Raw genomic sequence first — 144,179 nt, 5'->3', positions numbered from 1 at the left:
TCTTCAGAAAGTCACTGGCCCACGGGTCTGGAGGCTGGAAGTCTGAGATCCAGGGGTCTGCAGGGCTGGCTCCTTCTGAGGGCTGTAAGCGCGACTGTCCCAGGCCTCTCTCCTGGCTTCTGGTGGGTTGCTGGCGACCTTTGGCATTCCTTGGCTTACGGGAGCTTCACCCCCTTCTCTGCCTTTATCTTCACACGGCGTTCTCCCCGTGTGCATGTCTGTCTTCCTGTCCAAATTTCCACTTTTTATAAAGACACCAGTCACATTGGATTAGGGCCACCCTAATGATGTCATTTTCACCTGATCACCTCTGTAAGGACTCTATGTCCAAATAAGGTCACATGCGGAGGTACTGGGGGCTAGGATTTCAGCATACCTTTTTGAGGGGACACAATTCAACCCATACCACCACCCTACTGGCCCCACCTCACCTCCATCACTGGTTTGGGGAGGCCAAGGAAAACGTTAAGTATATGTGGGACCGGGGCATCTCCTTGGTGACGTGGCCTGGATGGAAGACAGCAGACTGACATCTCACTTCTCCCGCCTCCTTCTTCCTCCCCTCAATCTATCCCTCACCACCACCGAAATCCAAGTCGGCAACAGGCAATTCTCATCACACACGGAGCCACGGGAGGCCTGACTCTTGCCTCCCACCCCTCCCACTCACTTGGCTATTGTCCTTCCCCTCTCTGGGCCTCAGTTTCCCCACTGTGAAATGAAAAGGTCGGATGAGAAACAGATTTGTGGCAATTAGGTATGTAACGTCACCAGTAATTAGGTGTCAATTAGGTATGACGTCGTGGAGTGACGTCACGGAGTAACATCACTAATCACCGATCTGAAGCTCATAAGTGATGGGCTGTTTTTCGTGAATCAGAACGGAGTGAACATTATTTCTAGAATGAGGCCGATCCCCGATCCTTGAATTCACATTGCCTTTCTGAGTAGGAAAGAAACGGATGGGGTTATGTGGAGTGCAGTGGGAATTCTGCATAAACTGAGGTCATCTTATCTGTGACCCATGGGAGCATGTGGACATCATGAGCCACATATAAACAAGGCAGAGAGCTGTCAGGCTGAGTGATGTCAAAACTTCTTCCCAATCTAACGTGCTGGCTCCCTGACCACTGGGTTGCTGACCTCATGATTCTACCACTGACCTCTAGGGCCTTGCCTGGGAGTCCTTCATTTCCCCCTCACCCTAACCTCAGCATGACCGTTGACATTTGCAGGAAGAGGTATCCATCACAGGACTGTTGGAACGTCTTTCTCCCCGTTACAGCCTCTCGCACTAGCCCTGGCTCTGACCCCAAGGGCCGCACGAGGCTCAACTCTTCTGTCCTTCCCATGCCAGCACTGCAGCCACATCCAGACAGCCACCAGGCCGGCCCTGAGCCTGCTCTTCTGCCATTCCTCCAGCTGACTCTGATTTCCAGAAGCCTCTGGCCAACCCGGAGTTCATCTCCTTTCCTTTTAACATGGGTCAACCTCCCCTGGGAGCTAGACGTGATACTCCTAGACACGATACTCCAGGGGATCAGAATCCAGATTATCACCTCTCTTCCTCAAAACTTCCACCTCCATTACAGCAACCTAGGATTACATTAACTTTTCTATTTTATTTTCTTTTCCATATACAGAAATTTTTTCTGGATTATAAAGTTCATGGATGATCATTGTAGGCAATGAGATCCCACTATCCCAGGGTAACAACTGTTGATATTCAAAAGTAATTCCTTCCAGCCTCTTCCATGCATATGTTTAAGTAAAATCTGAGTAAAGGTGTACCTATGATTTCATAGTCTGCTTTTTTCATTTTACATTATATCATAAGCCTTTTCCCCATGTCATCAAATATCTTTGGAAACATCACTTAATGGCTTTATCATAAGAGTTTATCATTATCTACTTAAACATGACCCTGATATTGAATTTTTAGATTGTTTGCAACTAATTATCCTCTGTTATAAATTGTACTGTGGTATAGATGCCTGTACATAAATATTTTCCAAATTGCCGATTGCCTTAAAAGAAAGACATTACAAGAAGTGAAGTTACTGGGTCAAAAGGTATGAAATGCTCAATTTTTAAAAAGTTAGGGGTTTTTTTTCTGATTGTGAAAGTTATTCACTGTGGATGATCTAGAAATGGAAAAAAGCAAAAGCAAATGACAAGAAGTGAAGGCACCAGCTGCCTCTGACAGTGAGAGAGAACGTGGAGCTGAAAACAGGAGAGCTGACCGGACGCCGTTGGCCACGGATCCCCTTCTCCATTCTGCGCAGCCAGGTGGCCACCCTTCCCCCACCCTGTGGACGGACGGAGCTTATTCTCTAGAGAGGATCCAACAGAGATGGATGGGGAAATGCCACACAGAGCAGACGGTGGGAGAACCAAAAAGAACACAGAGGAGTGGAGTGAAGTTCACATACTGAACAGCGACACCCTCAGCCTTCTCCCCCTAAGTGGCTCCCACAATGCTGGTTGATAGACGAGGCCACAAAAAGAAGATCTGATCTAGACTGTAGGCCGTGGAAGGTTGCCTTGAGGATGTGAACTTCGGCACCTGAAAACTGAGGAGGAATGCTCCAGGGAAGAGATGGAAGAGCATCCAGGCAGAAGGATCAGCATCCTCCAAGGCTTTGAAGAAGAAGGGAAGAGACTTAATGTATTCATTGCTCAGGGTTGCTCTTGATATGAACTACAAGTTGCTTTCCAGAAAAAATTACTCGTATGTTCAACAGCATTGTATGAAAGTGCCCATTTGAAGGCACTATTATACTCATAATACACTAGTATTATTAAACATTTTAAATTCCTCTGTTTATTAATTATTAAGCAGGCAAAAAATATGGTATCACCTTTCAAGGAATAAGCCTTGATTACTAATGAGGCTAGACATTTTAACATATACTTCCTCAGCACTTATGTTTCTTTTGTACTTTTCTTTTTGCCCATTTTTTCCTCAGGTTTTTGTGTTTTCTGATCAATTTGTATAAGCTCTTTATAGAGCTCTTTTATCTCTCTATAAAGATAAAACTCTTTAAATGGCCTATTTGTTATAAAAAAGAATTCTCAGGGTCTGGCCTGGTGCCATAGTGGTTAAGTTCGCGCACTCCACTTTGGTAGCCCAGGGTTCACAGGTTCGGATCCCAGGTGCAGACCTACACACCACTCATCAAGCCATGCTGTGGTGGCACCCCATGTACAAAAACTAGAGGAAGATTGGCACAGATGTTAGCTCAGAGACAATCTTACTCAAGCAAAAAATAAAGAAAGATTGGCAGCAGATGTTAGCTCACGGCCAATCTTCCTGACCAAAAAAAAAAAAGATTCTCAGTGTGTTATCTTGTCTTTTTTAATTTCTATGTACTCAAATTTGTCGATTTTTTCTTTTCCAATCATTTTATGCCTTTACTGTTTCTCCCTTTCTAAGATTATTTTTCATCTTATATATTCAATACTTTAATCTGTCTCAAACATAACAGGAGACAAATAATTGTGACTAAAGAAAAGAATGAGCAAATAAATTAATTTTAGTATATAATGTAAGGTGAAATGCTTTTTTCCCCAAAACTAATGATTCCACTTATTGAATAATCCTTCCTACACTAGTTCATGATATCAGCTTGACCATATACTACATTTTTACGCATAAAACAGTCTATTTTTGGGCTATCTAAAAGTCTATCCCATTGATCTACCGATTTATAGGATACCATCACTCTTCAGTAGTGTAGCTTTGTAACACATTTTACTATCCTGTGAATACATTCTCCCTTATTATTTTTACTTTTTTTGAGAATTCTGGAAGCCAGGTCTACATTTTCTAGGCAGGTGTTTGAAAGAGTCTTCTCAGTGGAATCTGACAGACCCAAAAGGAAATACCTAAAGATATGGGCACCAAGGGGCTCCCCAAGGACATAGACAGCGAGATGGCCACACACTGAAGACCAGTCAGGAGCCCCACCCACCCACTCAGAGCATAACAGCTTTTTAGGGACCCACTCTCACATATGAGCACACGGCCAAGGACCCCGGGCACTTGAGGAAAGTACCTTCTGTGAAAGAGCCTGAATCAAACAGACTAAAGCTTTCTAGAGGAAATAGAGGTTACATACGGAGAATAAAACATTTTTTAAAACTATTACTGCTTTCTTCAGAAAGATAAAAATGAGGATTGTATCTATGAAATAAAATGATGCTCTAAGAAAGAAATATGCAAAGAACAACAACAAAACCAAGGTCTTGGAAAAGAAAAACGTGATAGCAGAATTGAAAACTTCAATAAAAAGTTTGGAAATTAGCCCCTTGTCGGATACATGATTTGCAAATATTTTCGCCCAGTAGGTGGGTTGTCTTTTTGTTTTGTTGATGGTTTCCTTTGCCGTGCAGAAGCTTTTTGCTTACTCCCATTTGTTTATTTTTTCTTTTGTTTCCCTTGCCTGAGGAGACATGGTATTTTAAAAGATACTGCTAAGATGGATGTCAAAGAATGCACTGCCTCCGTTTTCTTCTAGGAGTTTTATGGTTTCAGGTCTTACCTTCAAGTCTTTAACCCATTTTGAGTTAATTTTTGTGTATGGTGTAAGGTAATGGATACCAGAGGGGCTAGGGGTAAGGGGAGAGTGAAAGAGGTGAAGGGGCATGTATGCATAGTGATGAATAAAAATTAGACTATTGGTGCCGGAAACAATGCAGACTATACAGCAGCTGAAATATGAGAACGTACACCTGAAATTTACACAATGTCGTAAACCAATGTGACCTCAATAAAATAATTAAAATATGAAAAAAAAAGTTTGGAAGATAGCTAGGCAACTGCCCTGAAAACAGAGTAAAAGACAAAAGTGTAGATATCAGAAAAAGGTTAAAAAAAAATTAGAGGACTGGTCCAAGAGGTCCAAGTAACAGGAGTTCTAGAAAAGGGAGGAGAAAGAACGGGAGTGGATATAGTCAGAAAAAATCCAGACTGAGAGGGCCACTGAGTGCCCGGCCCAACCGACAAATGTGGATTCAAACAACTGAAAGTTTTCAGAACACAGGAGACAAAGAGATGAGCCCACAAGTTTCCAGAGGGAGAACACAGCTCCATAGACGGTCTCAAGAATCAGAACAGCATCACGCTGTGCAGCAACAACACCGGGAGCTAAAGACACTGGAGCAACACCTTCAAAACTCCGAGCAAAGTGACTTTCAACCTGGAATTGTATACCCAGGCCGATGACCAATTAAAGTGGGAGGGTAGACTACACACTCTGCAATTGTTTTAAGAGCATGATTCCTTGAAGGTTTCAACAAACTTGCCTGTAAAGCCATCTAGACTCGGTGCCTTTTTTATGTCATTATTCAAAATCTTTTTCACTGTCTTCAGCAACGATTTGTCTACTCAAATTTTCTTCTTCACGAATCTTACTAAAAAAAATTGCCTATTTGAATTAAGTGTGGCAGCCTTACATGTCATCACACCGTATAGTCTCACTTTGCTTACACTTCAAAGAAAAGCCCTAAATTAAACTGCCCCTGGGCCTCTTTGTGTGCCATGTGGAGACGTTTTGTAAACAGAGTTACGCTCATTTGGTAAAAGCAATTGGAAAGCTTTGCAGCTAAAATCCCTGAGCCTTTTACATGTGGGCTGCAACTAAGCTATTACTAAGCATGAGCTTATGTAATTGGGAATTGGAGCAATAAAAGTGACAAATCTGACATCTGCACCAGTGAAATGCCATCATGTCCACTTTAGCCCATTGTTCCAACTGACAAGAACCATCCTCTTAAATCTGGATTCTGTCGTCCACAGTATTAGCACTGCTAGCTTCAATAAATTGGATTTATCCTTATCCGATAAATCTGAGTTTAATGCAATTAAATGGTCTTCCCTAGTGGAGACAATGTTTCTTTCCCAGTCTGCCTGTTCAGGGTCTTTGTTAAGTGCCAAACACTCTTTCTAAAGGCCATATGCCTTCTTCCACGCCACTCCACTGGAGGGGAGGCCGCAGAGCAAGTGTCACAGAGAACCTGAAGGTGTGAAGGGACCAGATTGCCTAGGCCATGCCCTGAGCTCAGGCAACCTCGTCAGTCCAGTTCAGCTGTGACCCAGAGGGATCTCTAAAACCAGAAACAGGAACTCGAGGGTGGAGAGGCGGGGGGTGGATTCCTGGAAAGGGATATGAGAGGCAGACACAGGAAGCCAAGCCCAGCACAGGGCCCAACAACTTCCCAAAATGAGGTGCGCATTCATTCGGTTAAGACAGTATGGGCACAAGCCAAGCTTTATCCATGGCAAGAACCATTCTTAGCCTTACAGTAGTCAGATCCTCCCGAGAACAGAACACGGTAAGCCAGGGAGCCTGGATGGCTTCCCAGGATTGGCTCTAGAGACACTGAGGAGAAAGACAGGGTGTATCAGAGCCGGACATACCTGGAGTAGAGAGAACGAAGGGACAGACCAAGACCAAGAATTCTACCAATCCAGCAGCAACATCAACGGAGTTTTGACACTATTTCCAAATGAGGTTACACATACAATTGTTTTTTGCACGTGTGTGTTTAAAAGCATCTAATATTCACATATTTGAAACATACCACAATTTTTGTAACTCTGTCTATACAATTCTTCATTATTTAATATAGCAAGAGCCTCAAAAAATGAAAGCAGCCCAAGCGTTTCAACATGTGAAAGGCTTGTAAAAGAGTCAGAAACCTGGACCAAGAATTTTGATATTGATAGTCTGGGTTTCTAGGTCTCCCCCACTAGACCACGAGTTCCTGAGGGCCTGGGCTGCACATCCCCAACACCCAGAACCGGGAAATCCTACAAAGGGCCACCATTTTCTGAACCAGAAAAATGCGTTCATTAAAGCTTGTAGAATTTAATTGACCTGAACTCAGAGATACTGACAGGGCTCAGCAGGGAATACTTGCAAAAGAGTAAAGTCCACGAGCTTATTTGCAGAATATGAAGAAGAGAGCCGGGGAGACTTACCCTGTCCAAAACCAATTTAGGAGAAGAGAATTCCAAAATATGGCATGGAAGACAGGTGAGTGTCACAGAAGGAAAGGAAACGAAGCTACGTCCCCGGAGCTCGAGGCAGGGGTGGGGCACATGGGGCACACAGAGACCCGGGCAGAGAAGAGAAGTCCCCTCTCTGGGGTTAGCAACTGTCTCTGAGCGGGCATCTGAACCCCTTCTCAGTGGGGAGGGGATCCTAAGATAAACTGAAGGCAGGGTCTACCTCCCATTATGGAAGCTGCAATAAGGAGATGGTACCTTTTCCCTGGAGCCCTGCAACCAGGCCTTGGGCCCATGGCTTAAGTTCAGCCAATCAGATGCTTCTACCCAGGACTCTCCAGGAAGTGCTGCCAAGACACAGGACAGTTAGAGATGAGCCCAGTGGTATGATGGTGTCTTAGCTCAGGCTGCTAGAACAAAAATACCATAAGCTGGGTGGCTTAAACAACAAACATTTATTTCTCACAGTTCTGGAGGCTGGAAGTTGGAGGTCAGAGTGCCAGCATAGTCGGATGCTGGTGAGAAGCCTCTTCCTGGCTTCTTCGCACGGCAGAGAGAGGGGGAGCAGGGGTAAGCAGGCTCTCTCCCATCTCTTCTTATAAGGGCACTAATCCCATGACGAGGGCTCTACTCTCACAACCTAATCACCTCCCAAGGCCCAATCTCTGAATATCATCATTTTAGGGATTAAGGTTTCAACTTATGAATTCTGGGGAGACATAGACATTCAGTCCTTAGCAGATGGTGTGTTCCCAAGGACCACAGAATTCAAGAACATGATAGGATGTGTCCACTGACAACATGCCCAGCCGGGAGGTCCTATCCATTTCCATGCTGGGATCTTGGCTAGGCTTTGCCTTTCTTAGTTCCCATTCAAGCCCAGTTCTCAGCCTCTGGGTCAAGTCTATGAGCTGTCTAATACCTTTCTCATTAAATTCCTTTTCTGTTTCAATTAACCAGAGTCTATTTCTGTTGCTTTCAACCAAGAGTCTTGACAAAGCCGGTATAATATTCTCTGACACACTCCATAGATGTCATCCTCCAATCACTGGTTAAGACATTGACCAGGACAGTCTAGGGCAGAGCCCTGACTGAAACCCTCCCTCATTCACATTCTCAGGCTTTGGGAAACCACACTTGGTTAACATTCTGGAAATTATTTTGACTAACGTAATATCACATGTACAACGTAAATGACCTAGGGTATTCCAAATACTGTGGCCATCCATTCAACAAATATTCATCCAGGGCCTGCTGTATTCTAACCGTTATACTAAGCTCTAGGATCAGTGAAAATAAAATAGATCTAGTTTCTGTCCACGGGGAACTTGCAGTCTAATGGAGAAGACAAATTAAATACAGAATATAGCAATAGGATTATAAGTTGTTGTAAATGCTATAAAGGAAAATAACTTTCTAGTAAGGAAGAATAACAAGGATACCTTATTTACTGGAGGTTTCAGAAGAAATGAACCCTGAGGGATAAAAGGGTATTAGCCAAAGGATTTGAGGAAGGGGGAAAGGAGGAATCCAGGAAAAGAGAAAAGCATGTACAAAATGGCAATATAGTTAATGCAAGGATCTGAAAGACGTCCCTCTACAAAACAGAATTTTTGTTTTTACAAACAACTTTTCAAGTGGATAGTTGATCTGAGAAGAGACAGCAAAATTAAAGAGGAAATGAAAAACCAAAGTGAGTATGTGGGTACCGATGCTTTTGGTTGTCCTGCTTTTGGTAACAGGAGATTGGCTTTTAATGATGGTATGGGAATAAGAGACAAGGCTTTGGGCCCACTTGCGGAAGAGAGTTTGAACTAGACTCCTGCAGAAAGCCAGTACTCTGTCTCTCAGCCCTGGTGCTGGTAGGAAAAAGAAAATGCCCCCCTTGAGATTTAGTAATCACAGACTTGTTCTCACATGAGTATGGGGCTTGAATTTCTGCTCCTTGCAATGTCCAGGTACCCTCAAGCTAAGAAATTAACGTAATAAGTAGTCCTTAGCTAACGTGAACCTTAGGGCACCTGAAAGAAACTGAAAGTCTGGGAGTCCCGCAGAAAAGGCCCCACCATATACGAACACACAATCCAAAATTACAAAACACATAAGGAAACGCACCATGAAAGAGAGTAAGCAAAACAAAACACAGAAGAATTTGACCTCAAAAAACTTCAAATCATTGAACCATTGGATAGGTTCAGTAGATTGAATTGTGATAGATTAACTTCCTGGACCACAAACCTTATCCTTCCTTGCATCCACTCCCTATGATGAGGCCACACCCATGGCCTCAGCACAGGCAGAGTGTACTTCACATCCCTTCACCTAGAGCGTGGCTAGATGCCTTGCACTGACCAGTGGCATGGGGAGGAAGTGACCATGGATTCGTTCCCAGACTAAGCCTTAAGAAGTCTCAAGTGCTTCTGTTTGCTCTTTTGTGTTTCTGCAGTCATCCTGAGAAGATCTTGAACCCTGACTGACTGCTGCCCTTTTGGCTGGGGATCTGAATGAACAGTCTAGAAGCAGAACTGTCCCAGCAGACCACAGATCTCCAGTGAGAAGTGGAGCCACACCAGCTGCCACAGTTTTAAACAGAGACTCCCAACTGAGCCTAACTTCGTTCCACAGAGCTGCCCCAGCCAATCAACTGATGCATAAGAGTAAGTGATTTTTGTATTAGGGCACTATATTTTGGGGTGATTTGCTACACAATATTATTATGGGACTAGTTAACCGATACGAAAAAGTATACTTAAAATGATTCAGAAAAAAAAAGCAAATCAAAGGTGAGAAAAAAATCTATTATTAAGAAATAAAGGTCCATGCACTTTAGAAAGAGAACTAAATAGAACTTCTAGAAATTTTTTAGAAGTTATTGACATTAAAAAAATAATGGAGAATTGTGCTTCTAGTCACAAAGGATTAACTGCTATGAAAAATTCCCTCCCATCATAAACAACAAGAAAAAATATATGAAACAACACCTTTTGGACATTGCATAATAGGCACTGAAGGACTATGATCCCTGAGAGAAGGGAAATAAACTAGGTGAGCACTACAATTGCCCCAGTTTACTGTGTGGAAACAGTTTCAAGTTTGCAGAGCAGGGAAGGAACCCAAACAGAGACCAGAAGTCTTGCTGAATTGAAGAGAAAGAGATCAGAATTCAAGGAGGCCAAGAAAACCAGTCTTTCTGGGGCAGAGTGCCACAGAAGATAGAACTGCACAGAGAAAAGGCTCCAGAGATCCTCAGAAGAGTCCCCTTCAGTCCACAGTGAAACTCCAGGAAGACATGGCAAGAATCATTGGAAAACTATAAACCAAAAAAATCCCAGAGCTCCAGAGGTCTGGGAATAGTTCACGTGCCCACCTGCCAGAGTGGAGAAACCACATAAGACATGGGCAGTGAATAAAGTCCTGACAACAGTATCATGTAGCGGTGAGGTTAAACTGGCCACACGCTACAGGATCCTCTGACTCACCCTAACAAAACTTGAAAGCTGGCCTCAAGAGGGCCCAACCAATCCCAAGTAATTTAGTTACATGCTAGAAGAATTCAAACATTTAGGAATACAACAAAATCCACCATCCAAAATGTACAACTCACAATGTCCAACACTCAGTAGAAATTACCAGGCACGCAAAGAAGCAGGAAAATGTAACCCATAACCAGGAGAAAATTTAACAAATAGAAACAGACCCCAAAATGATAGAGATGATGAAATTAGCAAAAAAGTAAGTTTAAAAAGTTATTTTATATATTAAAAAATTATGGTCAAAGATAAATGGAACTTACACAGAGAAAAATGCAATATCTGAAATTTAAAAATGCACTGGGTGAGATTTACATCAGATTAGACATTGTAGTAAAGATTATGAGTAAAGTTGAAGATATACCGAGAGAAACTATCCAAAACAAAGTGCAAAAAGAAAAACTGAAAAAAAAATGAGCAAAGCATCATTGACCTATGAAACAATATCAGATAGTCTAAGAAATGAATGGGAAAATATCAGAAGTAGTAAGATAAAAGAGAGGACAGAAAAAATATTTTAAAAAAGAAATGGCTGAAAAAATTTCAAATTTGATGAAAAACATCAACTCACAGAATCTCAATGATAAAGCTCAATGAAACTCAAGAAAAGTAAATATAATCACACCAAGGTACACATTAATCAAACAGTTGAAAAACAGAGATACAGAGAAAATCTTAATAGCATCCAGAATAAAAAGGAGCATTACAGGGGCCGCCCTGTGGCCAAGTGGTTAAGTTCACATGCTCCACTTCAGTAACCTGGGGTTCAGCAGTTCAGATCCTGGGCACAGACCTACGCACTGCTCATCAAGCCAGGCTGTGGCAGCATCCCATGTAGAAGAAGTAGAATAACTTACAACTAGGATATACAACTATGTACTGGGGCTTTGGAGAGGAAAAAAAAGAGGAAGATTGGCAACAGATGTTAGCTCAGTGCCAATCTTCCTTACCGAAAAAAAAAAAAAAGAAGAAGAAAAAGTATTACATATAGAGGAAGAAAGAAGGAGAGAAAACGTCTCATCAAAAACTAAGCAAGTGAGCGGCCAGCCCGGTGGTGCAGCAGTTAAGCGTGCACATTCCGCTATGGTGGCCCAGGGTTCGCCAGTTCAGATCCTGGGTGTGGACATGGCACCACTTGGCAAGCCATGCTGTGGCAGGCATCCCACATATAAAGTAGAGGAAGATGGGCATGGATGTTAGTTCAGGGCCAGTCTTCCTCAGCAAAAAAAGAGGAGGATTGGCAGCAGATGTTAGCTCAGGGCTAATCTTCCTCAAAAAAAAAAAAAAAAAACTAAGCAAGTGGAAACAAAATAGAGCAATATTTTTGATGTTTTCTAAACCCAGGGAAAATATATTTCAAAAATGAAAGTGAGACTTCCAGTTTCCAGTCTAGTGTGTAAGGACCTTAGGGTGCCACTCCATCCAAACAACAAGTAAAAACTGAACAAACTGAAAAACCAACTACTCTTCTTGGATCTGTAAGAGAAGTGAGGTCACAGAGCAAACCACGGCCCCCCAAAAACGAGAGACCAACAGGCGAGTATAGAAAATCACGACATACTGGACCCGTGAGCTGAAACCTCTGAGAGAACCAGTGCTGGGGTAGGAAAACCTAAACTGTAATTGGTGAACCCCTGGAGTCTCAGAAGGGGCAAGTCTGAGAGTTGAACACTCCAGGGGAATCCAGTCATAGGGAGGTCCTCACAGTTATGTGAGTTTTACCTTCAGGAGTTCAACTAGGTTCTCACAGTGAATATCAGAGGAAAATCCCCTCGTGCTTCCAGCAGGGGGAGGGGGAAAGTAGCCATTTTTAAATACATCTCAGCATTCTGACCTTCTTAGCAACGTCTGTCCTCAGGAGAAACTATTTAACCATAGCCTAACCTGCTAAAGTTTTATCAGAGCCTAACTGACCTGGGGGAAGGGAAATACTCAACTCCAGCCCACTATAGCCAACTTGTCCCACCTAAGTTGGGGAGGGGAGAAAAACCTGAAAAGCACTTGTGAAGCTCACAGTACAGAGACACAGGCTCATTAAAATGCTGAGACTAATCATAGGACTATCAAACATTTCCCTTGCCCCACACCTTACCACCACAAAACCAAAGACTTATTTACAGCAGGTCCTTTTACCTAGTACATCATGACCAGCTATCAAGAAAAAACTACAAGGCATACTACAGGACAAAAACACAGTCTGAAGAGACAGAGGAAACATCAGAACTAGACACAGATATGGCAGGGATGTTGGATTTAGCCTAGGAATTTAAATTGCTATGGGCTCTAATGGATAAAGTAGACAGGATGCAAGAATGGATGGGCAATGTAAGTAAAGAGACGGAAATTCTAAGAAAGAATCAAAAAGAAATATTAGAGATGAAAAACACTCTAATAGAAATGAAGAATGCCTTTCATGGGCTTATTAGTAGACTGGCCATAGCTGAAGAAAGAATCTCTGAACATGAAGATATTTCAACAGAAACTTCCAAAACTGAAAAGAAAAAAGAATGAGAAAAACCAGAACAGAATATACAAGAACTGGGGGACAACTATAAAAAGTATAACATACACGTACAGAAATACCAGAAGAGAGAGAGAAAGGAGCATAAGGAATATTTGAAGTAATAATGTCTCAGAATCTCCCCAAAATTAGTGTCAGACACCAAACCACAGATCTAGGAAGCTCAGAGAATTCCAAGCACAATAAATGCCAAAAAAAAAAACCTACACCTAAGCATATCATATTCAAATCACACAAAATAAAAAATAAAGAAAAAATCCTGAAAGAAGTCAGAGGTAAAAAACATCTTACCTGTAGCAGAACAAAGATAAGAATTACATCTAACTCCTCCTCAGAAACTATGCAAGCAAAAAGAGAGTAGAGTGAAATATTTAAAGTGTTGAGAGAAAAATGTCACCAACCTAGAAGTCTGTACCTACAAAAATTGTTCTTCAGAAGTGAAGGAGAAAAGAATTTTTCACACAAACAAAAATTGAGGAAATTTGTTGCCAGTAGACCTGCCTTGCAAGAAATGTTAAAAGAAGTTCTTCAGAGAGAAGGAAAATGATATATATCAGAAACTCAGACCTACACAAAGAAAGGACGAGAATCGGAGAAGGAATAAATGAAGACAAAATTAAAACCTTTACTTTTCTTATTCTTAGTTGATCTAACAGATAGTTCGTTCAAAAATAATAGCAAATATATATTTGAGTGTGTGTGAGTGTGTGCACTTATGTATAAGTGAAATGAGCGAAAGCAATGAAAGTGGATTTGTATTAGTTGTAAATGTATGTTGCAAACTCTAGAAAAACCACTAAAAATATTTTTAAGAAACATAACTGATATGCTAAGAAAGGGAAGAAAATGGAATCATACAAAATGTTCAGTTAAAACCACAAAAGGCAGAAAAATAGTGGAAGACAAAAATAAGGAAAAGAACAAGGGCAACAAATAGAAAAGAGCAACAAATATGGAAGATATTAACCTAACTATATCAATAATCACTTTAAACATCAATGGTGTAAATACATCAATTAGAGGACAGAGATTGTCTGAGTGGATAAAAAATGAGACCCAACTATATGTTGTCTATAAGAAACCCACTTTAAGTAAAAAGACACACATAGATTGAAAGTAAATGGATGGAGAAAGAAACACCATGCTAACACTAATCAAAACAAAGTAGGAGTAGCTATATTAATTTCATAGAGGGAAGACTTCAGAGCAAGGAAAGTTATGAGGAATAAAGAGAAGCATTACATGACAATAAAGGGGCCAATTCTCCAAGAAAACAACAATCCTCAACGTGTAAGCACCTAACAACAGAGAATCAAAATACACGAGGCAAAAACTGATAGAAGCGCAAAGAGAGAAAGACGAATCCATTATTACAGTTGGAAACTTCAACACCCCTCTCTCAGAAATGAACAGATCCAGGGACCAGCCCAGTGGCACAGCGGTGGGGTGCACACGTTCTGCTTTGGCGGCCCGGGGTTTGCCGGTTCGGATCCCGGGTGCAGACATGGCACCGCTTGGCACATCCTGCTGTGGTAGGCGTTCCACATATAAAGTAGAGGAAGATGGGCACGGATGTTAGCTCAGGATGAGTCTTCCTCAGAAAAAAGAGGAGGATTGGCAGCAGTTAGCTCAGGGCTAATCTTCCTCAAAAAAAAAAAAGAAAAGAAAAGAAAAAGAAATGAACAGATCCAGCAGGCAGAAAATCAGTAAAGACATAGTTGAACTCAACAACACCATCGATCAATTGGATATAACTGATATCTATAGACTACTTCATTCAACAACAGTAGATGAACAACACATTCTTCTCAAGTTCACATGGAACATTCATCAAGATAGATCACATTCTGGGCCATAAAATATAGCTCAACAAATTTAAAATAATAGAAATCATAAGATTTCTGCTCTCAGACACAATGGAGTTAAACTAGAAACCAACAATAGAAAGATAGCTGGAAAATCCCAAAATACCTGGAGATTAAACACACACTTCTAAATAATATATGAGTCAAAGAAATCTCAAGAGAAATGTAAGAATATCTTGAACTACACAAAAACACAACTTACCAAAATTTGTGGGATGTCACAAAAGCAGCACTTAGAGAGACATTTATAACATTGAGTGCCTTATTGGAAAAGAAGAAAGATCTAAAACCAATCACCTAAGCTTCCACATAAGGAAACTAGAAAAAGAAGAGCAATTTAAATCCAAAGTAAACGGAAGAAATGAGATAATAAAAAATTGGAGCAAAAAAAAAAAATCAATGAAATTGAAAACAAGACATCAAGAGAGAAAAATCAACAAAACAAAAACTGGTTCTTTGAAAAGTTAACTAAAATCAATAGGCCTCTAACCAGACTAAGAAAAAAAGAGAGAGAACACAAATTACTAATATCATAAATGAAAGACAGGACATCAATACAGATTACACAGACATTAAAAGGATAATAAAAGAATACTATGAACAAGTCTATGCCCATAAATTTGATAACCTAGATGAAATAAACCAATTCCTTGAAAGATACAATCTGCTAGAACTCACACAAGAAGAAATAGATGATCTGAACGGCCTATGTCTATAAAAGAAATTGAATCAACACAGAAAACACCAAACTTTCAAAACAGAAAACAGAAAACACCAGGCCCAGATGAGCTCACTGGTAAGTTATTCCAAACACTTAAGGAAGAAATTATACCAACTCTCTACAGTTTCCTTCAGAAGATAAAAACAGAGGAAATACTTGCTAACTCATTCTATGACGCCAGCGTTACCCTAAGACCAAAACCAGACAAGGACATTATATAAGAAAAGAAAATTACTGACCAAAATCTCTCATGAACATAAATGCAATAATCCTCAACATATATTAGCAGATTAAATCCAACAATGTATTAAAAAAAGTATACACCATGACCAAATGGAATTTATCCTAGGTGTATGCAAGGCTGGTTCAACATTCAAAAATCAATTAATATAATCCATCACATCAACAGGCTAAAGAAGAAAAATTACATGATCATATTAATAGACACAGAAAAATATTTGACAAAATCCAACACCCATTCATGATAAAAGTTCTCAGTAAACTCGAAACGGAGAGGAACTTCCTTAACTTGATAAAGAATGTCTGCAAAAACCCTACAGCTAATATCATACTTAGTGGTGAGAAACTAGAAGCTTTCCCATTAAGATTAAGAACAAGGCAAGGATGTCCCCTTACCACACCTTTTCAATGTCATACTCAAAGGAGTTGAAAATTATGTTCGCAAAAATTTGCACATAGATGTTTATTGCAGCTTTATTCATAATTTCCAAAACTTGGAGACAATTAAGATGTTCTTCAGTAGGTGAATGGATACATAAACTGTGGGACATCTAGACAATTGAATATGGCTCAGCACTAAAAAGAAATGAGCTATTAAGCCATGGAAAGGCCTGGAGGAACCTTAAATGCATATTACTTAGTAAATGAACTCAACCTTAAAAAGCTGCATACTGTATGATTCCAACTATATGATATTCTGGAAAAGGCAAAACTATGGCGACAATAAAAAAATCAGTGGTTGCCAGGAGTTAGAGAGGAGAGAGGGATGAAAAGGCAGAGTATAGATGATTTTAGGGCACTGAAACTATTCTGTATGATCTATAATGGTGGATACATGTCCTTATACAACTGTCAAAACCCACAGAATGTACAACACCAAGAATGAACCCCAATGCAAACCACTGGCTTTGGGTGATGACAATGTAGCAATGTAGGTTCATCGATTATAGCAAATGTACCTCTCCAGTACTGGATGTTGATAGTGGGAGCAGAGGAGGAGGCAGGGGGCATAGGGGAACTCTCTGTACTTTCTGCACAATTTTGCTTTGAACTTAAAACTGCTATAAAAAATAAAGTCTATATTTTTAAAAAGGATGGCAAAAATATACCATGCAAATACTAACAGAGAGTGACTGGCTAAATTAATATCAAACAAGATATACTTTAGAACAAGGAATATGACTAGGGATAAGAGGGGAATCTTATAATATAAAGGCACCAATTCAAGAAGATACATCAATCCTAAATGGGTATGCATGCACCTAGTAACAGAGTCAAAATACACGAAGCAAAAATTGATAGAATTGAAGGGTGTTAAAAACAAGACAACAGGCCCAAGATGGAGTAACTTAGGTTGAGCCCCACATCACCAAACTGAGACTTAACTTAATTAAAGTTTCAGTTCTTCCAGAAATGGAATCTTAAGCCAGTCGATCAGGAATCGCCTGATCAGCACTAGTTAGGTAATCTGCCTGGTAGACCCCTGTCATCCGCTAAAGAAAAGAAATCTTGCAATAAACAACCTGCTCTTTTGCCCGGTATAACTTCCTTGTTCCTGCTCCCTTCTGCTTATAAAAGTCTTTCATTTTGTACAGCTCCTCTGAGCTCCTTTTTATCTGCTAGACTGGATGCTGCCCAACTCATGAATTGTTAAATAAAGCCAATAAGATCTTTAAAATTTACTCAGTTGAAGGTTGTTTGTTAACAAGGGAGAATTAGATAAATCTGTAATTATAGCTGAAGATTTCAATCTTTCTCTTTCAGTAATTAACAGAATAGACCAAAAAATTAGTAAGCATATAAAAGCCTTTAACAATATATCTACCAGTTTGATCCAACTGACATTTATACAACTCTCCACCTAACAAGAGCAGGATACACACTCTAAGTGCACATGGAACATCACCAAGATAGACCATATATTGGACCATAAAACCAATCCTAATAAATTTTAAAGGATTGAAATCATACTAAATAAGTTATTTGACCACAATAGAATTGAGCTTGACAACAACAATAGAAAGATATCTGGAAAAACCCAAAATATTTGGAAAATAACACACTTATAAATAAGCCAAGGGTCAAAGAAGTCACAAGGAATTTTTTAAAATATTTTTAACTGAATGAAAATGAAAATGCAATATAAAATCTGTGTGGTGAAGCTTAAGCAATGTTTAGACAGAAATTTGTAGCTTTAAATGTTTCTTTTAGAAAAGAAAAAGTTCTAAAATCAATAATCTAAGCTTCCACTTTACGAAGCTGGAAACAGTCAGATTGCACCTAAATTAAAGAAAAGAAATAATAAAGATAAGATCAGAAGTCCATGAAATAGAAAATAGAGTAACAATAGAGAAAATCAATGAAATCAAACTGGTTCTTTGAAAGACATATAAAATTGATAAACCATCAGCCAGATTGATCAAGACAAAGAGGAAGACAGAAATTACCAATATGAAAGAGTGGCCCCCACCAGAGATCCTACAGACATTAAAAGAATGATAAGGGAATATTATGAACTAATTTGTGTCAACAAATTCAACAATTTAGATAAAATGGGCAGGTTCCTTGAAAGACACAAACAACCAAAACATACTCAAGAAGAAAGAGAGAACATGAACAGCCTTATATTTATTAAAGAAATAGAATTTGTAGTTTCAAACTTTCCCACAAAGAAAACTCCAGGCCCAGATGACATCACTGGTAAATTTTACCAAACACATAAGGAAAAAATATTAACAATTCTACACAAACATTCCAGAAAACAGAGAAGGAGAGAATATATCCCAGCTCAATTTATGAAGCAAAAATTACCCTGATAAAAATAATGGATAAAACCATTCAGGAAGGAAGGAAGGGAGGAAAGAAGGAAAGAAGAAAAGAAAGAAAGAAAGGCTAGACCAATACCCTTCATGAACATAGACACAAAAGTCCCTAACAAAAGTTTAGGAACATATAGAAAGAACAATATGCCTAAGTGGGCATTATCCCAGAAATCCAAGTTTGGTGTAACATTAGAAAATCAAAACCACGTGAACATTTAACAGACATAAGAAAAGCATTTAATAAAATTCAACATGTGGGGGCTGGCCCAGTAGCATGGTGGTTAAGTTCACGTGATCTGCTTCGTGCAGCCCAGGGTTTGCAGGTTCAGATCATGGGCATGGACCTAACACTGCTCATCGAGCTATGCTGTGGCAGCATCCCACATAAAGTAGAGGAAGATTGACACAGATGTTAGCTCAGTGATCATCTTCCTCAAGCCAAAAAAAAAAAAAGAGGAAGATTGGCAACAGATGTTGGCTCACAGCCAATCTTCCTCACCAAAAAAACAAAATTTAGTATGTAATCATAATTTAAAACTCTCAGTAATCTAAGAATAGAAGAGCACTTCTTCAATCTGATTAAGAGTGTCTACAAAAAATCTATAGGTGGGGCCAGCCCAGTGGCGCAGCGGTTAAGTTCTCACGTTCTGCTTCTTGGAGGCCCTGGGTTCACTGGTTCAGATCCCAGGTGCAGACATGACACTGCTTGGCAAAAGCCATGCTGTGGTAGGCATCCCACATATAAAGGAGAGGAAGATGGGCATATGGATGTTAGCTCAGGGCCAGTCTTCCTCAGCAAAAAGAGGAGGATTGGCAGTAGTTAGCTCAGGGCTAATCGTCCTCAAAAAAAAAAAAATCTACGGCTAACATCATACTTAATGGTGAATTAGGCAAGGATGTCTGATCTCACCACTTCTATTCAACATTTTATTGGCCAACGCGATGAGACAAGAAAGAAAAAGCAAAAGAGATACATGTTTGTCAATAAAGTCAGATTGTCTTTATTCTCAGATGACATGATTGTTTATAAAATCCTAAGGAATCTGCCCAAAGAGGAGATACTAGAACTAAAAAGTGAATTTAATGAGATCTCAGCTTACAAAGTCAATATACAATAATCAACTTTATTTTTAGATTCACAAAGCCTAATTGGAATTGGAATTTTTAAAGTACCATTTGCAATAGCATCAAAACTATGAAAAACTAGGGATCAATTGAACAAAATGTGCAAGATCTGTACCCTGAAAACGACCACATTTTGTGGAGAGAAATTCAAGAAGATCTAAGTAAACAAAAGGTATACCATGTTCACAGATAATGACTCATTGTTTGTAAGATGTCAATACCCCTGAAATTGATTTATAGATTAAATACAGCATAAGTTAAATATCATATAGATTAAATGTCATCACAATCAACATCCTGGCAGGCTTTTTGGGTAGAAATTGACTAGCTGATTCTAAACTAATATAAAAATGCAACATACCTAGAAAAAGAACTAGGTTGGAGACCATACACTACCTGTTTTTCAGACTGACTATAAAACTACTATAATCAAAAAGGTGTGGTATCAGTATAAGAATAGACACATTGCCCAACAGAACAGAACAGAAAGTCCAGAAAAACACCCCACATGTGTGGTCAGTTGATTTTTTACAAAGAGGCCAAGGTAAATAAGTGGGAAAAGGATAGTTTTTTCATCAAATGGTACTGAAACAATTGGATATGGAGGAAGAAAAAAGGAACCTGACCCCTTACCTCACACCATACACAAAAATTAACCCAAAATAGGTCAAAAACCTAAATGAGAGCTAATCATATAAATCTTCTAGAAGTAAAAAGAAGAGAAATTCTTGGGTTAGGGAAAGATTTGTGAATTTGGCTTAAGTAAAGATTTCTTAGATAGAACAAAAAATGCACAAACCATAGAAGAAAAAATTGATAAATGTGACTTCATCAAAAGTAATAACTGAAATACATGAAAATATCTCAACAATATTAGTAATTAAGGAAATGCAAATTAAAACCATAATGAAATACCACCATAAAACCCACTAGAAAAGCTAAATGAAAAACACGGCTCATACCAACAACCTGGGTGAATCTCAAAAACATGCTAAGTGGAAAATACCAAACATAAAATACACACTATATGATGCCATTTATGTGGAATTCTAGAAAAGACAAAACCTCAGTGACAGAAAGCACACTAATGCTTGCCTGTTTCCTGAGCTGTAAAGTGGGGAGTCATCTCTGTTAATACCTACCTCACAGGGCTGTTGCAAGGATTAAGTGAGAATTAAATGAGATAACCTCTACAGGGAACTAAGCATAATATCTTGCACATGGAAAGAGTTCAATAATTGTTAGCTATATTTTTTAAATTATCAACATTTTTGTAGCAGAGCCTGCTAGGGCTCACCCATATCATGTTGTCCTCTTCTTCTGGACACACTGCTAGACCCCATTTTTAGCTTCCTTGTATCTAGGTAGGACCATGCAGCTAGTTCTCACCAATAGCAAGTGGATGAAAGTGATATGAGTTACTTCTGGACAAGGCGGTTAAGAGTGGGTTGCCTTCTCCCTGCTCTCTCTGTTTGCTGGAGGATGGAGAGGATCCAGTGGAGGACTCTGAGACCTGAGAAGATGATGGAACCACAACCTGGAGGGAGCCCGGGTCCCTGAATGACTGCATAGAACAGAGCTCCCCCCTGGCCACTGGGCTGGACTATGAAATAAACAAAAAATAAACCTGTAGTGTACTAAGCCTTAGAGAGCTGGGTGGGTTTTGTCTGTCTGGTATTTTTTTAGAGATTTCCCTGAGCTAACATCTGTTGCCAATCTTTTTTTTTTTTCCTTCTCCCCATAGCCCTCCAGTACAAGGTTGTATTATATATTCTAGCTGTAGGTCCTTCTAGTGCTACTCCGTGGGACACCACCCCAGCATGGCTTTATAAGCGGTGCTAGGTCCGCGCCCAGGATCCAAACTGGCGAACCCCGGGCCGCTGAAGCAGACCACACGAACTTAAGCACTCGGCCACAGGGTGGGCCCCATGGGTGGTTTCCTGTTGTTGGTATTGTTGTTACTCTGAACACAGCCCACCAAGAGCCCTAGTTCATGCTGGGCTCAGCTCTTCCGTCTCCATCTCTAGCTCTATGCTCAAACCTCCACCCTGACTTCCAAAGTCACTGATAAACCAAATCTCACCAACAGTTCAAGGTTTTAACTAGCACATCTTTATTTCTAGGCAGTGAGGCACAACAGAATGAACACAATTGGCATTTCTACGACCTGGATCCAAACTTCTCTATAAATTACCAGCCACGTGACCTTGACCATGTGACTCTCTCTCTCTGAGCCTCAGTGCCCCCTTCTGTAAGATGGGGGTAATAATGTCTTCTTCACAGGGTTGTTGTGAAGATTAAACTAGGTGATGGATGGCAAGGGCCGGCATGGCCCGATACACAAGTCCCTCAGGAGACCCAAAACTGCTTTCCTTAGCCCGAGGGGCTACCACAGCTGACCAGGCTCCCAGGAGCCAACCCATAATGCAGAGGCTGTGAGTGGGGGGGGGGGGGGGGGGTGAGGCACTCCTGGAGGGATAGCATCTGCTCAGCCTCTCTTCCTGCACCCACGGAGGCGAAACTATAGACCTCTTACTACTAATCTTGTGACAACCTCCTCTAAATCACACATTGACAATAATACCAATGGCAACAATCTTGTATTAACATTAGTTACAATCTGTTGGGCTTATTATGTTGTATACTCCTCAGGAGAAAATCAAGATTCTAGATTTTCACAATTCTATGAGGTACTTTTTCTATAGATGAGGAAAGTAAGGTTCAGAGAGGTTAAGTAACCTGCTGAATGTCACATAGCCACCAGGTAGCAGAGCTAGAAATTGAACCTATTCATATGTTTGATCTTTCATTGACTTAGTCAACAAATCGCTTCTGCCATCTGCTCTGTCCCAGATCCTGTGCTGGGCCTGAAGACACAAAGACGCAAGGAGACAAAGTCCTCAAGGTGCTTACAGGGAAACAGACCCGTGACTCATTATCTACAGTACCAGGCAGAATGGATACTGTGCAATGCCAGCCCCTCTCTGGTTCCCTCCCCCAGCTCTGCTGCCTCCCAGAGCTGTGGAACCCCAGCAACAGCCCAGAGACATTTCCTGAGGCCGCTGTTTTCCTTGGCCCCATGGTGGGAGACAGTGTGCCGAGCAAGGTGGAAAACAAGACAGAAGGTGGGGGAGGCGGGGGGAGCAGACCTCCCAACAACCTGTCCCCATCTCTGGTGGGAGCAGGGAACAGAGGGGCTGCCCTTCCACCCAGCCACCAGCCCACCCAGGCTATTGTTCCCTTGTTGTGACAGGGGGTTTGGCTGGGGCCCGCAGACCGAGGTCTTCCTCCCCAGCCCGCAGTGCTTGGACAGCTGGAGGAAACGGGAGGCCAGGAGCCAGCTCGCCACTCCAACAACAACAGGCTGCCCGCTGGCTGGCGGCCTTGCTGGGGGGCCGGCCTAGAGCCAGAGAGGCCACCCCACTCCACCCCGCCACTGGCAAAACATGTTTTCTTGTTTTCTGAGGGAGAGGAGGAGGCCCGTACCCATCCTGAGCAAACACGGGAGCTGATAAGCATGGACAGGCCTGGCTGCCAGGCTGCCAGCTGGGGCTGCAGAGCAGGGGCAGGCCAGGCCCTCCCTGGCAGTCACTCAGTCCAGAATGCCAGGCTTAGAGGCAGAGGGGGGATAGCAAGGTCCTGGCCACTCCAGGAATAAAGTCCCCAACCCAAAGTCTGCCTTCTCTGAAAAGGGAAGACCCCGGGGGCTGCCAGGCCACGAGGACCATCGCTGACCTCAGAAGCACAGCAGGATAACCTTTGAGAGCAGGAGCGCACCCATCACTGGGTGCCTGCTTCTTGGCCAGCCTCGGTGCCTGTCCCTTGCCCGGCATCACCATTGTCAGTGCTCACACAGAATATGAGAAGGAAGGCTTGCGGCCCATCACCTTTTTCAGGTAAGAAGACTGAGGCTCAGAGAAGCAAAGTGACTTGTCCAAGGCCACACAGTGATGGGTGCACAGTTGGGATCTAAATCCATACGTGCCAGACCACAAAGTCCATGTTCTTTTCATCCTGTCCTGGCTAGCCCCACAGCCCGTGATATTTGTAGGGGTCTTTTTACAAAGCACTTACCAAGTTACTGTATTAGTTTCCTAGGGAGCCATTACCAGCCTGCCATAGCTACCCCTCATTTTTTATCAGGAAGCTCACAACAGACCCATTAGGTTAAAGTCTTAGTTTGGGTTCCCCCTAAAGCAGGCCCTGAGGTAAGGGTTTGAGTGCAAAGCAGTTCATTTGGGAGCTGATCCCAGGAAGCTCCCATAAGGGCAGAGAGAGGGAGAAGGCAGGAAACTAATACACGGGGCATCAGTGGGCAGGGACTGTGGGCAACTGGGGCTCAGTCCCGCAGGAGACCTCTGGGACACAGCACAGAACACCATCGTCCCCCAGACATGCAAGGAGGCTGAAACACTTATCCACTGTGCCCGCCCATCTGGGGTGAGGGCTACGCCTGGCACCTCAACTCTCCAAGCTTCCAGACTGCCCTGTGAGGGGGCTGAGCAGGCTGCTGCAGCCAGAGAAGGTTCAATGCAAGTTGACACGACAGCAGGTGCAGGAATAGTCGGGGCCAAGGGGACATGAGTGGGGCACTGATGGCCCCTGTTACCATTGGTAAATCAGGGGGCATCACCCCCATCTTGTAGATGGAACCTCTTGTCCCTCTAGTCCACATCACTCCCAAATCCTATGCATACTGGGACTCGGTCCCTGAGGCTGCTCTTCAGCTCTAAGTAAAAAGATGACCTCTCCCAAGGGTCACAGTCCCTGCAGCCAACCCACATGGTCTGAACCCCACCAAATGATTATGAGTCCCACCATCCTCACCAATTCTGCCTCTGTCCAGCGAGAGTCCTTGTCCTTCGATTCCTCCCACTTCCACCTCTGCCTCCCACCCCCATCCATGACCTCCTCCTCCTCCAAACAGTTGGTGCAGTATTTACTTCCTCTCTTTTTGGGGAGAAGATCTTAATATTACTGTCCAGGAGCCATATGGTCAATCCCCAAATACCCTTCGCCATTTCACCCACTGCACCCAGGGTCTCTTGTGCAAACAAGACCTCTGGTGGCCTCGCAATGCCAGAGAGCCAGTGCAGGCGGACAAGAGAGGGTGCACCAGGCACGTCCCTGCACAGATGAGGAAAGCGCCAAAAGTCAAGGGGTTTGTCCAGCTTGAACGCAGCGAGCTATCTTCTGATTCCAAGTCTTTGGAAAAGAGGGAGAATGAAAGAGGCAATAGAAGGGTGCGTTGTCTGCAGCAAATTTCAAAAGACTAAGAAAACTCACTAAAACTCAGCCTCCTTTTTATTATTACCATGCACTGGCAATTCTAGAGAACATTAGGGATAAAATAGGCCCCCACCAAGGTGGACTGCTCCCACCCCCACCCCTTAGTGCACCTGCACCGGGCTCCTCCTCTCCCATTCTCTACGACAGACATTATGAATTGGTCACGTCTCTCTTTTCCACTGAAGTGGGATGCTGCCTCTTACATCGCTCTGAGCAACGGTATTCTGTTCCACAGGCTGTTCTCTGCACTAGGGGTCTAGCTTGGACTCCACCCTCTCACACTTACCCCAACTCCCCACCCCCATCTCTCTGCTGTCACAATCCTCATTCATCTTCCCTCACTGTCCGCAGCTCTACCCTTGCTCTGCCCTTGTCTAACACACACCTGCTTCCTGGCCCCAGGGCACCTATAGCCCTAGCCTGAGAACTCAGTCCAAAAAGGTTTGGCCTCCTGCCAGTCTACCTCTGGGCCATGATCTCCGGCTGGTCACACAGCACAGACCCACAGGGAGCACTGCACAGTGACTTCTCCCCTGTGCCTTGTGTGATCAACCCAACCTTGAACCCTCAGGGAAATCCCCTATAGGGAGATCTGGCATCTAGTGCTTCTAATCTGAGGTTCTATTAGGGGTTTGCTTCTAGGTTTGGCATCTGTCTCAAGTTCTATTAGAGATTTGCTTCTAGGTTTGGCGTCTGTCTCCCTCCATCAGAAAGTAAATTTCGAAAGGGCAGAAAGCTGGTCCATCTTCTTCCCCGCTGTATCAGCAGTACCTAGAGCAGTGCCCGGGATGTGGCAGGCACTCAGTAGCCAGCAGTTGAAAGAGGAAGTAAATGAGTTTTCCTCCACCCAGATTTTGGTCCCCGAGGCCCAGACCCATCTGGGGTAGCCTCAACACTCAGAATGGCTTCCCCCAGGATCTCAAACTCAGAGCCCCCTTGGAGCACACTGCCCTTCACCCCACAGAGGACCTCCAGCTCTTCTGTCCCCGCAGCCTGTGTCCCTCAGCCCTGCTGTGCTCTCCTGCCTCCTCCCTGGGCTCTCACCTGTCCTCTGGTTCCCTGAGATCTGTGTCTTTCTCCAGTACCTGTTAAAAGAAAGCAGCAGCCCCAGGGGGCTGGCCCAGTGTGGTAGTGGTTAAGTTCATGCACTCCACTTCGGTGGCCTTGGGTTCAGATCCCAGGTGCAGACCTACACACCACTCATCAGACCATGTTGTGTGCTCATGGGGCCATGCTGTGGTGGCGTCCCACATACAAAATAGAGGAAGATTGGAAACAGATGTTAGTTCGGGGCCAATCTTCCTCACACACACACACACACACAAAATCAGCAGCCTCAGGGATGGACACACCGGAGGTGGAAGGGCAGAGTATTTGAGAGCTAGGACTCTGAAATCAGACAGGCTGATTACCCAACCTCTCTAAGGTTCGTTGTCTTTTCGTCAAGAAAATGGCAAAAGTAATAATACCCATCTCAAAGGTCCTTACAGGGATTAAACAGAGAGCTAAGATATACCAGATGTGTAGTGAGTACTCAATAATGTTTACTGTTAACAACACATTACTAATGCCAAGCTAAGAGCTTTTCTAATAGCCCAGAGGAGAAATTCCAACCCACTCAGCCTCTCCTAAGCCTTACAGGGATCATTGAGGAAAATGTTCAGAACTTTGGGTTGCAAAGAACTCAGATTGAGAAACACTGTTCTAACCACCCATTTGGTCTTGCATTAATGACCCTAATTCTTCACTCCTCCCTGGACCACAGCCTTTGTCACATAACCTTGGTTTTTCTCACTGAAGAGATAGAGTCTACTTCCCCACCCCTTGAATCAGGGCCAGCCTTGTGGCCTGCTTTGACCAGCAAAATGCCCCAGAGTGCCTGTGTGCCAGCTCTGAGCCTAGCCCCCAGAGGCCTTGCACATTTGCCTCTCCACCACAGCCAAGAGAACATGCCTAGACTAGCCTGTGGGAGGAGGAGAGATGTGTGGAGCAGAGCCCAGCCACACCAGTCACCCAAACCAAGGCAGTGTCTATCAGCTGACAGCCAAGCAACCCACACCCATGTGAATGAGCCCATCCAAGACCAGCAGAGCTGCCTAGGCAGCTCCCAGCTAACTCCAGACCTGTGAGCCCCAAATCCTTATTGTTGTGTACCATTGAGCTTTTATGATTGTAATGCAGAAAAGGCTGACTGATACACTACCCGACCAGCTATTGGCCCATGTACCGTAGCCTTCCTACCAATGGCTGACCAGCTGCTCCTCAGACAGCTCCATCAACAGAAACCTGATTGCCATCAAAGGCAGCCTATTCCCAAAATCTTTCCATATTTTGAGCTAAAATCTCTCTCCATGTCTTTCAACCCTTGGGACGAACTCCTAGATCTACACACAAGCAGCCAACCTCTCTCCTAGGCCCATGTGCACGTTCACGTGGGAGTCCTCCAACCACTTCAAAGTCAGCATGTCCAAACCAAAAGGCTTCTTTTTTCCCTCTCCGTCTTGCCCAGGACAAGAACCTCTCAGCTCTCTGGAGTCTCGCTCTTCCTCCTCCTCCCAACATTGAAGTAGTTGCCACGTTGTGAAGATTCTATTTCCTCAGAGTCACACATCACTCTCAGTGCTGACCTCATGTCCCTGGCCTGGATCCCTCCAACACTTGCCTCCCAAGAGTCTCACCCCTCCACTCCTTCCTCCACACTAGCTACAGTTCTCCATCCAGCCATCTTTCCTTCAAAGAATGCTACTCGCATCTGCTCTGTTCCAGGAACTGCTCTAAGGATAACGACACAACAGGCACAACCCCGACTCTCGGGGAGTTCATCCAGTGAAGGGGCTCATCCTTCTAGCACAGGGATCTGATGATGATGATGATATCATCCTTTATTGGGAGGCTGTTATAAAACAAGTACTTTGTACCACACAACATCTCAAATCCTCCCAACAATTCTACTGGGTTTTATCATATCCATTTTTATGGATGAGGAAACTGAGGCTCAGAGAGTCCAAGTGACCTGCTCAAGTCATAGCTCATCAGTGGCAACATCTGGCTATTGGTTCCAAAACCCAGGCTCTTCCTATGGCACTAAACTGCCTCTCAGGCTGCCACCATGTCCCTCCCTACTCAAAACATCAGCGACTCCCGTGGCTAACAGAATAGAAGCCAGTCTCTTTAGCATGGAATTGGGGCCTTGCCTTTTGCTATACTCACACCGGGTCTGCATGCTCCAGACTTGCCCGTCCCCTTGGCTTCTGCTGTTTCCTTAGCCTGGGACGTTCTCCCTCACATCCTGACGTACCCATTCCTCAAGACCCAGCACAGGCACACCTTCTCTGCAGTAGCAGGACTCTCCTGTGTTCCCAGAGTACTGTCAGGCCCTCTGTGCTGGCACAGGCCAGTCTCCCACGGCAGACTTGGGTGTCCTTGTAGCTACTGAGTGCTGTGGAACCAGACAAAATGAATTGGACTGGATTGCTGAAAATAGGAAAGTGGGCTCAATCGTGGGACGGAAATTGGTTGTGTAGAGTCATTCAACCAATATCTATTGGACACCTGCTAAGTGTGCAGTCAGGATTCTTGATGGTGACTAGTAGTAACAACTCTGGCTAACACATGTGGAAGAAATTACTAGAGGGATGTAGAGTGGCAATAGGAAGATTTAAAACAGAGGCTCAGAGAAGCACCGGGAACCAGGGAGGCTCGGCAGCAGGAGCTCCAGCTGAGGTGACACTGCGGCCAGAAAACTCAAGCAGCGCTGCCGCAGGAGCCCGTCCCTGTTCCTGCAGGCTTGGCCTCTCTGAATGAACCCTCTGTTGACCCTCATCTTTGGGCCGTTCTCTCTGGATTCAAAGTCTGAGCCCAGATCACGTGCCCCGACCCAAGGGGGAAGAGGAGGATATCTTGCAAAGGCAGACCTCTGTAGCAAGGGATGGAGCTCTGCTTCCTCCAAGACTCACATGAGATTCCCTCAAAACAAAGAGGGGGCTTGGGGCACAGGGAAGCCAAAAACATATGAAGAATGTCAGCAATAGACCTTGACCTCGAGGAGCTTAGTAGAGGTGAAGAGGGACCTGAGAGATTATCTCTTTAAACAAGACCCAACATGTTCTCAGTGGAACACCATGAGGACAGGAGTATGGGAAAGGTGAAATGAGAGACACTGGCTAACTCGGGTTTCTCCATTTTAGGACTTCTCAGAGCCGTCGATACACCAGTGGGCACTGCGAAAGTCCAGGGCTGGAAGTCCATGAATCTTCAGCTCTTCTCTTATTTGACCACGCAGCCCTTTTCTTGGAGAGTATTCTGTAGGACTAAGGTTCAGCAGACCACACTCAGGGAAACCCCACTCTAACTCAACCCTCATTTTCAGACAGGGAAACTGAGGGACTTTCCTGGCCTCGCTGGTTCCCTGGGCTCCTGACTGTCAGCCCAGGACTCAGGGAAAGGACCTGTTCCTAGGAAGAAGGGGCAAAGAGGCGGGGACCTGGGCCAAGGGAGCTGCTCTGCCCTCCTCAGCCTGGCGCTGCCCTCCCCACTCTGCCTGCTGACATGAGCTCACCCTCCAGGTGCAGCTGAACAATGCACACCCTCCAGGCCCTCGGGGCCCACTTCCACCCTCAGGAAACCCCTTCTAGGGGAGAACAGTCATGGGCAGAACCAGGCAGCCCGGGCCCAGCTCCCAGCTGCCTCAGCACCAGAGGAGAGTGGGCAGGACACCCAGAAAATTAGCAGGAGCTGAGGGCCTGGCTGAGGTGTGCTAACATCCAGCCCCAGCTCCACCACACAGCTGTTGGGCCTTGGGAAAGGTTAGTGAATTCTCTGAGCCTCGGTTTCTTCAGCTGAAAAAGAAAGATCAGGTGAGACATTACAAAGGAAAGGATTCTTTTAAAGTGTGAAGCATTCTTCAGATGTGAAGAGTTATTGTTACATTGGGGATCAGATATGAAACAAACTTTCCTAATGAGAGATGCTGCAAAAGACTTCTCAGGGAGGTCGCATTAATTCTGGGGTGACTTCCACAAAGGGAAGTGTCTCTTATTTGGTTATGTTTGGCAGGGCCAAGACCTGCCTGGAAACAGAGATAGGCCAGCATTAACACTGAAGGATTCATTCCAGAAACATTTCCTGAGTGCCACTAGTGTGCCAGGAACTGTGCTCATAGTTATTTTAACACACACACACGCACGCACACACCCCCCTCATGCTGGCTCGCATTGCGTCTCCATGCCCTTGCTCTGACAGCCCAGGCTGCCAGAATATGCTTCCCCTCTTCACCTGGTGAATTTCTATTCATCCTTCCAAATGCAGACGAGGCGTCACCTCCTCAGGGCTGCCCTCCCGGCCTCTCCTCTCTCCGGGCTAAGTTGGGTGCCTCCTCTGTGCTCCGTCTGTACAGATCCTCTCGCCCATCTTCCTACCCTAGAGTGATATTACCTGTCTGTACACTCGTCTCCTCCAGCAGACCGTGAACCTGGCACGTACAGGTTGAGGGAATGAACGTGTAACCCAGCTTTCAGCTTTTTCCGTTGTGGGAAGCCTGGGGTTTTTCCTCAAGTCAACCCTTGAAGCAAGAATCCACGTCTTCACATTGCGCCCAAAGAAAATAAATTCCACAAAGCATCTGGGTGCTGGAGATTTCGTAAGGAATACAGAGGACTTGCACAGCCCACAGCAAGATCCCCCAAATACTCATCAGATGTGTTTATTCCAGTCTCATTCTCACCGCCAGCAGTCCTCGGTGGTGGACAGAATAATGCCTCCCGCAAGATGTCCACGTCCTAATCCCAGATCCTGTGAATATGTTAGGTTACGTGACAAAGGAGAATTAAAGCTGCAGATGGAATCAAGGTCGCTAGTCAGCTGAGATTAAGATAGGGAGATTATCCTGGATTAGCAAGGGGTCGTTAAAAACTGGGAGAGGAAGGCAGAAGGGGAGGTCAGATGTCATGTGAGAAGGCCTCAAGCTGGCTTTAAAGATGGAGAAAGGAGAAAGGGGGCCATGTGCCTATGAAGGGAGGTGGCCTCTAGAAGCTGGAAAAGGCAAGGAAATAGATTCTTTCCTGGAGCAGGAACACAGGCTGACAACACCTCGCCTTTGGCCCAGCGAGACCCACTACAGACTTCTGACCTGCTGAACTGTAAGAACAGATTTGTGTTGCTTCAGGCCACTAGGTTTGTGATCATTTCTTTCAGCAGCAATTGGGACACTAATGCATCCTCTTACCCCTGCGCTTTACCAGGCCCGGACTCTCCTGTCTCAGGCAATTCCACTCTGGCCCCAGACGTACACAGCTCACTCAGCTAAACAAAAGCTCTGTGGTTGCCTAAACTCACCCTGCTTCAAAGGCAGTTTAGTAGCCATCTGTTATTATCCAAGGATACAGCCCTTGACAAGAGGGCCCACAGCCTAGCAAATAGTCAAAATAGTCCTTCCAAACAGATACAGTACTCTCCCTGAGGGAAGTACCAGTAAATCAGTTGTCTCCATCTTACCACGAGTGAAAATAGTAATATAGCTAACATTTGGGAGCACTCACCACGGGCCAGGCAAAATTCTTCCAGCTGTTAACTCATTTCACGTGTTATATCATTTCATCCTCCCCACAACCCAGTGAAGCAGGTACTAGTCTCAGCCCCATTTTACAGTTGTGGGAGCTGAGATACAAAGAGTTTAAGTAACTTGCCCAAGGTCACACAGCTGAGATTTTAATTAGGCAGTCTGACTCCGGAGTCTGGGCTCTTAACCACTGCAGTGTCCTATCTCCCAGAACACAAGTAAATGAATAAATGAGGCATGGACACAGACGCATGTGTAGATGTCTGTCTACACATGCAGATGCTGAGAAATAAAGTCATTAAGACAGAGAGTCCAGCCAGGAGGCAGAGACATGACCCATCCACACAGTCCAGTGCTCTGAGAGCATCCTGCTCAGAGCTCTGGGAGCAAAGGGGAAAGGAGTCCCGAGTGGATAGGAGGGGTCAGGGAAAGCTCTCTGGAAGAAGTGGCGCTAAGGTGAATTTTGAAGGGTATGCAGGCAATCATCAAGTGAAAGATGTCAAAAGGCATGGGATCAAAAAGACCCTGAGGCCTGAAAGAGAAATACAGAGACAGGACAGACACTGAGAGACAGAGAAACACTGCCTGTAAATTACAGAGGCAGAAAACAGCTGACTGTGTCGTGACTGGCTGTTCCTGGCCCAACCTCCCTCCAGCTCTGGGACAGAAAATAGCCTGGCTGACCCATAGTGTGCACAGCACTTCCTGTGCAGCCCTGGGGACCCCGAGCTGTACTTTCTCAGGGGTGGGGCTGGGGTGGTGCGGACAGTGAGGGCAGAGGGGGAGGGGATAAGAAGTCCTGGCCCTGGATGAATTCTCCAGGACAAGAGTGGCTGAAGATGGGAAGGAAGCGGCATGCACATGTCGGGGTCCGTGGATGTGCATGGGTGTGCGTGTGCATGAGGGTGCCCAGGGTGGGTGATGAGCCTCCAAGTGTGCACATGACTAATCCTGGGGTTCCATGTGTCTCTTCATGGAAAATGAAGCCTGGATGGACACACAGCAGGTCATGGTGGCCACCTCCCTATCTTAGGTCTGTGAGGGATTGGAATTGGCCACCCCAAGACACATCTCTTTGGCATGAGGATTATTTGGGGCTGGTTGCTTTAAAAAAAAACTACAGACATGAGAAAAACTCTGAAAAGTATAAGTTACCCTTTGTAAGAGACATTTACACTTGTCAGGAGAATCTCCATCTGTAAAGGTGTCTCCCTCTCTGTACCAGGAAGAAGGGGGGATGACCTTATCTCTAAAAACTCTTATCAATGAGGAAAGCAAGGACTTAAATCTGCATAATAGCCTTACTCTTGTTTACTGTACTTTTCTGCTAACCTCCCATAACTGACACCCCCCCACCTCCAACATGCTCCTTTGTCCTTAGCTGAAGATGGTATTTAAGATGAGTGCCTCCACCACTTGGGTGAGTTGCTCAGTTTTCCTGAGTCTCTCCCACGTATTCACGTTACAAAGCTTTGTTTAATTTTCTCCTGTTATTCTGTCTCATGTCAATTTAATTCGTAGCCCAGCCAGAAGGACCCAGAGTGGGTAAAGGAATTACCTTCCTCCCCTACAGTCCCAGGGGAAAGGGCAGCTCTGAGAGCCTTCTTGAGCACACAAGCCATCTTCTCTGGGAAGCCTCCAGTTTCAATGTTCCTGAAGCTGCTTCCAGGGGCCTCTTTATCCTGCATGGTCCCTAAGGACATCACCTCTGCATGCTCCCTTCACGGGTCAATGACCTGGTCCCAACTTTTGCTGGGGACTTAGTGATCCAGCCAGAACCTTCTCTGAGGGCCTTCCCCAGGGAACAGGGGGAGAGGTCGGGGCACAGCTAGGCCTGGCTCCCAGAACCCAGAACATCTCATTGGGAAGGATATCCTCCTCTTGAGGAGATCCCAAACTCCCCCGGCGATTTCTCCATGCCTCAGCCTAGCCCCTTCCCTCCGCTCCTCATTGAGTCCCCATCTCTACCACCCCCAAGGTTGTTTTTGAGACTGTCTGTATTCCAGCTCTCCCATCTTGTCTTTGTGCAGTTTATTATTTTACTCTCTCCGCCTGTTGGATTTTTATCATTCCAACACATGGAGAAGTCTTTGACTGGAGCACGTGTTTTTCTTATTAGATGGACCTGCGTTCCGAAACAGTCCAGCAGAGACTGCGTGGCCATCTGCCAGGCTGCCCCAGAAGGACTGCTGCAGAGGGGGTTCCTGCCCGGGAGGGAGGCTGGGCCTTCATTTTCAGCTGCGTAGACACACGCCTTGGCGGAGGCAGTCCAGGTGAAACAAGAGTTTTCTGGACATTCAAAATTACACTCCCTCGCTCTCCTCCTAAGTCTGAAGCCTCAGCCAGGATTACTTCTGCATGACCTTTTGGCTCAAACTCTGACACACCTAACAACCAGCCAGGATCTTTGATTCCACCACAGTGGGACCATGGAGCTCACCCCAAAAAGCCAGAGAAAAGCTGCTAGGCTGGAAGTACACTGGCTTCATCTGGCTGGGCATGCCAGGCCTTCCCGGCCCTCAGTGGGACTGCTCCCCTGGCTCCCAGGCAGCTAAACAAATAAAAGGTGATATTGTCCCAGTCTTCCCAAAAGGAACTCAATGAACTCCTGGATTAAGAAAAGGGAAGTGACATCTGTTGAGCACCTACCATGTATCTCCCTTAATCAATACAACCACCCTTAGAAAAGGAAATTGCTATTCTAGAGAAGAAGGGATTTCCAGATAAGGCTAAACCAGGATTCAGAGTTGGGTTGTTTGATACATTGGAAGGACAGCGCCCCCTCTTCCCGGCATCCCTGCACAAGGGGAGGGTCTGACGCAGAGGGAGTATACAGGAGGCAGGCTTCTGGAGAAAGAGAGGCCAGAGCAAGATGACCTTTCCCCGGCCCAGCTCCCAGCACTGGGGCGGAACCTTAGGGAGACCAAGGAGGAGCTACTGCCAGAGGCGGTTTCTTTCCAGGGGAATTCTATGAAAAAAGACTCACAAGACACACTGCTTTGGGGCCCAGAGACAAAGTATGATCTGGATCTTTCCCCCACTTTTTTATGGAACTCCAAGTAGGTCCAGTTCAGTGAGGACCGAGGGAAACATGAGGCCACCTGGAACCCGGTCTGTCTGCGGGTTTGAGGGCACTGGGATGGCACTGGGCATGGAATAAGGGCCCTTTCAGGAGCCCCGCAGCCCTTCTGTGGCCTGCAGGCCAGGCCAGTCATGACACACCAGGCTAAGAACACATGTGAGACATCCTGGGGACTCTCTGAGTAGGTAGAAGTCTGGGTCCTATAGTTGGGGAGCCATGAGGCAGGAAAAGTGGGGCATTAAGGTCAATGTGATTTCATCTGTAGCCACAGGTTGGTGAGGCCAGGGAAAGTCACATCACACACCCTTTAGAGCTGAGGACCCAGCTCAAAGAGGCCAAGTCACTTGTGGAGGTGGTGGAGCTAGTGCCCAGCCTGGGTCTTGGCCCCACAGCCATGCCCTCTCCGGTACACTAGTCTGCCTGAGCCACCTCTAACACCCATTTCAAAGCCCAGGTCCCGGGAAGCCTCTTCGTCATCCCCACCCCAGATCCATTTCTAAGGCCCAGGCACTTCCAGCGAGAAATCACCACAGCAGAGAGGGCTGAGTCCACATCGCAAACCCCTGGCCTGCCCTGCCCAAGAGGCACCATCACACCTGTTCCCCTCATAAAGCCACCTAAGAAACGGTCTGCCTTCTCTGGGAGTGGTAGCCCCATCCACAGGCCACTGCAGAAGTGGCCGTCTTCTCATCTAACGCTTCTTCCTCAGCCACAACCTATCAAGGGACAGGCACCCAGGCCGGCATGTCTCTTCTCTGGGCTTTTTAGATTTGGAAACCAAGGACTAAAGTCGGTCCTGTGACTGAGGCTGTATGAGATCAGACTTGGGAGCTCTCAGCAGCTCTGTTTTCCTCCACGTGGAAGGAACAGGTGTGCAGTGAGAGGCTGAAGCCACTGTGGAGAAAGACACAAAAGTGAGAGGCAGAGAGAGTACTGGTGACTCCTGTGTACCACCGAAGCTGCTCTGTGAAATGGTAAAGTCTTTTTTTTTTTTTTTTTTTTAGGAAGATTAGCCCTGAGCTAACTGCTGCCAATCCCCCTCTTTTTGCTGAGGAAGCCTGGCCCTGAGCTAACATCCGTGCCCTTCTTTCTCTACTTTACACGTGGGACGCCTGCCACAGCATGGTTTGCCAAGTGGTGCCACGTCCGCACGCCGGATCCGAACCGGCTAACCCCAGGCCGCTGAGAAGCGGAACATTCTCACTTAACTGCTGTGCCAGTGGGCCGGCCCCTAAGGTCTTCTTTTTTTTTTGCCCGAGAAGATGAAGTTGGATTTGGTCACTTGCCTAAGGCCCCGTCCAGCCCCCACAGGCTTCCATCCATCCCAGGATAGGCAGGACGAAGAGCAGCAGCGGCAGGGAAAAGAAAAGCCGGGTGGGGGGTCCCCAGGGGGGCTGTCCCTTGGGTCTCTCTCAACAATGACGAGGGTAGCACATTGTTTGTTCTAGGTTGAGATACCTCCCCGGATACCCCCTCCCCTGACTGGCAGTTGAGTGAGGCAGAGGCAGGAGTGGGTGGTAGGGGCAGTTGCTAGTGTCTTTGGAAACCTTCTGATGCCTGGGGACACCGCTCTGACCACAACTTCCCATAGGCAGGGAGGGAAAGAGGAGAGGTCAGATGGGGAACAAGAGAGCAACTTGTTCTGTGCTAGGAAGCAAGGCAGTGACCCCAGGCTGTGTGGAGAAAGGGGCTGGGAGACCTGTGACCAGTAGAAGCAAGAAGGATGCTTGATCCCTAGTCAGACCCCCATATGGCCTTTGAGTCAGCCATTTCTCTTTTCTTTCCCTTGGGGTCCCCAACTGTGGAACTAGCAATGGGAGCAGAACATACTCTGAGCCAGAGAACCCTGATTCTCCCAAGTTTGGGGACAACTTGTCCTCATATGTGATCCTAGGCCCACTCCTAACCTTATCATCTGCCAAGCTCCTCAGAACTCTAACTGCTGTGACCGTCTGTGTACCTGCTCAAGGTGGGCAAGCCTATGGGCCAACAGTAGTAGCCTCAGTTCCCAGACATTCTGGGACTTCACTGCTGGTGCAAGCTGATGGGAAAGGGCAGGAAGCTGGGCCTTGGGCAGGGAGAGTGAGCCACTCCAAAGGCAAGACCCAGCCCAACACTAATGTCTGTAGGCCAGTTTGATGTTCAGAGCAGACAGGTTTCAGAAGTGGAGTTTCAGGAGATGGGTGTGTTCAGGGCGGGATCCCAGTCCACAGCTTAAGAGCACAGAGACCTAGCCGAGCCCTTTTTTTGGGGGGTGGGGGGGACACTAACAAGATTAGTCAAGGCAGGGCTTACGAACTGAATAAACTGAGAAAGTACGGCTGGGATTAGGCAGCTAAGGTCCAGGGGTGCCCAGGACTCATACACACCAGGCTGCTGGCCACAAAGATCATTCCAGAGCCCAGCAGCCTGCCAAGACTCGGGGACCAGGCCAGGCTGAGTGGTGGCATAGGCACTTGTAGCTAAGTGTGGCGAGCGAGGAGAGACTGAGAGTCACACGCAGGAACTACAGTCTACACCTCGGAGGAGGTTGTGTCACCAACGTCAGGGCAAGGCCATGTGAATGGCGGTGGTTTCTACAGCGAGGATGGGACACAAAGGGGGAAGAGAGCCTAGAGCAGCAGGCTTTAGGACAGAGAGTCTTATGATGCTTGTGGCTCTCCCAGGCCTAAGCAGTGGTAATTCATACCTGCATGGGGGCTGTGGGACACAGGGCAAACTGAGTTCGCCTGTAAGGCCTGAAGATGACCCAACCCTGGAGCACAGGACCCACTTGGGCGGATGTCTCAGCCCAGCCTCAGAGGTCCCTGGTCTGTGAGTGTTGGCCCAAGTGTGTTCTGGATGAACTCCACTGACGGAGGAAGAGTGCTACACAGGAGTCCAGACCCCACAGGCGCTCCACGAAGCAGAGGGCCATTATTTGACGCGGCTCTCAGCTACCCACATCCTCTCTCCCCATTTGTGTCTTTCCGCTTAGATTCCGTGATACAGCACATCCTCCAGTTCGGCGCTGCCCAGCAGAACCTTCTGCAGTGATGGGAATGCTCTGTCTCCACGCTCCAGCACAGCAGCGCCCAGCCACAAGTGGCTGTTGGACATTTGAAATGAGGCTAGTGAGGAACCGAATTTTTAATTTTAGTTCATTTTACTTTTAATAGTTACATGTGGCTAGTGGGTATCATAGTGGACAGTGCAGTCCTGGCTCTTCCATGCAGTGGGGCAGAATGAGGTCCAACCACTTAACCATGTCTGTGTGACAGCAACGATCAGAAGGGTTCTCTCTTCAAAGTGGGGCTGAAATGACAGAGGCAAGAGGGAAAGGGAAAGAAAAGAAAAGAAAACATACCCAGGTGGTGGGCACATGCATTACCTTACTTCATCCTTCCAGAAACCCTGCAAAGTAAATACGGTCATCCCCACCTTACCATGAAGAGACTGAATCTCAAAAAAGTCTAACAACTCATCAAGGGCCACACACTTAGTTAAGGCCAGAGTCAAGGTTTGAACCCAAGTGTCTGACTCAGACTCTCAGCATCCGTGGTTTTCCATCTGATCACATAGCTGAAAAGAAAATTGGCCCTTCCGGGCACCGACAGGTTCGAGTCGGGCAGGGCAAAGTCACGGGGCTACCACACAGTTCTTGTGCTCGTCTCTTCCTGAGCTCTATGGGCCCTGTGACAGCTTCATTATTTGGCCCGAAGGGAATTTCTAGAACTCAGACACACCCAGATTCATACATAAAGCCAAAGGCACATGGCCAAAGAAAAATTATCTGCTCTGTGCCGTCCATTAGTGCAGATAATTAACCACTGATTTGATATTCTTGGCATAAAGGCAGGCAGAGGTCTGCTTTGTTTGGGCTGATATTAACATACTTCTTCGTCCTCCTGCACACGCTGAGTTGCTCACTCACTGGAGGCCCAGACACGGGGGTCAGCACTGAGCTGGGAGGGAAGGAGACGAGGGGGGAGAAAGAACTCACATTTCTTAGACAGCTAACATGTGCCAGGCACCAAGCTAAGAACTTCAGCAGGTTATCTCAAGGAATGACCATCTCTAAGAGGTGGCTCCGATGCTTGTTTCCCAGGAACAAAACTGAAGCTCAGAGAGGTGAGGTGACTTGCCCAAAGCCACACAGTTGATAGTGGCAGAGTATGACTCCAAGCCCATTTTATACCACACTGGCTCTTGCCAGAGATCCAGAAAGCCTTCCACTGCTGAGAAAGTGCCTGAACTCCTTTCCAGCTCTATCTGGCACCACGCCTGAAGCCAGGCTCCTGAGGCAGCCATCCTTTCTCCATTCCTTCTCCAGAAGTTCAGGTTCCCACGAGCAGGATTGGACCCCAGCCCCCAACCCATTGTACAATCAATGACAATGAGAGGCAGGCGCCCCCTTCTTACCCACCGCTTTCCTGCCCCCCATGGGGTGCTGCCAGGTCAGCACAATAGTGCATTCTGTGTCCAAGAGCCTCTACTGGTGGCCCCCAGCCTTTTGCAACCCCTCCAGACAATGGCAGAGCCCAAATCACCTGATAGCCAGTGACAAACTTATGTGACTGACCAGCTCAAGGAAGTGGCCTTCAATAGTCCGATAGCTTCCTGTATCCTGACATTGTGAAGGCCCACTTCCTGTGCTGTCTCCGAAAATACAGCAAGGCAGAGCTGGGGGCAGGGGCAGGGGCAGGGCTCCCCCATCCTCCCACTGGCCCTGGCAGTATTCAACTCGCTCCCCTAAGAGTGTCTCACCTGATTTCTGATTCTCGGGGAAATTCCCTGCTGGCCTCTGACCAGTCCCTTCACCTCTTGGCCAAACCCCACCCAAGCCCAGTTGGAACAAAACTATTTTCGTTTTTTTTAAAGATTTTGTAGCCTTCCTCAGCTCTCCCCACCACCACCCAGTTCCAGGATCTCAGGCTTCTGCTGGGAAGGGCTTTCCCACGTCTGCTTGCAAAGTCCTGGTGCACATGAAACACACTTCCCGGGGTCTGCTGCTCCCTCGGCTCTGAAGGATAACCTTCGATAGGCTTACAAAGGCTTATGTAGTCACCCCTCAATCTTATCTTCCCAGAGTGGCTAATCACAGTTCCTTCAGCTTCCTCCATGTTGCAAAAAGCAAAGCACAGCAAGACAGCGGGGACGCAGGGAGGCCCCTCTCTCTCTCCCGGGGCTCTGGCTGGACTCGGGAAAAGGCTTTCCCAGGTTTTGCCTCCCCACGCACCTTGCCTGCCAGCAGAAGCTGCTCAGAGATCAAGACCACCTCCCAACCAGCAGAGGTAGGGGCAAGAGGGGAGCTAATGTACTGCTTTCTGTGGAGTCAGGCTCTAGGCTAAGAGCTTTCCTTTCAATTACCTGGTGATGTAGGTAGTAAATCCTCCTATTTAAAACAAGGACACAGAGAAGTCGAGTCACTTGGCCAGGATCACCCAGCCAATGGGAAGCAGAGCCATACTACCCCCTGTCTTGCATGGCATTGGGAGACGGGTTTAGGTATAGGGGAAAGAGAAGGATATCATTTGCCCCCTCCTCCCACACCCCCTGTTAGGACCCCCACCTCATACCCCAAAGATTGAAGGTCTTCCCCCAACTTCCTGGCGCTGGAGAAGCAGCTCCACTGAGAGGCAGGGGGCTGCGCCCACCCTGCCCACAGCCTGCCCCTGCATTGTTCTCCACTTTCAATAAAGCGGGCGCTGAATCAGCTTCAGGCCATTGTGGTTGCCTGGGTGGGGGGGCTGGTGTGGGAGGCAGGGACAGGTCAAGAGGTAACAACCCATTCATTCCGGCCCAGCCTCGGGAGACCTGAGACCCAGGCTCAGCCAGTTAGGAGCCCCAGGGCCCGGTGTCCGGGAATCAGGGAGAACAAAGAGGTCTCTGGAGATGGAAGGAAGAAGGAGGGGAGGAAGCCCCCGCCAACTTTCCCACCCTCCACCGTCACAGGGGAAGAAAGGCAAAGGGCACAGTGAAATCCAGAGGGACAGCCAGCTTCCCTGGAGGTAGAAAAGAACTCCAAAGCCAGCAGACCTGGGCTTGACGCCCAGCACCTTCTTCACCTGTGACTTAGAGGTGACTCATCTCTGAGCCTCAGTTTCCTCATCTGTAACAATGGGGACAGCCATCCCTGCCTTGGGGATCTTGGGAGGATTAAGTGAGATGTCATGAAGCACCCAGGCCAACGCTTAGCCTGCAGGAGCTCAGTGAGCAGGCAGTTTCTCTCTCTTCTTTTCTGGGATTTGTCTGTTTCAGGTTCCTGAGACTGACAAGGTCAACAGCAGAAACAGGGTGGCTGGGGGCCTGCCCCATGGCCAAGCGGTTAGGTTCATGCACTCCGCTTCAGCAGCCCAGGGTTCGCCAGTTCAGATGCCAGGTGTGGACCTAGGCAGTGCTCATCAAGCCACGCTGCGGCGGCATCCCACCTGGAGGAACTAGAATGACCTGCAACTAGAACACACAGCTATGTACTAGGGCTTTGGGGAGAAGAAAAAAAAACAAGAGGGAGATTGGCAACAGATGTTAGCTCAGGGCCAATATTCCTCACAAAAAAAAAAAAAAAAAAAAAAGAGGGTGGCTGTCCTCTAGCCCTTTTTCAAGAAGCAGGGAACCTCTGCAATCCTGGGACATCTGGAACTGGCTGGGCAGGAGGAGGCTGGCAGCCTGACCTAAAGCATCCATTGTGCCTGTCTCCACTGCTGGCTCTGGACTCTGCAGGGAAACAGCAGCCACCTGAGACCCTGGGCTGCTGACCCCAGAGGGAGACACAGAGGGCTGGGACAGGGCAATGCACCATCGGAGTCCCCTGAGATGATCTCTAGTCCACCTAACGGGGCCGCATGAAAGTGACAGGGAGGTGGGCTCCAGGGTAAGGCAAGGTGCTCACTTGTTATCAGGCCAATTCTGAATCCCAGCAAACTTCTGAGCCACTTCCCCACCCTGCTCAGCTTTCGTCCAAAAACACATGAGCTCAGGGGAAAAAGTCTTTACTAGAATAACAGCTTGAACCAAGCCAATCAGGTAGGTAGATCTTCTGGAAAAAACAACAGAAGTGATGTTTGGATTCTCAGTACTATTTCTCCCACTCCCTACCTGGACGGGTGGAGAGTTGCAGAGCTCAGCTAAAACAAGGACGGGCTAAGTTATCTCCTTCAAAGCCAGTGTGCCCCCACTGGGAGAGCCTGGGGCCGCAGCCAGGGCCTGGAACGGCTGCCTGAAGGAGGAAGGGCGTCCAGGCTCTGATAAGACAGCGGAAGGACAGGACCTGAACCTGGGGCCCGCTGACTGTTCCTTCACCCCAGAGACCACAGGGATAATCAGCTCGCAGAGCCTTCCGGCCTCGGGCGTTTGGTTCCCTCCCTAAGGCCTCTTGGGGAGAGGAGGAGGAGGAGGAGCCAGCACCAGCCTCACCCCAGGACCAGGCCAGCAGCCAGGGACCCGCAGGCCCCTGCCTCAGGAGGCTGGACCCCTCGTCCAAGGCCTGGCTGCTGCCACTCTCCCCGTGGAGGTTTCCCCAGAGGTAGCCCTTTCCGGGCGGTTGCCCTGTCCTCCTGTTACAGACTGAACTGTGTTCCCCTAAAGTTCATATGTTGAAGCCTGACCCCCAGCACCTCAGAATGTGACCGTATCTGGGGACAAGGCCTTTAATGAGGTGACTAAGTTAAAATGAGACCGTTGGAGCGGGCCTTAATCCAATCTGTCTCGTATCTCTATAAGAAGAGATTTGGACACTGAGAGAGACATCAGGGGCTTACAGGTACACAGCAGCACAGCCACATGAGGAGACAGCAAGAGGGCAGCCGTCTGCAAGCCAAGGAGAGAGGCCTCGGGAGAAACCAACCCTGCTGGCACCTTGATCTTGGACCTCCAGCCTCCAGAACGGTGGGAAAATAAACTCCTGTTGTTTCAGCCGCCCAGTCTGTGGTATGTTGCTGCAGCAGCCCAAGCAGACTAAGACACCTCTCCCGCCTCAGCTGGGGGATCCCGAGGAAGGGTCTCCGCCCTGAGCATCACCATGGACTGGTGTCCGAGAGCCACAAAAACCCAGGCAGGGCCCCTTTAGCTCAGCCCCAGCCCTCAGCTGCCTCCTCCAGGAATCTCCATGTGCCTGCAGGCCCATCTGTGAGCCAATGGGGGCAGGGCCATGTGGGTGCTGGGGACCCAGCTGGAGCTGGGGGATGCTGCAAGAGTCCGAGGCAGTGCAGGAGGGACTGGGGCGTGGGGGAGGCAGTGAAACAGGGGGCAGAGAAGCACCAAGCGGCAGAGCCAAAGGGCCTCAGGGCTGGGGATCGGGCTCCCTCACCATTCCCCAGCCTTCAGCCACATTACTGTAGGCCTCAGTTTCCCCTCTATACTTGGGCACCCCCTCTTAGAGCCCAAGAGAGATGGGGGTCTTGAAGCAATAGTAAACGCACGGAATGGAAAAACTACCACTGATCCAAACAACCAAGTTTTCCTCCGTGCTAACTGTCTGTGAGTCTCCGATCCAAATGCCTTGTGTGTGTTTTCTTTTAATCCTCACTGACCCTATAAGTAATATATTATCCCCATCTGACACATGGGACTGAAGCACTGAGATGTTAAGTAACTCGGCAAAGGCCACACAGGTGCAAGTGGCAGTGCTGGGCTTTGAACCCAAGCCATCTAACTCCAGAGCAGAGTTTTGTGAAAGGGGGAGGAAAGATTTGGGATTTGAGCCCATCAAGGCCTCAGCGGACGTCAATGAGCCACACACAGGGCTTTAGGACAACAGCAGCTGAACAATCCACCTTGTCATCAATTGACTAGATAATAAGGACACAGACCCATCTGTGGGAAAGACTGTGACCTCCTACCCTCCTGCATGTGGGGAAAACACCATGGAGAGCATCAAAGGGGCAGAGCTAGCCCAAAGGTTTACCTCTGGTCTGTGCACTGGGGAAATGAAACCAGGAGGAGGGCAGGAAAAGCAGGCTGCAGCCTCCATCAGGGGTAAGTCATGCAAACTGCCAGCAGAGGGGCTGGGGCTGGCCTGCTCTGTGCCCCATGGCCAGGGGGCCCTCAAGGGTGTTTCCCTCAAGTCAACCCGTCTGCAGGCTGGCTGACCTTGGTCTGGTGTGACGACAAGATGCAAACTGGGAAGAGGAGGGGGTCACAGGGTGGCCACCAGCCCAGCTCTGCCAAGAACTCCCTGTGTTATCTTGGGTGAGCTATTTCCCGCTCTGGGCCTCAGATCCCCTTTGTTGGCAAGAGGAGGACCAGTGCTCTTCTCCCTTCTGTTTGAACTCCTTGGGGAGGAGGGACAAACGAAGAGGGCTTCATATAAATACGGAAGTTTACATGAGCTTTTTGATGAAATGAAGAAACCAAAGCCTGTCCCATCCATTTCCAAGGCTTCCACCTCACCTACCAGCACACCCTCCCCTCCCAGGCCTCGGCCAGAGGGAAGGCGCTAAGGGAAAATGGAGACAAAGCAGAGACACTCCAGAAGCAGTGGCTCCCTCAGGCTCCTGGGCATTCCCAGACCTCCCCAGGATTTCCGCCTCCCACAGGGTGGGCCCAGGGGTCTTCCAAGGCTGAGGACGAACTCTACCTGGTAAAGGCATTAAGTGGTTCCCTTGCCGGGTTCCTTGGAGTGTTCCCATCCATCCTGCTGACCCGCTGCAGAGCTTTGATCACTACTACATGAAGGGCTTCCTGAATGCTTTCCTGAGGACATTGTTCCCCACTCCAGAGTCATCAGGGTCAAATTCATCATGGGCTATGCCGCTCCAGGTCCTACCCAGTGGGGAAAGCCAGCCCTCTGCCTGAGCCCCACTTCCCCTGGGAAAAGTCAGCCAGCAGTTTCTTTAGTTTGGCTCATTACAGCCTCGGGGGAAGCGAAGCTGCAGTGAAACACCACAGCTGTTGGCTCAAGGCCGCCAGGCACCTCAAAGCACACACCTGGTAGCCATGCTCCCTGTCTGCTTGGGGCCGGTCTCCGCACCCCAGCATCTCCATACCCACACTCCAGCCCCACTACCAGCTCCAACCTAGCATCTCACTCAGGGGTCTCTTAATTCATTCAACATTTATTGAAAATGACTGCAAGGTCCTCTGTGAGGGGCAGAGAGGTAAGACTTTGTCCCTGCCCTCAAGGAACTCACAGTCTGCAGGGGACAGACACATGCCCATCACAGCGCCTTGTAATAAATGCTGCAGCAGGGAATGAACACAGGGCGCCAGAGAAGCACGGACAGAAGGACGACCTCTGCTTAGGGCAGTAGGTATGGACTCACATCTGCCAAGTCCTGCAGCATAACAGTTCACCGGAGAGGCACGAGGCAGAGTGCACACAGACGCATCAGGATCTGAACAAGCATCACGCACTCAGGAAACAGCGGAAGCTAGGTTCTGTCCTGGAGACAGATGGGAGGGAGGCTGGGGAAAGACGGCAAAAGATCTTGCATGACATGCAAGGGGCTTTGGTGACAAGAGCCATGGAGGTCTTAAAGGAGCGACCTCATCAACGACATGTTTTGGAAAGAAAATGTGGCAGAAATAGGGAGGATTTTCAGGAAGAGATCAAAAGTTTAGGCAAGAGATATTGAGGGCCTGAAGCAGGGAAGTGTGATGGAGAAGAGGATGAATTCCAGATGTAGAAGCAGTGGGTCTCACAGGTTAGGGGGAAGGGTTAAGAGCTGACTTGAGCCACAGGAAAGAGGAGACAGACTCTGTGTCAAATACCGTGCTGGGCATTTTACAAGCATTCTCTCAATCTTCACAAGAGTTATCCCCATTTTACAGATGATCCTTAGAGAAGTTACATGAATTTTCTAGTCATACCAACTAGATTACAGAGTTAAGCTTCAAACCCAGGTCAACACTTCGAACCATCAGACTATATGGGAACTCTAGACAGGGATGTATAGTAAGCTGTTTCAGACAATGATATGGAGTTTGGGGGAAATTTACCACTAGAGATAGACACTGGGGAGTCATCAAGGTGGATTCAGGTGGTGCTTGAAGCCAAAGATAAGGCTAAACCTGCCCAGTAAGAACAAAGCCAAGAATGAAGCTAGGAGAACACTCGCATTTACAACAGGAGGGAGTGGTGGCAGGGGAGAGAGCTGGAGGAGGAAACTGAGATGGTGGTGATGTTAAGAGAGAATGCCAGGAAGAGTGCCAAACATGGCAAAGAGCTATAGGATGGCTAGGGCCAAAATGAGGATACAAGACTGGCAATTACAAAGGCTTTTAGCCAAAACGGCTTCAGCACTGTAGCAGTCGAGGCAGAGAGCAAGCAGCAAAGGGCTGAGAGGAGTGCAGGGATGGGGCTGGGGGCTTGAGGAGCTTGGTGTAAAAGGAAAATCCCACGGAAGGGTGCCCCCAGAAGCCATCAGTGGAGAGCACCAGGCAACAGTGTCATGCAAATTTCTCCAGCTGCACTTGGCAGCTCAGGCCCAGAAGTGGACAGCGGAGCCAGGGTGGGCAGTGAAGGGATAGGGGCCGTGGAGAGAGGACAGAAGGGCACAAAGGACTTTGGACTCTTCTAGACAGAGAGCTGTCCTTGCTGGGAATCCAGTAAAGATTTTTTAAAATCTCAAATCTTTGGAGGACCCATTTGGAATTTTTAAACAAAAAACAAAGCCAGAGTTTACCTTTGCATTATGTAAAAAGGATGTGATAAACAGATTAATGTTAACAAATTTAACTCAAGAAGGATAAACTTTTTAAGTACATCGGAGGCACCACTGGAACAGGATGCAAACCAATATACTACTTACTAACCACTCCTCTTTACTCTTAAAGCTGACTCCCCAAAGACTTCTATTTAGCCAATCCTTTGGGAGACTGTACAGAAAAGGAATAAGAGGGCATTTATTTCTAGTTCATTCTTCAGACTGGCTGCCATCCCAGTTTGATGAAAGTGAGGTTTTCCCAGGACATAACACAGCCCTTGCACGTTTTCAAAGCACTCTCTAAACTGGTTTCTCACTTGTACACTATCAGCAGGGAACACATCAGTATTCCCATTTTGCAGGTGGGGAAACCAAGGCCAGGAGAGGAGAAGGGGCATGCCGCAGGCCACCCAGTTCTCTTGCCTCCAAGTCCAAGGCTCTTTCCTCTACCCATTCTCCTGATACATGACACTCTTGGGCATTCTGCAACACCTTGCTCCCCATGCCCCGTCTCCGACCTTGCAGACAGCACCGACAGAACCACTATGTAGCAACATGGGTCTGAAGCCCGCACTCCTCCCAGCTTGGTTCTCACGCAAGGCGGTCCTTTCTGTAAAATACTCCTAAGCAGCCCCCAACCACCAGGTCTATGAGGGTCTGTTATCACTTTTTGTGTGTGAGGAAGATTAGCCCTGAGCTAACTACTGCCAATCCTCCTCTTTTTGCTGAGGAAGACTGGCCCTGAGCCAACATCCATGCCCATCCTCCTCCACTTTATACGTGGGACGCCCACCACAGCATGGCTTTTGCCAAGCGGCGCCATGTCTGCACCCGAGATCCAAACCAGCGAACCCCGGACCGCCGAGAAGTGGAACGTGCAAACTTAACCGCTGCGCCACTGGGCCGGCCCCACTGTTATCACTCTTGCAGCAAGGTTGCTCTCTCCCTTGGATCCCCACATCCCCAGGGTCACAAGGATACATGCAACTATTACAGGAAATGGAAGCTTTTCCTGCAATAAAATTAAAGCGGCTAGTATTTATGGAGCACCTACTGGCTGCGACGGACTCTGCTAGGAACATTACATACATTACACTTTAGCCTTGCAACAGCCCAGCAAAAATAGGTATTCTTATCCCTGTTTTATAGATGAGTATATAGCCCAAGGTCATTCAGCTATTGTTGAGACAGTATTCACAACCCAATCTGTCAGAGTCCAGACTCCACTTGATTTATACTCCGCCACACAGGCTTACCACCCTACAACTGCCTAGAGAGCCACCCCAAAGTGGAGGAGGACATTTAGGCAAGGCAGGAGCTTCTTCATTTTCACCACCTGGCTCCGAGACTCCAGGGAGGCTGGTCCCACGGGGTCTCCCTCGGCTGACAGCCCCATCAGCCCGGGGCCCTGGAAAGCTGACAGGAGTCAAAGGGCTCCCTGGCAGGCTTGTCCTGGCCGCTGCCCAGCTGACTTGTGCTAACACAGCAACAGGCACAGGAAAGGCTCTGGCGAGAGTTGAAAAGCACCAGACAGTGGGCCGCTGAGGGCAGAGACGTGATCCCTGCCGTGCTCAGACAGGATACCCCTGCTCTCAAGCCACTGCCACTGGGCCGGGAAGAGACCCAAGGCGGGGGCAAGCCAAAAGCCCCAAGCACATCGACTTCCTAACGTGCTTCTCTGAATCGTGACTGCTGGGCCAGTCCAAAAGAGGGCCACCTACCTCTGAGGTGAATCAGCAAGCCTGGAAGAAAACCAGCCCAGGCCCTGGTTCATCCCACAACCCTGGCCTGCCTCTGCCCACAGCCACATACACCCTGCTTCTTCATGTCACCCGAGCAGAGGCAAGAAAGTGTGCACTGTCCTACAGCTCCAGGGCAGCAGCAGATCCCAGCCAGCTCGTGGGAAAGAAAGATCCAGCTGAGAATATTAATAGACTTGCTGGAGGCAGAAATGCACAGAGGGCAAGCCCTGGGAAATAAAATTATTTGAAAGGGGGCACAAAGTGAGGCTGGAAGAAGGCAGCAACTTGCATTTCCAAAGATAGGGCTTCCTCAGCCAGGCACTGGGAGGAGGTACCCCAGTGCTTATTCTAAAATATCTGGAAATCCAAAAATGTCTCAGTCTGTGGGAAAAATTTTTTGGTGTTGATTCTGTAGGTTTTCTGTCCTCTAATGTTTTGCTTAGGCTGATACTAAACTAAGGACGTGCTGGATGCCCAAGAGTGTTCTGAGGAAAACCAATCCTGGGATCTAATATTTGCCACAAGTGTTTAAACTGCTAAAAAAAACAAAGCATCCTTCTTGGATTTCATTAGAAGGAGCGGGGCACTTTGAGAGGTCGCCAATGGGTCAAGTTAATCCCATGGGTATGTTAGCATGCTTGGAACTTTTTTTAAATGAATTGTCAGCATTCAAAAATCAGTTTACACACACACACACAACAAAAAAAAAATATGCACAAAAATCTGAATTTCTAGCATCTTTTAGAAAAAACCTGAAAAATCTGATATCACCAGGCAAGCAACACAATTGGAAGGAGCTGCATAGCCACTGCCCCCTGTATGCAGGCCTGTGCTTTCTAGTTCCTGGCCCGGCCGGCTCATTTCAGCCACGTGGCTGACCCCTGCAGGCATCCCAGGCTGCTGCTACTGGTCCAGCCCCTTGATGGGATCCCAGGCTTGGTCGTGCTCAGGACTGCCACAGGGCGGCAGCACCGGGCTGTCAATGAGGCCTGCCCAGCAGCCAGAGTCTCTAACCAAGCTGAGCTTAGCATATCCTTTCAGCACCAGAAATCTCACCCTTACTTCAGTAGCAGACACTTCTTCCCCAGACTCCCCATCACGTTTGTTCCCTGAGAAGCAAGAGCAGCTCGTTTCAACATTCCCGTTAGGCCTCAAAGATGGAGGGGAAGCCACTGACTTGACCTCCTTCCTGCTCTCTCTGGCCACCACCTTCCACATCCTTGCAGCTCCTCCCACTCCACAGCCAGCATCTCTACCTGTTCAGGAATTCGACCCTCACCCACCTGTTGACACCACCAGGCCTCAGATCCTGAGATAAGCAACAGAGCAAACATTTTAAAGGCAGTTTGCTCTTCATCAAATGCTCGTTACTTGCCTTTGCTCACTTAGGTTAAACGTCAAACTTCACAAGGCACTAACTATGTTCTTAAGCCTCTTCCTGCCTCTGCTCTCACTCCCCTTCCAGCCTCACCAGCGACACCTTAAGTGGTAGCATGTAGTACAACCTCCCACAGCCCTCTGGGAAAGACATTTGGTATTATGCATGGAGACCCTTAAAACTGCTCATTCCATTTCATCCAAAATGCCATTTACTGTTCCTTCCATTGAGTCCCAAGTGCAGGGAAAGCCTTACATAAGATTGTCTTTGCAGCATTTATACTAGTGAACAACCAGAAACCCAAACATCCAGCAACAGGAAAATTATTAAAAACAAACTATGCTATATTACCACTTGATGGGCAATTATGCAGCTATTAAAAACAATTTGGAAAGGAAAAAAAAGGGGGGGGGGCAGCCCTGTGGCCGACTAGTTTAGTTTGCACGTTCCGCTTCAGCAGCCCAGGGTTTCACCACTTCGGATCCTGGGCGCGGACATGGCACCACTCATCGGGCCATGTTGAGACAGCGTCCCACATGCCACAACTAGAAGGACCCACAACTAAGATATACAACGATGTACCGGGGGGATTTGGGGAGAAAAAGCAGAAAAGGAGAAAAAATAAAGAAGATTGGCAACAGTCGTTAGCTCAGGTGCCAATCTTTAAAAAAAAAACCAATTAGGATTATGAAGATCACATGACAAGATGGGAAAATGATTATATGAAAAACTATGTGAAAAAATATAAAATTAAATGTACAGTAATGATCATCTAAAAACACTATGCCAAGAATTAGTGAAAGATAACAAAATGTGAACTTTTTAGCTGCACTAGAGCCCTGGGACTGTGGGAGCCCTTTTTTTAAAATCCCTACTGAATGTTCTCTAAGGGACATCTATTATCGTTAGAGGGGAACGTGTGTGTGAAACCGGCAATTTTGATAATAATCGTTAAGCCCCCAGGTCTCCTCTAATTCAGACTCTGAGAGGTGCTATAAGCCTCTCGCGATCATGATAAAAGTGCTCTTGGGATCCTGCGCCTCCAGGATTCAGTGCACCCACAGGACTGAAGCAAAGCCTCCAGGCCCCGGAGCCTGGAGGTGAAGGCGATGTCACCCCACCCTGAAACACCTGCTCCTGCACACCTCCTACGGAGACCCCAAACACCATGTGGAAGACAGCATTAGATCAACACGGTTCTCAGATGCCAGTTTAATCACGTTTTGCGCTACATAGTGATGGGGTGGCTGGAAGCTGGCGATTGTTTTCAAGCAAATTCACCTGCCCGGAGGTGAACAGCCTGGGCTTCCAAAAACAGAAAAATGCTTTCCCTCCCCAGGGAATCCCCCTCCTGAGCTGACAGGACAGGATTTCAGGAAGAATGAGCGCAAAGGACAGGAAAAACTAGTGAGGGAGCTAGGTCAACTTGTGAATTCTTCCCAGCGCAAACTGGCACAAGACACGTAGGTGTCCCTCCCAAAGGCAACACCCCAACCCCAGCCACTCCCACTTGAGGCCGAACCGCCTCCCCACGGAGACCGAGAGCGACACGTTCATTTCTTCACGCCGTTCGCAGCAGAGCAGTCACAAGTGCAGAAGCCCGAGCGGTTGTGGCCACCATCCAGCAGACGCAGTGTTGAGGCCAGAAGCCTCAAGGGTCCTCCTCTTCACGGGCCCTCAGCTGCCACTGTGCCTGCCTAAACACAGCACAGCGGCCAGTACGTGTGCGGCTGGGCGGCGGGTGCAGTAGGGGCCAGAATAAGCAACAGAGCAAATCAGATGTGGGTTCTGGGGCTGGGTTGACATGGTGGCAGGACTAGTCATGGCCCACGCAAGGACCCACAGGGCCCCGCGTCCTCCATTAATTCTTCTCAGGGCGGTTTCTGTTCAGGACGGCTTTAGGGGCAAATTCCAGCTTGTCCTTAAGGCTCACCACTTGGGTGTGGTCCTTGCCCAGCAGCTCATCCAGCTTGCGGTCCTCCCGGCGCTCTGAGATGCTCTTCTCCTCCTCCACAGGCTGGGGTTCCTTTCCCCTGATGAACCATTCCAGGTGGTAGCCCACGGCCCCGACCACAAAGGCAACAGGAAATGTGACATAAGGAGCATAGGTACGCACCACGGTCCAAAGCACAGGCCACATGACATCTGCAGAAGAGCACAGGCAGCATCAGAGAGAAACTAGCACCTCCTGCCCACCAAATACGGACAACCCGCTAGGGCTCTCCACTTCTCAGGTGGCCCGGCACAATTCACTGAGCATCCACCCTAAGGAGAGTAATGCAAGGGGGAACCTGGCTTCATGCAGCAGTTGGGTTCCTGAAACGATCTAGGAAATTGTGAAAGATTCAACTGTTAGGGCAGGGGGGAAGAATTGCTATTTTATGTACTAGACTCTTTGAAATTTATGCAAATTATGCAACCATGTATGGCAGCGTTCCCCACGAGGGCACCTCTGAGCCTTTCCTAAGAAAGCTTCAAGCTAATGGAGACCCCAGGCCCCCGTTCCTGTTTGCCAACATCTCAAGAACGGGAAAGAGCCTTTCTCCGTTCTACACAACTTCTCCATGAGCACAGCCAGCTGCTCTCTCCCCATCACAGACAATCCCATTATGAGTCTCCTGGCTGCAGGACAACGAGCAGTAGCTCCTCTGCCTCACATAAAGAATAAGGAGCACATTTAAGCAGCCAAAATCCTAATCCACTACCCAAGCATTCTGGATTTTAGATAAATAAATAGATAATAGTTCTTTCCTATTCTGAACTTGATTTTTCTAGCAGTGACACAAATCTATACTTTACAAATCTGCTGGCCAAACTCCTTTCAAAATACATACTCTTCAATTAAACCCGTATCCTCACGTTTGCATAATAAGCTCCTGAAAATGTCACCAACCCATTATGCATACTTTGGACATATGAGGACTTGGAAATTCTCCGTAAAAAAAAACCACTGTACTGGGGCCGGCCCAGTAGCATTGTGGTTAAGTTTGCATGCTTTGTTTCAGCAGCCCAGGGTTCCCGGGTTTGGATCCCAGGCACCGGCGTACACACTGCTCGTCAAGCCACGCTGTGGCAGCATCCCACATACAAAACAGAGGAAGATTAGCACAGATGTTAGCTGAGAGACAATCTGCCTCAAGCAAAACAGAGGAGAATTGGCAACAGATTTTAGCTCAGGGCCAATCTTCCTCACCAAAAACCAAAAAACCACTGTACAAGCCACGGCAGAAAAAAAAGAAGTGGAATGGCCCCAGGGCCTCCTGAAATGAAGTAAGACAACACCAAAGTAATGTAAAAACACACAAACTGGGTCACTCTAATGGCCATTTAGTCTCAAATGATTATTACCACTATTAACAATTATATCAAAGGTTATTCACAATGATCATAATAATGATAGCTACCATTTATTGAGTACTTATTATGTGCCAGACTTGGGGCTAAGCACTTTATAAACACTATCTCCTTTAATCCTCATGTCCACGCTATGAGGTAGATGGCATTATCAAAGGGTTAATTAAGTAGTTTGCCCAAAAGTCTCAACTAAAAGATCATTCCATTTGTGCCCTGGTAGGTATTTCTCCAACTTGGCTATGTCCGGTCTAACGTGAACAGTGGAAACCTTACCAAAGACTGAGATGACGCTCTCCGTCTCTTTGGTTCCAATTCTCTTCGGAGGAATCCCAGCGTTTTGTGGACCCAAGAAAGACTATAACGGACCATCATCAGGGAAAGTACTGTAGCAGCTCCAAGATTCCCCTCCCAGCCTTTCGTCTTAACACCAGGCACTACACTGGACAATTCATACACTAGTCATCAACTGATCTTCACAACATCTCTGGCCCAGATTTTTATCTGAGGCCACAAAGGCTCAGGGACACTGCGTCAACTTGCCCGAGATCACCAGAAGCGATGGAGTCACTGATTTTGAACCCAGGTTCTCCAACTTCAATGCCTGTGTTCTCTCTAGTGGAAAGAACACACTGCAGATAGGTGTATGGTTTCTGTCCAAATCCTGGACTTGGGGAGAGCTTCCTGCAATTTTTTTCCCCATCCACTTGGCATTTCACTACCTAGAAGAGCTTCCCTTTTAGCAAACTCTAAAATTATTTTCAGAGATTTATGAAATGATAAGATTTGGAAGTTGTTTAAAAGCACCCCCAAAGAATCACTAACCTACTACTTCTCCATTTTCTTTCCTTTTAGGCAAGTTCTCTCTTTATAAGCAAACACTTTCCCTAAACAGCAACTCTCCACTAAGATTTCCAGTTTGTCTTAAAACATTATCAAGCACGAGTCCACAACTACTATTATCTCTCATATGCAGCACAAGGTCTCTCTCTGTCGTCCTGCTCACATTCTAATCTTTCCCAAATAAGTCAATTCATTTAGTCAACACTTACAACCACTTTCTCTGTGTCAGCCATTGTGCTGGCCTACCCCACCAGTCTGCATTTCTCAAAACGCTTGAAGCTCCAAGAGGGCAAAGACCATGTTTATTCGGCCCCACTGTGCCCTATCCATCCCTCTCCTCCTCCACTCCACCTGGCAAAAAAATGCTCCAAAAAAGTTTGTTGAATGACTGACTGACAGCTCAAGCAACGTACTAGTGTAAAGCCACAGCAGTCATTCACCCAGCCGCCCTCAACAGGCGGCAGCAGGTGCCTTAGCTGATTACGAGAAGCCGGATAGTCTAACACGTCATCCGCGGGGCATCAAAAAGAAAGAGGCAAACGTGTCTGGCAAATACCGTGAGGCATATTTCCAGCCCGGCATGGAGGGGGCCTGAGAGTCCGGTAAAGGTCAACTGAGTTGCCGGGAAACCTGCCCTGGTACCGGGCCCTGGGGCCCAATGAGACCCGAAGCCGCAGCCCGAAACTGGCGAACAGGACAGAGGAGATCTGAGCCGGGGGAGAATTAACCCTGACCGTCACTCAGCCCGGGGCAGGGATGGGAGCGCACGTGAGGGCAGGGTCCAAGTACCTACCCTTCTGCCTCCTCGGGGCTCCCGCTCCCCCGCCCTATCCCACCACGCTCACGGGCTCGCCTGCGTCCGTCCTCACCCACGTGCCCGACGCCGAGAAGCCCTGGCCGCAGAGAGTCCCCGAGCTCCGGGAAGAGGGGGACCCGTCAGGCCAGGCCGGAGCGGACACTCGCGATGACCCCTCCCCCTACTCAGAGGTCACGGCCCGGAGCCGTCACCATGGCAATGGGCAGCTCCGGCAGCCGCCCGGGGCGAGGGAATGCCCGCCGGGACCGCGTGCTCACCTGCGCCGCAGCCAGCGGTCCTCGGTCCGGCCCCCGCCCTCCACCGCCGCCGGGAGCACCGATGTCGCCGCTCCCAGCGGCCCGCGGGCCTCGCCCCGGGGCCCCGCCCCCCGGCCGCCGGCTCCCTCGGAGCGCAGGGATTGGCTGAGCTCCAGCCAAAGGCCCGGAGGAAGCGAGGCGACCGCAGCCCAGCCCCGCCGCGCGGAGATGGTACAGCGCCCCCTAGTGGCCAGGAGGTTTACCAGTGACGTCACCCCGTGCCTTTTCTCACGGAGAGAGTGAAAGGTCGGTCAAGCATGGGTTTATTCAACTGACGTTTATTAGGCGTCTTCTAAGACCTAGGTCTGGGCGCGCAAAAACAAAAGACATGAGCCCTGACCTCAAGCAGCTCTCTTTAGCAGAATATAGTTTAGTGCTTAAGAACGCTTCAGATCTGGGCTAGCTTTCTAGCTGTGTGACCTTGGGAACATTATTCATCTGTCTGAGCCTCCTTTCCCTCTTATGTGTAAAGGTAGTAGCACCTGTTTCACAGGATGTTGTGAGGGTTAGAAGAGATGATGTATGTAAAGTGCTGTACCAGGCACATAGCAAGCAGGGAAAGAAATGGTACAATTGTTAGTCTACAAATAATAGAAATACAGTAAAACCTAAGTCTTACCTAGTGGGTAAGATTTGGCGCTCTAACCAGGGTGCCCCAGGTTGTTTCCCTGGTCAGGGAACCCCACCCCCCACATCCCCACTCCACCCCACCCAGTCTGTCAGTTCTCATACTGTGGTGGCTGTGTGTTGCTGTGATGCTGAAAGCTATGCCACCGGTATCTCAAACACCAGCAGGGTCACCCATGGTGGACAGGTTTCAGTGGAGCTTCCAGACAACACAGACTAGGAAGAAGGACCTGGCCACCACTTCCAAAAACATTGGCCATGAAAACCCTGTGAACAGACGGGGAGCACTGTCTGGCATAGTGCCTGATAGGTGAGAGGATGGCGCGAAAAGACCAGGCAGGGTTCCACTCTGCTGTACACAGGGTCACTGAGAGTTGGAGTCAACCCAACGGCACTAACAACAAAAGTCTTACCTGACCCCTCAGGCACAGATATCCACTCCCTCCTCTGTGTCCCCGCCGCGCCTTGTACATACGTCTGTTTTATCACAGATGGAAACAAACGCCAAAGCTCAAGCTCGGTAATGCCCCCTCCCAGCCCTGCCTTTCCACCCTCAGCCCTCTAGTCTCAGCCAGGCATATTTATTTATCTTTAGTAACACATGCTAAACCCCTCGTATTCCCCCGTGCCGACCAAACTGTTTCACACCTCGGTGCCTTTATTTATGTTGTTTCATCTACCTGAAAGTGCCCTTCCCACCTTTCTTTAGCCAAGGTCGCTCTGGCTCATTTTTCAAGCTGAAGGGACACCTCAGTAGGAAGCCTCCTAGACTGCATAATCAGGTTTATGGATACGCTTTTCCTCTACAATCTCGAGGAGCTCAATGCTAACCTCTGGCAGTGGAGATGGAGAGAAAGGAACAGTATAAAGAAATACGTGGAATAGCAGACCTTGTTCACTTACTGAATAGGTAGAGGAGAAGGGAACAGAACTGCCTGGAATAACTAGCATTCAGTAAGCCAATTAACATGTGATAGGCATTGGGGATGCAAAAATGACTGAGACCATCCCTGCCCGCAGGAGTTCTCTGGCTGACCAGGAAGAACACAGGTCTAAAAACATCAATAGAACAGGAGAAATGTATCAACAGAAGTATGCACAAGTGGCACAGAGAAGGAGCCCCAGGAAGAATCGGGGAAGGCTCCCTGGAGGAACTTGCCCTTGACCGGAGTCTCCAGTGATGGCTAGCAGTTCCATCAGGCAGAACCGAGTGGGGCTTGAGAGCCCAGACTTGGGAGTCAGACAGATCTGGGTTCAAATCCCGGCTCTGCTGCCTCCTAACTCAGAAAAGCTATTTACACTCTTCGTTTTAAAAAAGACAATAGTAGTACCCACCCCCTAGGGCTTTTCTGAGTACTAATTCACCAAATACCTAGAAAGTGCTTGGTTGGTACCTCCTAAGTGCTCAGTAAATGGTCACCGGTATGGTCAGTATCCTCCAGATTCCTTCCTCCTTCTGTAATATCCTATGTCCATTTATGGCATTACTTATTCACTAAGTTAAAAACCTGAGTGGCATCTTCAAGGCCTCTTCATCTTTGCCTCTTCCCCAGATCCAGCACATAGCACCTCTGCCTCCTGAATCTGATGCCTGAATCTCTCAGATTCATCATCATCATCTATGACCTGGACCACCTTCACAACTCCCTCAGTGGTCTTCTTGCCTTCCATTGCCCCCTCCAGTCCATTTCACTTCTCTTGGCCAAAGAGTCTTTCAAGAACTTAAATAAAACCATGAAATCTCCAGCTTAACCCCGCTCCCCATGGTTCCCTTTCGGCCACTCTTCTCTATGCCCTCTACCCCTCTGTCCTAGCCTGTCACCTCTCTCCAGTCTCTGCTCTTCCCATCCTTCTCCACACACATACCCTTCCATGCCTTTGCCCAAGCTGGTCCTGTTGCTTGAAATGAACATCTTCCCCTCTCTTTCTTGATTGCAAAACTCTATTTCATTCTGCAAGACCCAGTTCTCTGAGTCTGAAAGCTTTCCCAGACTCCCCAGCTGCTAGAGGCTCCCTCCCTGGTCTCTGCAGCCCCTCTGGGAGAGCAGGCTTCCCTTTGTACTGTACCTTTCTGTTTATGTGCCTGGCTATGCCAGACTGCGAGCAACTCAAGCACAGGGATGGGCTCTAATCCTTCACTTACCTATGGAGCCCAGCACAGCTACCCAGCCACAGCACCCCAAGGAGACTCCTCTCAACATCAGCCCACACAGGGAGATCTTAGACTTCATGTCTGCAGCAGGATGCCCACACAGTAGCAGGTACTGCCCTGGTCCTCCGTGCCCACTCCCATATATCTCACGGTCCCTGGGAAACCTGGCCCAGTTTCTGGGAAAAGACATAGACCCATAAAAAAACACATACTGTACTATGAGAGTTAAACCCAGACTCAGCCACTTCCCAGCTTTGTGATTTGGGGTAAGCTGTTTAACCTCTCCAAGCCTCAGTTTTCTCATCTGTAAAATGGTGCTGATAACAACAGGATTGCTCTGAGTATTGTCTAGTTCAAACCTCATCCATGTCCCAATTTCAGAGATGAGAAAACTGAATCTCAGAGAGGTAAAGTGACCCAGCCAGAGCCTCACTTGGCCAGTCTGGGGAAACAGACAAGTGAGCATTTCCAGTTGAAACCTTTAGACCGTCCTCCAATCTAAGTGTTCCCACACCTGGCTGCCCAGCAGAACCACCAGGTGCACTTGTTAAAAACTCATTTGAGGGCAGAGAGTCTCTTCACTAAATCCTGGACAGGGCTAGGGAATCTGTTTGGGATAAGCTCCAGGCTGATTCCTTTGTGGGAAGTGGGATCATATGGGAGTCCTCTCCACCTTCCGGTGGTCTCACAGGAGTGTGTGTATGATCTCTTGCTTTTCAGGTGGTCTCCCAGACCAGCCTGTAAAATATCTGTTCATGCCACTCACCTGTTCAAACTCCTTCTGTGGCTCCCCATGGCCCTCAGGGCCCAGACCCACCTTCCTCAAACTGACCCAAAAGCCCAGCATGATCAAGCCTCTGCGCTCCCAACGCCTCTTTCTCCTCCAGGCCTTTGCATGGCTGTTCTGTGATTGTGGATCATTCTTCCTAGCCCCAGCCGCCCTTCAGTGGCTAATACCCAGTCATCTTCCCAGCACTCACCTTTTATTGTAACTGCTTGTTTACTTGTCTGTTGTTCCCATAAGACCGTTAGAGCCATTGAAGTAGAAACTACACTTGTTTAGGGCTATCTCCCCGGTGCTGGACAGTGCCAATAGGAAATCTTGAGAAACGTTTGCTGAATGAATGAGAAGAATTGGCTAGTGTGGCCCATGCTGTGCGCCAGGCTCACATCCAGTGTGGCCCAGAAGAGCAGCCAACCCCTTGGAAGGCTTTTTCTCCTGTCTCAGGGGCATACATCAACCCCAGGGATTGGAAAGGTGGCTTTCTGGGTGAGGGCTGCCATCAAACTCTTTCTGGGCTCCGAAGGCTGTCGAGCTAAAAACTCATGGTTTAGCATTCGACAGACCCAGGCCCACCTCTCTTAGCCCCGCCTGTGACTTTGGACAAGTCACTTAAGCTCTCCTGAGCTTCTGCTGTCTCACCTGTCCTAAGGATGAGCCACATGCATGTGAAGCACTCACCCCCTGCCTAACCCACAATAAGCACCCCATAAATATTAGTCATCACCACTGCGTTTGGGTTGCCATTTAGCTTCCTAGGAAAGTTGTGTTCTCCTCCCCCTGTGCCCCCACCAAAGTGCCCACCCATAGGAGGCATCAGAAAACGTGATGCACTTAATTGAAGAGTTTTTCTACTGCTGATCAGGAATGACTGGAGCAGAGGGAACAGTGGGCCTTTAGGGGAAAGGAAACCAATTATTTGTCCATATCTGAGAATAACAGCACCCCCTGTTTATTGAGCACATGCTGTGTGCCAGGCACCGGGCTCTGGGCTTCCCTCTCTGCGGGAACCCTGGGAGGCAGAGAGAGAAATGGACTGAGCTAGGAGGAGTGGAGAGGTCGAAGTCCTCCTCTCTTCACCCCATCCGGATCCCTCCAGCACTGCTCAGGTCTTCTGTGGCCGCCAGGGGGCCGAATCCCCTTTTCCCTGGCTGGCCCAGGCAACCCCCGCTCTCCCGAAACCAAGAGCGTGGGCTCCCAGCCGCTCCTCCCTCCACCCACTGTTCCCCACGCACGGGGCAGAGGTGGCTTCTTCTGGAGAGAGCAGGTGGCTCGAGTGCAGTTCTGCCGTTTTATTTTTCCTGGGATACTCAAGGGGGTGTGGGAACAGCCACAGGTGTGGTGAGGGGAAGCCCCCATCTCCCCTCCCCAGCAGCTGGGAGAGGGGAGAGGCCCAGGCGCCCTGGTCCTGGGTTGGTCCAGCCACTGTGGTCCCTGGGCCCGGTGGGCTGAGGGCTGAGGGTGGAGCGGGCTCCTAGGCGGGGTTCGGGATTCTTCATAAAAAGCCACGAAGCTTGATTCCCCACGAAGCCCAGCCCCGCGGGGTGGGGGGGACGCAGAGCCCAGATGGGGGACCCGGCCCGGCCTGGCCCGTGGGGGGAAGTAATGGTAGAGATGGTGCCCATGGGGAGGAGGTGGGGACGAAGCGTCGGACCAGGAGGGAGGGGAGTCCAGCTGGGGGCGCAGGGCGGAGAGGCACGGCCCCCAGCCCAGCCCGGGCGCCTTCGCGTGGGGTCCGGAAGGTAAAAAACCCACGAGAGTGTGATGGGCAGGAGGGGCCGGGGCGTGCGGTGCCGGCGGGGCGGGCGCACGGGGCGGCCCGCGATCACAGTGACCTCGACGCTGGGTGTACAGTACGGGTAGAAAACCGCGGGCCCGGGCTGGGCGGGCCGGGCCGGTCACAGCCTGGTCTGGGCCTCGGGGATGTAGATCTCGATGCTGTCGGCGCTCTCGGTGGCCGAGCTGTGGCGGAAGGAGGCGGCGCGCTTGGCCGCCAGGAGCCGCTTGCGCGCTTCCTGCCGCTGCCGGTCCACCGAGTCCAGGGAGCGCTCCTTCACCGGCACGCCCCGGCCCCGCGACGGCTTCTTTGGTATCGGCGGAGGGACCTTCTTCTCCTCCTGCCGGCAGAGGGGGCGGCGGCTTAGTTCGGAGACGGGGTCCCACCCCGACTTCCCAGTTTACCCCCCACGGCCCGGAGGGATTAACATCTGTGGCTCCGCCACGTGGGTGCGGTTAGAATCCGCCAACACCTGAAGCCCCAGATGTACTTGTTCTGACAAGGTCAAACCCACATTTTTCATTAAAAAATAATTGATTTGATTCGAGCGCCCCCTGGTGGAGCCGTTCTGGAGCACTCCCTCGGGGAAGCGGATGTTTTCATCCCAGGTGGGGAGGAGGGCAGCTCCCCTGGGCAAGGCAATGGGGGTTCACATACGAGGCCTCTGGGCCCCATCACAGACAAGGTCTCACAAGGTGAGATGAGGGCTGAGGGGACCCTCAAGGTCGCCTCTGGGCCTCGGTTTGAGCTGCGGGCAGTCTGCCCTTCTGGAAGCTCTAGTTCTGCTTCCTCAAACTGCAGCTGGTCCAGGGTGGCTGCAGGCACCTCAGGGTTCTGGCAGCTCAGGCAGTGATGAAGCCAAGCAGACGGCAGTGACCAAGAGTGCGGTCATTGTGGAAGAAGAGGGTCCCCATCACCTGTCCAGGGCTGCCTTTGCTGCCCATGGGTCTCTTCTCCTGCCCCTTCCACCCCTCCACTTTGGGGAAGGGCATTTTCCCAGGTCTGGCCTCTTGGCTTGAAGGGACCTCCCCCCACCTTAGGTTCCAGGAGTTTCCAGCTGTTGGCCTTGAGTTGCTGTAGCTCCAGGAACTTGAGGGTCACATCCTCGATAGAGAGCTGCAGGAGGTCCCAGAAACCCGCCAGGTCCTGGAAGGTGGGCACAGGGAACGCAGTGGGGTCCTGCAGCAGAGAAAGACAGAAGAGGGACAGCCAGTCAGCGAGGTCTGTGCTCCAGCCAGGATCAGAGAAAGCCCCACCCACCCTTACTGTCGGGAAGCTCAACTTGGGAGAGTGGAGTAGGGCCTGGGAGACAGGGAGACAAGAAAGAGCCCAGACTTCTCTCTCGGGCACAAACACCTGGTCTCACCTCTAGGCATATACACACTTGGCCTCCTACAGGTACACACATCTGGTAGGCTCTCCACTCCTGGGCACTCACCATGCTTTGCTGACACAGCCGGAAAAACTGCTGAACCTTCTGGGACAGGAGAAGTTGTGTGCTGCCCACGGCACTGCGGATCTTCTCCAGGACTGGAGAACAGAAGGAGATTTAGGGAGAGGAATGATGCCTCTCCTTCCCCCACCTCCAGGAAGTCTGCCCTGAATGACTCTGACCCGTCCATTATCTGGCACTGTCTACCCATCAGTCTCCTCCAATCCCCTCCCCATCCCGTCCTCCAGTTCCTAACAAGCAGCTCGTATCCCATGTCACCAAGACGGGATCCTCAGACACTGATGTTTCTTCCTTCATATAACTGGCATTTCTTGAGTGCTTACCCGCCTGTGTCCTTCTTCCCTCCCACGTCACAGAACAGATGGAAGCCAGCTCCAGCCTAGCCCTATAGCCTCAGCCAAGCACTAGCTTAATAACTACCCACTGGCTGAACTTTGTCACTCATCAGTATATGATTCCTTGGCTCATTAAGAATTACTGAATAATTTCATGTGTGTGCCTCTTGTCTTCCCAGTCACCATCCCATCAACTTGGGGATTCCAGGGTGAGACTGTCTCCCCTCAGTCTGGACTTGCAGGGAACGGCCATGTCCTCCCTCAGGCCAGGGCCATGTCTCGGCTGAATCCCCTTCCCCTACGCCTCAGGCATGACCTGAAATTGTGCACTGCCTCCTCCTCTGCCTTGAAGTCCTGGTCCCAACACCTGGATCAGACCCAGATCCCCACACAAGCCCAGGTCGGAGCAGAATCCCCTTGACCCCCATGGACTTGGTGACTTGGACTGGCGGCCATCTCCTAGACGGCTCAGCCTTTTCTCCTCGTCACTTTCCCTGGTCCTAGCCCTGGCCTCTGAAGCTGCTCCCTACTTCCTTCCAAGAGCTCCCGGCATGCCCTGCTGCCAATGGGGACCCACCAAGGTTCGGGGCTAAAGAACCGAACAGCAAGGAAGGCACGCTCACACCCAACCAAAGTGCCCTCCCATTGTGCTGCTGGCCCGCTGCTCTCCAGTGAGCCAGGATCCCTCCACGCACACGAGGCCGGAGGCGCCCCCAGAGCATCCCACTCACTCTCCTCGGGCAGCTCATAGTCCTCCGCCTCGCGCTCCATCTGCTGGCACCAGTGCTCCAGCTTCTCCACCTCCGCCCTTAGCATCTTGATGAACCACTCGCCGTCCCGTGGGCAGGGGGACGTGCGGCCTGAGTCGGGGAGGCTACGTGAGCCCCGCTCCATCCAGGAGTCACGGCGGCCGGCCCCGGGGCCGGGGGTGGAGGCGGGGGCAGGGCCGGGCGACCCATCGGTGGCCGGCGGCTCATACGGCAGTGGGTAGCCCTCGCGGTAGGCCCACTGGCCTTGCGTGTGGACCGTGCGGAAGACTGAGTAGGTGGGGGCCCGGGGCCCGGGCTGGGGCTCAGAGGCGTGCCTCTGGAAAGAGCGTCCAAACTGCAGAGCCTTGTCTTCTGTGGCCACTGTGGCCAGGCCGGCCAGGCCCTCCAGCTCCAGGTCTGCCTGCACGCCGGCTGTCACACTGTTGGAGCGCTTGAACCTCGCCCGCCTGGTGAGAGAGGTGGCTGTCATCTCTGCCCCTGCCCAGTCTTATCCCAGCCCTCATCCCCTACTCAGGCCAAAAGGAAAAGGAAGGAGAAAGGAAACGTGCAAAATGATGAACATTAATCCACGAGCTTTAAATATATCAGTCCTTGCAACGGGTGGGTACCTAATATACTTCATAACGCCTCTGGACAGTGGTGATATTCAAAATATTTAACTATCTGTACTCCATGGGCAGAACAGATGCTGGCATACACCAACCACAACAGACACAGAGAAGTGCCAGGGCATCACCCTGCAGAAGCTGGATCATGGGGCAGACCAGAGGGGCCCAGGGAGGGTCTAGGGTGGTGGTTCTTTACCAATGAATACAGAAATACTTCAGCATTTTAACAAATGGTATGTCTTTGCTAGTTTACGCCAGCTGTGCGGGTATGTCCTCAGCCCTACAGAGAGATGAATGAAAGAAGGCCCAGAGAGGCCCATGGTCACCCAGAGAGCCAAGATTTGGACCCAGGGCTGCAGGCTGCACAGCAGAAGCACTTCCCACCACACAGGCTGCTAGAACATCAGGAAGAATTGCCTTGGAGCAGCTGCGGGGTGGGGGTGGCTGCAGCTGGGAGGACTTTTCCTCTGGGGACCCCCATGGCTCAGCCCAGAGCCTGGCCAGACACAGTCAGCCAGCCGGTGCCAGTGGAGTTGAATTAAGTTGTTGGCAGGAATAACACAGGGCCTGGAAATTTCTTGTCTTTGAGTTAATAATATGCAAATACTATGCAAAACAGAAAGTCAATTGGCCTTGTTCTTTATTTTACCCCCCTGAGTTCAGAGTTGGGGCTCTTTTCTGTGAAGAAGTCAGTGGCCCCCTGAGGTGCATGAGGCTGATCAGACAACACTTGATGAAGAGGGAGTCAGGAGATGCGGGGGTGGCAGGGGAGGTGAACAGAAGTTTGAGGTTTGGAAATTCAAGGACTATAAAAGAAAGACCCATGTGTCCTAAGCTACTGCCACCCCCATATGGTCAGAAGAGAGAAGGCCTTGGGGGGCCAACTCCAGGGGCCCCTCCAGCTTCCCAGGAGACTCCCCCAACCCCCACAACTTCAGCTTTCCTCCTGCTGCCCAGGCCGTCTCTCCCTGCCTGCCTTGCCTGCCTGCTTCCCTCCAGCTGGCGGGCTGCCTGCTGGGAGCCTGTTGCCATAGAAACCAGGCCCAGAAGGATGCTGCAGGACCCAGGAAAGAGAGATGCACTCATGTGCAGTCTCCAACGAGCCCTATGTCCCAACCCCCACCCAGAGGGAGAGAAAGCGAGAACACATCTGCATTGCTTCCCACATGGTCTTCACCTTGGCGTCTGCCCTCGTCAAGATTTGCATCGCCCTCTGCCTTGACTCAGACACCTCTGCCTCCACTCAGGACAGTGCAGAAGAGCACTGGACTAGGAGTCAGATCTGAGTTCTAATACTGGCCTTGCTGCTATATGCCTTTGGGAAGTCACTCACTCTCCATCTAGGTCATCTACTATATATGTGTATTTAAAATATATGATATATATGATTATATATTATATGTAAATACACACACACATATATACACACTATATAAAATGATAGGAATGGACCAGTAATTGCCAAGGTACCTCCTCTCTCTAAAATTATACCTTGCATATTTTAAGATCTGGGGCCCAACATTCCCTCACCCATCCATACTGGAGTAGTCTTCCTGAAGCTGACCTCTGCCAACTCATTCCCCTGCTCCATACTCTCCCATAGCTCCCCATCACTAATAAGATAAAGTTCGTGCTTCCAATGCTAGCATCTACCCCATGCTGGCATATTCTCTGGATGCGGTCCTCCTCTCCAGCCTCTTCCCCCCTCCATTCTCCTTGTTCCCCAAGTGGCTTATACTAGCTCTCACTCTGAGCCTTTGCACATGCTATTCCCCTGCCTGAAATGGCATTCCTCCTGCTCGCTCCCTGTCCATTCCCTGCTCAAGTCCCCTCTTCTTCTGCGAACCTCCTGACCGCCCCCAAGAACATCCTCAGTACCGCACCTCCCTCAGCAGTCTTCTTGCATTTGGAGGCAGCCCCACTGTTCGGTTAAATTGTTCTGTCTGGTGAGAGTCTTGTGTGTCTAACTGAATTATTAGGACACATTTTGCTTCCCTTTGAATATTTTTGTGCCTTTGAGCTCCAGTTAGCTTTGGGCTCCTTCAGAGATCCAGCAGTTGCAAACCACGCAGGGAAAGGTGGGGCTTGCCCCAAGAAACACATTATTGAAGACCTGCCTTCCCAGCCTGCTTTCCTGTTATCCCCACAGGGACCTGTCCTTTGGCATCACTGGGTTTGCTGCCTTTCACCTGTCCTCTGAGGGGTCCAGAGAGGGTCATGCTCTGTCTTGATGGAAATAGGACACACAGTCTGGAACAGAAGCATAAGTGCCCCAGGCTTCATGGTTCTCAAGTGAGCTCTCTCACTGTGTTTACTTCAAGGAAGGCCAAAGAAGTTGAGGAGCTTATGGGATTACAGGAAGCACCATCTCCACCAACACTCCCAGCTAGGGGCCAGAGATTTGCACAGCTCACGCAGGAGTCCGCCATCCTTGTGCAAGTGGCATTTAGAACCAGCAGTGTGATTTCCAAAAAAAGAACAATGCAACAAAGCTCTAAAGCCCTGGGAGACACAGACATTTCAGGGGTGGGTGGAGATAGTGTAGCCCACAGAGGGGTCTAGGCCAGACAGGAAGAGGAAGAAAACGAGCAGAAAGTCACCCAAAGGCAGATAGAGGACAGAGGGTCTCAAGAAGGAATGAGCAGCCAACAGGGAAAATGCAGCCAGTTAAGAATGAAAGGTGTCCACTGATCTGGCAATATGGAAGCCATTGGCAATCAAGGTGAGAGTAGGTTTGGTGGAGGATGGGGGCAGACGCAGGTGGCAGGGGGTTGTCAGGAGGTGGAGAAAACTAGGCAAGACAACGCTTTCAAAGAGCTGGGTTGAGAAGGGAGGAAGAGAGAAGACAGTGTACCTTTAAGGGAGGAATATTTTGGTTGTCAATTATATCTCAATAAAGCTGGGAAAATAAGGGAGGGGTATTTTGTTTAGGATTGTTCTCATGTGCCATATCCCAAGGGGAGAGAACCTGTAGGGTAGGTAGAATAATGGCTGCCCAAAGAGGTCCATGTCCTAATTCCTGGAACCTCTGGATTTGTTACCTCCATGGAAAGAGGGACTTTACAGATATGATTACATTGAGGATCTTGAGATGAGAAGAGCCTGGATTATCCAGGTGTGTCCAATTTAATCACAAGAGTCCTTATAAGTGAAAGAGGGAGGCAGGAGAGTAAGAACCAGGGAAGGAGATGGGACGACAGGATCAAGGTTGGAGCATGATGCAAGGTGAGGACTCGACTCGCCATTGGCGGCTTTGAAGACAGAAGCGGGCTACAAGCCAAGCAATGTGGGCAGTCTCTATAAACTGGAAAAGCTGACAAAATGGATTCTTCCCAGAGCCTCCAGAAGGGATCAGGACTGCCAACACCTTGATTCTAGCCCAGGAATCCCAGTTCAGACTTGTGACCTCCAGAAATGTAAGATAATAAACATGCATTATTGGATGTTGCGAAATTTGTGGCAGTTTATTACAGCAACAATAGGAAACGAATATAGCCTGTAAAGAGAAATTGATTAGAGATAGAGAAGAGAGAGACAGTTGTCCAAGGACTAGATATAAGGGGGGCAAATAATAATTAACACCCTCTGAGCACTTAGTATGTGCCAGGCTAAGCACTTTACATGAATCGACATGGTCAGCCCTCAGAAACAGTGCTATGATAAGGGTGTTAGTAACACCCCTACTTACAGATAAGAAAACTGAGGCTTAGAGAGGTTAAGTGACTTCCTAAGATCAGATGGTTACCAAATTAGTACAGTCTGGCTGCAGAGGGCAGCTCTTAGACCATTCCACTGCAGCGCCTCCCTAGGAATGAGCGAGAGGGGTGGCTCTCATCAGGAAGGCAGATGCTTCCACCTCCGAGGCAGGACTGGTGGAGGGAAGAGATGCAAGCAAGTTGGGGGTTGGTCGGGAAGTGGAGAGACGTCCCACCAGATGATCTCAGTGGTTACAGTGAAGTGAGCAGGGAGGTTGTCTGCTGGAGATTCGGGGGTGGGAGGGTGGAGGGAGGAAGGAGAATGAGCATCTTTCGGGAAGGCAGCCCAGCTCCATGGCTTGTGCCTCAGTTTCCTCATCTATCAATGAGAATGACAACACAACTGCTGGTAAGGTTGTTCTGAGATAACAGATGTAAAGAACTTAGAACAGCACCGGGCCTGCCCATTGTGAATGTAAGCTACTATATAGAGAGGCAGGAAGGGTTGTTGCTCTCACTGAAAAGAAAGGGACAAAGAAAATCATGGGAATGTAGCACTGAGAACCCAGCTAGGGCATTGTAGTTATTAATTATTATGATTGCTGTTGATCGTTTCCATCTGTTCTCCCACAGTACTCAATAAAACCTCTTTTATACTCCATAGCACATTGGATTGTAGTTATTTGCATATCTGTCTCCCTTACTGAATAGGGCAATTTCTCAAACAGACGCTGGGTGAGTGGCTGGTTGGTTGGTTGGAAGGATGGAAGAGACCACTAATCATCCCCCAGCATCCATCCTCCTTTTCTTCCTTAGTAATAGAATCCCACAATTTTATGCTGGACACAAGGCCACTTTGAATACAGATTCTTTTACCAATCTCCCTAGCAGCTAGCTGTAGCCATGTGGCTAAGTTCTAATTCATAGGATATAAGCAGAAGAGGTGTGTGCAACTTCCAGGAAATGTTCTTAAAAAGAGAAGGCATGACATTTTTTGTTCCTTCCTCCTCCCTGCTGACCAGAATGCAGACATGATGGCTGGATCTCAAGCAGCCATCTTGGAACATGAAATGGAAGCCAAATGAGAAGGATGGAGGAGCAATAAGATAGAAGGAGCCTGGGTCCTGTCATTGTGGAGCACCTACCAGCCCTCACCTGACTCTCTCTGGCCTTCCTCTAAGCAAAAGAGAAATAAATTCCTATCATATTTAAGTCACTATCATTTGAGGGTTTCCTGTAACTCACAGCCAAACCTAATCCTAACTATAACAGATGCATTTTCACGGTAGTGAAGTCCAGGGCTTATGTCCCTATTTGGTTCTGGATTTGGCAGTATTTGCCGTGGTCTTCACCCACAGCTGAAAACACAGGTTAGAAACCAGCTCCAGTTATGAATTATCACTAATTCGTAACAATGCCTTTTGTGATATTTTCTGCCCAAGCCTTTTAACAGGATTGAGGAGGCCTCCTCCGCTCGAGTTCTTCAAGGTGACAGGGATCCCATTGCTGACAATTCTGGAAGTTGTTATCATGGTTACTTCACGGAGACACTGCTACTGTGATTCTCTAAGGGATAGCACGAAAGGCTCCGGGAAGAAACTGGCTTATCCCAAGAGACACAATGTCCAAGGAAAGCTCAACATCCAGGAGTTGTCAAGAGGTTTTGCCAGGAGTATTTGGCAGCAGGCTGGTGGGGGTTGGAGGGGGAGTGGGCAGGGAGGAGGAAGAGCAGGGACGTTTCAGCAAGCTCAGCGCATGTGCTAGCTCCCTCTCTGAGAAAGCATCTAAGAGCTTAAACATATCATCAATCAGGGGTCCCCAAGTCCACCGCCCCAGCCTGGGGGCTGTGACAGTGATGCCGAGGTGGGGCTAGGGTGGGAGATTTAGGAAGAATCGTGATGGTCAGTCAGGAATCATCCTGGAGCTGATGGCTGAGGAATGGAGGTGGCATCCACTGCCAGGGCTTGTGGTCAGTCAGCAACTCATTGCTTTTGCAGAACTGTTCTCAACATATAGCTTCATGAGGATGCAAGCTTCCTTCTCAGGGCTCGAGGGCCTCTGTTCTTTCAGCTCGTGCCCTTCCCAAGGTCCCCAAGTCAGAAGTGACCATCATGCTAAGGAAGGGGTGGCGGGGGTCAGCCTTCCCATACAGAGTTCTCCAGGAGGCACTGGTTAGGCACAAGTGGGTATAAGCAGGTTTGTCAGATAGAACACAGGACTTCCAGTTAAATTTGAATTTCAGGCAAATATCAGATAATTTTTTGGTATAAGTGTGTCTCATACAATATTTGGAACCTATTTATCATAAATGTTATTCATTGTTTATCTGATAATCAAATTGAACTGGGAATTCTGGTATTTTTTGTTTATGTTATTTTGGTTTTTTTGCTAAATCTGGAATTTAAGGTAAGGTCTTAGTAGGAGGAATCTGGAGGTGGAAGATACAGGGGGATCCCCATGGTTAGAGAGAGTTAGAGGCAGAAATCGCATGGCTTCTAAGTTCTCCAAGGGCCCCAGGATCAGTCTTCTAACGTTCAGCAAGGACACTTGATACATTCTTTCATCATGGCCCAGAGTATGCTGGGTCTGTGAAGACAGGAGCTGTGGGATGCCCTAAGACAGAGCTGGTTACTGTTTCTTAAGTATGCTCCCTCCCACCACAGGGCCTTAGCACGAGCTCTTCCTTCTGCCTGGAACACTCTTATCTCCCATTTTCACTTCCTTAATTTTTGTTCATCCTTCAGATCTCTGCTCAATGTCACTTCCTCAGGGAAGCCATGCCTGACCCCTCTGACTGGGTCAAAGCCCCCTATGATCCACTCTCATAGGGCATATACCTCTCCTTTGTGGCACCTGTTACAGCTTTTCTTCTACATCATTTATGAGGTTCTTAGATTAACGTGACAGTAAGCTTCAGAGGCCAGTCAGGAGCTGTGTCTGGTTCTATTCACCTTTGTATCCTCAGTGCCCAGCACAGGACTTGACAAATAATAGGGATCCAATAAATATCTGTGCACAAATGAATCTTGGGTGTGGGCGCAGTGGAGAAGCAACTGAAGGGGCACCAACCCCTACTCTGCATATTTCTAAGCCAAGTCACCACTGATGATGAACAACTGGAAGGACCCACAGACAACTCCCAGGTATAAGGGGCAATAAATCTGAACTCCTCACCCAATAGGTTAGCGGGGAATGCCTGAAAGGCAGAAAAGGAGGCCTTTCCTCCCTGGCAATTTTTAAAACCAAAGTACAGAGAGAGAGAGAGAGAGACTGTGACCAGTGAGACAGGAGCAAGGACAAGAGAGTCCAAGAAAATGGGGTGGCAGCGGGTGGGGGGCAAGCCCTGGATGTCTGCCTAGAAAGGCTGCTGGTAGTCATGGCTTGCTTTTATGTACCAGTTGGGGCATGGTGTGTGGTAAGTCAGACTTAAAGTGCCAGGGACAAAAGGGACAGAAAGGACAGTACAGGTGTATAACTAAGGATGCCTTCAGCAGACAAGCAAGGGAGCCTAGCCAGAGAGATGCGCCAGATTTCTTCTCTCCCCACCTGTCACCCCCTCTGAATTCCCAGTGTGATCACCTGTCCCAAGCAATTCAGTTCCTCAGACATTTATCCAACACTGTCTCCCCCCGCCCAGCCTGCCCCATCAACACCTCCCCAAGCACCTACAGGAGAGCAAGGAAGACCTCATTCTCTGCCCGTCCCAGCCCTTCCCTGACTTCACTCCAAATGCTTCTCAGACTGGTCCACTACTCTCTGTATCTGCTGCTATCAGCCCAGTCCAGACGACTGATCAATACCATGGACGGAGCCAACTTAGGAAATCCCCCCCAATATATAGAAATGATGGATAAAACAAAATCACAAAAGTGTTTTTGCTACCATGCCAAACTTGAAAATAGGAAAGAGTAATCTTCAGGTACCAGAAACAAAAAGGCAATCCAAAATCTGAGTAGTGAGAGGGAATCTAAGCCAAGAGAGCCACAGGAAGATGGGGCCAGACATATGCTAGAGGCTAGATGGGAACACCCAGGGAGGACGAGAGGAGAACCCCCAAACCTGTGCGGCGTGGGGAGCTGGAAAGAGATCCCATGCATAAAGCCAGCAACCAAGGAGGTTCATTGCATTTACAAACTTGGACCAGAAAACTCATGTCTTGATTCAGGAATGTGGCCTGGAAGTAGGATGCTGAGAAATCAAAACATTAAGACTGCTTTGTGTGTGGGTGTGGGGTTCAAATGAGTATTACCAGTGAAATGCAGAAACCTCAAGCTGAGATATTAACTTGAAAACTGGTCCCAAGTTCAAGCAGTACTTCAGCATAAAGGAAATTGAAGCCATGAGGGACAAGTGGGCAGTAACAAGCAGTAGTGAACACATAAATTGTTAAAACATGTTTGTAAATCTGAACTATTAAACCATAAAAGACATAACAACAACTGATTTAGCAGGGTTTTTAAAAGAGGTATAATCAAAATACTAGACAAATATAACATGGAAGATAGGAGGAAGGAGTTAAGAAGGAAATGAAAGTGTTCCAAGGTCCTTGTTCTGTGCCTAAGAAGGATAGAAATATTAATTTTAGACTTTATTAGAAAAATATGAAATTAAGTAAATTTGTTAAAAATTTAAGGAAAATTACTATTAAAATGTAAACTTCCAAACCAGTGGAAGGAACAAGACAAATAAAGCCAAATTGATCAGTTTAACAGAAGGCAGAAAAGTAGAAAAGGGGAAAAGCAAAGAAAAAGCATGTCAAAGAAACACTTTAAAGAAATGATAGAAATAAGCCCAAATAAATCAGTAGTCAAGATATATATAAATGGATTAAAATGTCTATTAAACTCTAGCGCTATACTGCTTACAAACAGCACATCTAAAACATAAGGATATAAGACAGCTAAAAATAGAAAGAAGGAAAAAGATATACTGGAAAATTAATCAAAAGAAAGCAGTCATAGCAATAAACTCAGGTAAAATAGACTCCCAGGCAAAAACCATTAGTAAGGATGAAAAGCAGCCTATTTACTGACAAAAGAGCCAACCACCAAGAAGATATAACAATCATAAGCCTGAATACTTCTAAACAGCACACTGTCAAACTAAAGAAAAAATTAATAAAATTACCAGGGAAAACAACACATCCGCAATTATGGTGAGACGTTTTTAACACACCTTTCTCAGAACTGGTAGATCAAACATCCAAAAAAAAAATCAAAGATAAACATTTGAAAAATATAATTTCTAAGTCTGACCATATATGTAATATATATGTATATGATGGAGGAAGCCTCAACAAATCCTAAGGAATAAATATCATACAGAATGCATACTATGGCCACAATGTAGCAAATCTAGAAATCAATCGTGAAAAGGTAGACTCCACCCCCAAGAAATACATTTGGAAACTAAAAAAAATTCTTCTAAATAATTCACAGGTTTAAAAGGAAATTATGATGAAAGTTACAAACTATTTAGAACTGAACAATGGAAATACTGCATCTCAAAACTTATGAGATGCAGCTACAGCAGCATAGTTAGAGGGGAATTTATAGCCTTAAAAGCACGTTAGAAAATAAGAACTAGAGCTTGAGAGCCTGAACAAAAGACAAAGATGGTAGAAGAAAGAATATAATAACACAAAAGTAGTAGAAGAAAGGAAATATTAAAACTAAAAGAGAAAGAAACAATAGAGATGCTCACTAAAACCAAAAACTACTTTTTTTAAAGACTAATAAAATATAGTTTTTAAAATATACAAACCTTCAGCAAGATTGATCAAGAAAGAGCAGGAAGGCATAAATATACGGTATTAGGAATGAAAAGGGGGGGCATAACCTATGGATACTATAAAATTATAGTACTAAGGCAAAGAACATTTGTGCCCCAAATTTTGAAAACTGTCAATTTTTATTAAATGGTCCATTTTTTTGGAAAATATAAATCACTACAATAGACAAAAAAATAAAACCAGAATAGATCAATAACCACTAAAGAAACCGAAGCTGTAGTTCAAAAACTTTCTCCTATCCCCAAAAGGCATCAGGTTCCAATAGTTTTATGGGCAACCTTTACTAAACCTTTAAGGAATAGACAATTCCTACTTTACACAAATTGTTTCAAAGAACAGAAACACAGAAAATGCTACCAAACTCATTTTAGGAGTCTAGCATAACCTTAATACCTGAACTGAATAACAACAATAAAAACAAAATCATAGGCCAATGTCACTTATGAACACAGATATAAAAACCTTAAATAAAGTAATAACTATTAAAAAATCCAGCAACATATATAAAAATAACACAGCAAGACAAAAACTGCTGGAGGTCCATCTATCTCTTCTTTTTGTCTTTAGCCATAAGAACCCTGCTTTTCAGCCATGTGCTCTGCTCATTGCATGTTACTTCCCAGCTAAAAAACTATTCCAAAGCCCCCCTTGCAGCTAGATGCCACCATGTCATGAGGTTTCAGCCAATGTGATGTAGGTGAAAGTGTTGTAACTTTCAGGAAGTCTTCTTAAAAAAGAAGGACTGAATCCCTCCTCCTCTCTTCCTCCTTGGTACCACTCAGAATGCAGACAGGACAGCTGGAACCTGAACTTCAGCTCCTTGAGATGAGGTGATAAACAAAGGGTGGAAGAGCAGCAAGATAGAAGGAGTCTGCGGTCCTGACACTGCACTTCCACATCCAGGCTTTTTCTTTTCTTAACTGAGAGAGAAATACACTTAAGACACTATTGAGGCCCTGTTACTCACAGCCATACTTAATCCAAACTGGCAACAGTGTCAAGCAGGGTTTCTCCCAGGAATGAAACAATGGGTCAACGTGGAAAATCTATTAATATAGTTCACCACATTACAGATGAAAGGAGAAAGCATATGATCATCAAAGTCAATCCTGAAAAAGCACTCAATAAAATTCCACTCTCATTTTCTATTTAAATAAATAAATAAATAAAAACTCTTAGCCAACTAGGAATAGAAGGGAATTTCCTTAACCTGATAAATAGTATCCATCAAAATCGGTAGCAAATATCATCATACTTATGAGCGGGGCTTGAGAAGCATATCCACTGAAGTCGGGAATGGGACAAGAGTGCTCCATTCAACAGCGACCTGGAAGTCCTATCCAAAGCATTATCACAAGAAAAAGAAATGAAAAGAATATAGATTTAAAAGGAATATCTTCATTTGCAGAAAATATAACTGACTATATAAGAAAACCCATCAAGACTTTCAGATAAACTATGAGATCTCCTATGAGAGAACAGCAAGGTTGCTGACTACAAAATCAATATTCAAAGGTTAGTCCTGTTCCCATACACTAACACTGTCCATTTATAAAATACAATAGGAAAAAAGATCCCCCACCCAAGAGCCTCTATAGTGCAAAGGACTATCACCTTTCTTCTGGATCATGAAAAAGTCCTGCTTACTAGCCTCCCCATGCCCACTATTGCTTCCCTCGAATTCATTCTCCACTCAGCAGCTAGTGACCTTCTGTAAACATAAATTAGATCATGTCACACTTCTTCTTGAACCTTTTAATGGCTACTCATTAGTTATAACTACATTCTAGTTCTTCATCATGCCCATGCCTATTCTCCATTCCACTCCCTCACCACTCCCCCATCCCATTCCACACCAGCCACATGAACGTTCTTTCAGTGCTTGATGCATGTCAATCTTCTCCTGCCCCAGTACCCTCACATATGCTATTCTCTCTTCCCGGAACACTTCCCCCACATCATCTTCCGAGGGTTCCTAGTCAATCCTCAAGTCTCAGCTCAGATGTCACCTGCTTAACCTAAATAAGATCCCTTCCCTCTTAGCTCCTGCTTTTTTCTTTCATGTTCCCACCATAATGCATAGTAATATCCCATTACATATTATACCATAATGTGTAATTGCATTTTTATTCATAGATTATTTATGCATTACTTTGATTCCCTTCTAGACCATAACTTCTATGAGGGCAAGAGTCATATCTTTGACATTTCCCTGAGCATTTAACAGGAGCTGTCATATAACAGATGCTTAATAAGTATTTTCTGAACGAAGGAATCAATGACTGAATGACGGAGTTTGCTGATTTAGCTGAAGTCTCAGTAGAATGCCTGCTGCTCTCTAGGAGGGGGCCTCCAGGGTTCCACCTGGATGAGGAACCAAGAAACCTCATGAGGGAGCGAGTGGGCACACACGGGCTTGGTTTATGGTTCATGGGGTAGAATTAAGAGTTGGGGGCAAGATTCTGAACACAGAGCTGCATCCATCCACGACTTCAAACCCACCTCCCAAGAGCACATGTCATGGACTTGCGGAATTGAGTTTGCCCGAAGTGCTACTTTTCTGTGATTTTGGTGAAATATCAAGAATTTGGAGGACAGCAGCTTTCAGGAGGGATGGGGACAACAAGGGAGGCTTTTTGCCACCCTTGGTGGAGGCATTTACAGCCTCAGGAGCATATGGAACTGCAGGAGCTAAAGTAAGAGTAGAGAAAAATGGTGAACCCCACAGGAACCCCAAAAAGACTTGATCAGACACCCACACACAAGACACCCCCAGGGGTTCCCAGAAATAATTGGATGAACTTTAGGGGAGAGCTAAAGGTCCAAAACCACGGCAAGTGGGAACAGAGCTGTGAGGGACTGCCACGGAGACTCTAGCTTTATCCCTCCAATGGGTATGGCCTGAGACAGGCAACACAGATTACCATGAAACTCTTACAGCCAGCCCCAGGCAGGTGCCCAGACACCATACTTAGGGCCACTGGCCTGGTAGCATTGCAGCCCAGAGGGCCAATGGGCCACTGAGACATGGTCATTAGAGAAAGCATCTTCCCACAGGAACCCAACAACGGGGGGACTCCTCCCAGTATTCCCTCCAGAGCTTGCAGTGCTCATTTTTCAGTTGGAAATTAAGGAAGCAATGTTTCTGAGGCCACCTAATGCCAGAATAGTGGCTGCTGGTAATTCTACCATCTCGGGTACACCACAGACGCAGCCATATAATAGGTACCCCCGACTGGTTAAATGCTTGTGTGAGCCAAATGAGGAGGAGTGTTATATCTGCCAGGGGCCCCTGAGAGGCAATCTTCATGTTTATTTGTTTCTTTTTGAGCTCACATACTTGTACGCCACGGGAAGTAACGAGGGACTGGAAAAATCCTCTGTAAAGGACCATTGTTCGAGGCCTGCTCAGCACCCACCTGCTATCTCTCCCTACCAGCTCCTTCCCCCATCACTGTACATCTCCTGTCCACCTCAGGGCACCTGGGACAGGCATGGGCATAGGAAGAATTCACTTTAGATCCCATGACTGCCCTGGTGACATCTCTGTGAATAACCTCTGTGGCTGCTCTGACTCTTCCCTCAATAAAAGGGCGTGGTCTCACGTCCAGGAAGAGAGTGCAAGCAGGGAGACCCCGCCAGGGAGGTCCTTATGCAGCCCTCTCTCCGCTTCTCCCACAAGAAAGCCTGAGATGCCCCAACTCGGACCTACCTCTTGTCCTCTTCCACCTGTACGCCGATGGAGTGGAACTCTCTTCGACTCCTGTTCTCCGTGTCCGAGTCCGAGATAGTCTCCACCTGGTGGCAGGGTTGGGGAGTCAGTGGCCGGGGCCAGACCAGGGACGCAAGCCCTTCCCAGGGAGAAGGGACAGCAATGTCTGAGCCCCAAGCCAGCTGGCAGATTCTGCAAAGACAATCTGCCTGAACAAGATGAGAGACCCAGGTGGTCAGAGGCATCAAGGTGGCAACCTCTGGGCACCGCTCTCCACTCGCCAGTAGGGGTGATGGTGTCAGGATAAAGGACAGGGAGTGAGCTGGGGCTGGTTAGAGCAGCCCCGTCGATGACCAGGCACTGGGGACCACCTGCAGCTCAGAGCAAGCCAGGAAAAGGCCTATGTATCCAGAAGGCCCAGTGACATCCTCAACCCATCCCCGACCGCCCAGGGCCTGAGTTTTCGTCGGCGCCTCCTCCTTTCATACCTGCACCCCAATGGACGGCCGCCACTTCCGCTGCCGCGCCAGGCTCCGCAGCTCCTCCCTGCCAGGAATGGTCTTGATGATGAGTGTGGGGGGCTTGGGGCTGGCCCGGGGGGGCACCGGCGCCAACTCCAGGGTGCGCGCGCCCATGGCGGGGCCGTCCAGCCCGTCGGCGGAGCTGCAGCGCCGGGCGGGGCCCTCGGCCGCGGTGAAGCTCTCGTGGGCGGAGTCGGTGCTGCTCTGGGCGGTGATGGAGATGCGGGGCGGGGCCTGGCTTCCCGGTGGGATGGGGGGCGGGGCCTTTCTGAAGTTGAAGGCTGCGGCCAGCGAACGCAGAGACGCAGCGGGTGAGGAATGCGACCGGGTAGGTGCCTGTGGCCGACCACCCCACACACCTACGCGATGCCACAGGACCCAGCAGCCACAGGTACTCCACGTGCTGCTAACCCACAGAGCCAAGGATTGTTCTCCCCATCATCCGACCCAGAGAGGCAAGCAATCTGCCAAAGGTCACACAGCAAAGCTGTGGCGGGGGCCAGAACCAGAATCCAGGGCGCTCTCCAACCTAGAGCGGGGCCGAGGCAGAGAGGGCGTACTCACAGGAGCCGGGCCTCCCTGAGACAGAGGCAGGGGCAGCAAGGAGGGGCAGGCAGTCGTCGTCTTGAGAGCAGCCGGCCTGGATGGCCCGGAGGTAGCTGTGGCTCCGCATGCGGAAACAGCCGGGCAGGTCCAGGGCGTCCACAGCCTGGGACTCAAGCTCCCCAAACACGGACCCGCACACGGCCTCCAGCTGCTGGTTCAGCTCCTCGCTGAGCTGGGGGCAGGGCCCAGGAGGACAGTTACTGGGGTGCTGGCATGGGGTGGGCCCTCCCTGAGGCACTTTGCCTTAGTAATATATCTAGATCTGCAGACGCTTATCTCTGTGTCACTCTTCTGCACGGACTAAAAGAAACGCTCTCTCTGCAAAGAAAGGTGGAGGCACCCGTGCCCTGTGCTGCTTCCCAAAATGCAGTGGGGCCCACCTTGGGGTCCAGTCTTTCCTCTAAATACTCTTCCCTCCCCCCCATCTATGCTGTTCCCAGATGTCTGGCTGTGCCCCAGCCTCCAGATCACCAGTCTTCCTCTCCATCTAGTCCCGGCCCCTGATGTTTCTCACACCTGACCCCAAGGGAGAGGACTAGAGACCTGACACTCACCCTCCTGCCCAGTATGGCTGTACAGGATGGGTGCACATTTGACCCTGAGCTTCAGGGCAGCCAAAGCATCAAGGAACGTAGCCTGTGAGTTGCCAGCACAGGCTATGGAGTGAGACCCACCTGGACTCAAGCACTGGCTCTGCTACTTCCTAGCAGTTTGGCCTGGGAAAGTTACCTGAAGTTTTTGGGTCTCAGTTTACTCACCTGTCAAATGGGAGTGGTAATGGTACCATCTTCATAGGGCTATTTAGAAACACATGTGAGGCACTGGGTGCAGGTACTGGCACATAGTAAGCACTCAGTCAGTGGCATGTGAAGGTCTCAGGGCCTACCTGGTAAACACGGGTCACCACCCATGAGAACCTTGACTATTCATGTCACTGAGCCCAAGAGAAATTCTCCCATGGGTGATTATGTAGAGACCATTGGATGAAATGACAGACAAGGTCCTCAGTAGCATCCACATGGTGAATGTGACAGGAAATATCCCATGGCTGCATCTTGTGACATCTCCCAGGAAAGACTCATGGCATCATATTTATGTGTGATCAACAGAGGCCCAAAAGAATGGCTTGATCCGTGTGTAGAAGGCAACACAGCCTCCAAAACATAACATGATTTCACTAGATTCTACCTCAGACTGAGCAGGAATTTCCATCCCATTCTACCAATGGCAAACTAAAGCTCAGAGAGGGCAGATGAATTTTCCAAGGATGCCCAGCTTGTAAGTGGTAAAACCAGAGTTAAATGCCAGGTTTCCTGGCTCTCTGCCAGGCTGACTGAGCATCAGAATCTCCTGGGGAGCTTGTTAAACCTGCATTAACTCAGGCCCCACCCCAAGGATCTGAACCCAGGGCTCTCAAACTATATGCCTCTCTTTGCTTTGGCTGCTCTAAAGCTCACGGCCAAATTTGCTAGAGATTCAGATTCCGTGGTTCCAGCGTGGGCCCAGTAATTAAAAAGAAGGATGGTCTGGACTTCTTTCTGAAGCTTTTTTTAAAGGAACTTCATTACAAGAAATCATAGACCATGGAAAAATCAATCCAAGATCCTGTAGAAGTTCTCCCATATTTGACTGGCACAAACCATGCCCCTGTGGCAGCTGTGGCTTTCACCACGACTGCTTGAGTCCACCTCTCAGTTTCCTATCTCTGGACCTGTGAGGTACAAAGGACCAGCAAATACCTGGCTATTTCCTGAAGCTCAGGAGCTGATCTAATTCCTGCTAATTCTAGACCAGGCTCAGGAAACTCCCCAACTAGAACCAATACAGACCAGAGGGTCCTGCCCAGAGCACAGGAGAGCTGACCTAACCCCAGCAGAAAGTGTTCTGGTCTCAAGTCTGGACACCAGGAATGGAAGGACTCTCACTCTGTGGCTTATCTCTGTATCTCCATCCCTCTTTCGTGTGTAAAGAACTAGGCATAATATCTGGCATACAGCAGATGCTCAATAAGCATTAGCTACTATTATTAGTAGCAGGAGGTTCTGAAATCACAGTGACAATGCTTCTGAGACGCCTCTCTTTCCCAGGGGTTCTGAAGCTTTTGAGATCCCAGGACCAATGCCATTCAAGGCAGACAGAGGGAGGGTGAGAAACTCCCTGGGGCCACACACCTTCCATCTCTACAGGCCAAGAGGAGCTTCTAGAGTTCCAACAAGGAACCAGGACCCAAGGGAAATGTGGGCTTATACAGACTCTCAGAGGAATACTGCACCTGAGTTGATCTTGACTGTATCATGATTATAAAATTATAACATTGTACTGTGAATTCTCTCTTTACCCCTGCACTGCCTTCCACTCTGCCCCTCCCAACCCCCTGCTTTCAGGAGAGTCAAAGTCAAAGAATCCTCTTGGGAAATGAGAACCTTAGTCTTTCTCCAAACCAGCCTCAGAACCAGTAAATATTTCCACGGGTGTGGGACATTTAGAAGAACATATTTTTTGGGGACCTAATTGAAAATTGTTCATGCTAGAGTTGGTGGGTCCATCTGGGGGCTAGACAACATCCTGTATACTTATGTCATTTAGTTTAAATAACCTTGGAAAACCTTCTCATTTCAAAACACTCTAAAACACTGGATAAAATATAACAAATGTTTTATATGCATAGCTGAGCTCACAAGAAAGCCAGTGAAGTCCCAAGGGGACAAAAGCTAAGAAGAGACTGGAAAATCAGAATATTAACTGTGTGAGTCAATGCTGCAAACAGCCCAGTGGAGGTGGGAGGTGGGGCAGGGGTTCCTGGCCTCACTAACCAAAGGGTTTCTCTTTTAACACCCACATGGGTGCAGGAGTAAGGTTTTGGGCTCAGATGAAGCACGGAATTGGAAATGAGAACTTGCATAAAGGTAGGAAAGGAGATGCCTTTGATGCAAAGGTGGACGAAAAAAATCAATTATCAATACACACTGATGATAAAGAAGCTAGTCTGTGGTCCAGGCATTGGAAGGAAAGGAGGCCAATCTCCTATTCTGTATCTATTCAGGACTCGGTGTCTGCATGAGCCTGCATGGGCCAGACCCCCCAAATTAAAAATTAATACAAAATGGTCCCAGACCAAGAATAGTCTAATAGAAGCAATTGCAGAATATTTCCTGGCAGACCCACTCCTAACGCAGGCTGCTCAGGAATCTCACGGATAAAGCTCCATTGAAGATGAACTAATATTAGACTGTGATAATCCCTGCCATGGCCCCAAATCGTCTCTACCTCCTGATGTTCACACCCTTGTGTAGTCCCCTCGTCTTGAGTGTGAACTAGACTTCTAATTCTAATTGGCCCACTTCTAATAAATAGAATGTCACAAATACAAAGGGACGTCACTTCTGACATTAGATTACAAAAGACTGTGGCTTCCATCTTGGATACCTTCTCTCCCTCTCACTCTCAGAGCCTTTGTTCTGGGAGAAGCAAGATGTTATACTGTGAGTAGCCCTCTGGTGAGTCCGACATGTCAAGAACCTGATGTCTGTGGCCAATAGCCTACAAGGATCTGAGGCCTACTGACAGCCACGTGAGTGAGCATGGAAGCAGGTCTTTCTACAACCAAGCCTTGAGATGACTGCAGCCCTGGCCAACACCTTGAGTGAAGCCATGTGAGACACCTGATCCAGGTGGCACCCAGATAAACTGTGCTCAGTTTCCTGACCCATAAAAACTGAGATAATAAATATTTGTTGTTTCAAGACACTATGTTTGGGGGTAATTTATTATGCAGCAATAGATAACTAACACTAACAGTGACCTAAACAAGAACTAAACTTTCATTGAATTAAGCCATTGAGAATTCAAGGTTTATCTGTTACAGTAGCTAGTGTTACCTTAGCTAAAAGAGATTAGCTTTTAAATTATGTTTAAAATTTCTAAAACTCAAAAGATAAAATTAAAAACATAAAAAGAGAATAAAAGCTTTGATCTAAAAAAAAAAAAAAACTAGGAGAATTTGAAAAGGAACCAAATCAGATTTCTAGAAATGAAAAAAAAAAGCACTGAAATTAAAAACACAATTCATGAGTTAAATTGTAGATGAGATTTAACTGAAGAGAAAACTAGCAAACCAGAAGATATATCTGAGGAACTTGCCAGAAGGCAGCACAGAGAGGTAAAGAGACAGAAAATATGAAGGAGAGGTTAAGATACATGGAGGATATAAAAAGAAGGTCCCACATAAAACTAATAGGAATTCCAGAGAAGAGACTAGACAGAATGTGGAACAGGCAATACTTGAAGAAATCATGATAGTGGCTGAAAATTTTCTAGGCTTCTGACTTCAGGCATGACAGTGAGGGGGACACCAAATCCTATCTCCCAAGACAACTGTAAATCTGGACAAAAACTGTCAAAAACAATCATTTCATCACTCTGAAAATCAATAAAAGGTGTACAACAAAGAAACATTTACTCATGAAAATTACTGAACTTTGGATAAGAATAGCATAAGTCTATGGTGTCCTTGCCTGGGGCTGCTCCCATTACCCAAGCTCCCAGCTCAATCAGTTGCAACAGTTTAACAAGGGTGGGGCAGGCTGTGAAAACCAGTTGCCTCACTACCACTACCAACGGAACCTCACTTAATTTGGAGCATTGTCAGTTATAGTATCAAGAACAGCAATAGCCAACAGCACTGCTAGGCTGAGGTTTTGGCACTGTTTGGGGCAAACTATGGACTGGAAGACCAGCCAGGGACTTAACAGAGAGTTCCACGGGTTGAGACAGCCAGAGGGGGTTTGATAAGCTCTCCAAATAACCCAGGTTAACCAGAGGTTGGGTACATGTATACAGAGACCAGAGAGGCCCTGAGTCACCTGCACATCCTTGGCCAATGGAGCCTGTGCACATGTGCAGAGGCAACAGAAGAGAGCCCGGTGAAAAGTAAAAGCCAGGGCAGGCTTGAAAACTGTACTCCTGAAGTTTGTACTCCCTGCCCACACACAGAACCATATGCAGAGACAAGAAGCCTTACTGGCTTGAGGTTTTTGAGCGCAAACTCCAACCAATCTCTAGCTGAATACTGAGCTATGCAGACACAGGAGCAACTCCTAGAAAACCAGGCTTAAAAATAAAAACAAGAAAGAAAAAAGATAGTGGAACCATCAGAGGCCACATTTGGCAGAAAGATAGATTTCACAGATGCAGTCCAGAGATTAACAAACAAATAAACAAAGCAATAACAATCTTCAAGTGGTAAAGTAAGAATCCAGAGTTGCTACAATATATTATCTAAAAGGTTCAGCATTCAACAAAAAATGATGAGACATGCAAATAAACAAGAAAATGTGAATGTCTCTAAAGGTTTGATTTATCAGACAAAGCCTATAGAGCAGCTATTATAAATACATTCAAAGAATTAAAGGAAATCATGTTTAAAGATTTTTTTAAAAACATGACAATGATGACTTTATGAATAGAAAATCATAACAAAGAGAAATTATTTTTTAAAAAGAAAAAAGAACCAAATGGAAATTGTGGCACTGAAAAGTACAATAAATGAAATGAAAAATTCACTAGAAGGGCTCAGCATAAGAAATGACCAGTAGACTTGAAAATAGATCATTATAAATTATCCAGCCTGAAGAATGGAGAGGAGAAGAGATTGAATAGAAACGAACAGAGCCTCAGAGACCTATGGGACAACATCAAGTCTACCAGTATACAAGTAATGGGAATCCCAGAAGAAGAGAGAGAAAAACAAAAACTATTGGAAGAAATAATGGCCCCAAACTTTCCAAATTTGGTGAGAAACATTAATATACAGATCAAAGAAGCTCAATGAATCCAAAGTAGGTTCAACACAAAGAGATCCATACCCAAACACATTCTAGTCAAAATGTTGAAAGCTGAAGACAAAGAGAAAATCTTAATAGCAACAAGAGAAAAACAATTTATCACATAAAAGAAAACAATAATATGATTAATAACTGGCTTTTCATGAGAAACAATGAATACGAAAGGCAGTGGAATGATATATTCCACTATATGAGTGCTGAAAGAAAAACTCAACCAGGAATTCTATATCCAGCAAAACTATCCTTCAAAAATAAAGTAAAAATAAAGAGATTTCCAAATAAATATAAACTGAAGAATTTACTGCTAGCAGATCTATCTTACAAGAAATACTAATGGAAGTTCTTCAGGATAAAAGGAAGTGACACTCAATGGTAACTCAAATCCACAGAAAGAAATGATAAATATGAGTAAATATAAAAGACTCTATAAACATATTTTTCTCAGTTTTTATCTTAGCTTCTTTAAAAGACATAAGATTGTACAAAGCAATTACTATAATACCACCAATGGTTTATAATAATTCTTAGGTTTACGATGTATATATGGTGATATATATGACAATAATAGCACAAAGAGGGGAGAGAAAAAAGGATATTGATTCTAATAAATTAAGATATACATTGTAATTCCTAGCACAACCACTAATATTCAAATAATAAAGTAAAAAGGAATTAACAACAAAGAAGTTAAAATGGCATGCTAAAAATATTTAATTATTTAATACAAAAGAAGGTAGTAAAGAAAGAACAGAGGAACAAAAACAACGTGAAACAATCCAACCATATCAATAATCACATTAAATGTGAATGGACAAGACATCCCCAATCAAAAGGCAGAGATTTTCAGATTGGATAAAAAAGCAAGTAGGTTGAAAGTAAAAGGATGGACAAAGATGTACCAGCAAACAGTAATCATGAGAGAAGTTTCTAGATTTGATGAAAGACATGAATCCTCAGATTCAGGGAGCAGGCACGTGCACGCGCATGTACACACACACACATCATAGCGAAACCACAGAACACCAAAATCAAAGACAAGATCTTAACAGAAATCAGAGAGAAATGAAAATTACCTACAGAGACAATTAGATTGACAGTACACTCCTCAACAGCAATAACAGAAGACAAATGACAAAGGAATCTTCAAAACACTGAGAGAAAATAATGATTGACCTAGAATTCTATAATAAGGTAAATTATCTTAAATACTGAGGGTAAACTGCATTTTTTGTTAAAGGCAGAATTTGCTACTAACAGACACTCACTGAAAAAATTACTACAGAATTTACTTTAAAAGGAAGGAATGAAATGTAAGAAGGTACAGTGAGGGGAGAAAAGGTAAAGATGTGAGTATATATAACCAAGTACTAATAGCATAAAATGTAACAACAATAATAAAGACTAATTTGGAAAGACGAAAAGAAGATGGTACCAGGGACTGGCCTGATGGCATGGTGGTTAAGTTCATGCGCTCCACTTCAGCAGCCCGGGTTTGAGGGTTTGGATCTTGGGCACTTACCTACACACTGCTCATCAAGCCATGCTCTGGTGGCATCCCACAGACAAACTAGAGGGAGATTGGCATAGATGTTAGCTCGAGGCCAATCTTCCTCACCAAAAGAAAAAAGAAAAAAAGGTTGAACTAAAATACTGGGCAACAAGTACACATAAGAAAGGAAGAGGCGATCAAAGTTAAAGTGCCCTAAGGTCTTTGCATTGTCCAGGAGAAAGGCAGAAGAAATTGTCAACTTTAGACTTTGCTAAGTCAAATAGGCACACTAAAATTATAAGAGTAACCATAAAGAATGAAAATAGAATATATAACTGCTAAACTAGTTTGAGGAGAAAAATGAAGCAAACCCAACTGATCCAAAAGTAGGCAGCAAAGGAGTAGAAAGGCATCAACCAAAAGACAGGATAAATAGAAGGTACAAAGTAAGATGACAGAAACAAAATCCAAGCATATTGGTAATCACAATAAACATAAATGTGCCAAATTCTCAAACAATTGTCAGAATGGATATAAAATAAAATCTAGCTATAAACTATTTACAAAAAACATACCTAAAACATAAAGAGACAAAATGTTTTAAAGTAAAAGATGGAAAAAGATGTTCTGGGAAAACACTGAACAAAAAAATAGACTTAAAGGCAAAATGCATTATTATAGATAATAAGTTGACATCTCTCATGCATTAAACTTTCTTCCACTTCTGTAAAGCAAAGATTATAAGCCATGCCTCCCAGGAGAAATATGTATTATATACATGATGTTAGATAGTGTAAAGTGCTAAGAAGAAGAAAAGAAAAACAGAGAAAGGAAATAGGAAATGTTGGCGGGTGTAGTTAAAATTTAGATTTTAGAATATTTGGGGAAAGACCTGAAAGAAGTGAGGGAGTGATCCATGGGAGTGTCTGAGAAGGAGAGATCCGGACAGAGGCAGCAGCAAATGCAAAGACCCTGCGGCTGGAGCACACCTGTGGTGTCAGAGGAGCAGCAAGGGGACTAGTGTGGCTGGAGTGGTAAGGGAAGAGAACAATGTTAGGAGGGGAACTTAGAGGTAGCAAGGGCCAGATCATGCAGGGCCTTATAAGCCATAGTAAAGTCCTTGAATGTTCCTCTGAGTAAGCTTTTGAGTGAATGTAGTTCTATTTTTAAATGATCACTCTGGCTGTACTGAGAGAGAATGAAGTGGAGCAAGGGCAAATGCAGGAGACCAACTAGAAGGCAGTGCAACAGACCAGACAAAAGAACATGGCAACATGAACTGGAGTGGTGGCAGTGGAGTTGGAGAGGAGTTGAGGGATCCTGGTTATGCTTTGAAGGTGAGACCAACAGGATTTGCTGGAGGACTGGATGTGGGATATGACAGAGAGAAAGGAGTCAAGACTGACTTCAGGCTTCTAGACCAGAGCTCCTGGAAGGATAAAGTTGCCATTATCTGAAATGGAGAAGACAGTGGATGGGGCAGGGAATTTGTGGGGGAAAGGACACCAGCAGTTTAATTTTGGACATCTTAAGTTTGAGATGTTTACTAAACATCCAAGTGAGACTTCAATACACAGATATACACACCTGGCATTTATGGGAGGGTTTGGGCTGAAGACGACTTTGGGAGTCATCAGGCTCTTGATAATATTCAAAGCCATGAGGTTGGATGAGCTCACCCAAGGAGTGAGTGTAGAGAGAAGTCCAGGAACTAAGCCCTGAAAACTCCAATGTTCAGATCCTGGAGAGTTTGTAGGCACCAGTGACACAGACTGAGAATAAGTAGCCAGAGAGAGATCTAGGAAAACCTAAAAGGTGGGTTGTCCTCCAAGCTAACTGAGTGAGGTGTTTCAGGAAGGAGTCATCGACTGTGTTAGATGTTGCTGATGGGTCAAGTAAAATGAACACTGAGCACTAACTAGTGGGTTTAGCAACAGAGGCTGGTCTGATGTGAAAAGACGGCTGTGCCAGTCAGATTCCCTGATTCAGGAAATGTAGCAAAGAAATGCTGAGAGACTGAAGCAGCAAACAATAGGAGCCAATGTGGACAGTCTTTTGCACTGCTTTTTGCATTGCTTTTTTCCCCAGCAAATAGTAAAAATAGCTAACCCTTCTTGAGTGCTGGCTATGTGCCAAGAACACTATTATGATGCCTATTTTTAAATAGGGAAAGTGGGGCTCAAAAAAGTCAAGTAACTTGCCCCAGGTCACTCAGCTGGTAAGTTGGTAAGTCATTGAGCTGGAATTCAAACCCATCTCATGCACTTAATTACTAAACTGTGCTGCCTCCGTTTGGTTGAGGGGAAAGTCTACACTTAGGTATGAAACTCACATTTACAAAATAACAATTTGGGGCCAGGTACCTTGTGTTTGCAAACATTGTTTCACTGAACTGTCACAAAACCCCTGTGAGATAAATACAAGTACTGTCGTCATTTTAAAGATGAGAAGACAGAGGCGTTGAGAGGTGAAGTGTCTTGCTAGTGGTCCCACAGGGTGGAGGTGGTGAGGGGAGAACACAGCCCTGATCATCTCTGAGGCTGAAACTCTGCTCGTCCCCTCTCTGTACAGTCAATCCTACTGTTCCCGGGAGGGTGGGCTGAGAGCAATAAAGTCAGGCCAGGGCTGGGGAACCTGAGAGAAACGATGTTGCCCTCACAAGCTCATCACTTTGAGGACGCTTGGTGGTTTCTAAGGACGTGACTCTCTGAGATCTCCAGTCTGAGTCAGCTCCAGGAATCCCAAGTCGGGCTTCCCAGCTCCCCCAGAACCAGACCCGAGCTCTCTCCTTGGGCAGATCTCTGATTTTAAGGCCTAGGCTAACATGGGACTGACTCTCCCTTCCCGCCCGTTCCTTCGGGCATCCTGGGCCTCTCCCTACCTGTCCGGTAGTGAGGGAACGGGTGTAGCCAGGAATGGAGCTCCGTGGGTGGATCCGGGGTGGGACACAGCAGCTGGGAAAGGTCAAAATTCCAGATTCAAAACAGGAGTCTGCTAGGAGGCAGGGGAGGGGAATGATAGCATTGGGGCCCATGAGCAGCTTCTATCTGCCAGAAACCCCCAGGAGACTCCTGGGTAAAGGAACCAACCCAAAGAGGCACTCAGACATATGTTGTCACCCGGGACCCCCTCTTTATATGGGGACTACCCAGTTGAACCCTAAGCAGGGAACCCAACCGGTACCCACTTTACACACACCCCCTGCAGGTACCCAGCATCAGCTTCCCGCCTCCCAGCCCCCAGCATTCCCTGTCCTTACTTGATCCGTGCCTGGTCCACGCTGGAGGAGCGGCGGGAGGTGAAGCGCCGGGCGACAGCTTTGGGAGATGTCTTGGGGCTGCCATCTGAGTCTCCGCTCTCCTCGTCCCCCATGGCTTTGATGTAGCTGCCGCTGCGCATCCTGCGGCAGGGGATCTCCCCATCCTTGCCCCCAGTGGGGTAACCCCCCCAGTCATCTTGCGGCACCTGTGGGAACAGGGGCCTCTGTCTCTCAGACACGTCCCTACTAAAACTAGAGGCCAGGACCCTCTTTCCCCACTGCCAGTGGGAAATGCTCTGCCCTGGCTCCAGCAGGCCACACTCAGGAGCATGCAGACATGGAGTGGGAAGCGAGGTCTCAGGCTGTCCTCCCCCTTACAGGAGATGCCTCATCCTCCTCCATGGACCTTTTGCTACTTAACCGAAGGCCACCTAGAAAGTCCTGGGGCTGACAATGCCAGATGCCAAGAGGTCGAAGATCAGAGGTCAAAATGACCTGTGTCAATCCCACCCCCAGCAGTAAAGTATCACCTGACCTCAGTCACCTTTTGTCCCTCCTTCTCCTCCATCCTCTTCACCTGCTTAGCTCCCAAATCCTCTGACTCCCCCTCCTTCCTTCTGTGAGGAGCCACAGAGGGTTTTAAGCAAGGGAGTGACATCAGATTTGTGTTTCAGAAAGAGCTCTCTGACAGTCCAAAGAGAGGATGGACTGTGGAGGGCCAGGAGCAGGGCAGGGGCTCAAGTGGCAGGAGGGAGATCAATTAGGAGGCTGTTGCCGTTATCCAGGCAAGAGATGATGAGACCTAAATTAAGACAATGACAATGAGGAGGAAGAGGAGATGGAAATGAGAGGTGTTAAGGAGCATCAGTGAGCCTGATTAGATGTGGGGGGTGAGGGGGCGGGGAGAAGTTGAGGATGACTGGGAGGCTGCTGGCTGAGGACCTGGGGGATGGTGCTGTCGCTCACTGAGCCATAGAATCCCAGAGAAACAGATTTGGGGAAAAGGTGATGGGTTCAGGGTTGGGCATCTTGAGTTTGGCAGAGAACTGTTGAGCAGGTGCTTGGATATTTGGTTCTGGAGTTCAGTGGAGAGATCCGGGCTGGAGGCAGACGTGGGAATCATGGGCGCCTGCTGAATCCAGAGGCGTGAATGGAAGAGCCCAGGGGAAAGAAGAAAGAGAGCTGGGAGGGATCCACTGACATTTAAAAAGAGATTGCAAAGAAAGGAAGAGGAGCCTATGAAGTCACCTGAGAAGGAGTGGGCAGAGGGGTAGGAGGGAACTCAGGAGAATGCCATGTCATGGAAACAGGAGACATTTCCAGAATAAAAGGAATTGATAATGTCAAATGCCACAGTGCATTCAGAGGTTAGTAATTCAGGCTCGGGAGTCAGACAGATCCATGCTCAAATTCTGGCCCCAGCACTTGCTAGCTAGGTGAACTTGAGCGAAACTGATTAATCTCTATCAGTTTCCTCATCTGTGAATTGGTAATGATAATTATTCCTACATCACAGGGTTGGTGAGAAGGGTAAATGAGCCAATATAGAGTGCCCAGCACACAGTAAGTGCTGAATAAATGTCAACTATTATTATTATAAACATTGAAAAGTACCTTTCAAGGAGAGCTCTCAAGAGACCATTGGTGACCACGGCCAGAACATTTTAGAGGACAGAGGGTGTGGAAGTCAGACTGCAGTAAAGGGAAGAATGAAAGAAAGTGAAGAAGCGGAGTGTATGCTCTAAGAACTTGGATACGAAGGGAAGACACGACGGAAGGGGCTATGGGATTGAGGAAAGGATTTTTTGGATGAGAGACTTGGGCATATTTTCAGGATGAGGGAAAAAGCCAATAAAGATAAAGACAGTCTTTAAATGTGGGGAGGGAGGAGGGACAAACAGCTCAGGGATGGAGGGGGTCCTGGGGAGATGGGCTCAAGCCCTACTGAAGGGATCATCCTGGGATGGTGGTCCTGGCTTCTCCTCTGAGCCAAGAAATAAGGAGGTGGGGGTGGCTGGGAAGCTAAATGAGTCTACAGGTGAGCTGACAGGCAGGGGAGGGGGGTCCGTGATGGTCGACTGCACTACAAAGAATGAGTGTAAATGAAGGTGTGGGGGAGGGGGCTGGGGCAAGTAGGGAAGACTTAAAATACTTGTTGTAAAGAACAGGTTAAATGGGGTGGGGATTGGGGCTCAGAAAGGGATCAGGGATCAGGGCTCAGGGGAGGGACAGAGACGCTGGGAGTGATGCTAGGTGAGGGGACGGAGACCAGTGCGAGAACAGGGACCCAGGGATGGGATGGGGCCCGATGAAGGAGCCTACAGGGAGGAACAGGACTCAATGAAGGGTTGGGGCTCAATCAGAAGATGCGAACACAGGGAGGAAACGAGGCTCCATAAAGGAACAAGAACTCCAAGTGGCAAGAGGAGTTCCGGGAGAGGGTTGAGGGAGAGCTGGGGTCCAGTGCGAGAAACAGGGTCTTGACAAAAGGACTAAGGGTCCAACAAAGACACCTAGTTTGATGGGGCCGGTTTCCCCTGCTTTTGTGCCAGGGGAGCAGCAGGCTGTCTGGAGGGTCCCAGCAGCCCCTTGTTCTCCCCCAAATGGGTTGAGACTTCCCAGTCCTAAGATGCCCTGGAACCCTAGGCCCTGATGGGTCATTCACCTTCCCCATACTCTACAGAGAGAAGCCGCAGGCAGGCAGAGAAAGCCAGGCCAGATGATGGGCCAGCCAGGACACGCTTTGCCACACTGCAGGGTTCCCACTCCGTAGCCACTGCAGAGCTCCTCGCTCCTCTGCAGGACACTGTGAGGTGCATGTTAAAAAGGAAGCCCCCAGGGAGGCCAGGGCAGCCCTAGAGAAGTAGCAGGGAGCAGTGGGGTGGCAGTGAGGCTCCAGGGATGGCAAGGGCTCAGTTATGGGAGAAGGGTTGGTGTTCCCACCTTGGCCCTTCCTGCGGGACCCTTCAATTCCCAGCTTAGAGAACCTCTCTACGCAGGGAGGGGGCAATCCAAGGCCAATTCAGTAGTCCGGAAGTCTCCAACCTTCCCTTCTGTCTCCCACCCCTCTCTGCTTCCAATGTGGCCCTAACTGTTCCCTTGAGCTTCCGTAAGTTCCCCACCCAGGAGAGCCCTAACACGTGAACAACTTACCAGCAAGCCCAGTGACACCCAAAGACACATGCAACCTCGATTCTCCACACCTTTGGACATGTGTAGCCTCTTCCTGGAACACCCTTCATCCACTTCTGCACTAACCCAACTCCTCCACTGAGATTCAGCTCAGGGGACATTCCTCGTAGAAGCTGCTTTGAGCAATCCCTGGCCACCACCACCCCAGGTGGGTGCGGTGCTTCCTCTGTGCTCCCACGGTACCCAGCACTCTCTCCTACCACAGCCTCATCGCACTGGGTTCTATACGTTTCCTTGCCCACCTCACCTCTAAACAGTGAGCTCTTCACAACCTGCACCTGTGTCTTCATCTTTGCAGCCACAACACCCGGGAAATACTCACTGAATGAATGACTGTGGAATAACTATGTGAAATATTGGGCTTGGGGGATGACCGGAGGTCCGCTGGACTTCTAGAACTTGTATTGACTTTTTGTCCTAAACTATGGGAGGGCTCAAGAAAATATGTCAGGGGGTATGAGAAGAGACCCGAGGCAGAGAAGAGGAAGGTTGATGGTGAGAAGAGCCTCCGACCAAAGTTCAGTAAAAAGATGGAGAGTGGACAGTGTGGGATGGATGAAGGCTCCATAAGGAGTCAGAGCTCCCAGCATCACCTGCGGAGATCACAGAGCTGGTGAGACAGGATGGGGATATCATGCCCTCTATCACCTGCACCATCCTCTCCCAAGAAGCCCTGTCTTGGCGTTGCATCCGGGGTTCAGACCTCAGTGTGTCTCCAGTCTAGGAAAATCCACGGGACAGCCTCCCAGGGTTCTTCCACAGCTTCATGGGCTGTTCTACTGCAGGTACCCCAGAACGACAAACTCCAGCAGAGGCACATTCTGGAAATAACTGACCTTCATATTCAAACAATATCTGGACCACCCAGATTTGAGCAGAAAAGAGGTCTGGAGAAGGCCTGGGGCAGGAGAACCGCTTTCCAACTGCTGACCTCCAATCTACAGCCTAGAAGCTACAGCCAGGGAGTACCACACAGTCCTGTCCGCTGCCTACCTTAAACCTCATTCTGCCTCCAGCCTCATAAGACAGAGGCCAGCACAGCTGGTCCAAAACAGCAGGTCAAGGGGAAGTCTGCCTGACATGGATACAACATCAGAATAGGAGGGACCCTTCATTGCCCAAATGGGGAAACGGAGGTTCCAAAAGGGCCTCAAGGGGACACAGTGAGGCAGGGCAGAGCTACCCTGCCTCCAAGCTCTCCATCAGGGGCACAGCTGGCTCCCATCCAACCTTTTCCATAGCTCCCTGAGTGACAACACTGATGAGGGCCGAGGACCCAGTTCCCCACCCCCACCAAAGCCTCACCTGCAGATAATGATAAGTCCTGGCTTTGGTCTTGGTCTCTGGACCCAGGAGCCCCTTGCCTGGCCCAGCCCCTGGGTATCCATCCCGGCCTTGGCTGACCATCATGGTATGCCAGGCACTTCGCTTGACTGATTGTCCATCCAGTGACATGGACATGCCAGTGCAGGCAAGACAGCGGCCTTCTGACCCGCCCGAGCGCCCCTTGAAGCTCAAGTCCCGGTAGGACCCATCTGGAGCCTCCAGGCAGAAGGGACCACCAGGCTCCCCTGGGGGCCGCCCACCCGCCAGGAAGCCGCTATCACTGTCCAAGTTGTCGTCGGAGCTCCACCAGCCCGCGGCCTTGGCCTGGTGCCGCCCGTCCCCCTTGCGGTCCTTGCTCTTGCTCCTCTTGCCGTGCCGGGACTGGTGGTGGTGGTGGTGGTGGTGGTGATGGTGGTGGTGGGAGGTGTGAGGGCCTCCAGAGCCCGGGCCAGGGAAGCTGTCTCCCCCAGAGCCACCTCTTCCCTCGGCCTTGGGCCCATTATAGTCCCTCTTCCCTGGGGCCTCCAGAGAGTGGGACTTGGCAAAGAGCTTCTGCACAGAGTGAACCAGGTGCCGGATGCGGCTGGGGCTCTCACTGCGGGCCTCCGGGGCAGTGCCAGACCCCGGCCCTGGTCCTGGCCCGGCCCCTGCTGGACCTCGCTGGTATGGTAGCGTGTGGAAGCCATCCTGTTGAACTGGCAACTGCTTTTCAAACTGGTCCAGGAGTGTAGGAGGCAGGCGGGGGGCACCCTTGCCCTGTGGGTGGCCCACACAGTCTTCACAGGTGTCAAAAGGGCCCTGGCCAGGGTACATCCTGGGGAAGGTGCTGCTACCCCCCCCAACTCCGGCCCCCCCTGGCCCTCCCTCGGGGCCTACTGATGGCCCCTCACTCAGGCTCAGGGGCCCTTCGGGAGAAAGGTGTCCCAGGCCTGCTCTCGGGGCACAGAAGCGGGGCTCGGTGGAGAAGGCCTCCCCGGAGCCCAGCAGGTACGGGGCCCTGGCAGCTGGGCCCACATCCATATGCTGCTGGTCAGCAAAGCGGGCTGGGCGGGGATGGCTGCCTCGGTCGCCATGGTAACCCCTCATGGCCTCAGCAAGGGCTCTTCATAGTGTTGGGGGCCAGGCCCCAGGAACCTCCTGGGAAAATAGGGAGAAAAGGGATTCAAATTGAACAACAGGTCACTTCACCTAAAACTATCGTTTATGAGGTGTTCTTGTATTCTTTTTGGTAATGCATACCAATTTATTGTGATTAACTATACTATCTTTCCACAAATGGGCTTAAAATTCCTTAAAACAGTCGTACTAGCCAAAGACACTCACAAGGGCACAAAATAATACCGTCATTCATCAAATTCTGCAAATGTGATAAATATTCCCAAGAGGAAATGCCCTCAGCCAAATGAATTTTTTTAAATCCTTAGGTTGGCAAAAATAAAAGGATACCCAAACAGACACAAAAAAAATATTCAAAGAAACCAGTCATTAGGTGAACTTTTAACAAGCTGGCTTTAGGCAAATTGACCCAGGGCCTCACCTCTGCCCCATCCCTGCCCACTTCCACTGCTGCGAGGAGCCAGGTCTCAGGGTGACAGCTCCCAGCAGCAGTAATGAACAAGAGCACTGGACCCAAAACTACATCTCCAGCATGATTCTGCAGGAAAATCCCTCCACTTCCTTCCACACCCTGCTCCTTCCAACTGACTGCAGGCTCATTCTCCCTCCTTCCAGGACCGAGATAGGAAGGAATAACCTGAGATGACTCCTCCTTCCTCTTCCGGGTTCCAAATAGTCCCCAGTGGAATTTCTTCTCCTTTTGCCTTTTACCCACCCCCCGCCAACCCCATCCCACTGGAGGGAAGTCATAAAGGGAGGAGACACCATAAAGAGGGGGAATACTGGCTGTTCAAGGCAGCATCTGAATCCTAAACTGGGATGGGAACCCGAGAGTTCCTCCTCCTAGGAACAGTGGGCTGGCAGGGCAAGGAGGTGATGGAGAGAAAACGTTGGAATCAGTGTCCCTGGCCCCCATCCCAGGCTTGCCAAGGCTACAGGACAGAGAGGTCAGCTCTCAGCAAGAACTGCCTCCAATCAGGACTCCAGAGCTGCCAGGACAGGAGCTACAGCAGGAGGGGGTGTCAGCAGGAGGGACAGGGACCGATAGGCTGGCAGACGGCGCCCTCCCTCATCCCAGACCAGGCTCCTGGACCATCTGCTGACTAGGAGGGGATGACAGCCTCAAAGACTCCAGACAGCAGCACCTCTGCGACTCACCCTCCCTTCCACCCCGCCATCACCTCCCCATACCCACCGTATTTCAGGCTTCTTCCAGATCCTGCTCACAGCTCATCTCCTACTATTTCCCAAGCACTTGCTATGTATATGGTACTGTGCAGACCTAATGTTCTCTAATCCCACTGACATTCTGTGCATAGATATTATCCACATTTACCCATGAGAAAATTGAGTTCAAAATGGTGAGGTCACAAAGCCAATAAGTGGGTAAATCACTTTGAATCAAGATTCAAACCCAAGTTATTCTGATTTGAGAACCCCCAATCTAATCCCCATCTCTCAGACTCTCCTACCACTCACCATCCTGGGTGTCCCATCCTCGGTGTCAGGATCCCCACTGCCAGGCAGAATACTAACTTCAGAAGGCTCAGGACCACTGGCTCCTGATAGAAAAGAAGAGTGGTGAGTGAAGGGGACAGAGAGTTTCCCAGAGTCCTCAGAGGACCAGTCTCTGGCCTTGACAGTTTCCCTTCCCAACCCCCCAACCAGGAGTGATTGGATCCCCCACGATGCAGAGCCTTTGGACCCCCAGGGAAATGAAGTTGGCTTCATTATGCAAATACATGCAAATGAGCTTACAGGTTGGACTACCTCCAACTGCAGGTGTCTGTGTGATTGTGCTGAGCCACTGCATTTTCATTGCCCTCAAATATGATTCCATTCTACAAATATTTGTTGAGCAGATACCATAAGCAAGACTCTGAGTGAGAAGTGTTTAAGGTGATTTAAGTGTGGTCCCTTGTCATCAAGGGGCTTATAGTCTAAGAGAAGAACAATCTCTCACACGACAGGGTTATTTTAGGTCCCTGTTTTTTTGCATAAGCTGTTCCCTCTTCCCAGAATCTCTTTTCATCCACCCCCCAACCCTTTCCCCTGGCTAATACTACTCATATTAAGCCCTACCTTCCCTTGAAGACTTTCTGTACTTTTATTCTGGGTTATGCCTCTCTATTGGGTTTTTATAACACCCTGGGTTCCCCCATGAAAGCAGCTTTCACACTGCACTGAAATTATCTGTTTCAGTTTCTGTCTCTCCAATTAGAATGTGGTCTTCTGCAGGGTAGGAACCAAATTTTATTTATCTCTGGATCTCCAGCACCTAATTTAGGGCCTTGCCCAGAGCAGGTCCTTAATAAATGTTCATTAACTAGATGAATAAATGACAGGGCTGGAAAGAGGTACCAAAATGTTAGGCTAGTTCAGGTGAGGGCAAGACCAGATTCAATAGAGAGAAATTGAAGAAGACTTCCCAGAAAAGAGTGTGTTTGAGTTGGAGAACAAGATGGCTGTGTGTTCCATAGACAATGGTGATGGGGGAGAGAGAATTCCCAGTGGAGGAAACAGCAGGCACAAAGGCAAACGAGGTGGGAAAATTAGGAATTCTGAGGAGTGGGTTGGGAGAGTTCCAGCAGACATTTAGGGTTTGGAAAATACTGGGAAGCGGTGGGAGAGAGAGAGTCAGAAAGGAAGACAACTCTGAAGTTTGCAGCAGCCGTGACTGGAAGACTAATGATGCCATTATTAGACATGGGGATGTCAGGAAGAAGAGCTAGCTTTGCAGGCATGATTAATGGTAGTGGAAGAGACACAGTCAGACATCAGGAGGAACTTCCTGACCTCGAGGGATGTGAGACAATGAAGAAGATTGTGGAGTCTCCTGGGAATCTTCCACAGAGGAGAGGGTGAGACATGCGCAGCCCCCTGCCCACCCTGTGGCCTGGACTGGAGAAGCTGCTGGTTATCTCGCCTGGAGGGAAACTGGGGTGACCTCACAGATTTCAACTGCCTGGCTCTAGACGACAATTCTCCTCCATTGCTCTTCCCTGTGGAAGCAGAGGTGACTTCAGACCAAGATGGCCCCGAAAGCAGTTGTTGGAAAAGCACCTGGAAGCATCTCCATGCTTTGGAAAGAAGCTTCAATAGCCTGGTCCTTTGTCCATGGCATGGTCCTTCTTATCCTGCCCCAGGCAGCATCCACATCTGAGACTCAAAGCACGAAAGGCCACTTTGGCAGAAGCCCAGACCAGCCCATGGGCTTTGTTTGTGGTCAAATCAAGCTGCAGCCTCATGCTGAGCCTTCCCAATGGTGGCCATTCCCGGGCTCCCCCCTCCTCAACCCACACAGGTGCTGCTGCCAAGCCACTGAGCCCGCATCAAGATCTTCTCAAACTTCCATCTTTTAGCATCAATCCATATTCTCCTGGCTCTAGTCTCAGAGGTTATGGGCCCCTGTAATTGCTCCTCTCCGGACAAACCACCCCTGACTCCCTTACCAATGGCCTATGGAGCAGCACTGCCTAGTGGGAAAAGCGCAAGCCCTGAGATCAGAAGGTGTGTGACACTAGACAAGTGACCTACCCTCCCTGAGCCTAATGACACCTGCTCACCTATCTCCCAGGGCTGTAATGAATATCAAATGATACAATGTATACAAAACCAATTTATAACCTCTAAGATTCCATAGAGTCATCCTTCATGTGAAGCCTTTATTTTGGATTTCCAAAATCTCCAATGTCCAAAAGAGTAAATAATACAATCAAATCCAAATTACCGGGGGAAGAAGAAGGTCAACTTACGAATTTCCTAAAGAGAAGATTTAATTGATATAGATTTAACTATATAGGCTTCCTCCTATATATTATGCTTTATGATCACATTCCTCCTGCTGCCATCCCATTACTAAACATAATCAATAGGAAGGAAAAATGAGCAAGGAGGGGACTAAGAATGCAATCCATCACCAAGTCCTGTAGATTTTGCTTTCTAAGAATAGATCTGTCCACTTATTTCCATATCCACCAAATCATTGTTGGCTGACTAGCTAAAACAGGCCCAACTCTTTCCCCTTTCCCAGCCTCCCTTATAACTAGAGGCCACATGATTCACTTCTGGTTAATGACATAAACATAAAAATATGATGAGGGTTTCTGGGAAAGATTCTGCCTTTGTGATAAAAGGGATGGAGCTTGTTAGTACCAGCCTTCCTGCCTTTCTTCTCAGCTTGAATACAATCGTGATGCCTGGAGCTAGGGCAGCTGTCTTGCCACCATGAAAGAAAGGCCTAGAGAATCACTGAAATGCTAGTTCTGGAGTCATTGAGGCATGGAACATAAGCAGTTGCCTTCCTCCAGGCCTAAATGCAGTAAGGAATATACTCCTCTTTATTTAAACCACTGTCGGCCAGATTTTCTGTATTTGCAGCAGTAAGCATTGCTAACTAATCTGACTACCTCAGAACATCCTCTCCTGCATGGACATCAGCAAAAGCTCCTAACTGGTCTCTGTGCTTCTGTTCTTCCCCTGCTCCAATGCATAGGGTCATTTGGAAACACAAATCTGATCATGTCACTTCTCTGCTTAAAACTCTTTATTGGCTTATTGATGTTCTTAGGATAAAATGCCTTGACCCAGCCAATGAGACCTGCAGGGTCTGGCCCTTCCTACGTCTCGAACACCCTCTCACGACATGCTCCCCCTTACTTCCTCTGCTCCAGCCAGGCCAGTCTTTTTGCAGTCCCATGATCCCTCCCATCATGAGGCCTATTCCCCCTGTCCGGAAAGCTTTTCCCGCCCACCTCTGCCTTGCTAACTCCTCCACACCCTTCAGATCTCAGCCCAGTTGTTGCTTCCTCAGGGAAGCTTTCTCTGGCCTCCCTGACTAGGTCAGATCCCCCTGCTGTTTGCTCTCGAGGCACCGTGTCCCTGCATAGCTCTTACAGCATTACCATTTTCAATCTGCATGATTCAGAGGTTGTCTGTCTCTCCTACCAGAATGCAAGCTCCAGGTAGGTGCAAGAATTTCATCCATCTTATTCACTGCGTTATCTTCGACCCCTAGAACAATGCTTGGCATGTGGCAGGTGTTTGCTGAGTGAATGTGAGCCTACAAAGAACAAGATCCTTTCTCTTAGGACATTTTATCTAATTCTCACAACTGTTCCAAGGGATAGACATTACCCCTCCTCCCAACTGACAGAAGAAGAAACTGAGGCTTGGAGAGGCAAACTGACCTGCCCAAGGTCACAGAGTTGGTGGCAAACCCAGAAACAAAATCCAGTGTTGCCTCACTCCAATGCCTTATCTCTTCTCCTGCCTGTGCTTCAAGCCCAGAGAGGCCGAACTTATTAAACGTCAGTCTGAAGCAAACACAGTAATGAAAGTGGATTTGCTTTAAAAAAAAAAAAAAAAAGGAAACAAACAAATAAAATAACCTCACCCATACCACACACTCTAGACCTAACCAGAGTATGGTTTCGCCTTTCCCCCGTGTGGTGAGTACTGAGTTTGTTCTAAGTCCAATGTCAGATAAGTACTAAAGGAAGCTCCCTGAAGCCCTATAACAACTCTGGGTGCTGGTGTTATTTTCCCCATTTTACTGCACCCAGGCGTCTATCCACTATCCCAGGACACAGAGAGCTGCCCAGATGTGGAACCTCTGGGCCCAGAAAGGCAGCCGCTTTTGCAATTGCCTGTGGCTGGCTGGGAAGTGGGGAGTGAAGGAGTCTGGGAGGGTGCCGTGTGTGACAAATTCTCTGATGCAGCTCGAATCTATCTGGGAATGGAAGAAGTGGCACACATGCCGTCACCAAGAAATTACCCAATTTAGCACCAACTACACAATCCAGCAATTAGTTTCTTAAACCGGAACTTGCTGGGGGCTGCCAGGCTGGCGGGGTTGTTGTTACAAATCTCACTGGGAAACCAGCTGTGTAATTCGCCAGGAGGTTGTCACTGCCCCAAGCAATTACCTTCCAGAAAAAGAATGGAAAATGGAGGAAGGAAAGGAGCTGCAGAGGAAGGAGTCAGAGTGTTTTCTTCTGCTCTCCCCCAGGGCCCTGCCTGGCCAAATCAGTTGATTTTCCTTTCTTGAGACCAAGGCGACTCACAATCTCCCTGGATCAAAGCAGTCATCAGTGTAGACTCTGTTGTGAGTCTCTCTGGGTTCAAATCCCTTTCCACTCACTAGCTGTGTGTGCTTGGGCAGGTGATGCACCTCTCAGCTTATTTTCTTATCTGTAAAGTGGGGATAATATTGGAGCCATCAGGAAGGTATTAATGATGTGATGGTTAATGGGGCAAAGCACACAAATCCCTTAGTCTTGTACCTGGTGTCTGGTGGATACTCAGTAAAGGTCGCTATCATTATTTGTACCTTCATTTCTACAACTTTCTCCATTGTTTTACAGTGTGACCTTGGGTAGGTCACTTAATCTTTCTGGGACAGCCATATGAAACCAAAGATATTCTGCTGGGGAATAGCAGTTCTTACTCAAGACTGTCCAAACGTGGGCACCCAGGGCTCCAGGTGTGTTCGACAAAGGCCAGTGTCTTAGAGATTGACACAAAGTGATGCCTTGGGCAGTGGGGAAGATTTCAAAAAAGCAAATATTAACTGATTCATGTCTTCCCTATGAAGTTGTCTGGGAGAGCAACAAGCTAGGCACAACGGTCCAGATGGCAGGAAAGGGAGACAGTTGCTCTCTTGCTGGGGATCAGCCCCATCTAGTCCCCTCACACTGGAGCCTATGAGGTCATGCCATACCAGTTCCAACACAGCAGAACTTACAGCAAGTGAGGTCTGGAACTCATTTTGCACCTGTGTGTCTGGGATCCTCCATGCCTATGGGTGGAGCCATGTGGGCCCTTGGGAGCCCAAAGTTTCGGACTTTGCCTACCTGCCCCCTTTCCCTGTGTTGACTTAACCAGAATATCCAGGATTCTGCCTCAGTTCCCGTGTCCAGTCCTCCACCACCACCTGTCCTGACAGCAGTTTGCGGGGCTGGAGCTGGATGTCCACTGTGAAAGGGTTACCTACTGGGGAGCCTTAACACAGAGCCTCTGACGTGTAGCCCACACTCCTGTGCCCAGGGATAGGCACTCTGCCCTCAGCCTCCCGCCTCCTCCTGCATCCAGTTCTGCCAGAGCCCACTGACCATTTCAACACTGGCGTTGCCCAGCTGCCTTTGGCAGGATCTCTGCAGCTGGGCTGGTGCCCCCATCCCCATCTCTCAACCCCACTACCCAGTCCTGTCACTGAGGACTCAGCATGCCTTGTGCCCAACTGCAGCCCTTAGGACCCCAAAGAAAAACCTCCTTCTCCTACTCTCACTGCTCCAGAAAACAGAGAAGAAGGAAAGAAGAAGAGAATCGAAGAAGGGAGGTTTAGGGTCTTTTCATTCACCTTTACTACTTTATTTAATCAACTCTTCCTGGAGGATGGGGTAGGAAATTTACAGAAAACGGGCTGACTGTGCTCCAAAACACTGGAGACATTTAGGCAGAGCCAAGTCTAAATCCATCTCCTGACCCGTTGGACGGTGCTCAGCCTGTGAATAACCCACACTACCTGGAATCTCTTTGAAAATCCCACCTCAGGGGGCTTTTGTCTTGATGTTCTCTCTGCTGGAACACTCTGCCCCAGATATTCCCATGGCTTCCTCTGTCTCATCTTTTGGGTCTCAGCTCAGAGAGGCCTTCCCTGACCACCCACGAACTAAAGTCGAGCCCCATCCCCCAGGCACACTCTACATCATCCGTGTTTTATTGCCTTGATAGCACTTGTTGCTCTTTGAAATTATTTTCTTTATCTATTACATGTTTACAGTACATCTCCTCATAGCAGAACATAAGCCCCAGGGGGACAGGGACTACGTCTGTCAAATGCGTTGCAGTATTCTGAGTGTCTAGAACAATGCCTGGCACTACAGGTGCTCAAAAAATATCTATTGCATGAATGAGTCTTCACTTGCCACCCTCGTCCACTCTACAACTGCGCACAACAGTCCACAGAAAGGACCTCCACTCTTTTCCCTCTAAAGGCTGTGGAGAGCCCCTGAAGGATCTGGTATTAGAAATCGAGCCTCCAAACCCAGCCCTGCTCATCATTTATCTAGCCCCTCTCGACTAGCAGGTAAAGATGGTTCTTTTCCAGCCACATCTGGCTCTCTCCAGATATGCCCCTTTGCATAGTTCAAGGAAAGTAGTGGGGGGAAAGAGGAAGGAAGAGGGGGTAAAGTGACCCTCCCCACATTGCAGAGAAGAAGAATGAGAATGTGGGGAGGGTTCTCAGGGCTCGGGGTCCACCATCCAGCCCCAAGGAGGTGTCTTCCTTCAGACTCTCTGGGCCTCAGCTCCTCTCCCAGCTGGAGTCATGTGGCCAAGAGGCACCAGAAGTGAAGTTCAGGCTTATTCTCCCTTCTTCAGGACTACCAAAGGGCCTATGAGACACAACTCAGCCTAATCAGCCTCATGCCCCCACACTCCCTAATTGCAGCCACGGCCAAGTGCTTTTGGCCCATTCTTCCCTTTCTGTGAACAGAACCAATTCTCAGGCTGTTCTGCCTTGTCATGTCCATGCTCCCCCTCCTGAGGGTCTCCAGGAGCCTTCTTTGGGGAAGTCATCCCTATCTATTGCTGAAAGGCAGGACTCCCAGGACAAGACTCCTATAGGACCCTGGTCAGAGGCAGCTAGTGAGAGAGGCTGTGGGTTCTGAGCCTTGAGCTGAATTGTTTGGGTTCATGTCTCAGGTCTACCAATTATTAGACATGTGGCCTTAAGGAAGTCTCTTCATCTCTCTCAAGTTCACTTTTCTCAACTTTCAAATGGAGGCAAGAATAGTCCCCTTTGTGATTTCACAGGATTAAGACAGTACAAGTAAAATGCACAGCGCTGAGGGTGAGCTATTGATAACTCAGGAGAAACCACTAAAATCCACGAGGTATGGAAGCAGAGCCTCTGAGAAAGCTTCTCAGTCAGCCATGGGCCAAAGCTGGAGGCATCCCTGACTCAGGCTGGCTCAGAAATGGGTGCTCTGAAAACTCATTGTCTCACGTTTCATCCAGGACTGTCTGTTAGCCTGGGCTCCTTTTGAAGACCTCCCACACCCTGAGCATGCTGAAGACAGCACAGCAGCCCTGGCGAACAAAGATGGCAGCATCTGAGGAACCAGAGGCCCTTGCTTTGCAGACCGTCACCAACCCCTGCAGCCGGGGCAAGTGGTTTCTCTTCCAACTCCAGAGATCTGGAAGGAGAGGCCCAGCACCCTGACTGCTGGTTGTTGGGAAGCCAACCATCTACCTCCAACCATTATATTGCAGCCTACTGCGTGACCATGAACAACCTGTTTCATCTGTCTCAACCTCAGTGTTCTCTTCTGTAAAATAGGGATAACACTACCTACCTCCTAAGGTTGTGGCAATGAGGAAATAAGCTGACCTATCCAAGGTAACGGGCACATATGTCCTCATATGCTGGCTTCTCCCGACTTTAGCACCCTAGCACCTTCTTTCATTTGTATGTATTTGGCAAGTATTGGGATGGTGCTGCCCTGGCCTCCAGGATGTTGCCAGACCTGAGCCTGCCAGGGACATCAGAGAAGAACAGGTAGGATCCCAAGCCCACAACAAGGTCCACTGGGCAGCAGCTTCTCAGCCAGGTCAGGCCCATGGCCTTCCTACCCTCTGGCCCAGATGTCCGGTTCTGCCATGGAGTCCAGATCTTAGGACTGCCTCCTGGGTTAGCACACTGTCCTGTAAGCTCTCTATGTGAGCTGGAACAGGGCTGCCAGCACCAGGGCCCGTCTCCTCCTTCTATGCCTCTCCCATGGGGAGTCAAGCACAGGGCTGGGCCCCATGGAGATGGGTGCTTAGCTGACTGCCAGGCTCACGTGGTGGCACCTCTCACCCCTCAGCTCTGCCTGATCCTGCCCCAGCCTCCAGTGTATCTTAGCCTCTGCTCTCCTCTCTGGATTTCTGGGCTTAGCAGGAGCCAGGACCACAGTGGGAGAGAGCATGGGCAGCGCAGACTGTGAGATCCCTCCATATGGAAGGCCTGTCCTCCCAACTTTGCCCTCTGATACAGTCTAGGTATCTTCTCTTCCAAGAAACCATCCCTAAGAGTGCCTTCCCCATCAATCCCAGGGCACAGCTGTTGCTACCTACTCTTGGGTCTTCAACACAGTAGGGTAAATATTTGTTGGCAGGCTGTGAGCTCCTCGACAACCAGGATTCATCTGATCTGTATCTGCATGGACAAGATCTGGCATACAGTAGGTGCTCAATAACTTTAGGGTCAGTGATTGAGCCATCAAGAAGTAGTACCCCTCAGCTGGGGCATAGCGAGGGGGGAGAAACAGGAGAAGGCAGGAGGGAAATGAGTCTCTGCAGCTGCACCAGAACTCCCCAGAAGGCAGGGCTGGTCCAGTGTGAGGTGGGTTTCCTGAAGACCTGGGAGTGTCCTGTCCAGGGAAGCATGCAAGCAGAGGTGGGAGGGTCACTTCGCAGGATGGTATAAGCACGGATGGATTCGAGCACTGAACACATTTCAGGCCAGACAATCTCTGATGCCTTTCAACTCTGAAGTCTAAGGCTAAGCTCTTTGAATGCCTACAACTGAGCAGGCTTTACGTTAAATGCTTTAGATGCACTTCTTCGTCTAGTCCTCGCAACTATCCTTCGCAATAGGTAGCATTATTACCCCCATTTTACAGATGAGGAAAATGAGGCTTAGAAATGGAAAGAAAATTGCCCAAGGCCACACAGGTGCTGGAAGAGGGATTTGAATCTGGGTCCGAGTCCAGGCCCGACACTCTCAACCATTAGGAGACCAAGCCCTGGCAGGTCTAAAGTAGCACATTCTCTGACTAAACTGGTCTGATGAGGCCACCAGGTGGACACCCAGTGTGCCCTGACTCATCACTCAGCCTCAGGAAACCTCTACCCTTGCCATCCCTCCTTCGCACATGGGCACACGTGTTCCCGAAACTGCTTATTCACAGTGTAACCCATGTATTATCCAGAAGCAGATTACACAGCAAGGCAGAGTCATCCAACACAACTCACATGGCATCTGTCCTCACATATATTGTCATCATTGCGTAATGTGCACAGATACACACATCCTTGCTCCCACAAGGGTTCACATGCATGTGCATTTTCATCCAATGGACATTCATGCTCCTGTACACAGAAGCTGTACAGATACAAAACCTTACATACGTGTTCACATGTTTATCCCCATACAACAGACATACATGTTCATTTCGCCTCACTTAGGCACCCACGTCTTCTCAACGTCATACACCAAATCCTCCCCCAACAAGAACTTTATCCATTGTTCCCAGGTCCAATACTAGGCCCAGGTGAGCGATAATGCTCCCTCCCTCTGGGGTTGGCCAGGCAGCCCTGAGAGGGGGAGAAGGCTCAGCCTGCCTGTGATGGATGGAATTAATCTACTGAGCTGGAGAAACTAAATAATTAAATCCCTAATCACCCCCCAAGCCAACCCAGGCCAATATAGCTGAGGGAGGGAGGGGGCTCTGAGGCCCAGACCAATATCCTAGAGAGGGGGAGGGGTTTGGGAAGAGAGGCACAGACAGAACCCTCTAGGAGGGTTCTCTGAGAGCTCTGGCAGGCAGACAGACAGACAGACATGGTTCTCCAGTGCCACAGGCTCTCCCTTTCCCCGTGGAAATGGAGCAGCTTCAGAAGGCAGCCCACCAGCAGCCACTGATACAGAACGAGAGGAAGCATACAGTCCTCTCCTACCTTCCCCACAGCCTTTCTTGACCCTCCATGGGGTGTGTCCTGGGAGCATATGGGGAGGGCAGACAGGACACTCAAAGTACCCAGGACCATGGCCATCAGTGAGGTCCACCAAAAGTGGAGCTGACGAGGGATCAGTCGGGCCCTGGTCCAGCCTTGCCCCACTCAGAACAGGCCCTTTCCCAGCCTGGCGCAGAGGGCAGGGAAGGACCCCTCCACGCAGGTGCACCTGCTTCCCTCAGGAAGTGGGTCCAGCACGTGGCTAATAAGCTGAGGATGGGGCAGAGGCCTGGGCAGGGGGGCTCAGGGAATCAGCCGGGGAAGAGGCCCCAGTCCGATTGGCTGAAAAGTGGGTCATATTCCTTTTGAAAAATAGTGAGAAAATGGATAAGTAGGTCGGGCTCTCATCCCCTCAGCCCCAGGCACCATCCCCGACTTGCGGTGGGGAAAGAAGGAAAGGCCTGGACGTGCCAAAGCCCCATCTCCCCAGGACCCCCGGGGCCCCCAGCGCAGGAGGCCAAGGTCATCATCACTCAGGACACTCAAGGACATGCACACTCTGAGGCCAGGACTGGAGCACAAGCCCCACCCCGCCCTGGGCCCTGGAGTGAAAGGTGCTAGGGCCCAGCCAAGCTGAAGGGCTGGGGGTTCCAACACGCAGGTCCCTGAGGAGCCCCTTCCCATCCTCACGTCGGTCGTGATGTCTCCTCTCCTCTCTTCTCCTCCCTTTCCTCATCGTCCACGTGGGCAGAGTCGTTGCCATGACACCGCGGGCAGGTGGGCGGCTCTGGCGGCTGTTTCGGCCCAACCCCCATGCTCAGAGCCCAGGTGGGAGGGGATCGGCTGCAGCGCCCCCGCCCCTAGTCCGGATGAGCGAGGAGATTGGCAGAAGGCCCCCATACACCCCAGAAACTACAAGGGGCTCTAACACCGGCCTCGGGAAGGAGGCAACCCTGGCGCAGGCTTGGATGTCTGGGGGAGGAACTCTCAAAGAGGATTTCAGGCTTTAATGCCCCCACCACACCTAACAGAGGTCAGAGACTGGCATCCTGGCGGGACTGACCCACAACTCCCACTTCCTCCCCCTTTTCTCACCAGCACCCCTCCCAGATTTCCCCACAGAGTACTAAGTCTCAGTCCCTTCACCCTAGCAGCTGACTGGTCCTGCCTGAGGTCTAACCTCAGTTCCTCATTCAGCAACACAAGCTCAAGTCTCCATGCTCTCTTCAGAGGGGAAAACAGCCAAAGTTGCGAGTCTCAGAGAGATTCCTCCCCTACCACCAAACCCCCAGCCTGTCCTCTAGATATTGGGTCCCCTTTCCCTGGGTGTCCCCCATACCTGAATTCACATCACCGCCTGGGGGGACCACTCACTCCTAAGCCCATATTTGGCCAAGGTACCACCCCACAGGAGAGAGGAGGGGCAAAGGTGGGGGCTAGATGCTGTCTGAGGATGCTGCCCTGCCTCCCACCACATCTGGCCTCAGGAAGTCTGGGTCAGGCCCAAGCTCACGGCTCTGAGCCCTCCTCCCAGGGTCTACATGCCTCCCTGTGTGTGTCTCTAAGTCTCTGTGGCTCTCACTGCCTAAAAGCCTTCCCCCTGTTCAGGACTCTGCTCCCTATCCCTGTTCCCTAAGGCAGGAGTCCTGTATCACTGGCTAAATGGAACCAGAGGGACCCCTGCTTGGTAGCCCTCTGCAGCCTGGCGTATGTGGGGTGGTGGTGGCAAGATCCAAAACGAAGGGAGAATGGCAGCCAGGGTATCCAGCTTGTCATGGGGCATTCATGACATACATACCACATATACACATAAAGATACTTTTACTTTCTTCCTTAGCCTTCCCCTACTGACTAAGATAGTAGATCCGACTGGCTAAAATATATACGTGCACACGTGTGCTTGTGTGTTTGCATGCATGCATGTGTTTGCACATTGCATCTCCTTTTCTCCACCTCCACTGCCAGGGCTGCCCTCATCCTAAGTCCTCACCAAAGCTATTACAGCGGGTTGCTAACTGGTCTCCCTGCCTCGCATCTTGGTCCAGCTCAATCCATTCTCCTCACTGGCTGCCAGTGCGATCTATCGAAAATTGTCTATTCACCAACACGCGTTGAGGGCCTACTCTGAGCCAAGCACCCCTCTGGACACAGTGGGGGCAACAGTGAACCAGACAGATGAAGCTCCCGTTCTCATGAAATTTACATTCTAGTGGGAAAAGATAGAAGATAAACAATGACATGAAAGAGTGGAGGTGGTAAGTGCTGAAATTTTCTTTAAAAAGTGGGTGAGGGGCTAGGATGACAAGGGGCTATTTAAGACAGACTGTGGGGGAGGCCTCTCCAAAGAAGTGACTTTTGAGCAAAGACTTGGATAAAGTGAGGGAGCGAGTCACGTGGGTGTCTGGGGGAAGAGCATTTCAGGGTGAAGGAAAACCTAGTACCACAGCCTGGAGGTGAGACTGCGCTCAGCATCTCTGTGAAACTGAAAGGAAGCCCTTGTAGAGGGGGCACCTGACACCACGGAGGTCACTGGAGGCTATTGTACACACAGAATTTGTCACTCAGGCCCCAGGAAGCACTGTGGATTTAACTCTGAGTGAGATGGAAAGCCACTGGCAAAGCAAGACCTCATCCTTGTCTGGCTGCTTCTGGGGGAGAATCTATGGTGTGGGGCCTGGCAAAGGTGGAAGTAGGGAGACCAGTGGGGACATTTCCTGTTTCCTACAGCTGCCCACCTGGTGACCACCTGTTCAACCTTCCAGCCTCAGCTCAAAGGTCTGCTCTCCTATGAATCCTTTACCAAACCCCTCCCTTCCCCACTCCAGAAATGACCAAGCCCTCCATGGGTCCCCACTGCCCCCAGTGAACACGTATGTCTTCCTACCTTCCTTAACACTCTCCTCACTTGGTTCCAGGGCTTTTACCTTCTCTAGATTGTAAGTTACCTGAGGGCAAGGACCATCCACAGTATCTAGCACAGTATGTGGCACATCACAGGCATAAAATAAACATTGGTTGAATGAATAGGTGCATTGGGTGAAGCACATGTGATGGCAAAGGGACTATTTGCTGGCTGTTGTTAACCTGGGTGAGTGAGGTGCAGCTGTAAGTGGTCACGAGTTGCAAACAGGCCAATGTTAGCATGTGCCCACATATTTTTGCATACTCTGATCATATGGATCTGTGTGTACATGTTGACAAATCCCTATGTTGGTATATACAACCCTGTAGATTTGTTCATGTATGTACATGTTAGAAAGCATATTTATGTTGAGATATGTACATTAAGGCACAGACAAGTAATGTACACATGCACATGTACATACATATTGCCACATACCCTGTATGTGTGAGGGTTATGCACACATTTGGACTTCCATAATATCCCTGCCCCTTTCACCCACTAAGCCCAACTTGTTCTGCTTGATTCTTGAAATTTCTGGGATAATATTAACGTTCAAGTTCCCATACTCTTCCCCCACATTACACCCTTAAGAACCATAACATCTGATCAGCTTTGGGTTCAGTTCCTTACTCAGCTGTCCCAAAGGCCTGCACAGGTTTCTCCTCTGCAAACTCCCATCATATGGATGGTGGCAAGGAACAACTGGGTCCCTGTGACATGAGAATTTGAGAGATCTCAAGGAGCCTACTTTATGGAGAAGAGTCACAGGCATCAGGATGGATCAAGTTCAAGTTTGTGGGAAAACAACTTTTGGACAGTCCCAATGTTTAGTCAGAACCTCCCTCTCTCACGCTCGCTCTCTCATTTTTTCTCTCTGTCACATTTATTCACATGTATGACTCAACTTATGTACATATATTTGTATGTTGTTAAGTCATGTGTGCATATATGTGCCCCAAATACAAGCTCACATGCATACTCACACACATCTATGCATCATTGAGTGAGTACTCCACACATACACACACACAGATTTAAGTAATTACCTTCAAGTCACATATATACATGGATGCACACATAGAGTCATACACATATATACACATGTATATATGTGTCCACACTTATACACAAACTCATAAGTGTGCTTGTACACATTCACACAGCATACTCACACACATGCATGTACACAGTACATACATAGTCATATGCCCACTCCTAGGCAGAAGTACACATGCATGTGCACTGGAATCACAGAGATATCCAGCCCCTCCTCTGGCTTCTACCCTGTGCACAAAGCCAGGAGTCCATATTCTCTCCAAGTGACATCACAAGTTTGCATTTGCTCTTTCGTCTTGCCAATCTCCCACTTCGCCACGTGGAAAGTTATCCCTATCCTCAATAGGATATGCCCCACTCCTGGACTCACTCCATTCCCACCCCTCCTCAGAAAAAGAAAAAAAACAGTCCTTTTAATAAAGGGCTCTGTTATCCCCTTGTCCCATGCGTGGAATAACCAATATTTCCTCAGACAACTGCGGGGGGCGGGTAACAATGAAGTAGGTGCACCTCAGGGAGTAGATGCACCTTTTCCCACCCAAGAGGCAGCCCCCACCCCCAAACCCATATATATATATATAACTCTTTAATTCTAAAAGGGGAAATGAAGAGAAAATGTCAAGGCCAGAGTTCTTCCTCCCAGTACCTCTGACTATGGTCCACTGATCTCAGACTCCAAAACAGTTATTGGGGCAGAGGAAGGAAGAGTCAGAAAATTATCTCTGGGCCCTAAAACCTCGGAGGATGCCACTCTTTTTCCCTAGAAAGCAGCTTCATGATGTTCAGTGAACCCCTCTCATCGCAGCCCCAGGGCCCTGCCAAGGAAGCATAGACCTGGAGGCTTAAAAATGTAAATAGGGTGACCTAGGCTCAAGATAACAAAAAAAGCAAGTATTTAAATGCAAGAGCTGAGTAGGGAGCAGGGAGGCAAGCTGAAGACACTTCATAGCAGGAAAGCAGCTGCTGGAACACTGGACCATGAATGGCAGGACTCTCGAAGGGGCCAGGGAGAAGGGGGTGGACATCCAGCATTCCGTGTGGGGGTGGAGGGGTGATTGCTTCAGGCAGTAGCAGCAGCTCCAAAGTAAAGTCTTATCAAAGCTGTTATGTAACCAAGGGAGCTGAGTGGAGCACAAACACCTCCCCTCCCCAAACAGGCACCCACACCCACACCCACCACCTCCCAGCACCCACAGCATAGGAAAACTCAGCTCCTTCCAAGCAGCTAGAGAAGGGAGGAATCATCTTGATGAGTTACATCAAAAACATGATGGGTGAGGGGCTCCTTATTACCTGGAAATCACATCTGGGAAGAGATGAACTGGTTCAGTTTGGGGTCCCTAGATACCTCCCCCTTTTCTTGAACTCTCTGCCACACCCAATTTTTGCCCAGCATCATCTGGAAACCCTCTCCTTCCTCTCCCCTCAAGAAGGATTCCATTTGAATATTTGATTGTGCTCTTGGGGATGGGGAGGTGAAGCTGCCATCAACCCCTCCTGCCTGTTGTTCCCCCACAGTCTCATCTGCATGTCCTGACATTTGGCTCTCATCTCCCTGGGATGACAAGGGAAGAGACCTGGAGAAATAACTCCTTGCCCTATTCCCTTCAGAGTTACAAAGACAGAGCATAAGAACCCAGAAAATTGAGATGACCCTGACCCTAGGTTAGTGGGGAAAAGGTTTCCAAGGGAGTTGAGGATTGAAACCCAGACCCTATCCCCCAATTTAAATATTTTTTCTTCCCCTGATCTTCCTCTTTCCCCACTGTCCCATCTCCAGTAGCCTTCTCCTTCTCTGCTCATGGCATTGAACAACCCCACACATACACTCCTTAAATCCTTTGCTTGGAAATCTTCCTCCCTAACAAAAGTCTCTCCAAAATGCTGCTCTGAGCTGTGGCTGGAGTAGGCAGAGAATGAAACAGGCCTGCAAAACATTTCACTATCCTCTGTCCTATATTCCAAAGTGTGGTGGGCAGGGGGATGACATGTGGTCAATCAAATTATCCTGAACTTCTGAGCTCTATCCACCCCAGACCTAACCAGAAAAACCTAGCTCTCCTAATCCAGCACTGCCTTGAGCCTGAACTTCTGGGATCCAGTAGGAGAAAGGCTGGTGCCAGTACCCATAAGCTTGTTACACTAAAAACTATCTTTAAGAAGAGAGCTCACATCCACAACATCATTCTCCATCCCTACCCCTACACTAACAGTAGGGTAGTTTTGGAAAGGGGAGGGGGAACTGAAACAGGGAAAGAGGAGCTCCTTTCCCAAATACCACTAATAACTATGAGGCCTAAAGCCAGAGGGAGGACTCCCAAATCTATCTTTCCATCCAGGGACTCTGTCCTTGGAAAGTGGGTCATCTGGGAGGATTTTTCTAGTGAGCCCTCAGCACTCCCCAGCGGCCTTTCCATGATCGGGCCCCAACGCAGCCCCTTTCAGGACCCAGGACAGTTCCAAAGGAGCAAAACCACACGAGTCCCGTTCAGCACTCGGGACAGCTCCCACCGACTCTCTGGGCCCGGTTGCCCGAAACTCAGCCTGCCAGAAAGGAACAGGCTTACCCCACCACACACTTTCTTCAGAGCAGAAGCCCCTCGCCCCTGCCCCTCCCACACTCGCTCCAATTCACCGAGGGCACCTGGTCCCCTCCTTTCCCTCTATGTCCAAAGAGAGAAAAGAAACCGAGACATGAGGCTTCCCTGAAGGAGCCTAGAGAGAAGACCCCACCCACCTCCATTCAGCCCTGAGCCTCTCAACGCCACTCACAGCTGGTTCTAAAAACCACTTTCTTTCTTAACCACCATCCCAAAAATAAAAGAAATACTCACGTGGGGGCTCCCAGCCCTGTAGGCAGATGTGGTGGGGGGAGGCAGAGAGAGGTAGCTCCCCACACCCTGCTCGGAGCCCCCTTGCTGAAGGAGCCAGCTCCCATCTGGACTGGGGGGAGGAGAGACATGTGGAAGCACTGAGTGAGGGGAGGGGAGAAAAGAGAGGGGAGGAGGCAAGAGCGGGGTACTGCGGGGTGGGGGTGTCGGGATGGGGGCGAGGGAATCCTTTTTAATTTTGTTCTCTCCCCATGTCTACATCAGCCCTGCAGGCTCAGCTCTTTAATATTTACACACAGGAAGAGGAGAGGATGAGAAAGAATAGAGAGTGAGGGGGGCAGGGGATACCTGAGCTTAAAGGGCATAGAGGCAGGGGCCTTCGGGAGCTGGGAGCTTGGGGCCCCCACACCATCCCCAGCCCTCTCTCATTCCAAGCTCCTCACTGGAAGGAAGAAGGAACTCTGGGACCATTCTGTCCCTTTGTTAACAAGACACTTTGAAGCCGCATCAGAAAAAGATCAGATCCCCACCCACATACCTGGACACCCCCACAAACCCAGATTTCTTGGGTGCCTTATGTGCAGATGGTAGAGGCAGTATTCATGCACAAGCATGTTCTTATGCTTGGAGGCATGTTTGCATATGGGATGCTGTGTAAAAGCACATGAACATATCATGTAGCATGTACAGATTTATACAAGTATGTTCCGAGTGTATTCACATGTAACAGTCCATGCAATCATAGGCAAACTTATGTAATCATATGCGTAAGCCAGCCCCCAAGTGACCTCCCCGAGCTCTTCAGTTACAACCCCAAGGACAAGGCTACCCACCTCCCCAGACTCCTTTATTCACAGGCCCCTCCCTCACAGCCTCACTTTTTCTTTCTGTGACATGGGGAGAAGGGCTGGTGGGAAGGCAAGCTGCATTTAAGCCTAGGGACTTGACAAGTTATTAGCAACGATGAGCTGGCAGCTCGTTACCATAACGATTGTGCCACCACCTCACCCCAGCTCAAACCCAGACTCCCCAGACGGCAGGAGGCCCGCTGAGCCAGCAGCCTTCAGACGGGAGGGGGCGGGGTGGGTAAAGAGAATCGAGACATAATGCTTGTATAGTGGAGGGTACGCAGCTGTTCTTCCAAACCCCACTGAGAGACAAAGCTTTGAATCCACCAAGTGGGAATGAAACCAGACTCTGGAAAGGTTTCCTGACCATGGGGATGGTAAGACACTGGAAGGGGTCTGTTGAAGACCCTCTAGACAAAAGCTGCTGCTGTCATTTGCTCTCTTCATCCCCTCACTCCAAGAACCTCTTCTACTGATCTTCGCAGATTAAAAGAAAAAGCAACCAAATGGGAGTCCTCTCTCTGAATTGCAGTCTTCCCATCTGTAAAATGGGAACAATTATCTTTATGGTTTACCCGAGACTCCTGGAATGTTTGATTAGAAAGGGTTTAAGGGTAACTACACACTCTTCTAAAATCAGACAAGCCCCAGGAGTTTCTCTACCCAACAGGAACCCACGAAGTAAGGAACTGTCAGGCCAGCTGGAGGCAAAATGCATCAGAAACTGGGTAGGATGAAGGAAAATGGAGCTGAGCCAGCTCAAGCCCCAACATCAGCTAGAGAGAGATGATGTGAGGTGCCAGGCAGCAGCTGAAGGCAGGCACTTCCTCAGAAGAAAGTCTGGGAGTCTGGCCTGCAGCAGCTTCAATGCCTCACCAGCAGGAATCAAGAAAAGCCCACAACCTACCTCAGTGCTTGGTATGGCTAGGAATCCCCATCTCCAGGAATATCTGTAGCTTCCTCTCTTTTGAAAGGGGTCCCAGATTGAAGGATCTACAGCCTTAGGCTTATTGAGTCTCTGATCCTTCTCCCCAGATCCCCTCTGTTCAGCTCTGATGGCATGGGGATGGCCGTGGGGAGGGGAGGTTGGGGCGGCAGGAATGGAAAGCAACACGGAGGGTTGGAAAGTTCCTGGGCTAAGACTAGCCAAAAACCCACAAGTTTGCTGTGTGACCTTGGACAAGTCCCCTCCCTTCTCTGGGCTTCAGTATCCTCACTTTATAATTAAGAGGTTAGATCAAGTCAATTCTAAGGTTCCTCCCTTGGCCATCATTCGATAACTACATACAAGCTCACTCCTTGGACGTGAGCCCCCTGGCATAAAATGCAGTGGGCACTGCCTGCCAGATCAGTGGGGCAGTGGGGGTGGGGGATGCGGGGGTTGTATCAGAGGCTGTTCATCCTATGTTCATGTTCCTTTTAGAAGCACCTGCCACCCTAGCCCTCCCGCTCCCTTTTTAGACCCTGATTCACTGCCAACTCACGAAGCCTCTCCCTCCCCTCCCTCCCTTCTCCCCCTCTCTCTCCCTTTTAGGCCTTGGCAGCTGGGTGCAGCAGTAGCCCCAGGACTCAGGGACTGCTGGGCAAAGGTGGAGATCAGTGCCCCCAGGGTCACAGAGAGCACACCAGGGGCTACCACTCTCTTAACTTTGGCCCAGCCCAGCTCTTCGGGTTACCAAAGGACCAGGGATGGAGTCTTTCTGTACCACTAACTAGCAGTGTGGGATTATGGGAAATGCAATTCACCTCTCGAGCCTCAACACCTTCATCTGTAAATTGGCATTATAGTGGTATAGTAGGTTGAACTACATGAAATTGCTGCTTTTGCAGGTAAAAAACAAGAACAGTTGAATATTGGCAATTTCATATGGCTTAACCTGACCCACCTGCTTCCTGGGGGCTATTGGGGAGATAAGATGAAAGAGTTGAGAGGGGAGCATTTTTCAAAAGCCCTAAACTGATAAAAGGGCATTTATTATTATTATTATTATTATTATTATTATTATTTTATTACTTCACAGAGCACAGACCCACCTAGAGCCAGTGGGCTGAACCAATGACCCAGAACTTAGAAATTTAGGGCTTGGGAGTCTGGGAGACAGCCACCTGCTCTGATGACTAAGAACAGGGCAGAAGCTTCCACCTGGCCTCCTCAGCTCCAGGCTCTAAAGGGCTCTTGGTGAAACATTACTGGGTTGACACAAGTTCCCAGGCCCCAAGAGGAAGCACACACACTCCAGCTCACCCCAGGCCCCACCACCACCAGGTGCCCCAGCACGCAGCAAGGACACAACCAGCAGCATCACAGAGGGTACCCCCTGAGGTGGCTGAAGGTGGGGACCAAGGTGGGAAGTGCAACGCAGCTCTTGCCTGAGTCAGGGGTGAGGAGTCCCGGGGGAGGGGGATGATCTGACTCTGAAAAGTCTGATCTCCCTCTCCCATGCTCCCCGCCACCAAGAATCCCTGGGGGGAGTGGGGACAAAGACCAGGTGTGGATGATTCAGAGTGAACCCTGCTCAGACACATTCTCACACAGCCAACACACACACACACACACTCACACTCACACAGGCCACAGACACCTGAACCCACTCACAGAGACATAGTCACACCAGCACACACACACATCCATTCACATACACACTCACAGACACATATACAGGCACACGCGGTGACAACACACTCACTCATTCACACACATGTCCAGAGATACATACACAGTAACACCCTCCACACTCACACTGCATACACCCACTGACACGCGCACACACTCACTGCATACACTCAGGGGCACACAATCACCCACAGACTCACACGGTGACACACTCACACTCGTCACAGACACAGTGACACGCACTCACACTTACACACCAGCACAGGAAACTTCTCTCCGGATCTCCCCAACACCACCACTTCCCCCCGCAACCCCGCTGGCTACTCCCTCCCGAACCCAAGCCTCCAGACCGGCCAGAGCTGGGCCAGGGCTGGCCGGCCCCGGCGGCTCTACCCGGAGAGCCGGTCCTCGCTCCGCGTGGTCCCCTCGCCGGTCCCTCGGGTCAGGCCCGCGGGCCGCCAGGCCGGGGCGGGGCGGGGGCGGCGGAGGAGGCCCAGCCCTCCCCCGTTCCGGGGCCGGGAGCCGAGGCCGCCGGAGCCCGGGGCGTGGGCGGCGCCGGGGCCGCAGCCAGGCCGAGGCTGGGGGGCGCTGCAGAGGGCGCGGCGAGCGCGGCCCCGTCCCCACCCCTCCCCGCGGCTTACCTGGCCCGGCTCGGGCTCCGGCCGGGTTACATGGTGCCGGCGGCCCGGGCCGGGGGCGCTGCGGCGGCGGCGGGCGGGCGGGCGGGCAGGGACGGGGCCCGGCACTGCGGAGCCCCCAGCGGAGGGGCCGCGCCGGCTGCGGAGCCCCAGCGAGCGCCGAGCGGCAGCGGGCGCGGGAGCGGGAGGCGGCCAAGCCACGGAGGCTGGATTTCCCGGGGACCAGGAAGGGGAGGCGGGGGGATCCCGCCCGCGCGCTCCGCCCCCGCCCCCGCCCCCGCGCAGGGCTGCCGAGCCCGGAGCCCGCGAGAGGGAGGGGGAGCCCGAGCTCCCCGCCCCCGCACCGGACCCGGGAGGGCCGAGGTCGCAGCCGGCGGGCGGCCGCCGGGGTCTCGGAGGAGCGCCAGCCTCGTTGAGCGACAGCGCTGGGGAGGCCCACCCCGGGAGTGGGAATAAGCTCTCCTCCCCGGGGACCACTGGGTCAGTGTCGCCGGGGACCCTGAAACAGGCACACAGTGTCACCGCCACGCGCAGCCGACCTAGGCACAGGGAGCCGAGCCCAGAGGCGGGCGGCTGGGGAGACCGTCACACAGTCTCACGGACACGGTCTCGCGCCCCACCGAGGCACTGTCACACCCTGAATGTCACGGACGGCCCCCCAGGCACATCCCGTCAGGAGACTCTCCTTCGGGTTTTCCTGGTCAGCTACCTGACTTCAGCTCCTGGCCTCGGTTCAAAGAGCCCCCTTCCTCTGCCCCAGCCCCGGCCAGGGTGGGGCGCTGTGCCCGGCCTCAGAGCCTCCGACAGGCGTTCCCCACCCACAGTCCGCACGGCCGAGGCATCCCCGGTGTGGAGGGAGAACCCGGCTACACCTGCCGACTTTGCTGGGGCCCCCACCCGTGCCCACTGTGCCCGCCCACCTCTAGGCCCTGAGCCAGGGGTTATGCCATGGCGGGGGCGGGGCGGGTGAGGGAAAGGGGACTGTCCGAAGCACAGCCGGAGGCTGCAGAGCCAGGACACAGGCTGCAGGAGCCAGGAGAGGCGGAGGAGAGCTGACTGCAGCAGTCCCTTGGCTGGAATCCGTCTTGGCGCCCAGAACGATGCTGTAATCGGGGGGAGGGGGCCGCATTGGGGAAGCCGCAGGGGGAGGGGCTGAAGGTGTGGGGGAGGGGCTGGTCTGGATTCTGATTTCCCAGGGTGGGTGTGAGGGAACACTGCCTCAGGCGCTGAAAGTTGGGCTGAAGAGTGGTATGCATCCTCCAAGCCCTCTTCCCCTCTTCCCACCTCCACCTTTTCCGGTCTTGAAAGCTTTGGGGTAGTGATGTGTGGGCTCAGGCAGCTTGGGAGACCAACTGTCCACCTCTCTAGGAACAGACCTTGGAGTAGTTCCGATTAAACGCCCACCCAACAGCTCCCTTCTCCCTATACTGTCTCTCCTCCTTGTATAAAGGTGGAAACTGAGGCACAGAAAGTGGAAGTCACAGGCCCAAAACAGTTAGAGCTGGGAGCCAAGCCCTTCCTCTTTCCCCATGGCGATGTTTAAAGATGCCACATTACATAAATGACATAAAGGGCGTTGGCGGGCCCTTTCCCCAGGAAACCTAGAAGTCTGGTGGGAGGCTGGCAGACTGGTCACCTATCCTGCTGCCTGTAAGACCAGTTCACTCAAGACTTTTCAATCATGAGCCAAGGTTGCAGACAATCCCAGCCTGGGGATCAGCCAAGAGCGGATATCAGAGAAAATAAGACAGAAAGTTGTTCCCAGGAACTAGCTTTAGAACTGAAAGAGGCATTTCACTTTCTATGAAGCATAAAGAAGAACAGCCATCATGTAGGATGCTAAAAGGCCCCACCATGTTTTTTCAGTTCTAAGATGTACATTTTGTTAACTATACTGAAATTGGAAAGCATTTCACAATGGATAGGGACATTTAATATGGTTTTCTACTTTTTCTTAAAGCTGTTATCAAAAAGATGATGTGTTTTAGAATTGAGAACATAGTGTAGTTTTCATCTGTTCATTCAACAACCATTTATTGATTGCACCTCGCACCTTGCTAGCCTCTTGATTAAAGATTAATCAGACAGGCTTACCTTAGTCAGCATTGTCTCACACGCATCCGGTATATATAAGGGAGATGGAGATGTACACCAATAGTTACTCTCAGGGCCAGCTTCGTGGGAGTGTGAGCTGTACAGTCACACAGAGGCCCGCACTCAAAGGGGCCCCACTCTTGCTTTAATACTCTGCTGTCACCATCTTGAAATACTTAATAATTTTCGAATGAGGGGCTCTGCACGCCACAAATTATGATTGCTGTATTAGGAATTCCATGCCTTAATAGAGATGGGCACAAAATACTTTTAGAGTCTAAAGGCAACAGCCTACTCTGCCTAGGTGAAGAGGGGCAGTCAAAGAGGTAAAGAAGCATAAAGGAGGCTTTTGAGTAGAATCTCAAAGATTGGGAAAGAGAATTACAGGTAGACAGCCACATATGTGCAAAGACAGAAACTCATCAAAATGTCAATCAAGCAGTATGGCCGACCAGGTGCTTGGTTGATCCTTTGCTGAAAACGTCATAAATGATACATAAAATATTTTTTTAAATCTTCTTAAATGCATCAATGAGCTGGCAAGAAAATATGAATCAGTGCAGCCAAAATCTAAGTGAAGGCAGAACCGGAGAAGTAAGCAGAGCACGGAAGCCAACTTTAGCCTTGGGGGCTATGATACATTGGTTGCAAAAATGACACCAATTCTCCACCTGTCCCTGAATCCATGTCCTTTGCCCTGAGACTTTGCAACTCCCTGCATGAAGAGATGGACTCTATTTTCCTACCCCTTGAATCTGGACTTGTAACTTGCTTTGGCCAATAGAAAGTGGAAGAAGTCATGATGTGCCAGTTCTGAGCCCAAGGTTTAAGAGATTTGCATGCTTCTACTCTTTCTCTTGGTCTCCTGCCTCCACTGTAGAACAAGCCTGGAATAGCCTGTTGGAGGACGAGAGACAAGGTGCAAGAGAGCCGTGCTACCCCAGCCAAGACTATCATAGAACACCCTGTAGCCAGCAGACCCCCAGACACATGACAGAGCCCAGCCAAGATCAACATAGATATCTACCTGACCACAACTAGCTGCAGACACTCAAGTGAGACCAACCAAATGAGAAGAACCATCAAGCCAATTTGAGGACTCTTGAGCAATAATAAATGCTTATTAATTTAAGCCACTGAGTTCTGGAATGGTGTGTTATGCTACAATATTATGGCAATAAATAACCGATACAGAGATATTTGCTAATAGATGAAATTGAACTTCAGTTTTCATGATTTCTCAGGGCATGTGGATAAGAAGATAAAGTGCAGGGTCTGCCCAAGTTGAGCAAATACTCCCCTGCATAAACTTAAAAGCCCAAACGGCTCTACTCTAATGCACAAGTGAACTAGAAAAAACTCACCCCATTCCCACACCTAGGAAATTGCAAGGAAGATTATCTGTTTTAAACCTTGGCAATAGCAATGTGTGTAGGGAGAAAGAATCATCTTCTGAGAATCCATAACTACAGCTTAGACTTCACACCATATGCAATCAAATTCACTCCACCTAGGTGATCTGAAAACCTCAAACTATGAATTTAGTATAAAATGGTCCCAGATGGATAGTACCCCAGGTGCCTGGCAGAAGCAAATATAAATCTTTGTTAGAGGAACTCCCCTTTATCTCAGGCCTCAAATAATTTCCACAGATAAAGTTCCAAAGAAAATGAACAACACACAGTCAAATATCACTAAACACACACAAAAAAATGACACCAAGAACAAGAACCAATAAAAACAACAAACAGCTGAAACACATCTGCAAAGAACTCAACTGTTAGAGTTATAAGACACAGAATATAAAATAGTTATTTTTAATGTATTTAGAGAAATAAAATAATCCTATTGCTTTTGGCTTATTTTCCTTGTCTATTGTAGTGGCCAGGTCCTGAAGCACAATGATGGTGGATATGTTTCTCTTGTTTATAACTTTAGTGCTCTGATATTTTTTCTTTAGGATGATATTTATTGTAGGATTTTTGGAGACCTCTCTTGAGCCGAGAAAGGAAGCTCTAATTTGTGTCTAATTTACTAAGAGTTTTAATCACATGTATGTTAAATTTTATCAAGGGCTTTCTCCATCTTTTGACGTGATCGTATGGTTTTTCTCCCTTAATCTGTTAATGAGATCATTTACATTTAGAGATTTTCCTACTATTAAATTTTACTCTCCTGAGATAAACTCAACTTACTCAAGGAGCTTTATGATTTATTTTACATATATCATTGGATTTGATCTGCTAATTTTTTCTTGGATTTTTGTACCTATATTAATAAATAAAATGAGCCTAATATTTTCCTGTCTTTGTTATCTAGGATTTGATATCTAAGTTATTCTAGCCTCATAGAATGAGTTGGAGTGTTATGTTTTTTTCTTTCTCTGAAAAAGTCCATAAAAAAGTACATAAGATTGGAATGACCTGATATTTGTGAGTTTGTTGAAACATATCTGTAAAACCATCTGGGGGGCCGGCTCCATGGCCTAGTGGTGAAGTTCGCACGCTCCGCTGCAGAGCCCCAGGGTTCGGATCCTGGGCGCGGACATGGCACTGCTCGTCAGGCCACATTGAGGTGGTGTCCCACATCCCACAACTAGAAGGACCTGCAACTAAGATATACAACTGTGTGCGGGGCGGGGGGGCGGTTGGGGAGATAAAGCAGGAAAAAAAAAAAAAAGATTGGCAACAGTTGTTAGCCCAGGTGCCAATCCTTAAGAAAAAAGAAAAAGAAGGAAGATTGGCAACAGTTGTTAGCCTAGGTGCCAATCTTTAAAAAAAATAAAGTCTGTTTTTAAAAAAATAAATAAATAAATTTAAAAAATAAATAAATGAATAAAACCATCTGGAACTGGTGTTTTCTTTATGGGAAATTTTTTGGTTTGTTTTGTTTTACTATTGCTTCTGTTTCTTTAACAGGACTACTTCAAGGACTAATTCAGGCTTTCTATTTCTTTTTGAGTTAGTTCTAATACGTTATATTTTTCTAAGAATATGTCTATTTGTCTAAGTTTTCAAATGTATTGCCATAAAGTTGTTGATAAAATTATCATTTGAATCTCTGCTTCCTCTGTAATTGTGCCCCTCTTTATAATATTTATTTGTGCCTTCTCTCTTTCATTGCCAAAGATTTGTCCATATTTTAATCATTGTAAAGAATCAATTTCTTAGTTTTGTTGATCTTCTCTGTTGTATATTTTCTAATTTCTTGATTTCTGCTTATTTTTATTATCTATTTTCTTTAGATTTATTTATTCTTTAACTTACTGCTTAAATTGGAAACTTAGTTTCCTAATTTTCAGCTTTTCTTCTTTTTTATTATAAATATATAAGGCTATAAATTATCCTTGAAGAATTATTTTCACTGCATTTCACATGTTTTCATTATAATTTAGTTCTGAGTATTTTAACATTTCCATTATAATTTCTTCTTTGGCCTATGAATTATTTCAAAGTGTGTTTTTCATTTCCAAATGCCATTTAGTATATATTTTTGTTATTAACTTCTAACTTAATTGCATTATTATCAAGAAATCTTGCCTGTATGATGCTTATTCTTTGAAATTTATTGAATCTTGCTCTATGACTAGTATATAATCAATGTTTGTAAATGTTACATGTGTGCTTGTGGCTGTCAGTCTCCAATGTCACCCCCAATTAGTCTCATCTCAATTTATGGTATTGGTTAGTCCCAACCTACATTGAGTAATAGGGCTGATATGTATAACCAATAGAATGTTGCATAAATGACAGTATGTGACTTCTGAGGTTGTCATAAAACACTTGTAGCTTCTGTCTTGCTGTCTGAGGTTGCTCACTCTGAGGGAAGCCAGCTGCCATGTCACAAAAACACTCAAGGAGCCCTGTGGAAAGCCTCCATGGGGAAGAACTGAGGCTTCCTGCCAGTCACTAGTACCAGCTCACTAGTTATGTGGGTCGACCAGTTTGAAACAGATCCTCCAGCTCCAGTCAAGCCATCAGATGACCGCAGCCACTCACATCTCGGTGGATCTCATGAGAAATGTTGAGCCAAAACCACCCAGCCAAGCTGCTCCAGAATTCCTGGCTCACAGACACTGAGAGATTTAAAAAATGCTTATTTTTCTTTTACGCTACTGAGTTTGTGCAGCAATACATAACTAAGACAGTTCTGGAGAAGATTTTTTACTCTCTAATTGTAGGAAGCAGAATTACGCACATGTCAAGCCTTTGTTGTTCAATTTTATTGTTCATATCTTCAGTATATTTAGTGGATTTTTATCTGCTTGACTTATCAACAATTTAAGAAAATGTGTTGAAATCTCCCATTGTGATGGTAGATTTGTCTAGTTCATATCTATTGTAGCCTTATCAAATTTCCTTTTTATATTTTAAGGCTACTTTGCTAGGTGCAAAGTAGGATGTTAGGATTAAAGAGGAAACATAATTATCATTATGTTCAGATGACATAATTGCTCAGCTAGAAAACAGAAAAGAATCCAAAGACAAAGTGTTAGATGTAATTGTATTTAGCAAGTGTCTGGATATAATATCAATATACAAAAGTCACTTGCATGTTTTTACATTAGCACAAGTATAGGTAGCACACAATACATTACATTACAGTGTTTTTACATTAGTATACAATAGTAAAACATGTAACTTGTGAAAGTACATCATTTACAATAGCTACAATAATGTTAGACATTTAATAATAAATCTAAGAAACAATGCAGAAAAGTATAAATATTTACTGAAAGTCATTTAAAAAGACCTAATCAGTGATGAGAGATTTCACATTCATGCATTAGAAAATTATAATTTTGTAATGATGTCAGTTCTTCCCATCTTGATCCCTGGACTCAATGCAATTTCAATAAAAAACTATGTAATTTGATAAGCTGATTCTAAAATCAATATGGGAAAGCCAAGAATCAAGGATGATTGACACGTTTTAAAAAATTTTTATTATAAAAAATTTCAAACATACAAAAATATAGAAGAGAGAATAGTACAATACATCCCCATGTATCTATTACTGAAATTCAATGATTATAAATTTCTGGCTGATATTGTTTAATCTATATCTTTCACTCCCCTTCTCTTTGTATTATTTTGAAGCAAGCCCTGGAGATAATATTTCATTAATAAATATCTTAGTATATATCTCTAAAATACTAGAATTTTTTTGTTAAACATAATTAAAATATGGTGATCACATCTAAAACATTTAACAATAATCTTTTAATATCATCAAATATCTAGTGAAATGGCCAAATTTCTCTGATTCTTCTTATACATTGCAATTTATTGATATCACTTAAGTCATTTTTTAATCTATAAATTCTCTCTCTCACTTTTTTTCAGAAAATTTATTTGTTAAAGAAGCAAGATTGATTATCTTGAGAATTTCCTATAGTTTGGATTTTTTGCCTGCAGGATTATTTATCATATTTCTCTATATCCCATATTTTCTGAAAGTTAGTAATTAAATATAGAGTTTTAATCAGATGCAGATTTCAATTTTTGGGCAATAATTCTTCATAAGGAGAGTTGTATATTTCCATCAGTAGACATATCGTATCCAGTAATCTTTCTTTTTATGATGTCTCTCTTTTATGCAATAGAGGTTGTAAAACGGTGGTATATAAGTTTCATAATTCCCTCCTCAATTATTAGCTTGGGCACTTCCATAAAGAGAAACTTCTCTCCTCAATTATTTTATTACTCTAATGTATAGTTCATGCAGGAAAAGCAGGAAAACACTTGATGTGTTCCCTTTAGCTTTCAGTTTGAAAAACAATGAGCTGGATAAAAATGAACCTTGATCTCAAAAAGTAGGAACCTTGACTACAAAAAGCAATTCAAAATGGATTCTATACCTAAATGTGAACAGTAAAATATTAAAGCTTCTGGAAGAAAATATAGGAGCATATTTTTATGACCTTGGAGTGGGCAAATATTTCTTAAGCAAGATGCAGAAAGTGCCAACCATATAAGAAAATATTGACAAGAAGATTCTGGGAAGATGATAGAGTAGGAAGGACCAAGAATTTGTCTCCCCACCTAGACAACAATTGCATTGGTAGAATCTGTCTGATGTAACTATTTTGGAATTCTGGAGTCCATTGAAGGCATGCAACTTCCAAGGGAAGGTTTGGATGGAAAGTTGATGTTAATTTTGGTCAATTTAAGTTCTTAGCACAGTAGCATCTGCCCATCCCCCACCCCCAGCCACATGGCAGGCAGCTGTGCACATGTTCCTGCAGCAGCTTGCAGAAACCAGGGTACAAAAAGGACCCTGTTCTCTATATATCAGAGATCTATCTTCTGATCACTGAAAGCTATTTCTAATACAGAGGTGCAGACAAAGTGGAGGTAGCCATTGTTGTTGGACCTCCTTCCTTTGTTGCAAAGCCCTCCCCCTCTGGCTAAAGTGACTTCCAGGGCATATGAGGAGCTGAAGCCTTTTTTTTCTCCCTTAATTTTTCTCTTTTTCCCTTTGCGGGAGCCAGACATTAAAGACTAAGACATTCAAAAGCAGCTACATATACCGAAGAAATTAGAGTGTCATTGTGCGTGCCCCAAAAAAGGCACAGGCTCAGAGAACATCTGAGAAAATCTTAAGGTTACACCACAGGTGGATCCTTGGCATAGAACCAGCCTACAATAATTTATTTTTAAAAAATTAAAAACAGCAAACCCTGGGGATAGGGGAAAAATCTGACTTCCAGTGTTAACCCATTGTTAGACACAAAAGTCCAGTTTTCAACAAAAAAAAAAAATCAGAAAGCATACAAAGAAGCAGAAAAGTATGCTCCATTCAAAGGAAAATAATACATCAACAGAAACTGTCCCTGAAAAAGACTTAACGGTGGATCTACTAGACAAAGACTTTGAAACAACTGTCTTAAAGATACTCAAAGAACTAAAGGAAGACGTGGAGAAAGTCAAGAAAACAATGTATGAACACAATGGAAATATTGATAAAGAGATAGAAAACCTGAAAACTTATTCTGGAGATGAAAAGTACAATAACTGAAATAAAAAATTTATTAGAGGGATTTAAAAGCAGATTTGAACAGAAGAAAATATCAGTGAACTTGGAGACAAGACAATGGAAATTATTGAGGCTGAGGAACAGAAATAAAAAACATTGAAGAAAAAGGAACAGAGTCTAAGGGACCTGTAGGAGACCATCAAGGGACCAATACACATATTGTGGGAGTCCTAGAAGGAGATGAGAAAGAGAATGGGGTGGGGAGCTGGCTCCATGGCCAAGTGGTTAAGTTCACATGCTCCACTTCGGTGGCCTAGGGTTTTGCCAGTTGGGATCCTGGGTGTGGACATGGCACTGCTCATCAGGCCATGCTGAGGTGGCATCCCACATGCCACAACTAGGAGGACCCACAACTAAAAATATACAACTATGTACTCGGGGGCTTTGGGGAGAAAAAGGAAAAATAAAATCTTTAAAAAAAAAAGAGAGAGAGAGAGAAAAAGGGGCAGAGAGAATAGTTGAAGAAATAGTGGCTGAAAATGTCCCAAATTTGATGAAAGACATGAATATAAACATCCAAGAAACTCAACAAATCCAAGTAAGAGGAATTCAAAGAGACCCACACATTATAATCAAACTGTCAATAGAAAAAGACAAGGAGAGAATTTTGAAAGTGCAAGAGAGAAGCAACTGGTCACACACAAGAGATCATTAATAAGATCATAGCAGATTTCTCATTACAAACTTTGGATGTCAGAAGAGGGTGGCTGATATATTCAAAGTGTTAAAAGAAAAAACTGTCAAACAAAAATTCCATATTTAGCAAAATTATCCTTCAAAAGTGAAGGAGAAATTAAGACATTCCCAGATAAACAAAAGCTGAGGGAGTTCATTATGATTAGTTCTGCCCTGCAAGAAACACTCAAGGGAATCCTGCAGGTTGAAATAAAAGGACACTAGACAGTAACTGGAAGCTGTTGGAAATAAAGCTTCCATGGAGAAATAAAGATCTCAATAAAGGTAAATACATGGGCAATTATAAAAACTAGTATTATTGTAACAATGGTTTGTAACTGTATTTTTTGTTTAAGAGACTAAAACACAAAGAAAAAAACAATTATTAATGTAAAATCTAGTATTACTGTAATTTTGGTCTGTAACTCTAAATCTTGTTTTCTACATAATTTAAGACACTAATGCATTTCAAAAAAATTATTATTGGGGCTGTCCTGGTGGTGTAGTGGTTGGGTTCGTGCACTCTGCTTTGGTGGCCCAGGGTTTGAGGGGTCGGATCCTGGGCATGGACCTACATCCAGTTCATCAAGCCATGCTGGGGTGGCATCCCACATACAAAAATTGGAGGAGGATTGGCACAGATGTTAGCTCAGCAACAATCCTTCTCACTAAAAAATAAATAAATAAACAAAAATTATTAGTTTATGTTTTGGGACACTATTATAAAGATGTAATTTTGTGATATCAACAACTGAAAGGGGTGGGGACAGAGCTTTTTGTATGTTATTGAAGTTAAGCTGGTGTAAATTCAAACTAAAGTGTTGTAACTTTAGGATTTTAAATGAAATCTCCATGGTAACCACAAAGAAAATAGCTCTAGAATGTACACAAAAGGTAATGAGAAAGAAATTTAAGTGTTTCACTACAAAAACAACTAAACACAAGAGAAGACAGTAATGCAAGAACAAGAGTGGCTGTATTAATATCAGACAAAATAAACTTTAAATCAAAAAACATTACAAGAGAGAAAGAAGGACATTATGCTAAGTGAAATAAGCCAATCATAAAAAGACAAATACTGTATGATTCCACTTAAATGAGGTACTTAGAGTAGTCAAAATAATAGAGACAGAAAGTAGAATGGTGATAACCAGTGTCTAGGGGGGAGAAGGGAAGAGAGAGTAATTGTTTAATGGGTATAGAGTTTTGGTTTTGCAAGAAGAAAGAGTCCCAGATGTGGTTGGTAGTGATGGTTGTACAACAATAAGAATGTACTTAATACCACTGATTGCAACTTAAAAATGGTGAAGATGGCAAATTTTATATTATGTATATTACCACAATTTTTTTAAGTTGAAGAAAAAAATATTGGCAAATTGGATTTTGTTAAAATTAAACTTGCATTCATCAAAAGATACCATTAAGAGAATGAAAAGGCAAACCACAGACTGGGAAAAACTATTTGCAATACATGCATCCAATAAAGAATTCATATCCAGACTATATGAAGATTTCCTGCAAGTCAATATGAAACAAACGGAAAAAAGCCAAAAATTTTAATGGAGAAAAAAAAGTTGAGTAAGCACTTCTCAAAAGCAGAACTCCCACTGGCCAAAAAACCTCAACTGAATGCCACCACACACCCAACAGAATGGCTATATTTAAAAAGAACAATACCAAGTATTGGTGAAATGTGGAACAACCAGAACTTTGATACATTGCTGCTAAGGGTGTAATGGTACAACCATTTTGAAAAACTGTTTGACAATATATACTAAAGCTAAACACGTACCAACCCTATGACCCAGCAATTCTATTCCTAGGTAGGTACTCCTCCAAAATTGAGTGCCTATGTCCACCCAAAGACATGGACAAGAATGTTCACAGCAACTTAATTCATAATGGCCCCAAACTGGAAGCAACAAAAATGTCCATCAATGGTAAAATAAGTGAATAAATGTTGGAATATTAATACAATGGAAAATCATGCAGCAATAAAAAAAAAAAAAAGAACAAACTATTGTTACAGGCTACAACATGGAAGAATTTATATCCTTGTTTCTCAAGTGTGGTCCACAGACCAGCAATATCAGCATCACCTGACAGCTTGTTAAAAATGCAGAGCCCAAAGTCTCACAATAGACCCAGTGAACCAGAACCCACATTTTAGCAAATGCACCAGTTGATGCATCTCCATACTAAGATTTGAGAAGCACTATTCTACGTCTTCTTTTGAGTGATAGTTGCATAGATGTATACTAATGAAATTTTCATCAATCTATACATTTAAGCTTATACTTTAGATCATACATATTAAGATCTGTACATTTAGGATGAACTTTACTGTGTCTTTTTAAACTCAATACAAAATTAAGATAATCAAATAAAAGTAATGCTTTGGCTGACTTGCATATTCCAAAGATGAGAAATGAGGGGTTTTTTTAGTATCATTACAAACTCACGGATTTAAACATATTTGATGTATTTTAATCCATTGAAGTTATTGCGCTATTTATGCTCTATTTTTCCCACCTTGGACCAAAGAGAGCCTCTTTAGGTTGGCTGCTGGGTGCTTTGCAACCCCAGAAATATTGGTAATTTTGCTTTCTAATATAAGAAAATGTTTCAACTCATTTTGTACATTTTCTGTCTGGATCTGAAAAATAGTCGTTTTTCCAAGGATCCAGGGTCCTTTTAATTTGAAATGGTACTAACCAAAGTGGATAGTAACAGATTTCATTAATTATGTAAAACACTTCTGAAGAAGAGGATAAAGAGTGTGATTTGCCCCATCAGATATCGGGACTTATTAAGAAGGTACAGCATCAAGACCATGTGGTGCTGGCTCAGAGAGGCAAAATGATCAGTACAATAGACTAGAGAACTCAAAAACAGATTTACATATGGGACTTAGATGTGTAACAGTGGTGGCATGGCAGATAAGTAAAAGGAAAGGAATTAATTATCTATTTAGAAAAATAATTAATTGGATCCCTACTTCCCATAATATACAAAATTCAACTTCAGTCTTAACAGAAATGGTATTAGTCAGAGTTCTCCAGAGAAACAGAACCAATAGGAAATATATATATAAGGATTTATTATAAGGTGTATTTATGAAATTTATTAAATATATATTTATATATATTTAAATGTATAAATATATAAGTATATTTAATATATTTTAATATATAAATATATGTAAATGTTTATATTTATAATTTATATGTTTTTAATAAATGTAATTGCATGTAATTATATTTTTATAAATCTATAATTATATATTATATACAATATAATTATATATTTATTAAAGAGATATATATATACAAAGACTTATTATAAGGAATGGACTCATGTGATTATGGAGAATGAGAAGTTCCAAGATCTACGGCAGGCAAGCTGGATACCCAAGAGAACCAATGGTACAGTCCTGGTCCAAGTTCAAAGGCCTGAGAACCAGGAGAGGAAACAGTCTAAGTTCCAGTTGGAGTCCAAGTCTGATAGCAGGAGAAGACCAATATCAAAGCTCAAAGACAGTCAGGCAGAGAGAATTCTTTCCTATTCAGCTATTTTATTCTCATCAGGCCTCAATGGATTGGATGAGGTCCACTCACACCGGGGAGAGCGATCTGCTCTACTCAGAAGTCAAGCTCATCCAGAAACACCTTCAGAGACATACCCAGAAGTAACATTTAACTAAATATGTGGGTACTCCATGACCCACTCGTGTTGACACACAAAACTAACCATCACTGAAGTATAGGTAAACATCTTTCTGACCTTGGATTAGTAAGATTTTCTTGAACAAGATATACAAAAAGCACTATTTAGGAAAGAAAACATTAATACATTTGACTATATTAAAATAAAGAACTTCTATTCGTAAATCATCTTTTTTGATGTATTTTTTAATTTCATAAATCACCTTAAAGAAAGTGAAAAGCTACAAATGGTGAGGACACATCTGTAACGTACATAACCGACCAACAATTGGCATCAAAGATTTTCTAATTTCTTTATAAGAACTCCTTCAAATCAATAAGAAAAAGACAAGCAATCAAACAGAAAAATATATGATACATGAGAAAAATATATGACCAGGGAATTCTCAGAGGAAATGCATATGGCCAATATATGCTTGAAGAGAAGCTCAAACTTATTAGTAAACAGGAATGTAAATCAAGGCCAGAATGACATACTCGTTTATATCCATTCGATTGGCAAAAGTTAAGATATCCAACAATTCCAAATGTTGGATAGAATGTGGATCAACAGGATCTCTTATATATTTCCAGTGGAGGTATAAATTAGAATAACCACTTTAAAATAGTTTGGCATTAGCTTAGAAAGTGTGCCATTCACAGACTCTCAAGGATAATATTCAAAGTATTAACAATCAATGCCACATGAGTACTGACCAATCAGAAAAGAAGTCTGACCGACCAGACTGAACGCTATCCCGTAGCTCCACTGGTGCGTACTGGCTGACTGCTAATCCTACATATACTACAACCCGGCATTGCACCCCTAGTTGTGTGCCCAATGGAAACTTCTGCTCATGTTTATCAAGAGATATATACAAAAATATTCACAGCAAGACTGGTTGCTGTAGGGGAAAAAAATAGAAACTATTCTAATGGGAAAATGCCCATTAACAGAAAAATGGATAAAATAATCATGGAATAGTCACACGATGGAATTTTATAGAGAGCATGCAAAATATGGAAAAAAAAATTTTTTAAAGTCCCAGATTTTTTTAGAGTCTCAGAAGATTATATACACTATAATACTCTTTGTATAAAGTTCAGAAACAACTAAAACTGAACAATATATTTAGGTCACATATATATATGATATAAAACTATAAAAACAAAAAAGAAAGGCAATGATAATCACAAATATAGGAAGGGGGAAGCAGAGTTCTAGGATGGGGATGGGTAGCTCTTCTAGGTCTTGGGTTGGATGGTGGGATACAAGTATTTATTACATTCTTTTGTAAATACATACATGCATATATTCATACACAAAATAAGAGGTCTGTGTCCAGTGATGACAATCACTGTGAATGAAGCATTATGATTTATCCAATTCTGTGTGTCTCAGATTCATTAAAAAGTAAAAGACGATTTTGAAATATGAGCAAAGAACAAAGAATTTTAAAGAATGACCAAGCATATAATAAAAGGAACTAAATATAACTTCTAGAAATGAAAAATACAACTATAATTAGAAACTCAATAAATGAGTTTAACAGCCAACTGGATGCAGGTGCTAATAGAGTCAGGCAACAGAAAGATGGAGCTGAAAATATATACAGAAAGCATCATAGGGAGATACAGCTCTGAGAGAGAGGTTAAGAAACATGAAGGGCCTAACATACATCTAATCCGAAGCCCCTAAAAAGAGGGAGAGAGTGGGGCAAAGGCAATATGTGGAGAGATAATGGCTGATGACTTTCCAGAATTGATAAAGATACCAAGCTACAGATGCTCAACAAACTTCAGGCAGAATAAATAGAAATAAATCCATGTCTACAACATCATATTAAAACCACAAAATCAAAGATAAAAAAAAAGAATTTAAAAGCAGCCAGAGAAAAGATAGATTGCCTTCAAAGAAGCAATAGATAAACTGACAGCTGACTTCACAAAGCAGCAGCAGACACCCAGAGGACAGTGGAATGGTACGTTCAATGTCCCGATGGAACAAAATGGTCAAGCTAGAAATCTGGGCCCAGTTAAAAAGACTTCAAGAATCATGGTGAAATAAAGACATTTCATAGGCATAGAAATAATGAAGAACAAAGAAAACGAGGAATATGTGGATACATAGAAAGAAGCCATGACTGTATTAAATAGTAATAAGGTCTGGTGGGTTTTTCAAAGATAGAATTAAAACATATGACAACAATAGCATCTATCTCTGGAAAAGAATAGAGTTACAGTGTCTAAGGCCCTTGTATTTGGGGGCAAGAGGAGAAAGATATTAACTTCAGACTTTGATAAGTATATATGTTAAAATTTCTAGAGTAATCAATAAAAGAATAAAGAGAGAGTATATAACTTCCAAAATACTAGTAGAAAAATTGAAATAAGAGACATCCGATGAAAGTGGAAATCCAAGTACCATTTCAGGATGATTATACTGTGGGGATAGTGGCAGGACATGAGATCAATGATACAAAGAGTCAGGTGATGGAGGGTCTGATGAGCCTGGCTGAGGAGTTGGACTCTGAAGCAATGTGGAGTCAGTGAAGAGTTTTCATTTAAGCAAGACTGACATGATCTGATCTGTTCTAAGAAACAGCCCTCTAAAAACAGTGTGGATGTAGAGTAGATTTTATACACACACACACATACACACACACAAATATATATAATATATATATATATATATATATATAATATATATATATAAAATCCCGCAAAGATAACCAGAAATCTCAACCTTTACCAGTGGGTGAATACAAATGTCAACTGTCAACATTCACAACTAAATCTTGGTAGCTTAAAACCCAGAATTCTTGTGAACAAGCAAAAAAAATGGGGGCTTTAGGCCATGGCCAGCCAAGCCAGAAATCTGCACACTCAGGGCCCAGCCATTCATGAAAGCGCCACTCCACACTGGCAGTTGACTCCCATCATTGCCATGAGCCATTGTTAGTGGGATTGAAATGCTGCTGCTTTGGCTTGATGCTTGAGATTAAAGTTCTCTCTTCTCAAATGGAGAGAATGCCTTTTCTACATTATGCTCTATTGGAGAGGTCCTGCAGTGAAATTGCTTGAGTTGTTAGTTATATCATTCTTTTACTTACTGTCATGGACTTCCAGGCTGGGACTCCACAATCTCAGGCCATATTGATTCCACAAGAGTCATACTCTGGCTGAAACTCCATTCCTGTTGATGTTATCACTATACACCACTACCACTAGGAACCAGTGAAGCAGGAACCCAGCCATGCCACATGCTGGTGTAGCTGGAATTCAGCTGTAGCCTGGAGGCCATGAAACTTGGACCCTGCATTGCACTCAAAGCGGAAAATCCCTTTCTTCACTCTTTGAAAGTAAGGAAGACTCTTCTGAAGAATGCTCAGTGGAAGAGAGGAGAGGGGCCACAGCAAGGCTGACTGAGCCCTATGGCGTTTTAGACATCAGTGATTTAACTCTTCCAATTTGAACTCATAACCCATGTCTCCCAAAACGCACACCTGCCAGCACAGCGGCTGGATTGGAATTACCAGCATCAGCCACTGTCTTGTACCTGGAAACAGCACTCTTCTCCATTGCTTAGGATCTATTGCTAGAGCTGGTTCACATACTCAACCAATATTTTCCATTTAGAGGGAGTTCTCCTTCAGGGACTTCTGGTCTCCTTCTATCATCAAGCTTCTGTTGGGGTCTCTCCTGTTCATATTTGTATACATCTGAAAAGAGTTCAGGACTTCTCTTTAGGGGTTCCTCAGGCCTGTGTAAGTCAATAGATGCAAATGGATACAAAAGGAGGAGGATTTGCCCCAGCTCTCTCTGAAACACCTAAGCCCTAGGTACCCAACCATGGCATTCTGTTACATTTATATCATTTTAAAGTAGTTTTTAAAATACTTTTTTAGAGTAAATGTTCCTTTTTTAAAATAAATTAAAATTTTAAATAAATTTCTAAATAGTTTTATTGACTTTCAATTGGGTTGTATATACATATGCATACATATGTGCATGCCTACACACACTGTATAAATTATAAGTGTACTACTTGGTGAAAATGTCACAAAGTAAACACATACTTGTAACCAATCCTAATCAAGGAACACCACATTATCAGCACTAAATTATATGTTTAAATAAGGAGGCTTCTGTGGGAGAAGAAAGGAAGAGCCTGAGATCACCCCAGGGTCTGGCTTAGATGACTGACTTGATTGTGGTGCCGTTCATTGAAATAAGAAACACAGGAGGAAAAGCAAGACTGGAGGAGAAAATTATGAGTATGATTATGAACATGGTGAGTTGGCGATGACTATGGGACACACAGGGGACTATTTCTAGCACTCAGTTGGAACTATGGGATAGAACTCCTGGGAGGGGTTGGGGCTGGGTAGAGATTTGATGACCATATGTTCTGAAAGAAGAACTAGGAACCGTGGTTTGCAATGGATTTTTGTGCTTCTCCCAGATTCGAGAGAGAAAATTTTAACAGCAAAGTGTTGACATTCTTGGGCTATTTCAGGGCATTAGGCAATTTGCTTAACCTGTCTATCCTCAGTCTCCTCATCCATAAAATGAGGGTAATAGTGGTATCTACTTTACAGAGTTCTCGTAAGTAAATACTGAATATTTCATGGGCAAACAAATATAATGTGCTTGGAACAGTGCCTGGGACATAGGAAACACTCAATAAATGTTAGCTACTCCCATTCATGGAGACAATAGGACTAAATATTTGAAATGAAAACCGTTCTCAATATTGGGAGACACAATTTCTTACTACAGACCAGTTGTAAGGAAAGAAAACAGATGGGCCCAGCCAGTGGCCTCCTTAAATTGAGGCAGAAGGGGTCCATCTCTGGTCCCAGTGCTTTGGAGAGCCTTGATTCTCTCTCCCTCTCTCTCTCTTTTTTTCTCGCTCTCTCTCTCTCTCTCTGGCATACACACACACACACACACACCAATTTATTAAAGAACACATGGATGACTCAGTCACGCTGGATGTGGAACTGTTGAAATTACATCTAGTAATTATATGTGAAAAAAAGCCTAAAAAGAGAGCAACAATCAATAGTACTAAACAAATATAAACCTTGATATAGACCATTGGCATGATAGTCTAAAAGAATAATATCGTATTTTGATATTTAACCAACAAAAGCACAATATTTCTAGAAAGGGATATTTTCTAGGTATAGTAGAAATGAGTTTGAAATTTGATGTAATGGACAAACATGTAAGATGGATAAAACAAACAATGATAAGATAATCTCTGTCTGAGATAGAAAGTTCAAAATGAGGTTAGTAATTTAATGAGCAATATGGTGAGAAAAGAGATTATATACAAAATTTTAAAAAGCAAATATTACTCTATTCAACTAGATTATAGAGACAAGAGTCAAGTTGAACAACAAACTGTTTTTCCTTTTTTTGTTTTGTTTATTTTTTTTTTTGAGGAAGATTAGCCCTGAGCTAACATCTGCTGCCAATCCTCCTCTTTTTGCTGAGGAAGACTGGCCCTGAGCTAACATCCGTGCCCACCTTCCTCTACTTTATATGTGGGACGCCTACCACAGCATGGCCTGCCAAGAGGTGCCATCTCCGCACCCGGGATCCGAACCAGCCAACCCCGGGCTGCCAAAGTGGAACCTGCGCACTTAACCGCTGTGCCACCGGGCCGGCCCCATTTTTCCTTTTTTGTTGTAGTAAAATACACACAAAATTTACCATTTTAACCATTTTTAAGCACACATTTCAGTGGTATTAAATACATTCACCTTATTGTGCAACCATCACCACTATCCATCCCCATAACTCTTTCATTTTGTAAAACTGAAACTCTTCACCTAGTAAATAAGAACACTTCATTCTCCCCTCCCCCCAGTCCCTGGCAACCACCATGACACTTTCTGTCTCTATGATTTTGACTACATCATATAAGTAGGATCACACAGTATTTGCCTTTTTGTCATTGGCTTATTTCATTTAGCACAATGTCCTCTAGTTTCATCCATGTTGTAGCACATTGCAGAATTTCCTTCCATTTTAAGGCTGAATAATATTCCATTATATGTATATACCACAATTTGCTTATCCATTCATCCACCTTCAGACACTTGGGTTATTTCCACGTTTTAGCTATTGTGAATAATACTGTTACGACCATGAGTTCTCTTCAAGTCCTCGCTTTCATTTCTTTTGAGTATATACCCAGAAGTGGAATTGCTGGATCTTATGGTAATTCTACTTTTAACTTCTTGAGGAATTGCCATACTGTTTTTCACAGCAGCTGTGCCGTTTCACATTTCTACCAACAGTGCATAAGTATTCCGATTTTACCACATCCTTGCCAACACTTGTAATTTTGGTTTTTTATAGTAGTCATCCTAAGGGGTATGAGATGGTATGTCGTAGTTTTGATTTGCATTTCCCTAATGATTAATGATGTTGAGCGTCTTTTCATGTGCTTATTGGCCATTCACACGTATTCTTTGGAGAAATGTCTATTCAAGGCCTTTCTCACTTTTTGAATCAGGTTATCTGGGTTTTTTGTTGTTAAGTTTTAGGAGTTCTCTATATATTCTGGATATTAATCCCTTATCAGATATATAATTTGAAAATATTTTCTTCATTCTGTGAGTTGCCCTTTTACTCTGTGAATAGTGTCTTTTGATGTATAAATGTTTCTAATTTTCATGAAGTCCAATTTGTCTATTTTTTCTTTTGTTACCTGTGCCTTTAGTGTCATATCCAAGAAATCATTTCCAAATCTAATGTGATGAAGATTTTGTTCTATCTTTTATCCTAAGAATTTTATTCTTTTAGGTCTGACATTTAGGTCCTTGGTCCATTTTGAGTTAGTTTTTGTCTATGGTGTTACATAAGGGTCCAACTTCATTCTTTTGCTTATGGATATCCAGTTTTTCCAATAGCATTTGTTGAAAAGACTGTCCTTTCCCCATTGAACGGTCTTGGCAATTTTGTTAAAAATCATTTGACCATGCATGCAAGCATTTATTTCTTGGCTCTCTATTCTATTCCATTGATCTATATGTCTCATCTTTATGCCAATACCACACTGTTTTGATTATTGTAGGTTTTTAGTTAAGTTTTGAAAACAGGAAGTGTGAGTCCTCCAGTTTTGTTCATCTTTTTCAAGATTGTTTTGGCTATTTACGGTCTCTTGAGATTCCATATGAATTTTAGAATGGGTTTCTTCAAAATATGTCATTGGAATTTTAACATATTGCTTTGAATCTGTGGGTCACTTTGGATAGTATTGCCGTTTAACAATATTAAGTCTTCTGATCCATGAACGTGGGATGTGTTTCAATTTCTTTATATCCTCTTTAATTTCTTTCAGCCATTTCCTGTAGTTTTCATTGTACAAGTCTGTCGCCTTCTAGGTTAAGTTAATTTCTAAGTATTTTATTCTTTTTAATGCTATTGTAAATGGAATTGCTTTTGTAATTTCCTTCTCGGTTGTTCATTGTTCATGTATAGAAATGCAACTGATTTTTGTTTGTTGACTTTGTACCTTTATTCAATTCATTAATTAGTTCTAAGAGATTTTGTGAAGTCTTTAGGATTTTCTACACATAAGATCACGCCGTCTGTTGACAGAGATAATTTTACTTCTTTCTTTCCAATTTGGATAAATTTTATTTCTTTTTCTTGCCTAATTGCTCTAATTGGACCTCCAGTACGATGTTGAATAGAAGTGGTGAAAGCAGGCATTCCTGCCTTGTTCCAGAGCTTAGAGGAAAAGCTTTCAGTTTTCCATCATTGAGTATGATGTTTGCTGTGGGTTTTTCATACGTGGCTTTTATTATGTTGAAGTAGTTTCCTTCTATTCTTTTTTTTTTTAAAAGACTGGCACCTGAGCTAACAACTGTTGCCAATCTTCTCTTTTTTTTTTTTCTGCTTTTTCTCCCCAAATCCCCCCAGTACATAGTTGTATATTTTAGTTGTGGGTCTTTCTAGTTGTGACATGTGGGGCATGTTTTTATCACAAAAGGGGGTGGGTGCATTTTGTTAAGTGCTTTTTCTGCATCAATTGAGATAATTATGTGGTTTTTTCACTTCACTTTGTTGATGTTGCGTATTACGTTGGTTGATTTTTGTATGTCAAACCATCCTTTCATTCCAGGAATAAATCCTACTTGTTCATGGTATGTAATTGTTTAATATGCTCATGAATTCTGTTTGCTAGCATTTTGTTGAGAATTTTTGCATCTATGTTTGTAAGGGATATTGGTCAGTAGTTTTCTTTTTTTTTTAAGATTTTATTTTTTTTTATTTTTTCCTTTTTCTCCCCAAAGCCTCCCAGTATGTAGTTGTATATTCTCCATTGTGGGTCCTTCTAGTTGTCGCATGTGGGACGCTGCTTCAGCGTGGTTCGATGAGCAGTGCCATGTCCGCGCCCAGGATTCGAACCAATGAAACACTGGGCCGCCTGCAGCGGAGCGCAAGAACATAACCACTCGGCCACGGGGCCAGCCCCAGTAGTTTTCTTGCAGTGTCATTGTCTGGCTTTGGTATCATGGTTATGCTGGTCTCATAGAATGAGTCATGAACTGTTCCCTCTTCTTCAATATTTTAGAAAAGTTTGAGAAAAATTGATAGATTCTTCCTTTAATGTCTGGTAGAACTCACCAGTGAAACTGAGGGTCCAGGACTTTTCTTTGTTGGGAGATTTATTACTGATTTAATCTCCTTATTAATTATAGGTCTATTCAGATTTTCTGTTTCTTTGGTATTTAGTCTTGGTAAGTTTTGTCTTTCTAGGGGTTTGCCCATTTCCTCTAGGTTATCCAATTTGTTTTGACATACAATTGTTTATTGTACTCTCTCATAATCCTTTTTATTTCTGTAGAATTGGTGGTAATGTGCCCACTTTCATTTCTGATTTTAGTAATTTATTTCTCTCTTTTTTCTTAGTCTACATAGCTAAAGGTTTTTCAATTTTGTTAATCTTTTCAAAGAACCAACTTATGGTGTCATCAATTTTCTCTATTGTTTTCTATACTCTATTTCATTTATCTCTACTCTAATCTTTATTATTTCTTTCCATTTGCTTGCTTTGGGTTTAGTTTTTTCTTCTTTTTCTAGTTCCTTAGGTTGTAAACTTAGGTTGCTGATTTGGGATATTTCTTGTTTTCTAATGTAATCATTTAGAGCTATGAATTTCCCTGTTAGCACTGCTTTCTTATGTCTCATAAATTTTGGTATGTTGTGTCTTTGTTTTCATTTGTCTCTGAGTATTTTCTAACTTCCTTTGTGATTTCTTCTTTGATCCATTGGTTGTTTGAAAGTATATTATTTAATTTCCACGACTTTGTGAATTTTCCAGTTTTACATTTGTTATTGATTTCTAACCTCATCCAGCTGTGATTGGATATCTATTTTTTTATCTATTTTTGTCTATTTTTATCTATTTTCTAATCTATTTGTTGATATCTATCTTTTTAAATCTATTGAGACTTATTATGTGGCCTAACATATGGTCTGTCCTGGAAAATGTCCCATGTGCACTTGAGAAGAACATGTAGGGGGGTTTGTTGGGCAGAGGGTTCTGTATGTGTTCTGTTAGATCCAGTCAGTTTATCATATTGTTTATGTCTTCTATTTCCTTAGTTATCTCTGTTTGGTTGTCCTACCCATTACTGAGAGTAGGGTATTGAAGTCTCCAACTATTATTGTAGAACTATTTCTCCCTTCAATTCTGTCAGTTTTTGCTTCATATATTTTAATAGTCTGCCATTACATATGCAAATGTTTATACTTGTTATATCTTCTTGCTGTATTAAACTATTTATTAATAGATAATGTTCTTCCTTGTCTCTTGTAAACTTTTTTGATTTAAAATCTATTTTGTCTGATGCTAGTGTAGCCACTCCTGCTCTCTATTGGTTACTAGTGCATGGAATATCTTTTTCCATCCTTTCATTTTCAACCAGTTTGTGTCTTTGAATCTCAAGTGAGTCTCTTGTAGACAGCATATAATTGGGTAATGTGTTTTCATGTATTCTACCAAGCTCTGTCTTTTGATGGGAGAGTTTAATCTATTTCCATTTACAGGAATTACTGCTAATGAGGGACTTCTATCTTTGTGCTATTTGTTTTCTATACACCTTCTAGCTTTTTTGGCCCTTGTTTCCTGCATTACTGTCTTCTTTTGTGTTTAGTTGATTTTTTTTAGTAAAAGTTTAGATTCCTTTTTTGTTTCCTTGTGTGTATATTCTAGAGCTATTTTCTTTGTGGTTGCCATGGGGATTACATTCACCATCCTAAAGTTATAACATTCTAATTTGTATTTATACCAGCTTAACTTTAATAACATACAAAACTCTGCTCCTTTACGACTCTGTCCTCACCCCTTTTGGTTACTGATGTCACAAAATTTACATTATGTGATCAAAAACATAAACTAATAATTCTTTCAAATGCATTAGTCTCTTAAATTATGTAGAAAACAAGATTTGGAGTCACAAACCAAAGTTACAGTAATATTATCTTTTGCACTAATAATTGCTTTTTTTCTTAAAATGTATTAGTTTCTTAAATCATGTAAAAAACAAACAAAAAGTACAGTTACAAACAATTGTTACAATAATAGTAGCTTGTATAATTGCCCATGTATTTGCCTTTACTGAGATCTTTGTTTCTCCATGTGGCTTCAAGTTACTGTCTAGTGACCTATCATTTCAACCTGCAGGACTCCTTTGAGCATTTCTTGTAGGGCAGGTCTAGTGGTAATGAACACCCTCAGCTTTTCCTTGTCAATTTATCCCTCACTTTTGAACAATGGTTTTGCCAAATAGGATTCTGGTTGACAGTTTTTTTCTTTTACCACTTTGAATATATCAGCCACCCTCTTCTGGCCTCCAAAGTTTCTGATGAGAAATCTGCTAGTAATCTTATTGACTATCCCTTGTGTGAGATGATCCACTTCCCTCTTGCTGCTTTCAAGAGTCTCTGTTTCTTTGATTTTTGAAATTTTGATTATGATGTGTCTCATTGTGGATCTCTTTGAGTTTATCTTACTTGGATTTGTTGAGCTTCTTGGACGTTTATGTTCATGTCTTTCATCAAATTTGGGAAGTTTTCAACCAGTATTTCTTCAGATATTCTCTCTGCCCCTTTCTGTCTCTCTTGTCTCCTTTAGAGGTTTCTATTATGTGTATGTTGGTTCCCTTGATGGCATCCCACAGATTCCTTAGTCTCCATTCAGTTTTCCTCAGTCTTTCTTCTTTCTATTCCTCAGCCTCAATAATTTCCATTGTCCTATCTTCAAGTTCACTGATATTTTCAATGAACTGATATTTTCTGCTCAAATCTGCCTTCAAATCCCTCTAGTGAATTTTTCGTTTCAATTATTGTGCTTTTCATCTCCAGAATTTCTTTTTGGTTTCTTTTAGGTTTCCTTTATCTTTAGTGATATTTTCACTTTGCTCTTACATCATTCTCTTGACTTTTTCCTCATCTTCCTTACTTCTTTGAGCATCTTTAAGAGAGTTTTTTTAAAGCCTTTGTATGTACTCTTTATCTGCCATTAGGTTTCTTTCAGGGATGGTTTATATTGGTTTAATATTTTCCTTTAAATGGGCCACACTTTCCTGTTCCTCTGTTTGCCTGATGATTTTTTGTTGAACACTGGACCTTTGAATTACCACACTGACTCAGAAAATAATGTGCTTCTGCTTCCCAAGGTTTCCCGTTTTATGTTGTTTTTGTTTATTGTTTTTGCTTTTTCTTATTGTTGTAGGCTGTCTCTATGCTGAGGATCAGCCTGAGGTATAAACTTAAAGTCTTCTTATGTCTTTTCTGAGCCTTTCCTTGGGTATGTGTGGTCACTTTCTAATTTTCCCCATATACACAATTGCCTTTGAATGTCATAGTCTTTAACGTCTAGCTCCTAAAAGGGGAACAGCAAAACATGAAGGGAGGGGACAGGGCTTTTGCTCTTTAAATCCTCTGGAAGTTACTTAAGCCAAAGAGTCTTTCAACAATGTGGGGAGGGTGAGTGACATCAGCATCATGGAAGAGTGAGCTGTTCCCTTAGTCTCTTCTCCCTAAGCCACCACTGGACATTCATTAACCAAGAGAGGATTTCCCACAAAGTACAATAAGATGTCTGAGAGATCCACGCAACCATACACCTGAAGGTGGGGGTACTGGATCCCCAGGAAGCAGTGGAAGGAGGTGAGTGGAACACCTCCTGTGCCCCTCCACAGTGGCTGCAATCTAGGTCACGGGTCCTCACACAGCAGCTGGCACAGGACTACAAGAGGAGGCAGGGGAGCAGGCAGGCCTGCCACAAACACTTTCATGTGCAGCCCAGCCCACAGGAACACTCCACACTGATTGGCATGGCTCAGCCACCATGTAGGCACCCCACCAAGCATAGTAACCTAGGCAAACTGCCCATAAGTGCACAGCAGGCCCATGCAAGTGAAGAAAGGTGCCCCTCAACCCCACCCCACACCCCCTAGCACACCAGTTCAGCCTGTCCCCAGCCAAGGCAGTGGTTCTGCACCAGAGTGCCTGTGCATGTGTGTGTGACCCACCAAGTGGCTGCAGCCAGCAGGCAGAAGCAGACAATACCCATCAGCACAACTTCCAGCAGATGGGGTGGGTTCAGAAGACACAGTTCCTGCCCCCATCCAGAGGTGTCAGGTGGAATCTGCAACCTGATACTACCACTATGTGCCTGCAAAGGATCACTTCACTAAACACCATGAAGGACTGAAAGAACATTTCAGAGCAAGGAAAATGACAAGTGTCCAGAAACCAATCCTGAATTCACAGAAATTTACAATCTAAATGGCAGAGAATTTAAAATAATTGTCATAAGCAAACCCAATGAGTTACAAGAAAATGCAGAAAGACAGTCCAATGAACTCAGGAATAAAATTAATGAGAAGAAGGAATTCATCACCAAAGAGCTTGAAACTCTAAAAAAAAAAAAACCAAACAGAAATTCTGGAGATGAAGAACACACTTAATGAGATGAAAAAAAAATCTAGAAACCTTAAAAAACAGAGCTGACATTATGGAGGACAGAATTAGTAATTTAGAGGCCAGAAATATAGAAATGCTTCACATGGAAGAAGAGAGAAAACTAGGACCAAAAAAATGAAGAAACTCTTTGAGAAATATCCAACTCAATTAGGAAATGCAACATAAGAATGACAGGTATTCCAGAGGGAGAAGAGAGAGAAAAAGGAGCAGAGAGATTGTGCAAAGAAGTAATAGCTGAGAATTTCCCAAAGCTGTGGAAAGAGCTCGACTTACAAGTATATGAAACCAATAGAACTCCTAATTACATCAATGCAAAAAGAGCTTCTCCAAGGCATATAACAGTAAAACTGTCAAAAGTCAATGACAAAGAAAAAATATTAAGGGCAGCAAGGCAGAAGAAAACAACTTACAAAGGAACCCCTATCAGGCTTTCAACAGATTTCTCAGCAGAAACCTTACAGGCTAGGAGAGATTGGAATGATAGATTCAAAATACTGAAAGACAAAAACTTTCAGCCAAGAATACTCTATCCAGTGAAACTATCCTTTGGATATGATGGAGAAACAAGACCTTTCTCAGATAAACAAAAGCTGAGGGAGTTCATCACCACTAGGCCTCCCTTACAAGAAATGACCAAGGATGCCCTCATACCTGAAACAAAAAGGCAAAGGTTTACAAAGCCTTGAGCAAGGAGATAAATAGACAGACAAAATCAGAAAATTACAGCTCTCTATCAGAACAGGTTAGCAAACACTTAATTATGACATAAAAGGTAGAGGGAAGGAAAGCATCAAAAATAAGTATAAACACTTCATTTTAATCACAAACTCACAACACATAACAGAACAATTTGTGACAACAATAACTTAGAAGAGGAAGAGGATAGAGATGGAACCTACTTAGGCTAATGGAGATACGAGGCTATCAGAAAGTGGACTATCTCATCTACAAGATGTTTTACACAAAACTCATGGTAACCACTAAGCAAAAAATCAGAGCAGAGACACAAATCAGAAATAAAGAGAAAACTGAGAAACCATTACAGAAAATCACCAAATTGAAATGGCAGTCAGAAATACAAGGGAAAAGAAACAATGGAAATATAGAACACCTGGAAAACAAGAAATGAAATGGCAGTATTAGGTCTCATATATCAACAATCATTCTA

General features: G+C 46.4%; 2 protein-coding genes across 6 annotated transcripts; both read right to left on the bottom strand.

The window, feature by feature from the left end:
• Positions 1-50,704: 50,704 nt before the first annotated feature.
• SMIM12 (small integral membrane protein 12) lies at positions 50,705-54,908 on the bottom strand. 3 transcript variants are annotated; one of them, NM_001309469.1, is given in 3 exon segments: positions 51,201-51,652; positions 51,799-51,833; positions 54,776-54,855. In NM_001309469.1, coding segments are annotated over 2 exon segments (294 nt in total). In that variant the 5' UTR covers positions 51,809-51,833; positions 54,776-54,855; the 3' UTR covers positions 51,201-51,368.
• Positions 54,909-59,651: 4,743 nt separating this feature from the next.
• On the bottom strand, positions 59,652-116,681 carry DLGAP3 (DLG associated protein 3). Of its 3 annotated transcripts, XM_070260470.1 has the most exons (13): positions 112,729-112,868; positions 112,384-112,492; positions 95,347-95,429; positions 92,731-93,888; positions 88,234-88,439; positions 87,856-87,928; positions 77,601-77,814; positions 77,004-77,317; positions 76,516-76,601; positions 62,671-63,155; positions 61,590-61,681; positions 61,187-61,330; positions 59,652-60,491 (listed from the first exon to the last, which is right to left on the bottom strand). In XM_070260470.1, exons 4-13 carry the CDS (start codon positions 93,835-93,837, stop codon positions 60,273-60,275), a joined length of 2,940 nt encoding a protein of 979 aa, XP_070116571.1. In that variant the 5' UTR covers positions 93,838-93,888; positions 95,347-95,429; positions 112,384-112,492; positions 112,729-112,868; the 3' UTR covers positions 59,652-60,272. The 3 variants fall into 3 exon arrangements, with proteins under 3 accessions (XP_070116571.1, XP_023489531.1, XP_023489535.1); XM_023633763.2 differs by lacking the exons at positions 112,384-112,492; positions 112,729-112,868 and adding an exon at positions 116,484-116,681; XM_023633767.2 differs by lacking the exons at positions 112,384-112,492; positions 112,729-112,868 and adding an exon at positions 106,279-106,514.
• Between the last annotated feature and the right edge of the window lie 27,498 nt (positions 116,682-144,179).

Source organism: Equus caballus, chromosome 2 (assembly GCF_041296265.1).
Source record: "Equus caballus isolate H_3958 breed thoroughbred chromosome 2, TB-T2T, whole genome shotgun sequence".
In the NCBI taxonomy this organism is placed as follows: Eukaryota; Metazoa; Chordata; class Mammalia; order Perissodactyla; family Equidae; genus Equus; species Equus caballus.
Note: the sequence above shows the minus strand (reverse complement) of the source record. Positions and strands in the feature narration are given on the sequence as shown.

Coding starts and splice junctions, on each gene's coding strand:
- DLGAP3 (XM_023633763.2), bottom strand. CDS start 93,837: ATGAGGGGTTACCATGGCGACCGAGGCAGCCATCCCCGCCCAGCCCGC. Junction 61,682..62,670: donor CTATGAGCTGCCCGAGGAGA/GTGAGTGGGATG, acceptor TCTGTTCTCCAG/TCCTGGAGAAGATCCGCAGT. Junction 60,492..61,186: donor GGAAACTCCTGGAACCTAAG/GTGGGGGGAGGT, acceptor CTCTGCCGGCAG/GAGGAGAAGAAGGTCCCTCC.
- SMIM12 (XM_005607219.4), bottom strand. CDS start 51,647: ATGTGGCCTGTGCTTTGGACCGTGGTGCGTACCTATGCTCCTTATGTC.